The sequence below is a fragment of the Lissotriton helveticus genome, chromosome 9, assembly GCF_964261635.1.
Source record: "Lissotriton helveticus chromosome 9, aLisHel1.1, whole genome shotgun sequence".
NCBI classification, from domain to species: Eukaryota; Metazoa; Chordata; class Amphibia; order Caudata; family Salamandridae; genus Lissotriton; species Lissotriton helveticus.
Window position 1 is genome coordinate 587,151,787 of NC_136070.1, and position 144,179 is coordinate 587,295,965.

Here is a 144,179-nt window from a genome sequence, read left to right on the forward strand (position 1 = left end):
AACATGGAGGGAAAGTAAGCACCAAACTGCGTGACACGCCAGGTATGGGAACACACGGAAATATTGCCTTTCAGCGGGAAATGGTAGGACTGTACACTTTCTGAAGAGCCAGGTGAAGCTAAACCCTCCCAAGTTATGGTTGTAAGTGCAGCTTCGGGTTTGGAAGTTTTGTAAAACTCTTGTGCTGAACAATAACCATATCGCTAGATCATGCACAGCACACACAGATGTGTCACACATTCTGACCAATGTCTGTCACCTTGTACGCAGCCCGCACAACCTAGAGAATCTCACATCCTACTTCATTCTGGAGCAACTGATAATTTCTAGCACCTTTGCAAACCCTCTGTCCCTGACATTGATCAGCTAATTGTGCCCAGAAGCTGTGCAGGAGGTTTTCAGTCTACATTAAGATGCTAACCCAGCACATTGGTTGAGCATCACTAACAGTGACATCACTGAAGGTTCTCAGACATCAAACCTGTTATCCTGTGCTTAAAAATGGCTACCAAATGATCTTTGACAATCTTAACATACATCCATTTCACATATCAAAAACAAGTAAAACACCTCTCACTGATAAAAAAGCAATTTCACAAACCCGCCAACCTAAAACATTACCTTCATTCAGTAAAAGCAGATGATGCATGGTGAACATTTTTCAACGGGCCAGTCAGAAAATGACATGGGAGATAACAACCAAGGCACTTTAACCAACCAACTGTTTTTATCACAATGGAATAATCATATAAAACGAAATAATGTGAGTAGGTCTAATTAAAATATTTTTATTATAAAATATATAAACAAAGGGAAGTCAATCATACAGAATATATAATTCAAATCTTGAAATTTTGAGCAAAATATTTTTTAACAAGTTAATAGAAACATAAAAAACAATCAATACTATAAACTATATAAGCAAGGAAAATCAATCATACAAATTATATAATACAATTCATGAAGTTGAAAGCAAATTATTTATCAACAAGTTAATAAAAGGCATAAAAGACAATCAATACATAAAAAGGAAATATAATCACAATTTAAAAAGTGGCATAAAGGAATAATTCTCTACGCGCGTTTCGGCGACCAGCGCCTTCTTCTGGAGTAGCCACGTATGTCCTAAATGTTTAGAGAAAAAAAGAATACAAAAAACAAATCTAAACAAAGAAAGTATAACAGATTTTGAATTCATAATAATCAATATCGTTTCAATTAAAAAGAAAAAATTCAATGCCGTACATGACCTACAACATCAAGACTACTTCACATTTACAAGACAAATTTACAACTTTACATTTCAGAAATGTGCCCTAATGTAGGGCCTTCATTTCTCTGTGCATTTCAAAGGGACAGCAATTCAGCTTTCGAAAATGAAAATTAGATACCAGGGAATGGATGAGGAGAGGCCTAATTAATTTATATTTAGTGATAATGTACAGTTTCAATAGAACAGAAACAAAAGACACTGTTAGATTTAAACCGTGTCTAATCCAAGAAAGGTTTTAAAAAAGGAATGGAGTCATAATTTACCTTTGAAAGTTGAAAAAATATAACATTTAATTATTTGCCCTTTCATAATGACTATCTACGTCAGCATTGATTAAAAATATTCTATTTTCACATTCTAAGAGGGCATCTCATATTTAGGGTGATCAAAAAACCATTCACGACTTATTTTAATTTATATTATTTTCAAATATTATACTTACACTCTTTAAAAGAGCACATCGAATTGAGATAATTGCTAATTGATGATAGCAGGATAAGGAGCTGGAAAGAAGTGCCATAATATGATTAATGTGAGTTTGATGTTGTACATTATAGATCTTACCAACGATGAAATTCACATTGATGAAATTTACATTTATTTTAGTTTTCTATATTTGCTAATGGATCATGGATCATATATTCATATAGTTTTTAGTTGAATATTTGGGTTATATGCTTAAGGCATTTATTCTTTCCTGTATTCTACTGGTAGATACTCCCAATTTATAAACAAGAGAAATATGTTTTCAAACGATCTAAATACAATTCATAAGGGATGATGTATATGTTTTTTTTAGAATTACTGAATTGTCAAGATTCAATTTCAATGTAAGTTAGTTAATGCACATGTTAAAACGTTATAGTATCTGATATGATAAACAATTCTATAAAATAGGTCGAGGTAAACAACTAAACTGTTACCTGATTTATATTGTTCACCTTCGTGTCTCCGTTAGATATTGATGATTTATATATACTTTAAAAAAATAATCAATTTCCTAAAAAATAAAAATAAAATATACAGTGTGAGGATATATATTTGAGTCTAGTCACGTCGGAATGGTAGCCTACCGATCTGAAAATATTGAAAAAAACACACGTTTACCTGATGTAATCTTTTGTAATGAGGCACTCGCTCCCTAGACCCTATAAATCAATTAAAAGATCTACAAGAAATAAAATAGAAAAATCGAGGTCAAGGACGTGTGCCTTTGTTTTAGGAAAATAATATATGATACTACAGGGGCATGAAATGTACCTCGTGAGTTTTTAATACTTCACGGACGGATGAAGCATAGGAAGCCTTCCTGATGTGAAGATCTTCCTAATCTTGGTAAATGCTGCAACGGAAAATAAACCGGTAGTCAGCCATCTATCTTATAAACAGAAGGACTCTAAGCTTCAGATAAACTGGATGGAGCAGTATTGGTACTTACAAGTAGTGATCCTAATATCGGTCCGGCAGGTCTGGGAGCGAGGCACTGGGTTCTGAGCTTCGGAAAACGTGTGACTCGAGTGGCGGTTTCAGCTCGTTATTTATACTTTAGGGTCCGGAGCTCACTAGCCTGAAATAAGCTGAACAATTTCAGCTGGGTAAATAATTAAAGTCAGGTGTCGGTCTTACGGGGAGCAAAAGCGCCGAAGGACTACGGGTTTAGGCATTGTCTTGAAAAAATAGATGACAAAGAGCAAAAGCGCCGAAGGACTACAGGTTTAAACGTCCTTTTAAGAAAAAATAGATGACGGACTGGAGTTACTGTTCTAATGCTGTTTTTTACTAATACATTTATGGCGTGAACAGCCTATAGCAGGAACTAACTTCCGTGCTGCTTGTTAGAACAAAGGGAGGAAAAAATTGTTACTATAACGAATAGCGTAAACAATCTAAAGCAGGAACTAACTTCCATGCTGCTTGTTAGAACAAAGGGAGGAAAAATTATTATTATGACGAATAATAACATTAAATCATTGTGAGTTTTAACTTAACAAACTAGCAGAGGTGTCATTACTATAAATATTGAACATAGAAATCATAAAGTACTTATATAAATTAGGCACAGAAATGCGGTGTTTTATGCTGAAATGGATATAAAAGTGGAAGAGTTCAATCAATCAGTATCCAGTTGTAAGAGTCAATACTATCTAATCAATCCATTGCAATATTTACAGGGGAATCATGAACATTTTCTCCATCAAGTATGAATGAATATTAAACCTAGGGAAACTGATTATATAATCACAATTTTTTATATAGAAGGTAGTCATAAATGTCTGTGTTGACAGACTTTAATTAATATCGAACTCTGCGCTGAAATTATATAATCACAGATTTCAACTTTATCAAAGTGCTATTGGATAGCATTTTCCCACGGAATCTCACTGTTCAGACCGCGTCGGAAAGTGTCGAAAACAAAAATCCAATAGACCTCCCTTTTCTTTCTTATTGCCGCACCACCTTGGGAGTCTGGAGTTCGAATTTTCTCTAGTATGCGCCATTTTATTTCTTCAGGGCCATGGTTCATTTCAGTAAAGTGTTTCACCATTGGGGCAATCATTTTCTTCGTTCTGATAGCAGAACGGTGTTCGGTCAGGCGTGTTTGGACCATTCTGGCAGTTTCCCCTATATAATGACATCATCCACATCAAAAACACCTCAAAGATAAATTGCATCATAATCTCAAAATGCAAAAAAGTACCTACATTTACAACTAAATGCTGTTTCAACAACACAACTGAGCTCAGTTCACCGGGCCACGTCCACCCATTAGTGTCCACTGTTAATCTAAACATGCACATAGACCCAGGGTAAAACTAAGGGATCATTCCCACAAACAATTACATTTTGTACAAAAATCCTACAGACTTCTGCTTTTGGCACAAACTGCCAGGTTCAGACCCATACAAGCTCTTAGCAACTGGTTCCAGAGGCAGACCATGCACACAGTGTCCTCAACATTTTTATTGTAATTTTTGTAACATCCTTTTCCTTAAAATTGGTGCCCCACTTAACTTGGGGGTCTAGACGACAGTCTAGTTCGCCTAAATCAAAAGATCACACCTGCATATATAAGTCCTTGCAGCCTGTAGAAAAATCTGCATTGATAGTGTGAGGCTGGCATCAAAGACATTTGATACTTGTGTCTCCCACATCATTTGAATCTTAGAGCCAGATGCATCTTTTCCATACACAAAACCATGGATGTTCCATTTGCACACAGACTAGTTTGTGAATTGAAATTCAATTTGAGTTGTGATCTATGTACTGATAGGTCGCATCACACTTTTGCATTCCCAAACAGGCAACTTATTATTTTTTTAAGCAGCCAGATTTCCTTAAAGGAACAAATACTGCATTAAAAAATCGTGTTAGGGAAAATGTAGGAGAAGCAGTCAGTGGCTCCCTGTACCATTGCGTAGACTACCCTGCACCGTCAAGATTGTAGGCAAATTCACTAAAGGGCCACCCTGCTAAAACCTGAAGTGGCAGAAGGGCTACAGAGAATTGCTGTAAAGCATACTGAAAATAAGTATGTTATTTATTGCAAATGCCTCCATTGTTTGCAACAGTGAGTAAAAGAGCTTACATTGAAATTGAATTGTTAAAAGTAGCAATGAATACATCCGCCTCCCTTCATTGTCTGGGGTCTCCACCCTCCAGCTATAGAAATGTATGCAATACACTTCCACTATATGGAAAACCATTATCACCCCATCTTGTGCCGTACCACAAACAAGGGCACTCAAAATGGATCTCTATTTTACTTTCATAATAATAATAATAATGTAGTACTATCTCACATGCAAATAATGTTGTTTCTTTCTACAGTTTTACATCCTAAGCCTGCATGCATTCTCAAAAAGCCCCCTCTGTATTTCCATTAAAAAGTGACCTTGACTTAAAACTTCAAAGTGTTGCCGCTCCTTTTGTCTTTCAAAATGAAACTCCCCTTACTTTCCATCCTCTGCATGCCACCTCTCTCTCCAAGCACAGTCTAATCTAAATTACACACGTTTGCCTTAATCCCCATTATTGCATTTCTGCAAATTGGCCACGCCTCATCTCACAGCTAACAACGTCTCCTTTAAAGTCATTTACGTAGCAAAACTTTATCCCCTGTAGCTCAATTATTAACTCGCCTAACCACTTGCATGAAATCTCATACCTTTGCCCACTAAAGATCACACCTAACTCCTATTAATTTAATCTCCCACATAGAAACTGGGGAAAATGCATGGAATAGATTCCAGAACACAAGTTTAATCTCATTGAGCAAGAATAACCACTGAAAAAAACACTAACCTTGGGTTCTAGAGCAGCATGGGTAGTAAGCACTATATAAATGCAATTACCTTACAATATAATATATGACCCACACTTATACTAATAATGTAGTACACATTGGTCAGGCAGTTAATTGTAGTTCATGCTGACTGCATAATAATTTCCTTATGGCGCTTGACAGTCTCACATTGACATAAGACAAAACTACTACGTGTAGTAACTGAAGAGATCTGCATGTGCCAGTTGTCAAAGGAGGACTTTAATTTAGTTCACCACTGCAGGTCCCAATAAACTACATACCATGACCAATTCTTGATCTCTCACAATGACAATCAGATATGGGATGATATTACCAAAGCCAATACCAGTCTCTTCACTATGTCTTCCTCCAACTTCTGCCTGCTCAGGACCACAAACTTGGAACAAAACATCTCAGAATGGGCATTCCAGTGCAGTGAGCAGGTATGTTCAAAATAAATACCATTACGGGACCACACTGCCAGCTTACTGAAAACCATAAACTGCCCAACTCCCTCTCACACTTCTTCATCCATCACTCTACTGAGCACTGCATCCTACAACACGATAACCACACCTTGTGGTCAATCAATTAAGGTTTTGAAGAGCGCACTACTCACCCGTGAGGGTCTCAAGGAGCTAATCACTGGTCAACATGCTTGGCATGGAAACATTTCCGACATAGGATCCAAACAAAGATAACACACTTACAACCACATAACCTACATGGTATAGCATGCTACCTATGTTAAAAAATGCGGTACAAAAGGGGGTGGTGATGGACGGAGCATCTGAACCAATCAAACACTCACACCCAGTCAACAGATCTGGGCTTAATCCATCACCGTTCTTTAGCCCACTCTGCCACCCCAGTTAAGACATGGTCATATGCAAATCAGTCTGACCCTGTGCCTCATGGGCACAGTCCAGCCCGAACTGCCAAGCCATGCCTTCTCTGGACCGGAAATAAGCTTCCTAGGACCGGTTTCTGGCATTTCAGCCGTCTTCAGCCAGGCTTGCTTGAATCCAGTGGCAAAGTGAGCAAGGGACTCACGTCTGAGCATACCCTGCCAACTTATGGCGAACAAAGCGGTACAAAAGGGGGTGGTGATGGACGGAGCATCTGAACCAATCAAACACTCACACCCAGTCAACAGATCTGGGCTTAATCCATCACCGTTCTTTAGCCCACTCTGCCACCCCAGTTCAGACATGGCCCCCTTTTGCACCGCTATGTTAACAAATGCTTCAGTACCCCACATAGGGGTAGTAAGCTCTATATAAATATTGCAATATAATTGGACTCGACTACAGCAAAGCTATGAAAAACCGGTGGTTCAAATGCGAAACACACAAATATAAACATTTTAATAGTAAATAAATCAAAATGCAGAAAATACAAAATGTGAAACAGCAGACTCAGACAGGCTTGGCCCAAGGCGAGAATAAGTAAGGTCGGCACACAGGGTTGGACGGGGACAAAACATAGTCCCAGACACCAAAATGAAAGGGGTCTCCATTAACAAATCAGATATCTAAAAAAGTAGCCCACAATTGCAAAATGGGCAATTTTGAACACATGAAGACACACTGTATAGGTTTTTGCAAGGCTTTGGGGACTTCTTGTATTTTCACTTGTTGCAAGTGATATTTGTGGTAATATCAGGGAAAATCAACAGCAAACACCAGCCCATCAGACCATAAAACAGGTCACAAACAGCCAAAAACTAACCACCACACCGACTGTCAGACTAACCCTTTTGGCACTACCAGATTGCTCAAGAGGCCAGTTAGACCCGGTCGACACATACCTAGCTCCTCTTCTCTCTCCACTTGACATGCTATTTACATTTACATTTCTCTTCCTAGCCTGAAGAGGTATCATTCATGACAAAGCCCCTATAAGAACTTGCCACAGGAATGGTTAAGAGACCAGACGAGACCCATCTTTCTTCCTCTTAATAAACATTTTAATTGCATTTCATTGACCCACCCACAAGCTTCCTACCCCCAACCTCCGACATGCCAGTGGATTCTGTCCACAGTGTTTCTTTAACAATGTTCAGAGTGGGGGTTAGTAGCATTGTTATTTTCATGGAAACAGAAAGCAGTGTTAATCACTCACTGTTAGGCACCATGTCACCCTCTAGTTTCCACTCCCTGGGTTCTGCAATCATGCTTCCCCTTAAATGTCATGCAGTGTATTAGCATGTATATAGAGCTTCCGGCTCAACAATAGAGAGCTGAAGTGCATTGCTGAGTAGGGTACCGTGGTGGGTGAGTGTTGGCTGGCAGAGTGTTGGAACTGTGGTGAGCCCATGTGGGAGGTGTTTTGATGTCATGCTTGAGAGAACACAGAGGGGCTCTTATGAGTACTTGTGGTGCAGAGCATAGTGGTGTGATGGAGAGAGGGTATGTGAGAGAGAGAGACACACTCAAGCCATTTTTGAATGTAGCTGTCAGTTAAAGTGCTGGCTGCTAATGTATCCCCTTTCAAAACATCAGTCACACAGCCAAGATAAGATTGGCCTTTGAGAGAGAGGGGCGCAGCACATAAAACTGATCACTTAACTGTGTGAAAAAGGCTGCTTTATTGAATCGTGCGCATCACAAATTTTCCTGGCAACCCGCCTTATAAAACTAAAACCTCGCTATACATCAAATGAAATAACCATTGTCTCCAACCCCACCTCGACGGTCCCCCCCAACGTACCCACCCCTAAGCTAACTCATTTAAATTGGCATTTCAACAGTTCACAATTTCTATTACCCCTACATTCTATGAGTGCCTGTGTGAACCTGTAAGTAATAACTGTAGCTTGAACTACCTGCCTCCCCTCCCCATGCACATGGTTAACTGGCAACACCAACCAAACTTCTGCCAAACATTCTAGGCCACTGCTAGGCACCTGTTCCAAGCGACAACTTACACAAATATACCCCTGCGCACCTGTCTCAACAACAAGGCCCTAAATAAATAAGACCATCTAACAGACACCCCAGGAACCCTAAGCTAAGGGGGCGGTGGGTGGGGAAAAATGCCACAAATATCTCCCTGCCACCAGGTCACCTGAACCTTATATGGTGGCAGGGAGCCCAATGTAAACCACTATATAGATTTGGGCTATATGGGTTACACATGTAGCCCAATACAAAATGGCAGTTCTAGGACTGCACCACCCTCCCAATCTGCCCAGACACAGACCTCCCAGTGGTCAGCTGTCCCCCAAGCCAGCCTGATCACAGTTCGAGCAATGAATGATTAACCAAAAAAAAGAAGCATAATTTACTATTGGTCTCATGTTCCATTAGTTGTAACAGCAAGGCATAGTTTAATGGCAAGACGAACACAATGGAGGCCTTGTAAATCCGCCAGTCTTTATCATGAATGTGTGTCAGAAGTAAGGTGACGCCTGGTACAAATCTACATACCCGACCGTTTAAAGGCAATATGATTCATGTATCCCCTTAATTTTCAGAAAATATTTCGACAATTGGTATCGTGAGAAGTGCAAATAATGTCATGGATTTATTAAATCGTTCTAGCATACATGCAGACCTGGTGTTTTGTTTAAACACTACTGAAGTTTAGATGTAGCAGATTAGCTCAAAATCTGTAACAAAACACATCCATACAAGGTAAATAATAATGAATAGAAAGGACAAAAAAATTAAAACAAGTAAAACAATTCAATGAGCACCCTGCACAAAAATCATGCTTTGCTTTTTAATGTATAAGTTAAATGCTCCATTTACTGAGGCACTGTTTGCACCTCACTGTCCTTTGCAGTAGAGGCCCTTCTGCCACCTCAAAGAGATCCTGGGGACACCCAATAGAGTCCCCGCAGGCACGCAACTGAGCTCTCTCTAGCAACAAACTGATATACTGTGGTCACCAAGTCCAATGACTCCTGAAGACACTTGATTTCGTTACCAGCTGAGCAGCTGTCTGGAGGAACATCTCGCTATGAGGAAATTAACATTTAAATTTTTTTATTTTTTTTAATCACTGCTTCCAACGTATCCAGAACAAGGACATGCATGTACATTTTCAGCATCTATAGGGAATTAACTCTAAAGTGGGTGTTAAAGGTAATTAAAAATAGGACTTAGGTTACTGTGGAGGGGTGAGAGAGGGCTTGGGGACAGGGTCAGCTACTGTTGTTCTAGTTGGGGCCCTGAGGGACGATTCCCCGGAAGCAGAGGCAGAGAACTTAAATAAGCTTTTCAAAGAGGGCTTTATTTGCGTGTAAGTCTTTCTCTGTCTGCTGGTGATGCGCTCTCGGGCAAAAGCGGCCGGATCGTAGGACGCTGACCGGGGAGGATCCAGGATGTCTCGGTCTCGGGTCCGGTCTTCTCAGGAACCAGTGCGCCCCGTGTGGAAGAAGAGAAAGCAAGTATTAGGCTCATTCCGGCTCTATAGTTTTAGGGACCGGGAGTGAGGAAAACCAGTGCTCGAGTGTATTTACATAAGAGAGTGACTCGTGAGGGTTTGTGCACGTGATAGCGGGGATGCGGTGCAGCTGTACACGGGTCTGTATACTTAGTCTACGGGTGGCAGGCTTCTTTGTCCCATCCAACCCGCCATACGACCCCGTACCTGTTGGAGCCACACTCCTCCCGTGGGAGTGTGGCGGGGCGGCTCGTGTTTCCGATGGCCTCCTGGCTTCTCCGACTCCTCTCCGGGTCTCGCTAGGTTCTCCTCGGCTTCGGTGTCACGGCTCACTCGCTCCTCCGCTCCACTCCTCTCCAGGGAAACGCTGTCCGTCGCTTCCTGCTTCCGGGGCTCTTTTGACGCCTGCCCGTCCGTCGATAGGGGCGGGGCTGCTGGTGAGTGTTCCCATCCCTTAAAGGCGTAGTGCAGGTTTCCTTCCCTCGTCGGCCACCAGTACTCCGGGTCTCCGGTGGTCCAGTCCTCTCCCTCGGGCGGTCAGGGTGCTGCATAGAGGGAACGGAGGTACGTGAAACAGAGGAGGCTGACCACCAGTCCGTATTCTGAACCCCCTCGTCGGGAGCTTGCAACCCCACCCCGTCACAGTTACAAATAAATGTAAAATTATGAGGACCTCTAAAAGGATTGAAGGTAACATCCTTTGAGACCTTTTTCGAAACCCAAGTATAGAGACAGACAACACTTTTCATATGACCCCGATTACGAGATTGGAGGGATTTTGTAGGCACATTCCAGAAAACCAGACTCATCCAACAGAAGTCCTTCAAATATGAGTTTTACCCTTTGGAATGGAGACTATCTGAATAGATCAGGAATCATTGAGCAGATTTACCTATGGCATTCCTGATTTTGAGGGGAAATAGAAAAACAATAACAATGTCTACGACTCTACATGGTTCTTGGGACCTGTTGCACTCCTGATCAAGCAGAGCTGAAACAATCAATCATTACTATTAGGCACATTTTCTTTACTCCACTGTGGTCAGTACAGTAATGACGTGAAGCATTAATTTTACTGGAAACATCTTGCTGATTCCAGAGTTAATTCTTGAAAGCAAAGTATTATTATTTCTTATTGATTATTAGGACAAGATGGAAGGGGGATTTGGCTGAAACACTGATATGTCTAGATATATTGTATCGTGGTGAGGAAATAAGGAAATGAAAACAAAAAAAATAATTCAAGAATTGATAGAAGTTCTGCCCCCTCTCCTAGTTAGGTGTTATGTGCCATTTTGCCCAGATCAATAAACATGTACTGTAAGTTACCAGAAGTTAAAACTTTTTAACTGTGCCCAACATGGACCTGTCTTGATGCACAATTGGTCGTCACCTACCCAGTCGGTCTATAGACAGACTTCCTCTCGTCTCTACGGTTGTCTCTTCCCTTATCCTCACTTTCTCTCCTCCTCTACCCCCCACTACTTTCTCTCTCCTTTCTCTCCTCCCCTAACTGTACTGCTGATTGTTTGATATAATGTTTTACTTGTTGATCTTTTCTGGTATATTGTTTAACCACATTGTTACACTTCCTTTCGTCTCTCCTGTCGTGTCCTACCGCATCCTCCCTCTATTTATGTCTCTCCTTCCCTCCTCTCTCAATGTATTGAGACTGAACTAGTTTGTCGGACGCCCGATGGAGCTACTTGGTTTAGCTATAGGGGAGATGGGCCGTGGATTCCCTCCTTGGTCGTCACCTACCCAGTCGGTCTTTAGGCAGACTTCTTTTTGTCTCTCCTTATTGTCTCTTCCCTAGCTCCTATCCTCTCTCCCCTGAATCTCTCCCCTTGTCTACCCTGGGATCACAGCTTACTGGACTTTGGACGTTGCCTTGACTCGTCTACCGGTTTGTGTCCCCATCACCCTTCCCCTCCTCTTCCCATACTGTGTCTCTCACCCTCCCCTCCCCTTTCCCGTCCTCATTATCTGTCTACTTCCCGTGCTCCAACCCCCCCTCCCCTGAATCTCTCACCTTGCCTGCTTTTCACCTTTCGTATTTGTGCCTATTGTTTATCTTGACCTTACATGTAACTATGTTGCCATGCAGAACTGTGTAACCTTTGTAATGATGTAACCTGTAACTATGATCTGATTCTCATGTAAAGCGCTCTGATACCTCCGGGTCTAGCCAGCGCTATATAAAACTTTAAAAAAAAAAAAAAAAAATAGGTGAAAAGTCAAGGGTGTCTGTAGATCGCACAACCCGCCCAGATTCACAGGGGGCAAGAAGAACTAGGAAGAAGAATGTCTTCAGGCCCCCCAAGTGTCCTTTCTCGCCACCAGTAAAAGCAGGAGGAACAGACAAGCATAACTTCGCAAAATTCTGCCTCTATACAAACCGGCACTCTTTTGCTGCCATAGGAAACTGTATTACAGAGCAGCATGCTGCTCAGCGTAAATCGCTTCAATACCTTGTCAGGGATATTAGGCGCTATATAAATCAATTATAATTACAAATATTCGTGTGTGATTATGCTAGGATGGCTGTTTTAAACATTCTGCAACACGTTTCAGTTCTTCAGTCTTTTAGCACATTCGAAAGACGTCAAATTACTTTGGGACATATTTGTACTGCTCAATTCTGCCTCCTCTGAAAAACATGGGCCCTTAAAGGTATACGGATTTACCAACTATTTATCCAGTATTTTGCAAACTTCGCACCCTTACGCTTTGCTTCACTGTGGGTCATATGTATCAACACATTTACCCACAGCCACAGAATGGACAAAACCCTTTGATACAGCTGGCCCTTTGTGACTAGTCAAAAATGTTAAGGAGGAAAAATGAAAAAACACAATCTCATTTTACTATGTGACGTTGTGCGACTGTGAAGATTCTGGCCTGGATTTTGTTCTGGGTCAAAGCAGAGATTGGTGATCTTGTTTGCAACCAGAAAAAAACCTGACTGCAAATGGTAAGTAACTTAAATATTTTCAAAACGGTGTTTCATAACCACTGCACCCCAATAAAGAATATACCATGTTATCATACTTAAATGAGTGAAAATGAGCACACGTCCAGAAGTCAGATACTTAAAACTAGCTACCTTTCACACTCATACAGAACCCTGCTAAGAACAAGGAAGAGTGAAATACATCATCTCTTGCCAAGATTATTCAACTCCTGCCAACTTTTTTCTGTATTTTTTAATTGGTTTCCATAAATACAGGTCTACAGTGCTATTGCTATACATCTAAGTGATCCAAGTTCTGCCAACTTAAAGCTAGTTTTTAATCGGAACACTGAGGTCAAGTAAACTGCTTTTAAAGCAACTGGAAAGCTGCACTTAGCACTAAGCAAATACCACGAATAAATACAGAGTAATGAAACACAATGCAATGCACTCGAGTATTGATACGGCCAAATACCTGTGCTTTTGTACGGTGGAAATGTTTTTTTCCAAATTTCCCAGATTGTCAGAGAGTAAGGCTCTGACACAAGCAGAAGAAAACCAAGCTTTGCAAAAGCAGTAGTCCAAGACTCCATCAAACACGAAACATATACTGCATGGGCATCACAAGTACAAATTGCCCTCATAAACTGCAGAAGTAGTACACATGCAGGACAGCAGTGGAAGCATTCCTCACAAGAAGGTTAGGGAGAGTCCAACCAGGGACAGATCAAGATTCCATCTCAGAACAGGTACAGAGTAGGCAGTGACAGGTATACCCAGGCCCACTGGGATTATACGATTCTGCGGCTGCAGCAATTTCCGTATACTTATGTATCTTCCACATAATCATCACCTGCGGCATAATTTGAAGATTTTTTTTTAAAATATGTCTAGCTCAAAGGGATGAAAAGTTACTGAAAAAACAGAGACTAGTGTTGCCGCACAGTGGAAGGTCCTTCAAAGAAAGTCGACTAGTCACCTTTCAATTACCTATTGCTGTATATAAGTGTTAAAAGTTTCTAATGAGGTGTAACTTTTGCCCAGTGTCAACATTTAAAAAAGACAAAATAATGCAATAATATTGTCTCACAATGTGCTGCATTACACCACATAATTTGCCTTTTCTTGCCACATAAATCAGTTTGCGTAATTTGGTAATCTCCTGTCATATAATTCCAGTGGCCCTGAGTATACCTTAGCATACACACTGTAGGAGAGTAGGGTCTGCTTCCTATGGTTACCCCCACTTTTTGCTGTGATTCTCTGGTTTTTCGACTTTAGTCTGGCTGTGGCCCTGCTAACCAGGCCCACAGCCTAGCTGTTCTCTCTCTAAATTGATACCATGTGTTTTATGTACATACCAGATTGGTTACTGGGTCACCCTTGTGAGCCCCTGCATAGTGTACCCTAGGTACCCAGGGTATAGGTGCACCCTAGGCCTACCAGGGGCTGCAGCATGTTTTGTGCCAACCCTGGTTTGCCTTCCAAACTGACACCTCAGGTCTGTTCACACAGCCTGGGTAAGGTGGTGTAATCACCCCTTACTTAGATATAGTATACCTATATCTATATACCTATATAGACACATATACACCTATAAGTCACACCTATAGCAGACCTCGACAATCCTGGAGGTAGAGTGCTTGGTTTTATGTGAGAGGGTGCCCTAGCATGAGCTGAGCCCCTCTGCAGCTTTCGGAACCATCTCCTTATAGCTGTTCTATGAGATAGCCATACCATATACTCTTAAGTGCATTATAATCCTCGCGGTTAATGCTAACTTTGGTTTGGCTTTATCAAAACATGGCGTGTAAGGTGTCAAACACTTTGGAATACTACCCACGCCAGTCCTGGTGGCAGGAGTAGCATTCCACCCTTCTAGAGGGAGAAGACATGTAGTTACTGGTAAACCCGGTTAAAGTTAAACAGAGCCTCAGCACCACAAAATGGATGCTGCTGCCACAGACACGAGTCTGCCCTCCTGCTGCTGGACGAAACTCCATTTCGACTGGAAGACGGAAGACATCTCCCTTGTGGTCAAGGAGTGACCACCCTGTTGAAACAGGCACCAACAGCAACTTTGCCAGTCTGCATTTTCGAGGCTCCCGCCGGATCCCGAAGAATCTGCGACACAGGACATGGACTTCCAGACATCTCTGACCCCGACCTTTGCTCACAGCAAAGCTGAGACCCATGGCGGACACGCGAGATGTGGGACCGAAACTCCTGGACATCCTGCATTTTGCTAACTGCATCGAGTCCTGAAGTATCTTGCAGTTGTGCATTGGAGTACTTGAAGCCCCAGCCCCGATCACCATTTTCACCGAAGCTCAGGCCCCCACACTCCACGAGTGTCCCGTGGGCCCTGCTTTTGCATTTGAGCTCGACGCGTCTTCCCGGTTCCTAGTCTGTTGGCTAGTGAGCCCCCTGAAGACTTTCTTTTGAATTTCTTTTGCTTTCCTGGTTGCTCCAGGCTTGCTCCAGCTTCCCTACATAGGAGAAGCGCCCCAGACTTTGCTGGTATGCACCGAAGCCAATCTCGACATTTTGCGTGGATTGTGTTTGCCAAGGCTTGTTGGGGCCAATCCGGATACCGACACCGCAGTCAACTAGATCCTTTGTGGGACAGATCGAATCCAGCTCCTGGTTGTCGTCGATACCTCCTGGACCTCGTGGCTGAAGAGACAAGCTTCACCTTTTCACCTGAAATCACCCGACATTGGCTGGCAACTTTCCATCGCCATCCTGGTCACTGGCAAGTGACCCAGACTCTGTGCCTTCTGCTTTCAGGTTCTTCAGATCTTCGATCCAACCTTGGATCCACCCGGAAACTTTTCCTCTGGTCGCCTGCAGCACTTCTTTGCAGCTCTCCATTGAAATCGACGACGAAACCCGACATCAAAAGACACCTATGCACCCGGCTTCCGGAAGTGAGGTAACACGAGTACTCTGGTAGTCTCAAGGGTATTGGCCCTCCTAGTGTCTAGTCTAAAAGGGTTTCATCGTAGTCCATCCGGAAGTATCCTTAAACTGTAAAATTGTAACTTGTTTGTTTCCCATAGAAAGTCAATGGTAACCCGCGGCTGTGTTTAGACACTGCACGCGTCTCCTGTGGGCCTCCTGCTTCCTAACCTTTGGTTGTTTAGAGTAGCCCCAGCAAATCCACAGGCCCCAGGCCTGCTTTCTAATTCAGACGTGGTTCTTATACCACTATTTTAGTATATGGTTTGTGAGGCCCCTAGGGCAAAACGTATACTGTGCAACTTATCGTATGCTAATTAAGTAACTTGTATTGTACTTTTACCTCTGACCTCATAAAGAGTGCAGAGGGGTTGTGTTTAGAATAAAAGCATATATATTTGATATATACCTTGTGTGGTGTGTTTTCATTTGGTACTCAAGGGATTATAATTGGTAAAGCAACTTGCTTAACATCGCCTACTGAAGTCTTAGCCTGATGACTGCTGGTCCACGCTACCACTAGGATAGCTAAATATAAGGTTGACTTTAGAACCACCATCAATAAGAGTCGATTAGACTGGTGCAAGATGCCCACTAGAACTAGTGGACATCATATGCCAGGCTAACTTCTCACACACACCACCACCTCCGAGTCTGAGACTACTTATTTTGTACGCCAAAATTACTTTATTTTAGTCTCCTCTTGCTTAAAGTTTCTCCACTTCAATTCAAATAAATTGGGAAAACAAACCCCACAGATATTCTAAATCTCACAAAATTCCATGTTGGAATCTATGCTTATTCTAAAATGCCAAAGCTTGTTAAGAGCACCAACATACCATTATGGATAGGTGCAAAACATATTTTACATACATGACAAACCTCCCACTTCAGATGGGAAACTACAGATTTCAAGACTAGTCTCCCGCCTCCCGATTCCTACATGCAAAAATCTGATGCCTCTGGAGTTTCCGCTGACAGGGCCTGATATTGTGTAACAAGGCTTTGTGTGTTTTCACTGGTTCCAGTACCCGATGGGTCTGCACTTTGCCTATTCCTTACATTTGTATTTTTATTTTTATTGCCACAGTGGGAAAATGCATTTCTTGAAAAGGCATCTCGCGGGTAGGGATGCCACCATTCCAAGAAAAAACATACCAGCCATTTGAGCTGTCTAAAGAGGTCTGCAAAGGACTCGCCTTGACACTAAATAGTGATGTAAATAAGATGGCACGTATTCATTTGTAGCAAGACTTTTCTATCTTTGTTTCCTTTAATTATTAGTAATAGATTATTAATGCAGCCCAAGAACACAATAAAAGTGCTATTTATATTTGCTGTTTGAAGTATGCTCAAATAAGTGCTAAAAATACCGGATTTAGGTGATTTTGTATTTTTGTACTGGCTGGGACATCAAAATACTGGTATAAATGTGACCAGCTGGCAACCCTAATCAGTAGACTAAAAGTTTGTTGCAGGATCAGCACGTTATTTATTTCCGCCACCCTTCATCCCCGATTGATGCCATAATAGCAATAGTTTAATTTATATCTGAAACCCTACGACAACAATCAATACAATGCTGAGTTACTCCAGGTGTCTGGGAAGACATCCTGCATTCAAACAACTCCCTCCTCATTCTCACCGCTCACCCTTCACTTTCATGTTCATCCTGCACTCACAGCGATCACACTGCTCATCCTGCATTCACGCCATTCACCCTTCTCCTACCCTGCGCTCACACAAACAAACCGCTCACCCTGCACGCACATGACACTCCACTCATTTGTGCCTTTTACCTCTCACCCTACACTCACAGTGATCACACTGTACTCACGATGTTACCCTGGACTCACACTGTTCATCCTCCCCTTACACTGCGCTCACATGAGCACACCACTCATCCTGCACTCACAGCGCCCGCACTGCACTTATTCCCCTTGCCATGAACTCACACCGTTCTCCCTCCACTTTTCCTCCAGTCACATGAGCACACCGCTCACCCTGCACTAAGAGTGATCACACTACACTGACCATACACTCACGCGTTTCACCTTGCACTCACGTGACATCACTATCCTGTCACTCTCACTGCTCTCTCTGCAATCTCACTCAAACAAACACATAACTCACCATGCATTAATTCCTCCCACTTTGCACTTTCACCCGCACTCAAACTCATATTTCACATCACTCACCCTGCACTTCCTCCTCTTACCCTACACTCACAAGAACAAAGCTCTCAACCTGCATTCATACAGGCACTTTGTTCATCCTGTCTGCACAGAGTGACAATAGTCTGCCGGAACTCAACGGGACACACCACTCACTCTGCACTAACTCTGCTCACCAGTCACTCTCACAGATCACCCTTCAGTCTCGCTGATCACCCTGCACCACACACAGGCACACCGCTCACCCTTCATTTACACCGCTCATATCGATCGGCTCTCACTCTGCATGCACTCTTCTCACCTGACACATACATGGTCCTTCCTCTCATACTACATTCATGCAGCTCACCCTTTACTCACATCGACACATTGTTCACCCTACACTTGCACCTCTCATGCTGCACTCGCTCACACTATTCACCATCAACCAGCACTTACATGACCTCAATTCGTACTCTGCACATATAAAAATGACACAACTTTCATGAATATACACATATTTCTACAAAGCCACCCACAAAATATCTGCTCTTTCCGTAGTACTAGATGCCTACTTAATTCCATCTGCAACAAGCATTGGCATAGCCAATAGGTCTCGCTTTTGGGACCTTATAAGTATTTAGTTATGCAGCACAATATCCTTGGTGCAACAACATCAACTGTTGCATGGCTAAACACTTATAAGAACCCAAAGGCGAGACCTATTGGCTATGCCAATGCTTGTTCTTGCTTGCACTAGTGCCCATGAAACCATCACTATGCTGCAGTACCACTGTGGAAAGAGGTTCCCCACAGGGTAGGAAACATCAAATGCTCCATATTCTCATTAACGTATAGTCTCAAATTAACAAAACCACCAGTGTTGATTCAGTTACAATTCTGTTGCTATTAACCATGGGGAGCTGGAGAAAGTGGCAAAAGCATGAGGAGCAGCCCTGGGTTTTCAAAACTGGTCTTGTGTGCTCCAGGCGATCGGGGAAATGCACTGTGGAATAAAAGGCTTGTCCAGCACTGATTCAACACTACTTTGTGGCAGAGCTTAATTTGAGATGGTATTTTCTGGTGCTCAGCACCATCACTTAATCGTCAACACCGTCGCTTATAGCTTGAACTCGACCCAAAGGCATTGGAGCACTTTTCATGAGCACCAGTTAAGGACACATTCATTTTTTGTAGGCACAGGGAGATTAAGTGATTTGCCCAGAATCACAGGATGTTGAGCCTACGCTGAGACTCGAACCTGGTTCCCCAGCTCCAAAGTTGGTAGTTCTGGCTGTTAGGCCACATCTGCTCCCCACTTGTAGGGTTTCATGGTCAGTAGTTAGTTATGTTATAGGCGGTGCTAATAGAAGCAATGGAGCTGGTGCAAGCTGTCTCCTGAGGAGGGCCCGGCACTATTTGGGTCACAAATTAACCACTGCTTTGTGGACCATGAGTCTTGTGGCCATGGAATTGTCTTTTTAAGCAAACTTTCTCAGATTCCACCAGACTATGAAATAAAGTATTAAATCATTAAGTAGCTGATGAACACATCATGCAGTTAAAAGTGGGTCAGCTTTTTCAAGAGAGGGTTGAGGTCCATGGACTGAAAAAAGTACAAAAGCTAACAATTATTTGCCTGTGATGCCCCAAATCATTGAAAGACCTTGGGTTTTGATAGTGTCCTGATTTCAGCACTTAACACCTTGCATGCTCATGACGAGCTCGTCATGAGGCACAGTGGCGATGTGCTCATGACGAGCTTCCGCCGCGGCTTGCTGTGCTGAGCGTTCTAAAGAAACAGGCGTGGTCATGACGAGCTCAGCTCGTCATGAGCCCAGCGCCACCGTGCAGCACGACGAGCTGAGCTCGTCACGAGCACCGCAGCCCGCACGCGGCCCCCCTCCCCCTGCACCGCGGGGGAATTAGACCCGCAGCAAAGGGGTTAAATGTCTTCGGCTACTTTTTAGTATTCTGTAGATTTATAAAATAAGATACACGCAAGCTTATTAAAAATTAACTCAACCTCAGTACAAGTGGGACTTTTGGGATGAACCACCCATCCATGTACTTAAAGCAGTGTAAAAGCCTTCCGTCAGAATCCTGCCTTTTCTAAACTCTCACATTCCCCCCTGAGAGTTCTTTTTTCTAAGAAATATTCCTGTGTTCAAATTCTTTCCATGCTACGTGCACCAGAGAGGACGTTTTCTATATTCCTAAGAAGAATGTGCTTTGTTATTTACTCCTTGGTGACAAGGGACACTTTCAAATGTTAGCTGCTAACAAATAAGCAAAGGGACGTGCAGATGGGACCTCCGATTTAATTTTGATCACAATGGCTGGAAATGAGAAGGAACACACAAACTACAGCAACACGAGCACAAGTTTGCATGGAAATGTGTTGCTAGAGCAGCCAAAACAATACATCAGCTCGCTCCTTGTTTATAAACGTAGTGATCAAATGTGATCTCTAGGAAGAACATTTCTAAAACCAAACCCTTGCCTTCTTTGGCAGTACACATGCTCCGTGTCAGCTCATCTTAGGAAAAGGAGATCCAGCTGTCACATAGACAATGTGCATTAATGCCTACTCCTAGTAGTATAAGTTGTCCTACTCTCACACTACTATAATACTAAAGGTCCCACATGCAGTTGGCTTTTTAGGTCTCGCCTGTCGCTTTGGTGCTGGAAGGGAGACAAACCATGTGCGTGCACGTACAGACGATGTGCACGCGCATGGTGTCTCCTCTCTGCCTCACACACTCCCACCGCGCGCTCACACTACAAGTCAGACATGCGCTTGTTTTCCTGTGCTTGCGGAAGTGGTGTTGCTGAGGGTCCGATAGACTTGTGCCGTCAATTATAAGTATATACGTTTGTGAAACAATGAGCCAGCTTACTGGTCGAGAAAGAGTTCATTACGTTGCAGATTCAGCGATGCCTGGATATTAGTTGCATGTGTTCATATATTGGATAATAAAATGTACACCAATATATGGATTTTTAGAATAGTACGAGAGGGTGGTGCCCCATTATGCCAGTGAGTTTGCGATAAAACACATGGTTACCCGAGGGGGGGGTGCAGCCATGGCTACGAAGTGAGGAGGAGACACTTTGAGACCACTGGAGAGGCTCTGCAGGGGCTGACCAGGTTATCGGCAGCCCCCCGGGTAGCAGGGAGGCTTTGGGAGGTGAAAGGGGTTGAAAGGGGGCCCCAGAGTCAGCTTTTTGAAGATTTGCTAGAGCTAATAAATTCCTGGGGGGGGGGGAGGTTGGGTTGAATTTGGCACACCTGATCCACCTGGCGAGCTTTGGTGGGCGGTGGTCGACTGAGAGCATCATTTTGGGGGTACATGCGTAACATCGTGGGCTGCTTGCACTGTCACAACCGGAGGTGAGCAGAGGGGATCGTGCCTGGCGGGGAGTTGATCAGCAGCGGAGGAGCAGTTAAAAAGGCAATGCCCTGCGCAACAGTGGGTAGTGAGTGTGTGGCCCCGTGGCGGGCAAAGTCTTGGGACTTGTGCTTAATGTGCAGCTGAGTCTTAATGAAACTTGACAGAAACCCACATGACGGCTGTGCGCATGCACGCAAGCTTGAGGCCAAAGCTTGAGGTCAGGAAAAGCCTGTAGTAGCACTTTCAAAAGCCACTCGCTAAATTTCTCGCAGAGCAGCGCATGCGTTGGCTCAGCGAGCCCTAAAAAGGGGCTCGTGAAAGAGGGGAGAATGGACTGAAAATGTGGGATGGTGCGAGGAGGGAGACTAGGGCTAAGGCTTTGGGATATTGTGATGGATTGAGGAGCATGGGACACCTTCAGCCATTCCTGGCTTTCCATTCACCACAATGCTTCATTCCGGGAGTACTTCTTGGTTTTTTTTCACATTGTAAGTTTGGTCTCAAAAACCAAAAAATGCAAAGTGTTCATGGATAAAATCCATGGTTGCTGAAGAAGTCAAGCACTTCATAAGATCAGTTGGATGCTGTGACATTACTTGTTAGAACGTGGATTAGTTCATTTCCAATACTGTAACTTCTTGATCCACACATATAACCAAACATAAGCCCCACACAGCTATTTTAAGGAAGTGTACTTTTCATTTACATCATACTTGAAACAAACTTTGACAAGGCCAATATATTATTATTTTTGAATAGCGTATAGAGAATATGTTTTTATTAAGCTTCACTATAAGGCAAGGCAGGTATAGCAGAATAAACAGGGCAAGCTTTTCTAACACACTAAAAGCAGATTGACTGATGGAAGTGCGAGTGGCGGTGTGTTTGTACGTGAGTGTGACAAAATACAAATGTATAAAAGAGTGCAAGAGATATAGTGAGCTTGTGTGTGTGAGACAATGTGTTTCAGTGTATGTGTGCTATGCGTGCAAGTGTGCTGCTGGTCTGGCATACTGAAGGATATTCTTGCCTTATGGACAAGGGCACTAATACAATATGGATGGGAGATATTACCTATGGCAAACTTCAGGCCCTGACATGCTTCTATTAAGACACCATCATTGGCTGTAGGTAATCGAACTGTCTAACTGGAACAGTTGCAATCCCAGTCATACCCAGTGGCAGGGACACAGAATATGTGCCACCACACCTGGCTGAAGGCACTGACACAATGCATGTAATTCTTAGCACATTGGGTGGATCCATAGCAAAATGTTGGAATTGATATTTGAGATAACTCTTGTCATAAGATTTCCTGTAGTCATTTTATAGGGGGTGCAAATGTCAAAATTCTTACCCTTGTATACCAGAGGGAATTTTTTTAGAGGTACCCATGGCTGTGGCTGAAGTATTCGTGGTGTGGTAAATTTCAGGCATTGTCATACTGAATGTACTCCTTGGCATAGGAGGCTCAACCATGAAAAAATAATGACTGTGGTATAGCGGAAGTAATTTCTGACGTAACACATTTGAAAAAAATGAAATCTACTCCTTCTAGGAAAGGCCAGGCTTACCTGGTGCACCATGAAAGTACTGGAATATTTAATGAATGCCCATAAGGGTGTATGGCAGTGCTTTCCAAACTTTTCATGTTGGTGACACACTTTTAGACATGCATCATATTGCGACACAGTAATTCAGTTTTACTAGCAAACCGGAGGTTAAATTAACTGCATATAAGAGATAAGGACAAATACATTTATGTCATAGAAATTGTAAATAACGAAATGTATGGGGATCCACCATATCTCACTGATACTGATATTGATATTTAAAAAAATATATGAATTGTGAGATAACACACATACAATTACAAAACAAGTTGTCCTTTATGAGTAACAATTTTGTAAATATGTGCAAGGATTAAAAAAAAATGAATAAAACCAACAACACTTACTATTTTAATGAGATGTACGAGGTTCATAGGATGAACACAGCTGGTCAATATTTAGTGCAATATTAGATAAAGACACTCGCATTTCGTCATCAAGCATTTTCAAGCTTCCACTTTTCAATGTCTTTAAGTTTGTCATAGTTGAAAAGGATACTTTACAAATGTATGTAGTAGAAAACTGCAGGAGAACTTGTAACACTTTTTTTTAACCTATGTTTGGATGCGTTTTCGAAATATGAATCCAAAAGTTGTCTAAGTCACTCTCCTCATGCATCATTAACAGACTTTGATCATTTTTTACTTCAGCTAATTCTTCTTCAATAAGTGAAAAGTTCCCAGTTGCAGTTTTAAGAAATGGATTTCAGATCTTATCACTGTCTTGAATTTCAACATTTGGTAAGTAACGATGAACTTTCTCTCCGTGCAATGTTAAATGGTCAACAATCAGCGGGCTGATATCACATTTCAGCTCACACTCAGCAGTTTTGGAAAGCATTTCAAAATTGCCATTTTTGACTGTCCTTTTCCAAATTGTTATTTTGTCTCTCATAGCACACATTTTATCTACCACAGTTAAGATATTTTCTCTGTTTCCTCGCATACTGGTGTTAATTGTATTCAAATGTTCAAATATGTCAGCAAGATATGCTCATTTTGTGCACCAAAGTTTGTTTTGAATAAGATCGCAGATTTGGTGATGATGATTTTCCTCTAAGAGTTTAAGCATAATTTCCCGCAATTTGTATACACGACATAGGCACGCGACCTCTTGAGAGCCAACAAACGTCTGTGTGCAGTAGAAGCTTTTTAAACCTTGCCCCCAATTGTTCACAAATATGAGCAAATAATCTTGATTTAAGCGGTCTGCTTTTAATGTAATTGACCATACCACTTTGTCCATAACTTTTCTTAATTCCTTTCCAATGGATTGTGCAACTAGTGCTTCGAGATGTAAAAAGCAATGAGTAATTATAATATTTCCATTCTCTTTTTTCGCTAAAGACAAAAAACCTTTTGTTGAGCCAACCATTGAGGGTACGCCATCCATGCATATTCCAACACAATTTAACCATTGCAAATTATTTTCCTTCACGAAGCAATCTAAAGTTTTAAATATATCCTCACCTCTAGTTCTCATTGGAAGTTATAGACAATGCAGGAATTGCTCAATAATTCTGTCAGTATGAATGAAACGTATAAAAACCAATAATTGAGGTAACCCACTGACATCTGTTGATTCGTCTACTTGGAATGTAAAGATCATATTATCGTCTTGAAAAATATCCTTCATTTGCAGCTTAATGTTAGCAGACATATCTGAAATACGTCTTCCAATAGTGTTATCTGCCAGAGGGATTTTATTAACTTTAATCTCAAATTCTGGCCCAAATATTGTTCAAACAATAGCACAGCAAGATTCCTTCATGGGGGTTTTGGCAATAGTGTGTGGTTCCTTGTTTTTGGTAATTATTTGAGCAACCAAGTAACTTGCCTTTTGAGCTTTCTCTAATGTCTTCATTCTCTTTGTGAATGATGCAGACTGCTTCTTTATAGATTTTGAAAGCTCAATAAAGTATTCTACTGTTTTTATTTTTACAAATGTCTGTGTTTTGAAGTAATATTTACTTTTAATTTATTTGGTACCATACTTTCATTTGCAAGTATATCCCTACAAACTAAACACTGGGGACAAGGATTGTTTTCATTATCAGAAAATGTGAACCCCAGTTTCATATAAGCTTTATTATATAAACGAGGATTGGAGATTTTTCCTTTACACTTCTTACGTACTGAGACAGACCGTTCAGTTGATTCTTGCATACTTTCCTCAATAGCTGCTACATTTTATCGCAAACGTCCTCTTCACCAGCTTTTCGCTTATTAATTATAAACGTATCCATGTTGTGTTTTTGTTTGCCTTATCGTGCCCTTGCCTAGTAACAAGATCTCTGGAATGTCCCACAGCAAATCCTGAACTTCATTGTGTCACCTTTTTAAGGCTTTCACGAAATAGGTTGAACCAGTTCTGGGGTAAACTAGATTTTTATTATATTGTGCTATTGGTTAACCTTTTAATTCAAAGATTTCTAATGAGTTTCTTAAAGCTATGTTCGTGTGTATTGTAGACAAACTTATATTCATAATTATAACAGACAGTGGCTGCTGTCTCCAGAGCTGCTGTCTCTCGTGCCTCTGTGTGACATATGCCTGCTACCTCTGGTGTTATTGTCTCTGATGCATGTACCTGTAGTGTGGCTGTTTCTGTGGCTAGTGCTGCTGCATCCGCTTTGTGCTGCCTATGGTGCTGCTGTGTCCAACATGGCTGTTTCTGAGGCAGCTGTGTCTGGGACTGCTGGGTGCAGGAGCAGCCGGCTGGAGACTTTTAGTTTACTCACCGCCGCTTCACCGAGCCAGTGGGAGAACGTCAGCGCGATTCTTCGATAGGGCTCGCCGTCACAGGAGACTCTCCCTCTTCCGCCCAGGGCCTGCTTTAGCGCTGGTGGCACCCTGTGCGACAATGTTTGTTGGCGCCCCCCACGGGTGACCCCCACAGACTCCCTCACTACAACCCTTTAACAGTGCCCCCTCAAGTCTCCATAACCACTCTTTCTTTCATATGTATTTCAATATTTATATAGCGCCACCTATACCAGTGTAGGGTGTCAAAGCACTTTACATCACACACACATTACATAGAGACAATCAATCATATGTGTATAAATCAGTGTATAGAAAATGTTACATAAGCCAGAAGACTACAAAGTGAGTCGCATGTCATCCATACTGGTAGACATTATAGTTTAAGAGTGCTTTGTCTGGAGAAGTGTACACTCTTAAAATATAACCCCATGTTTGGGGGCTACATTTAATAAGGATTTTTTTTTACCAAAGTGATCACTTTTTGAAACATTAGAATAATGAAGGACGGAGGAAAACATCATAATGCTCTAATCTATACCTTGCAGTTTGCATGCAGCTCTTTGATGACAGTTATTAGCTCGCTGTTCCTTGTTAGGATTTTAACATCTACACTGCTAGTACCAAAAGGATCTCTCTGACAAAAACACTGACTATTTAAACTATATGCACTTTGTGATCTGCATGGTGCACATTTTTGCAGCAGGCACATTAACTCTCTGTGCTACCATAAAATAAGTTAAAACTTCCACTTGACAAAACTCCTGCTCTCTCCAGGAAGAACATTAATCACTGTGTTATCTTGACATTTGTATTTTTGTATGAAAATTGCAGAGGCCAGCAATGCAGCAGCAGGTGCTTTTAAAGCCATAAAATACTTCCAAACAAGCGCCCCAGGCACTGGTCGCACTGCCCTAGAGCCGGCCCTGCTTCCGCCTTCCGCAGAAAGCAGCAGCGAGGCCCGGATGTGACCCCCAAGCCAATTGGGGCTGCCGGCCTCCCTCTGCCGCTGCAGGTAGGCTGAACGGGACTGCAGAGCGGCCAGCTGGAGACACCGCAGTATATTACTCACCGCTGAGGCAACGGGCGCGCAGGAGAACACAGTAACAGAGTTTGGAAAGAACTGGTCAACGGCGTTTTAGCCAATTTTATCCCAGAAGTTTAAAAAAATTCTCAGGGAAAAATTCTACTCTCCCGTAATTCATCTGCAAGAAATCTGTTAACTTGTTTTGCTTGCTGGAAATTGGGAGAAATATCACACCACACAACTTACATAGATCTTTTTCCTCATATAATGGGTATGAGGTTAGCTCTCACCCCATTTCCGGAAATGCTTGTCGTGCCCCAATGCTGGGAGCAGAACTGGATTTATGGAGGGGCAACTGGTGCAGCCGCACCTGCCGTTGACTTTGGTGGGGGGGGGGGGTGTGTGTTTAAAAATTATTTTTAGTTTAAAAGCACATGAACTTTCTTGTGCATCATGTAGTTTTCAGGCAACAATAAAAATATCAAGATAACTCTGGTGATTAATGTTCCCACTAGTGAGAGGTGCGAATTGTGTACAGTTGCAGTTTTGGCTCATCATAAAGTAGCACAGAGGGTTAATATGCCTGCTGCAAGGAAGGTGTACCATGCATATCACAACTATGAGTAGATATTCGCGGATCCTGCAGGTAAGCACGGTGGAGCGGGGCAGATGTTGACAGATGACGGAATAAGAACATTTTTATAAATAAATAATGAATATTCTGTTGTGTGTCGCCATCCCCCCGCCCGCTTGCCTGCAAGAGCTGCGACTGTGATTAGACCCAGAAAAAAATGTAATGTACGTTAGAGAGAGGCTATCGAGAGATGAGGTGCTAGTGAGGGAATTCATGAAGGAGGAGGATAGAGGGGAGAATAGCACCAAAAAAGACTGTCGTAAGGGCCGCCACCAGTGCTCGAGCAGTTCCTGGTTGGGAGTCTTGGTCCCCCCTGTCCCCCACCCCACTTGAAGTTCTTGGTCTAGTTGCGCCCCTGATGGGAGGAATACATACTCCAGTTTTACTTTTTAGAAATCTCCAATTTTTCTATTCTAAAATGTTGGCATGTAGGATTTTACAACAAAGAAAATAGCATTCAAATTCAATCCTCTTAATTGACATACTCTTAAATGTCAATCCGTTTTTTAATTCGCTCAATATTGGGGAGTGGCGAGATTAATGCACTGTTGTTGTAATTACTTTATTCGGTTTCAATTTATAGAAAACCATAAAAGTACATACAAATATCTATCGTAACTGCTTAGGTTCCAGGTTAGATAGGGCTGAATCAGCATGGAAGTTTGAATCAATAAAGCGTGCTGAGCCGAGGATTTGCTGGCTTCGACAGGCAAACGAAGCTCCGCTAGGTGGGTTAGACATTGATTTTTCAACGCTTTCCTAGAGATCAGGTCCAAAGCTAGCGGGTTAAGATAGAATTTCTCCAGGCCCATATCATGGAGGAACCCTTTAACATATCGGAGCCAGCCAATCTTGTTGACATTTTCTAGCAGAAGACAATCCCTCACAATGCTTTGGGTGAAAACCAGCTTATCCGAGGTCCATAGATGGTGCCATAAGAGTATAGGTTCAACCTTTATAATGTCAGTAATATAGGGCAAGCACAGCTCTAGATGGCAACTAAATGTTGAAGTGCCCTGGGGAACCGCAAGCAGGAACCTCAGAAAGCTGTTTTCCACTTTTTGAAGGGATTCTGCCTGAACGTAGCCCCCCACACCAGCCTGTAGATAGCAGTACTGATACATTTGGCCTGGTAAATGCGGATCAGCTCCTCAGGGGCTCTTATTCCCAATCTCTGTGTAAATTTTACCAGGGCCATAGTTGATTTTAGGAACTGCAATTTTCTTGCCTCAATAGCTTTTTTCCAGGTGCCCTTTTCATCTTTAGGACTCCGAGGTATGGGTAGGTGGGGGTATACTCTATGCTAGAATTGTTATTATAAATTGCTCTCTCTTTTCTTCGTTTGTGGCCACAGTTCATAATAAAAGTTTTTTAATGTTTATTTTTAAATCTAGATTTGACATAAATTAATTATATCGGGACAGTGAACGCAGAAGTTCAACGGGGGTGCGGGTGATAATCACCGCGTCATCTGCGTAAAGGAGAGCGGGGATCGGACGATGTTGAATTAAGGGTAGGTCCTTGGCCCCCTCCAACATGGCTTCTTCTAAGCCATTTGTGTACAAAATGAAGAGGAAGGGGGCCAGACGCAGCACTGTCTGACTCCCCGCTCAACCCTAAATGGTGCTGTCAGCTCAACCCCCGTGCCAAATCTCACTCGGGCTGTGGCGTACGAATACATTTCTCGAAGAAATTTAACTAGCAGTTGGTCAACTCCCATTGCTGTTAAAGTAATCCATAACTTCGAATGACCCACGCAGTCGAACGCTGCGGTAGGATCTACGTAGGCCAGATGAAGACTCCCACCTTTTGCATCCACATATTTACCCTTGAGTAAGGACAGATTTAAAACCTGCTCGATGGTGCCCAAACCTTCCCTGAATCCGTACTGAATATCGGATATGATCTTGTTATCTTTGGACCGTGACTGAAGTCTTTCTAGGATGATGCGCCCCACAGTTTTTCCAAAGGAGTCCAGTAGGGAAATAGGACGGTAGCAAGTTGGATTGAGACGGTCGCCCTTTTTAGGTCGAGCTCAGCAATGCGAAGCATTGCGTCTAGCTCGACAACTTATGTTGCCCGTCTCCTGGGAATATGAGACAGGGGTCGGGTACGCGTGGCGATTGGTTTCTGTGGACGCGCACGTCCAGGCCGGCGCCGTGCGCATCCCCTGCCTCAGATTCCCTGTGCGCAAACACACACACACACACACGCACGCAACAGCCACACAGACACACACACACGCGCACACACACAGACACACATACACACGCGCGCACACATCCCCCCCTCACACCCCACTTTCCATGCCTAAGCGCACTAGCGGGCCCCACTCACCGGGCTTCTGTGCGATGCCGAAACACACCCCGCCTCTCCACTTCACCCGGGCCCCCTCCTGGGACCCGGGACTTCTCTGCATTTCCACCGGTACCGCAGGGCTCTCTCTTCCTCTTGGGAGCCCCACATCAACGCGCAACACTGGCTTCTTCCGGCCGCGTCACAGGCTCCGCCCATGTCACGGGCAAGGATGCCAGACTTCCTTGTTGAAACATGCCAAGAGAGGAAATTGCCTTTCCTCTATCGCCAGAGTGGTGTGCTTGTGCTAATATGATGTGAACTTGAAATGAGGACCATTTTGTTTTCTGCTGAAACCAGTTTAATGCAGAGTAGATTTTTTTGTAAGAAAAAAGCGTAATGTGAGCCTTGGTTCGCACCCTTCCTCACCGGCCGCCATCTTCCTTCGTTTGGCTTTGAAACCAAACGTCATAAGCGCTTTATAAAAAGCAGAGTTTCACTAATCCTTAATGCTTAGGATCATTATTTAATCCGTGATTCAGTGTTTGAAAACTTCATTTATTTTGCTTTAATGAAGGTTCTCATGTATAAAACAGCTTTTCTGTCACAAAGACTCGGATTATAGTGCGTCATCATAATCCATCACCTCATTGCGTGTCGGAAAAGTCTTTGCGATTCACGAAGTGACCTTCGTAGTTCGTAGTGCTTTGTGGCGTGTAGCGTCCGCCTCGACTTTAAGGCTCTTTCCGCAGTCTATCGTGCGTTCGTAGTACATTGATCAGGTACAGTTTGTGCATTTTCCTGAAGGGCAGCTTTTATTATTGAAACCATCTTTCGTTCCTATAAATCACAAGGGTAGCTTTTTGAAGAATTTTTTTCATTCAGGGAATGTGGGGATGAAGTCCTCCATCCCTGCGTTGCAGCCATTAGACGGGGATTGCAAAAGGGCTTGTTCCTCGTGCACATTAAGAAGGCGACAGTTATTGCACACTCTTCTGATTTAGCAGTTACGGATTAGTTCTTCAGTTGCAGAGCGAAATGTCGGTTTACAACTCAGTCAGCGTGCATTAAACGACGACTGGATTAGGATATGACATTGGTGTCTCAGCCCTAAAGTTTCTGCAGTTTAGAGCTGTGACTTTACTTCGTACACACTGGAGTTGCACGCGTGGAATACAGGACTGTGAACATGTCTTCTCAATAAAGTCCATGGGATTGAGAAGAGAGAATGTTTGATTTGTACATGTTACATTTGTAAGAAACATAAACAAATTACAGTCTGTCTGTTAATAAAGTGCTAAATGACGACTTAATTTAAAACAAGCATTTGCAATGCAATAGGTCTCACAATTGTGAGAGTTTGAGCTATTGGCATTGTAAATGGCAATGCCTTTTATTTACCTTTGAAAAACCAACACATAAATAAAAAGCAGTGCCATTTACAATGCCAATGGCTCAAACTCTAACAACTGCGAGACCTATTGCATTGCAAATGCTTGTTGAATACTGGAATCAAGATGGATTTTGACCATGAATCCAATAGTCCAATTTTGCAGGCTGCGTCTAATACCCTGAGTAGAATTGGGGCCCAAAGGTCTATGTTAAATTTATAGAGGTCAACCGGAACCCCATCGGGGCCCGGGCCTTTCACCCTTTACTAGCTCTTAATGCATTCTCGACTTCATTTAAAGTGAAATTCAGAACAAGCGGAAAGGAAGAGGGGCTAATTCTGTCGGAATTCGTCCCTGGGTGGCACTGTTCTGTAATCGAGTTAGCTGCATTCCCAAATATTTTGGAGAAATGGGCGATCCAAGATGGTTCATCTATTGTAATCTCTATTTTATTTGAATCGCTAGGACCTGAAAAGAATGGGGTGTTTATCACTTCCCAAAAAGTGGCACTGTCATTTAGTCTGCAACTTTTATGTAGTTCTGCCCAAAGTTCCTCTTTTAATTCTAATTTTCTTGATCGTATAACTTTATTATAGGTTTTCCTAAGTTGAGCAATCTCTTTCCTATCGAAAAGTGGTGCGTTAAGGGCTTTTTTCAGATTTGAATAGGCTTTGGTACAGGTAGGATTAAACCAGCCAACCTGGTTATTTTTTGCTCCTTTAGATTTAATGATTAGAGCTTTTTGTATGGAGTTGGTCACCATCATAAAGTTGTCAATAATCTCCTGTGGGGACGAAAGATCTGCCAAACAGGTGATTATTTCTATCATGGAGTTCTTAACAACTTTTTCTGTGATCTTTACCGGGTCGACCTTGGCCCACTTCAGGGCATAGCCATTCAACCTAGCCATAAGTAAGTTTTCCTCCCCGTAAAGATTTCTCTGTTTATTCCTTCCTCCTATTAACGGGAGGGAGAGAGTAACTGATATGGGGAATTGATCACTAAATACGCAATCATGGGTGTTAAAGTTTGAGATAAAGGAAGAGGCAGTACTTGTTAAAAGTATAAAGTCAATGCAACTGGAGGCGCCTTTACTGTTAAAAGTTGATGTCAGAGGAACTATGGGCGATACCAATTCTTTAGCCAAGATTAATTGGAGGCTCAAGATCGTCTCATTTAGACAGGCCCCACTTTGGGAATGAATAAAATGAGTGATGCTAATATCATTCTTGTCTAAGAGGCCACATATTATATTATCATTGTGTGGGCAAAATGTCAAATTAAAGTCGCCTCCCCAAATAATAATCTAAAAGAAAAATACGGATTTCCTTTAAAGTGACAATCAACTGAGGCTGAGCTAAGTTGTTATAAAAGTTAACTAACACAAGGAGGTCTAATTTGTTTATATCAATTAGGATTATCTGATAATTGGTCTCAATTTTTAAGGCAGTTATTTCCCGGACTTGAATTAAGTTGGTAATGTACACCGCTAGGCCTCCTTTTGCGCGTCCCGATGATGATGGTGTTGCGGGGGAGAAGTAGGTTTTATAGTCATTTAGGTGAATGGGTAAGACGGCCCATGTTTCTTGTAGGCATATAATGCCGTAGTCACAGGCAAAAATAAGCCACTCACCTAACTTTTCCTTTGAAAGAAGGCCGGCGATATTCCCAAAAATAATTTTAAGCGGGACCCCTCTTGTGACACGTGCATCTGATGAAGGGGCTACTAAGTAATCTCTGATTTCGTTTGCCGCGTTTACATCAGGATAGATGCCCGGGATAGAAATAGGGCTATCATTTAGAGATTGAACCTGAGAAGAAAATTCAGTAGGAAGTTTAACTGACGGGAAAATATGCTCCCGTTCTGATGGAAACGAAATAGGGTCAGGGAACATGGACGAATGATTCGCCACCCTGTCTGCTGCCAAGGGAGATTTAGAAGGGAGAATAGGGGGATAAACACCACTATTTACCTCATTCAGACCTAATATGGACCCCTGACCATGAGTTAGTTGTCAGTCTATTTCCTCAAGAGAGGATAGCTGCTCGAACCTATTCGAAGTAATAACTGAACCATTCCCTTCTCTCCTGGAACTTACTGTGGGTTTATAAAAGAAACACAAAGGAAGGGCCATTATACTTGGATAAAGAGAGGGGAGAAGCTCTTTATTATTTAGAAGAGAACGAACCATTCATGGGGACCTGAAGTTAACAACAATCACCCTGTATTGATTTAGGTGAGGAACCCAGCCAACCCACCCTGCGCACCATAAGTATTTCGTTTATATGGTCAGGGTTAAAGCGCTTATATTTAGTCAGCCAATTTACCACTTTATTTCGAAGAGATGGCCAGGATTCAATCTGTCCTTGTTTTAGGGCTGCATCCCCTGTAAGAATTAGAACGTTTGGACAGGAGGCTGGTGGTAGATCCAGATTTACTGGATTCTGTCGAATTATGGGGTTGGATTGATTTTCCCTGTTAAGTAGCCCTTGTCTATCGTTATAACTCCAGCCTAGAGGTGGTCGGTAACTTGGGGGGCACTGGATCGTGTCTAGTTGGAATTTCTAAATATGGTTCCCTTAATGGGCCTGGCATAATCTCCTGGAAACTCTGCCTGAGACCTTCTTTTTGTGTGATGGCACCATACCAGTCATACTGAATGGAATTTGGATTTTCTGGGGATGTTCTAAGTGGCTCTAGGTCTTCTTTTAATAAATCTAACTTCCGCTCTATGCTGCCAAATCTTTCATTAATAAAGGAGCTCACTAAAGTCATCATGGCCTTGGTGTGTGCTTCTAAGAGACCTCTGATGAGCTCTTCAATAGCTGTGTTAGGATCATTGGGAAGTTGTTGGGGACCTTTTATAAACGGGTGGATGCTTCTAGGTGAAGTACGTGGTAGCTATCAGTTACCTCTGGCATTCTACTGAGTGCATTCCTGTAGGGTTTGAGCCTTGAGGGTCCTTTTTTCTTCCATCCTTACCCCCCTTTGTTCCCGTTTGCTTTGAGCTTATTGTAGACCCTTTCTTGAATTTTGATTGATTCCGGGTTTGTGGGCCTGCCCCTACTGATGGAGTATGTTCAGACTCTCTGTGATGACTCGTGGGAGGATGAAGTTGAGGAGACGGGTTAGGAGTAGTGTTTTTTTGTTGGATAATAACCCTCGGGGTTAATGATCTAGTAGTTTCTTCCTCCCTAGATAACGGGAACATTGTGGGGTCAAGGGAGAGCCTTTGCTCCGTTAATTCGATCTCGTGAGTAAGGAGTGATTCAGCTCTAACCAGGAAAGCATCTAGGGTGCCCACTGTGCTCTTTCGTTTCTCCATCGTTCCTTTGAAGTAATGGCTGGAATCGCGCGATATGAACACTTGGCGTTACTCTGTACTGGAATTACCTTTACCTGGGTGGATCGTATAATACAGAGGAAGAGTTCAATGTTCCTGCCACGTAAATCACGACCAAGTCCTCCAAGAAAGATCTCAAAACCAAGGGGGGTGGCCCTGCCCTGTCCCTTTCTGGCCCTGACGGGCACAGATGGGCCCGGGCTTTGCCCGGGCGCGTCCCGCGAAGCGGGCCGTGAGCCGCTATCTAGCGCGGGGAGGCGGAGCAAAAGGAAGCACAGGTGAGGGTGATTCAGGGGCTCCTGGGCGTAGTAGCCCGTCACCCACCAGCAAGCAAACGGTCCACCAAGAGTCCGTGGCTTCGAGAGGCTCCCGCGAAGCGGGGGCCGCGAGCCGCTATCTAGCGTGGGGAGGAGGAGCAAAAGGAGGCATAGGTGAGGGTGATTCAGGGGCTCCTGGGCGTGGTAGTCCATCACCCACCAGCAAGCAAATGGTCCAGCAAGAGTCCGCGGCTTCGAGCGGCACTGGTAAAGTAACTTATTTTCATTTCTGACCCACCGCATCTGTGCAAGCCAAATTTGAGAACCCTTTCCTAACTAACGGTGAAGAAACTGGCAACCATTAACTCAGCTTCGTGCAGGAAAAACTCCCTTTCACCTTTCAGGGCGTCCCCTTCTGCATGAATTATTTTACATAGAGCAACTTCAAACGGAGATGGATATAGCGACTGAAATCCTCAAGTCTTCCAACGGACCGGTCCTGAAATGCTATTCATTCTGTCACTCTGCTTGCTTTAAAGACTGACCTAATTGTATTTTCTGGGAATATTGCACCCTTTCCGGAAAGTACTCAGCTAACAAAATTGCACGACCAAAGAAAAAGTGAAAGCTACACAGATCTCCCCTCCCATCTCCGGTCGGTCGCAGCAGACAACAAGCAGCATCCTTTAGCAAGCAGGCGCAGCGCTACAGGGGCGCGGGAATTCCGATCACGTGACTTCTTTGACCAGCCGCTTCGGTCTCTTCTCTGCAGTACCCTGATTTACAATAAATTGAAACTGGAAGCACGGTAGTGGGCGGGGTTGAGCCCCAACGAGGCCACGCCTAGGGGAGGAGTAGGGGGCGGCTGGCGTGATTAGGGTATCGCGCGCCACCATTCCAAGTTCGTTAAAACTAACGCCATCTTGTAAAGGCTACAAAACAGCAAAAGGTCTTAAGCATCAAAGAAACCAATGCTCTTAAGGACCAAACGTATAATTGAAGTACACTTTAGATGTATAGGTTATTTTATTATTCGTTTGCGCTTTTTTTAATTTAAAAAAAAGTAGCTTGATATTAGTTTTTTTTAGCAATTTTTTCTCGTCAGAATTATTTTCAAAATGCTCGGTATCTACACAGCAATATTACAATGTATTTTACTGTGTTCACTCCTCGCTTCAACTTTATTGTACGAGGAATGCTAATAAAGAAATGGCCGTCCACGGTCCGCCGGGAGCCTTTTCATGTCTCTGTGACGTAAGACGAGGGTTGGGCCGGAGGGGATTTAAACAGATAAGTGAGCGCTAGTCAACTTAAGCTTCGTGCAACTTGGTGCAAGCTTCTCTTGTAGATGGGTGTGTGACCGGTTTCTCTCCGACAATTTGTGCACTAATTTTTGTGAGGGCTGATGGAGCAGTTGGGTAGTAGCAGTGGCAGCAGCATCTCCGATGAGTCCCAGGATATCTACCAGGGCACGCAGGTGAGGAAGGAGCCAGGGATGTTCCATGTGCATCCTCTCGCAGGCATCAACGCGCTATTTTTGCACGGTGATTGAATGGAGAATTCGGTGGTGGCCATGCACTGAGTAGGGTGCACTGCTCAAGAGTAGCGCCATCGTTAGGCGAGTGTGCATGCACAGAAGATGTCACATTTAACGATCAGTGCATGCACAGGGGACGCAACTTTTATGGTTGCACTGTGCTAGGAAAGGGAACACTTGAGGTGCACAAGGCATGCGTGCGGAGGTCTTTGGATGCATCGTGCACCCTCAGGGGAGGCGACATACAGTGGTACAGTACGTGTGCTCAGGGTGGGAGACACGTAGGCGGGCAGCACATGCATGCACGAGAGGAGGCAGAAAATAGAAGTGGTGGGCAAGCCAACAAATTACTGGGTCTAGCCGAGCCAACGGTTCCGTTTGGCTCTAAAAGGACGTGTAGGAGCCCAGTCCGAAAATGTTTTCATGCAACGCACCACACGTAAAATGGAATAGTCTCTTTGAAATGTTAACAAATATATTTAACATTTGGACGCTGCGACAATGTTTTACTTTACATCACTGTACTGAGAGTTGCTTATTAAAACTTGTAGTTTATCAGACAGCGCAGTTGTCTAGTTTGTTAACGTCATATTGGGGACATATAGAAAGCTTCCCTGGGAATGCATTCCACCTGTTGCTTGCCATTGTTTTTGTTGGCGTGCAACTCACATTTTCTGTTTCCTGGCTTTTTTTGTTTTAGCTTGAGTTCGTCCCTTCCCTTGACCAAAACTTATTTACAGTATCCTTCTGAGTGCTCACTTTATTTAAACAGGATTTTAAATTTTGTTATTTTCTCACATTTGCTGTACGTTCAAAGACGGAAGTCAAATGTCAGCCCTTTTTCGTCCGAGGGAGCTTGGTGCCTACTTTTCTTTCTCTCACTTCAAAGTGAGCGAATTTGTGACAGTCATGCTCAGGCCCGGACTGGCCATAGCGGGCACCGGGCAATCCCCCGGTGCGCCGCAAGGGTGGGGGGCCGGTTTTGAGCCCCTGGGGACCGATTTTTACAGGGCCGTTTTTGCAGCATAGCTGCAAAATCGGCCCTGCAACTAAATCGGCCGAAAACCGGCCCTAGCAAAGCGCTCGGTGGCACCTCCAACCCCCCCAGTGGGGAGGGGGGGCCGGCCGAGCACTTTGCCAGGTTTTGGTTCCCAGTCCGGCCCTGGTCATGCTGGCTACTTCAGGTAATTCTGAAGTGTGGTGGAAAGAAATATTTTAATACTATCAAATATTGATTTTTGTGACATTTACACACATAGTTTGTTCGCTGTTCTTTTATTAGTAAATGTAATCATTTTAAATTGAGGGTGTGTTGATGGTAATGGCAGCTCGCTACCACACCATGCACACTCCACATTACCCCACTGCACTCTACACTGCACCATTTCACTCTGCGCCTCAGTCTATGCCTTTCTACAATGCATCACTCTGTCAATGCTCTCTACACCAATGCTCGCTACATTACACCACTACACTCTATACTACTCTGATCTGCACTCTACACCAATGCACTCTATGCTACACTATTTTACTGTGCACACTATGCCACTCCACTCTACTCTGCACCGCTCCACTCTACCGTGCACCATTCCAATCTACGCCACTTCACTCTACTCTGCGCCTCTCCACTCTATGCCACTAGAATCTACACTGCACAACTCTACTCTGCGCCCCTCTTATCTACTCTGTACCAATCTTCACCACTGCAGTCTACTCTAGACACTGCACTAAATGACAACACACTCTACACCACTATACTAAAAAATAATGCACTCTATGCCACTGCCCTCTGCATCCATCCACTGCAGGCTACGCCACTATACTCTTCTGTGCAATACTCTACGCCTCTACACTATTGTACTCTATGCTACTCTGTTCTACTCTGCACCATTGTACTCCATGCCACTGTAATCTGCACAATTCTACTCTCCTGCACTCACCATCAGTACATTCTCATAGATGCCAAGGTTTCAAATTGCGATGTGACATTTTCAGTGTAATTATGAGTGCCATTAGAATGACTGAGTGACACTTTCTCATGAGCAAAATCATGCAATGAATAAGGGGAAACCTAAATATAAGAAATTACACCCAACGTGAAATTGTAAGAAGATATTAGAATTGCTATAAAGCACCAGACATGTAAGAAAGACCAGATTCTGGGAAGGTGAGAACAGTTTTATAGGAATTATGAGAGTGCTGTCATCAGTCTGAGCTACCAGAGCCCCAAGCTCACTGCAGAACAGCCATGGCATGGACAAGAAAGTAAAGAGTGTGGGTGTGGTGGGGACGCTTGTATTCTTGTAAGTTACAAGTTATAATCCCTGATAGCACGGGGTGGGGATGGATGACAAACTACTGAGTTTTTGTGGCCGTTTCTAGTGAAAGGATAGATCTGTGTTAGATCTTTCACTATTCCATATTTTGCACTTTTTTGTTAAAAGGCCATTTTAGGTCACAATTTGCAAACAACTGATATTTCCATTTTTAAACGGTACATCCCGTTAGTAGAAATACAATGCAAAACATTATAGGTGGCTATGAGTGGGAGCCAGTTTACCTTGAGGTGAAAGGGCAGTGATACGCTCAGGGCGAATTCCTGATCATCCATGATGCAACTTAGAGGCTGCAGATGGCACATACCCAGCACTGAATTTGGCCAAGACAACCTGACAGACAGCTCGGGCACACATTTAAAGTCCTGGTCCGGCCGCCTGCCAACAGCCTCAGTGACCAGGGCAGAACTACACCGACTGGCAGCAGGCAGCTGATGATCTCGCGCTACGCGCTTAAGTTAAAAGCACATTTTTTGTAGATGAACATTTTAAAACTCTGGCACACACTGTTTAACTGACACTTCCTTGTGAGCCATGGCAATTTGGGTTTACAGGCCCGTCAGGCCAGCCGCCTTTATCCTTAAGGTCCCAGCCTGTCACTCCCTCGGCAAACACGCGTCGACCGCCCAAGCTCAGACTCACTCACAAAGGCTCAGCAGCAGGAAAAGCTGAGCTGCACAGTGTAGGCTCCAGCGGCTGCCGGGGCCCGTTGGGTTGAGCCCGGTGGTGGCAGCGGTCATTGATATTAATTTACAGCGCGCTGCCATGAATTTCCGCACTCTTAGCCAAGCAGGCTTCCCACAAGTGACGTCCTGCCGCACGTGCCTATTGGACACTGCCTCAGTGCCTCCTGACGTCAGAATGAATGCTGTGCGGTCGCAATCTTCTCCCTTTATTAATACAATGTGGCAGCCAGTGAATTAGCTGCAACTAGCCAGCCTCCACGCCTGTCTGAAGCAGTGCACTGCCACTCCTTTATTTTAGTCAGCATTACCAGCACTACTGCGACTTCAAAGCAAGTCAGGTGAGGGGCTGTGCCTGTTATGTATGACTTCGCATTTCAGTGCGGTAATGCGTCCACCGCACTGAAATGCGCTGTAATGCGTCCACCGCACTGAAATGCGCTTGTCTAACGCCTGATACTTGGCAGAGCTGTATTGTATGCCACTCTACTATATACAACTGCACTCTACAACAGTCTACTCTGCAACACTGCACTGTCTGCCACCAAAATCGATTCCACTACATTTTACGCCACTGCAGTCTACTCTGCACCACTCTTCTCTGTGCCAATGCACTCTACGCCACTCTCCTCTGCATCACTCCACTCTGCGGCACTGCACTCTACTCTTCGCCATTGCACTCTATGCCAACTCACTCTAATCTGCACTGCACTCTACTCTATGCCACTGCACTCTACACCACTGTATTCCACTCCGATCTATTCCTCTGTATGCCGCTGCTCTCTACACCACTCTTCTCTATGCCAATGCACTCTAATCCACTTTACTCGAAACCAGTACACGCTACGCCGCTGCACTTCTCTGCAACACTGTACTCCAGGCCTCTACACAGTATCCCACTGCACTGTAAGCCACTCTACACCACTGCAATGTACAACATGCTGCTCTGTACCACTGCACTCTTCGCCACTGCACTCCACTTCTGTCTAAGCCAATCCAGTACAATCTGACCCATTCCACTCTGTACCACTTCTCTATGCCACTCTACCATGCTCCATTCTGCCCAGAAGCTCTCCATTCCACTTCACTCTACTCCACGCCATCTTATGCCACTCCACTCTATTACAATCTACCTTCTTTTATTCCACTCACCACCCTCTACGCCACTCCACTGAACACCACTCCACTCTGCTCTACACCCCTCAACTCTGACACTGTACTCCACTCTGTGCCCTTCCATTCTACGACACTGCTCCCTCCATGACACTCCACAATACTATGCGACTCCACTCCATGTCACTCTACTCCACTCTACTCCTCCCTACTTTACTCCATAACTCACAACTCTGCTCCACAACCCTCTACTTTACGACACTCCACTCTCCTTTACGCTAATAACTTTTAGCCATGCCGAACAGCTGCCAAGCTGATGTACATCATGATTAAAACATATTGGCAATGCTAATGGCTCTTTCAAGGGCGAGACCTATTGGCTTTGCCAATGCTTGTTAACCATTAACTTAGAACAACTCCTGCCTTCGCCCTAGTTACAATGCTCTTAGTGAATTTAGAGGCAAGTCTGTTGTCGTGTGTCTAGATTCTCATAGACTGAGCAATAGTACAGTCTGTCAAATTAACCACAGTACATTTTTGAACAGCTTGTATTTGGCACTCCCAGATTTGAGGGCGTTTTTAATGCAGAAAGAGGAGGATCGGGGCAATAAAATATTTGCAGTAGATCACACAATTCCGTTAAGATGCAAGCCAGGATTAATCCGCTGGTTTCACTTTGCACAAATCAGCCGCTAAATTGGTATTTATTTGTCTCTTCTTTTTACCTCCATTGTTAATATTTTGCCTTAAACTCTTTGTGCATGAGGGTAGAACGACAGAGGAAGACAGAAGCAACATGATAGTTGGCTCGAGGGTCTTGAGCTGAGCCTGCCATCTGGCTCGAGCTTCCTATGGCTTACCCACCTCTCACAGAAAGGCACACTGTGCATGAATGGGGAGGCAGCACGCATTTGAGTTGTACTTGCACAAACCCATATACACACAATGTTTACATCTAGAGATCCAGTGTGCATGCAGGGGGACTACTCGGGGTGAAGGGCATACATTGTATTGAGAGAGAATGGTTAGGATTGTATTTTACCTAGCAAGGGGAGGGTGGATGTGTGGCTGAGGAGTGCATTCACAGGTGAGTGCACTCATAGAATCCATCAGCAAAGGAAGAGTAACTACTGATATATAATAAAAGTTAGGAGTCACCTGCAGGCAGTGTGGGCATAAAAAGAGGAGTGGGGCACCTAAGAATCCATTGAGACTAGCAGTGGATTGTGCAAGCACATGGGTTGCATCAGCTTGGTGTGGAAAGTGTGTGCTGGGGGGGGGGGGAGGAGGGGAGGAAACCTAGGAGTGCAGTGTGCAGGTCCGAGTGCATCTCGAGGTGTAGGGAGAGCTTCCAGCTGTAGAATGCACACACCCAGGTGGGCCTCATAGGTGTAGCTCATGCAGAGGAGAAGGTATATTATGGGATTTAGTATACTAGAAGCACTCAAGTGTGCTCTTTTGTATGTGAGTAAATGCCCTGTAGGTGAGCACGAGCAGCTGTCAGCAAGCATATAGGGTATATATCTTTAGGTCTCGCCTAGGCAGCGCTTGCGCTGTCTCTTCGAGACATTCTGTATTCAGGATAAGGGCATGCCGCTCCACCCACTTTCTGCCCACCTTTTTAATTGGCTCCTTCCTGTCCCTTGTAAATGGTGGCTTTTCATTGGTCAATAGGCTTAGTAGTCTGTCCTTAGTAATGCCTTTCCTCTTCTTGTAACCTCCAATGAGGACACCCCCTGTTACATGTGTTGTTACTTGGTAGTCTTTAATTACAGTCTCTGAGCCCTATTTTCTTAAATAGCTTTGTCTTGCCTGCTGTTGCAGACAGGACAGCTCTCCCTCAGAGCGTATTTTTTTTTACTTTCATTTATCTAGTGTGGCATGCTTCTTCATGTATAATGGCAGGGGCGCTTTTCTTTTATTTGTTGCCGAACACAGCCGCATTTCGTTATTTTTCTGTTTGTTTAAAAAAAAAAAAAAAAATATATATATATATATATATATATATATATATATATTCAGTGGTTCCACCCACGCACTTTAGCTTTAAACAACTTAAGCTAAAGTGTGGGTGCCGCAATTGATTAAAAAAATAAACAAAAGGTAAAAAAATAAACAAAAGGGGGAAAAAAGTTATCTTTTTGTTTACTTTTAAAGCTTTCGCAGCACCTGATTTTTATCTGCAGATGTTGAAAGCTAAAGGGCAGGTGCCACAAACCTCTTGCATTTGCAACAGTTTGAGCTGTTTTCATTGTAAATGACGGTGCCTTTTATTTGTGTTTATAAAACCTGCAATCTGTGTTTACGCACTACTTGCAGTTTTTGTATACACAGAAATAAAAGGCATTATCATTTACAATGCCAATAGCTCAATGCGAGACCTATTGCATTGCAAAATTTTCCAGGAAAAAGTTGTGAGTATGCAAATTCTCATTGGTAACGCCCATTGGTATATCCCAGGATTCCAAACAGGAGGTCAGACATGTTTGATAAGGCGGCATTATAGATACACTTCCATATGTTTGGCATGCTCACCGATGTCAGTCGCGTTCCCTTCTAATGCTTTGGGCATTTTGGTACAAGATTTCACACACGGCCGCCCTGCCGTGAGGAGGAGAACCATCGTTAGCTGGAAACAAGCAAATCCCAGTTGACAGAGGCTTATGGTAACGAACTTTTCGAGACCTGATTAGCACTGTGCTTTATATGCTAATTAAGGCTGCAGCGAGACTCTGACACCTACTATAGGTTTAAAAACAATGCTTTTAAAATTGGAAAACACATGCTGGGTGCACTCGCACTTAAGGACTCTAATACCCATCATGCATTAATGAACTGCTGATATGCACACGCCCTTTGGGGGCGAACATGAGAAAAAAACGGCGGAAATGGATTTGAGTGCGCAGCCCCAGCCTGTCTTCCCAAGCAGCCCATGAAGAAGAGGCTCAGTACCTTGAAACGCGTCGGCAACAGGAAACATACGGAGCCAAACTGCAGCCTGCATTTCTCACTGCCGGATGGCCAAAGCACAGTCGCGTTCCCTTCTAATGCTTTGGGCATTTTGGTACAAGATTTCACACACGGCCGCCCTGCCGTGAGGAGGAGAACCATCGTTAGCTGGAAACAAGCAAATCCCAGTTGACAGAGGCTTATGGTAACGAACTTTTCGAGACCTGATTAGCACTGTGCTTTATATGCTAATTAAGGCTGCAGCGAGACTCTGACACCTACTATAGGTTTAAAAACAATGCTTTTAAAATTGGAAAACACATGCTGGGTGCACTCGCACTTAAGGACTCTAATACCCATCATGCATTAATGAACTGCTGATATGCACACGCCCTTTGGGGGCGAACATGAGAAAAAAACGGCGGAAATGGATTTGAGTGCGCAGCCCCAGCCTGTCTTCCCAAGCAGCCCATGAAGAAGAGGCTCAGTACCTTGAAACGCGTCGGCAACAGGAAACATACGGAGCCAAACTGCAGCCTGCATTTCTCACTGCCGGATGGCCAAAGCACAGTCGCGTTCCCTTCTAATGCTTTGGGCATTTTGGTACAAGATTTCACACACGGCCGCCCTGCCGTGAGGAGGAGAACCATCGTTAGCTGGAAACAAGCAAATCCCAGTTGACAGAGGCTTATGGTAACGAACTTTTCGAGACCTGATTAGCACTGTGCTTTATATGCTAATTAAGGCTGCAGCGAGACTCTGACACCTACTATAGGTTTAAAAACAATGCTTTTAAAATTGGAAAACACATGCTGGGTGCACTCGCACTTAAGGACTCTAATACCCATCATGCATTAATGAACTGCTGATATGCACACGCCCTTTGGGGGCGAACATGAGAAAAAAACGGCGGAAATGGATTTGAGTGCGCAGCCCCAGCCTGTCTTCCCAAGCAGCCCATGAAGAAGAGGCTCAGTACCTTGAAACGCGTCGGCAACAGGAAACATACGGAGCCAAACTGCAGCCTGCATTTCTCACTGCCGGATGGCCAAAGCACAGTCGCGTTCCCTTCTAATGCTTTGGGCATTTTGGTACAAGATTTCACACACGGCCGCCCTGCCGTGAGGAGGAGAACCATCGTTAGCTGGAAACAAGCAAATCCCAGTTGACAGAGGCTTATGGTAACGAACTTTTCGAGACCTGATTAGCACTGTGCTTTATATGCTAATTAAGGCTGCAGCGAGACTCTGACACCTACTATAGGTTTAAAAACAATGCTTTTAAAATTGGAAAACACATGCTGGGTGCACTCGCACTTAAGGACTCTAATACCCATCATGCATTAATGAACTGCTGATATGCACACGCCCTTTGGGGGCGAACATGAGAAAAAAACGGCCGAAATGGATTTGAGTGCGCAGCCCCAGCCTGTCTTCCCAAGCAGCCCATGAAGAAGAGGCTCAGTACCTTGAAACGCGTCGGCAACAGGAAACATACGGAGCCAAACTGCAGCCTGCATTTCTCACTGCCGGATGGCCAAAGCACAGTCGCGTTCCCTTCTAATGCTTTGGGCATTTTGGTACAAGATTTCACACACGGCCGCCCTGCCGTGAGGAGGAGAACCATCGTTAGCTGGAAACAAGCAAATCCCAGTTGACAGAGGCTTATGGTAACGAACTTTTCGAGACCTGATTAGCACTGTGCTTTATATGCTAATTAAGGCTGCAGCGAGACTCTGACACCTACTATAGGTTTAAAAACAATGCTTTTAAAATTGGAAAACACATGCTGGGTGCACTCGCACTTAAGGACTCTAATACCCATCATGCATTAATGAACTGCTGATATGCACACGCCCTTTGGGGGCGAACATGAGAAAAAAACGGCCGAAATGGATTTGAGTGCGCAGCCCCAGCCTGTCTTCCCAAGCAGCCCATGAAGAAGAGGCTCAGTACCTTGAAACGCGTCGGCAACAGGAAACATACGGAGCCAAACTGCAGCCTGCATTTCTCACTGCCGGATGGCCAAAGCACAGTCGCGTTCCCTTCTAATGCTTTGGGCATTTTGGTACAAGATTTCACACACGGCCGCCCTGCCGTGAGGAGGAGAACCATCGTTAGCTGGAAACAAGCAAATCCCAGTTGACAGAGGCTTATGGTAACGAACTTTTCGAGACCTGATTAGCACTGTGCTTTATATGCTAATTAAGGCTGCAGCGAGACTCTGACACCTACTATAGGTTTAAAAACAATGCTTTTAAAATTGGAAAACACATGCTGGGTGCACTCGCACTTAAGGACTCTAATACCCATCATGCATTAATGAACTGCTGATATGCACACGCCCTTTGGGGGCGAACATGAGAAAAAAACGGCGGAAATGGATTTGAGTGCGCAGCCCCAGCCTGTCTTCCCAAGCAGCCCATGAAGAAGAGGCTCAGTACCTTGAAACGCGTCGGCAACAGGAAACATACGGCGCCAAACTGCAGCCTGCATTTCTCACTGCCGGATGGCCAAAGCACAGTCGCGTTCCCTTCTAATGCTTTGGGCATTTTGGTACAAGATTTCACACACGGCCGCCCTGCCGTGAGGAGGAGAACCATCGTTAGCTGGAAACAAGCAAATCCCAGTTGACAGAGGCTTATGGTAACGAACTTTTCGAGACCTGATTAGCACTGTGCTTTATATGCTAATTAAGGCTGCAGCGAGACTCTGACACCTACTATAGGTTTAAAAACAATGCTTTTAAAATTGGAAAACACATGCTGGGTGCACTCGCACTTAAGGACTCTAATACCCATCATGCATTAATGAACTGCTGATATGCACACGCCCTTTGGGGGCGAACATGAGAAAAAAACGGCGGAAATGGATTTGAGTGCGCAGCCCCAGCCTGTCTTCCCAAGCAGCCCATGAAGAAGAGGCTCAGTACCTTGAAACGCGTCGGCAACAGGAAACATACGGAGCCAAACTGCAGCCTGCATTTCTCACTGCCGGATGGCCAAAGCACAGTCGCGTTCCCTTCTAATGCTTTGGGCATTTTGGTACAAGATATATATATATATATATATATATATATATATATATATATATATATATATATATATATATATTCAGTGGTTCCACCCACGCACTTTAGCTTTAAACAACTTAAGCTAAAGTGTGGGTGCCGCAATTGATTAAAAAAATAAACAAAAAAGTTATCTTTTTGTTTACTTTTAAAGCTTTCGCAGCACCTGATTTTTATCTGCAGATGTTGAAAGCTAAAGGGCAGGTGCCACAAACCTCTTGCATTTGCAACAGTTTGAGCTGTTTTCATTGTAAATGACGGTGCCTTTTATTTGTGTTTATAAAACCTGCAATCTGTGTTTACGCACTACTTGCAGTTTTTGTATACACAGAAATAAAAGGCATTATCATTTACAATGCCAATAGCTCAATGCGAGACCTATTGCATTGCAAAATTTTCCAGGAAAAAGTTGTGAGTATGCAAATTCTCATTGGTAACGCCCATTGGTATATCCCAGGATTCCAAACAGGAGGTCAGACATGTTTGATAAGGCGGCATTATAGATACACTTCCATATGTTTGGCATGCTCACCGATGTCCATTCCCATAATGCACTGGGATGGGGAATCAAAAATGACCAGATCAAGGGGATGGACTAGAGAAGGCTAGGACAACATGCCCCTAGCCCCTCCTTCCCTTCACTTAACCAGAGTATTGGCTTCTGTTTAGACATGACCTGTAAAGATTTGTAACCCCCCACCGTGCACGCGCAAATAGCGTCCAACCAAGGCCCACCCTCCCCCATCCCCCACTACCTCTCCCCAGCCAGCGCAGTCTTGCTCTTAGCTGAGTTATTGAGTCCAGGGGAGATTAGAGTGTTTGCCCTGGGTCACACGTTGTGGCAAAGCTGGAAAACCGAGATTAGTAATGTTTTAACCAAAGATCAGTGATCTAATGCCTAGATCTCATCTCCTCCTCGTGTATCGGTGGCTCGTAGCTGAATAAAGCAACTAGCCTTTACTCAGTTGTTTTGTCATACATGTCAATCAAACCAACACATTATAATGAGTGCTGTGCAACCCCGTCAGGGCACTTAAACTCTGAATGAATGTTGTAATGTCATACACCTCGATATGCGCTGTACAAATATTTGTAAAGAGATCGCCCAGTCGTTCTATTTTATGGTGTCTTATCGAAAGATGCATAAACAGTAAATGTATATACTGTATACATTCCATATCATTGGCTTGCTTGCTTACAATATTTTTTGCAGGAGCTATGGGTCAAATTTGAGTATGTTATGTTGATAGCTCAGTGTGTTAATGCACATTTCGCAGAGCATAGCATATAAACTGGAGGACAAAGTATCACAAGCATTTGCAATGCAATAGGTCTAGCGTTTGTGAGAGTGAGCTCTTGGCATCGTAAATGACAATGCAAACACAAGGAGATTATGGACGTAGCACTGAAACTTTTCTGACACTTTCCCCCAGTCAGATGTGGGTTGAATCCATCATCGTTCTTTAGGTCACTTGGCCACCCCAGTTCACAAGTAGCTATATGTAAATCAGTCTTGACCCTGTGCCTCATGGGACCAGTCGAGCCTGGACTGGCAAGCCAGGTCGTCCCTGGACTGGAAACAAGCATCCAGGGACCGTTTTTCGGGATAACACCCTCTCATTCCTTGACATGCTCACAGAACTGAAGAACAGACACTGCATGTGTGTCTGACCCAAAGTCTACTGCCCTTCTAGAAAACCTTGGAAACTTCAGCGTCACCCAGCAAGTTACTGAAGATACCCACACCACCTAACACCTATTGGACCAGATTTTCTTCAGTTAGCAACATCGGCCAACTATGACCTGGACAGAGCAGACCCATATCCGATTCAGCATACCCATTCCGCACTACCACAGACCTACCACCACCAGACCAGCACGCTTCCGCTGCAAAAGCATCACAGAAGAGGAGTTGGGCTTCTGCTCTCTCTCTTCCTGGGCCCAAGAACACTGGCAACTTGCCGAAAGTCATCAAGAAACCTAAACCGCTGGATTACCACATGCACTGACACTGGCCCCTCAAGTTCAACCCAAATGCTGGAGTCTTATTAAAGGGCCAGCTTGGTACAGAGGAACACAGACTGACGAACTGCCACTATAAGGCACTGGGGCACAAATGGAGAAAAACTCGACACCACAGATAAAGACATCTTCAAATCCGTCCGAAGATGCTGCTGTCCACATATACGGAACACCAAGAGCAAATCTTTTTCAGATGGCATCAACGCCGGCAGCAAAGAAATCTTCACCAACTATTTCACTGCACCTCCCAATTCCCCCAGCAACATCACACCCGCAAGACCTTTACAACAAGCTCTCTGATTTTTAAATTTTTTTTGTAGCATAATCCTCTCCATATACGGCAACTTCAGCCCTCAGCAGACTATCACCATCGCAACTCCACTTCGCATCACGGCTGTCTTTCAGCGATCACCTTTCTGATCAGTGTAAATGTTCGTTAGAATCAGCCATGCCTCACACCCTTCCACCCTCAAGTGCTGACACGCCTCCGGTGCCAGGCGCACGGCCGTGGCACTTGTACCATGAAGCCCTGCAATAGCTTGCTGCTGCTCTTGGATACCAAGGCAGGGCACGCATCTGGCAGCTTGCAGGTTATGCCCTCCCTTGAGCCCTGCTTCCAGGTTTTTTACACATTAATCTTCAGAGCCTGGTTACTCCAGCTGCTTCCTGCTGTGCTTTGGGGCACGGAGGTCCCGAGAGGGAGAGACGGGCAGTCCTGGTGAACATACCAGGCACTCCACTTTAACTCAAAGATGGTTCTACATTAGCATGCGCTCCGTGACAGATGACGATTTCCACAGAGCTATTTAAAAAAAAAAAAAAAAAAAAAAAAAAAGTGTTTGTATTGGTACCCTTGGAGATTTTTGTGTTCTGACACGGTCAACAGCGGGAAGGAGGAGTAGGTGGGACCAGGCAATTACCAGCCACGAAACCTGATGTTATATTTTACCTCAAGCTTGCCACCAGTGACTACCCCTTCTCTGTAGCCTGTACGCATGCATTTAAAAGATTTAAATGCAGTTACATCATTAAATAATGCCAACATGATCAATCGCAGTAAACTCATGGGTGGTTCATCCTGTAATAAAACCTAACAACTCGTCACAAAACATATACTAAGCACAAAAAATATATATATGGTCAGTAATTTCATGATCCTACTTTTGTTGCATGCCCCACCCCCTTTAAAATGCACAATGCACTGTCAAAACGAAGAATTCCAACTACTATGGGTACACTGCACTGGCAATTTAACATTGAGTCATAAGTGTGAGTCTACAGCAGGAGCATGTAAACCATGCTTCAGAAATCTATTTAGCTGCACTGAGTTCTGCTGCTTGCGTACCACCACTTCCCCGATCTACAAATCTTAACCTGCTAACAGTTTGAGCCTGATAGCTGCGTAATCAGGACAAAACTAAAGTGTTGAGAGTATACGTATTCCTATAACCCGTTGTGTTCAGTATGTGCCCCTTTCTCTGCACACTGTACGCTCTCCTCCCAGTTGCCTTATTCTCTACATTCCATACACTCATTCTCATTGCACCATTTTCTACAGTCTGTCTGCGCTCTCAATCCCATTTCACCACTCTGTACAGTATGTAAACAACCATAGTAATTTTCCTAGTTTCTATGGATCTACTTTCAGTACCACAATCTTTATAGTCTGTACTCCCTCAATACCAAGGGTTGGGGCCTTGCTGCAGCTCCATTAATTTCAACAGCGCCATACTCTTCCGGTACAACAGGCAGCCGTCAAATTAAATCTCACCATTTCTTGAACCTACTTAAAGACTGCACTGCACCACCCAAAGCCATTCTTCACAACAGAAAGTTTGTTTCTTCAGCTGTAATAGTTGTGTCCAACGTTCACAAAATGCTATTTGACTGACACCTGTTTGTAAAACATGTAAATGATGCACTCCAGGCAATAAAGCACAGTGAAAAGACTGCAAAATTGTTGAGCACCCTTCAGCACTACCTGCACCAGGCCTGCGGCCAGAGAAGCGCTTACTGTTTGAAAAAGTTTCACACCAACAGTCCATTAGCATTTCCAGTGCAATATGTCTCGCATTTGCGAGAGTTTGAGCGACTGGCATTGTAAATCACAATGCCTTTTATTTATCTGTTTTGATAATTAACACATAAATAAAAGGCATTGTCATTATAATGCCAATAGCTCAAACTCTTGTAAATGCGAGCCCTATTTAATTGCAAAGAAGCGGTCGTTATTGTCCCGGGCTGCTTGGAAAATAAAAGCGTGCATGGTGTGCTGGATGGTACAAGATTATTTACAACAAGGGGTGGTGATGGACAGAGTCTCTGAATTAAGCAGAGTACTCTCACCCAGTCAAGAGATCAGGGCTAGATCCAACACTGTTTTTTAGCTCATTGCACCATCCCAGTTTCAGAACCCGGCTTTATGCAAATTAGTCTGTCCCTGGCCCAGTGCATCATGGGAACAGGGCAGACCAGACTACAAAAGCCAATTCTTACACTGGGAAGGAAACAAGCTTCCGGGGACCGGTTTCTGGCATTACAGCCGTCTTCGGCCCGGCTTGCTTGAATCCTGATGATGCAATGAGCAAGGGACTCACATCTGAGTATACCCTTCCACGCTTAGGGTGGACAAAATTATTTACAACAAGGGGTGGTGATGGACAGAGTCTCTGAATTAAGCAGAGTACTCTCACCCAGTCAAGAGATCAGGGCTAGATCCAACACCGTTTTTTAGCTCATTGCACCATCCCAGTTTCAGAACCCGGCTTTATGCAAATTAGTCTGTCCCTGGCCCAGTGCATCATGGGAACAGGGCAGACCAGACTACAAAAGCCAATTCTTACACTGGGAAGGAAACAAGCTTCCGGGGACCGGTTTCTGGCATCACCACCCCCTTTTCTGTATCGTTTTTGGCCACTATAGGTGTGGCAGGGTATACTCAGACATGAGTCCCTTTCTCACTGCTCCATCAGGATTCAAGCAAGCCGGGCCGAAGAGGCTGAAATGCCAGAAACCGGTCCCCGGTAGCTTGTCTCCTTTCTGGTGAAGAATTGGCTTGGTAGTTTGGTCTGCCCTGTTCCCATGATGCACTGGGCCAGGGACAGACTAATTTGCATATAGCCAGGTTCTGAGCTGGGATGGGGCAGTGAGATAAATAACGGTGATGGATCAAGCCCTGATCTTTGGACTGGGTAAGAGTGGTCTGCTTAATTCAGACACTCTGTTCATCACCACCCCCTTTTCTGTATCGGATGGTACAAGAAGCAGTACAAAAGGGGGTGGTGATGGACGGAGCATCTGAATCAATCAAACACTCACACCCAGTCAAAAGATCTGGGTTTAATCCATCACTGTTCTTTAGCCCACTCTGCCACCCCAGTTCAGACATGGCTATATGCAAATCAGTCTGACCCTGTGCCTCATGGGAACAGTCCAGCCCGAACTGCCAAGCCATGTCTTCCCTGGACCGGAAACAAGCTTCCGAGGACCGGTACAAGAAAGCATGTCGTGCCTGCATTAGGTGAAACTCATTAAAGAACATAGTGCTTACAGACTAAATAAGACATACCGTGTAACAACGGAAGTTAAACGGCCAGTCCTCATGGGAGGTTACAAATGAAGAAAAGGCAGTACTAAGGAGGGACTAATAAGCCTATTAACGAATCTGTAGCAAGCATTTACAAAGGACAATGACACAAGCCAATGGAAAAAATATGGGCGGAGTTTCACGTCCATGCAGGATACCTCGCAGCGCATGCGCTGCCCAGGTTCGACCTAAAGACTTACTCACAGGTGCAGTCTTCTTTTCAGTGTGGAAAGCAGCAACGGGCCACCAGCAAGGAACCGCGTAAAGGGAGAGGTGCCTCATTTAGTAGGACCAGTATCCCGCTAGGCACTCCTGACTTCTCCGGGTATCTACCCCCAAGCATCCCATAGGAGGTAGGATATGGGCTGTTGGCCCAAACTGCCATGATATCAACCCATATCAATGGGTGCTGAATATAATCTGGTGTGGAAATGCAATGGAAATTTGTCTCCAAACCACTGCTCACGTCCTTCAAAAGGAGTAATATCTTCGTTGACAGGCTAAAACATGCTATAGAATCCGGGGAAAGTTGCTGAGACACCCTGGCTTTTTATTTGGGTTCTTTGCAAAAAATCTCAGGAATGGCGCCCCATCCGAACTTTAGGCTCTCCAATATGTACCTCAAACAGGACAGGAAAACTTTAGGGTAGTACACCTTCTCAACATCGTTTGGCCCTTCAACGGTGGGGAGTTCTTGGCTTCTATGAACATGAAGGATGCATATTTTTACATCTGCACCATCGAAGCACCTCTATTTCACTCTTTATGGCCATCCCTACCAGTTCTGTATGCTAACCTTGGGCCTCCTTCATCAGCATTGACCACATGCCTAGCCGGGTGGCAGCCCCCTTCGACATAGAGGTGTATGCGTGTTCCTTTACGTGGATGAATGGCTTTTGAAAGCAAAAGGCATCTTGGGTGGTCACCACCATGTCTGCTACACATACTGGTCCTCTCACTCAGTGAAATAAAATCCACTCTCACTTCCAGTTGACAAGCATGGTTCTCAAGAGCTCGATTGTGCATGGACCTTCTGAAAGCACCTCTTAAGAGCAAGAAGAAGGGCTCATAGCTCTGTCAAGATTCACTCTGCAGAAAATCGCAATCCAAAAAATACAAGGTTCTGCTAATCATGGTGGTATCCTGCATTCCTCAATCCCACAATTTCATCTTGAGATTTAGACTTCCAAAAAACTGTTGGCTTTCATTGGCCACAGTCAACGAGGCCAGTACAACAAATGTGTTTGGGTCACACAGAATAACAAGCAACCCGTGACCTGGTGTAAGGACATCATTCCCATTTTCACAGGCAGGATATGTACGCAAAGATCTTCCAGATCCTTATCTAAAGGAGAGGGTTGCTCACCTGCAAGAACTGTCAAAAACTGTCCTCCTGACTCCCTAAGAGGTGGTCTGTCATTTTGGAACTCCAGATTTGCTGTGAAAGCTTTGTCTCCTCATCGCGTGGTGTTCAGCTCAGACAGTAGGACCACTCTCCTATACACCTGAAAACAAGATTCTCAAAGTGTCCATTGCTTCTCAAGGAAGCATAACCTCTATGGCATGTTGTCCGAAACATTTTATTACTCCGACATGGGGCATATAGCATATTTCTAACTACTGTTTGCTTATATTTGGTGCAACAAGGGGTGCCTGTGTTTTCAAGCAAATTGGCAGCTCTGCATTTTGATAAATGTTTTGATGTTTAGTGCGACCCACAAGACCCAACACAATTCAACACCACCCAGCATAATTGCACTCCACATAATGCCACTCTATGCAATAGGATTCAACTCCACAAAATTACACTCTACTCAACACCACATAAATACACCCCACATAAAACCACTCTGTCACATAGCAGAAATCCACATAAATATACTCCACACCATGCCATATAATTCCAATCTGCATAATTCAACTCAACGCCACAGTTTTATGCCACACAATGCAACTCCACACATTTCCATTCCACATCGCATAATTCTACACAAAAGCACATATTTCAACTCGACAACAGAATTCGCATAATTCTACACAAAAGCACATATTTCAACTCGACAACAGAATTCCACAACACACCACACCACATATTTCCAATCCACACTACCGAATTTCACATCATGCCACAAACTTCAATAGCCCACCACATAAACTCCATTACATACCACTCCACAACACAAAATACCATTCAACATAATTGCACTCCATGACACCCAATCCCACTCCACATAATTTCAGTACACTCAATACCACATAATTACTATACACCATTCCAATGCACACCATGCCATGTAATTACAGTACACAAATCCACTCCACACCACACAATTCAATTTCACACAGTTTTGCAACAAACCATTCCAATCCAACCCACATAATTACACTCCACATCACATACATCCACTACAATCCATAACACATAAGTAAGACATTGTCATTTAACGCGTCACTAACTCTAACTCTTGCAAAACCGAGGCCTGTTGGCTTTGCCAATACTTGTTTATTTCTGTAGTGGGGAGAAAATATTAATTTCAGAGTTAAAATCAGAAACTCGTACATTTTTACTCCGCCCTGTCCACCTCAGTACTTGAGCATTGAGATTAGTCTGTATGGCTGGGATGACTAAAGCCCATCTTTGATTTTACTGTGGAGAACACCACACTTCAGTAGCTGCATTATCTTGACACAGTTCTAATAAACATGCGTTGGCAAACCCAATAGATTTGGTGTTGGTAATTTGGCTTTCCAAAAGAAGGGACAGTTTGGAAGACAAACTAATGAAGTTGAATTTGATGCTTTTCTCTGGGAATGTTCTCCTTCTAGAATTGTCCCATTGGTTCCTTTTTGTGTGCCATGATAAATATTTTATTTACATTTTTTTTTTTTAAACTGTTTTCATTAAAACAATAAGAAAGTGGCATTACATATCGTGGCATAAATCAGGCAATATCTCCGCACAGATAATTCACATAATACATTCACAGCAGTTTACGATACTCGTGTATAGACCTTATCACCCCCCCATTCTACCATGCTAAATATTTTATATCATTTGCAGCATTAGAAAGACCATAAGTAATCCTATTTTACAGGTTTACTCTGCTCATTACAGAATAAGTAGTCCAAACCAGTGTTTCCCAGTATGTCAGATCAGAGGAATAAAGTCCAGCTCAAAATGTTGTCTGTTTTCTATTTCGAAGTGACCAACTTGGTGCAAGTCTGCGACAGACATTTTTTTTAGGGAGGAAAAAATTACAGAAATAAAAAAAAATAGACTGTTACCGAGTCACATAAATTGCATTCATTTTTATGTTGTCAGTTATGAATTGTATCACATATTCTTCATTTTTACACGTGTAATTTGTGAACATTCACTTCTACTGTGTCTGGTATATCCTCATGCCTAATGTTTGTTGTCCAGCAGTTCCTCCAGGTCAGTAATGCACCACTAAAACATTTGGTGTATTTAAAGGTACAGTGAAATGTATATATGCTGCTCTGCAGATATTAGATAGTTGACTTATAGTACATATTTGCAGCTTTTCCAGTGCATGACATTTTCACAGTCTGATGTGTAGACAATGTGTTAAAAACTACAGAGCGGCTTGTGGCTCTGTCTCCCACGTTCCCACCCCTAACCAGCTAACCACACACTTCCTCTCCACAGACGGGAAAGTGTCTACTGACAGTCACACAGGCTGCTTCTCATCTAAGAGGTTTCTCATAAACTATATCCATTTCCTTACATGCCCAAGAGTGGAGGCTCTGTTGGCTTCTGCTCATACTCTCTCCTCCACCCCTTGCCCTATCTGGTTCTGTTTCGCTGGCTGTCTCTCCCTATTGCTAATTACTTGCAGCGCTCATAAACGTGAATATATATCAATAATAGTTACTAATAGTTTGAGATTTTGATTACGTTTTCACCAAAATTGCATGAATAGAAATGCAGTGTCTCTAGTAATCCCCGGTAATCCTGTTGACCTACCTTAGGAGAACGCAAAGTACTTTTTTCGTTAACCCGCAAGCAGAAGGGACAGAGGGCAACCTCGTTGAGCCCCAAGCCAGGAGAATACTTGAGTACTTGCACATACCTTTTTTTTTTTTTTAATTCAAATCTTTTTTTTATTGAAGAACAAAGATGAAAATAGAAACAATACAAGTAATCTTCCAAGGTACACATGAATAAAGTATTGGCGGAGTGATACTAACAATAATCAAATCAAGTCAAAGAAGAAAGAGAAGAAAAGGGGGAGAAAGAGAGAGAGGAAAAACGAGAGAAAAGAGTAGAGAAGAGAGAGGACAGGTGTATCCGTAGAACAATAGCAATCGGTTTACCCAGACCTGGTCCGCTGCGCGCGTAACAGGAAATATACAGTAAGCATACACATTCAATCCCACCAAAGTCTATAATGATCCTATTTAGCCAAGTTGACCGTTGAGCTGTACTTCATGGAGGCTCAAAGTGGGAGGATGAAGCATCCAGGGACGACCAGAGTTTGTTGTTCGAAGGTTTCCAAGTGGCTGACTGTAGTGCAGGATTGTCCGCCCCTCTTAGAAAGGAAAGCCATTCCAGCCACATTTTAAAGTTGACTTCAGCAAAATTTTTCCATTTGTAAAAGTATGACCTTGCACGCCAATGTCAACATGATATCAAGCAATTGTCTGTCATGAATGTCCGGCAATTGTGTTTCTAAAGGGCCCAGAATGACATATATAAATTCCTGGATAGGGGTGATTCCAAATACTTGCTGAATATATGTAAATATTTTACTCCAAAACGATCGCAATAAGGAACAATTAAAAAGCATGTGGGCCAAGTCACCTGGTGCTTCCTGGCAGTTCCAACAGGTAGGCGTGTCCCTCAGTTTACATTTAAACAGTTTCTGGGGGGTCAAACACTCTGTTCAACAACATATACTTCGTTTGGCATAGGATCGGGGAGACCTTGTTTGTTAGTGCGGTGTTGTGTATCACTTCCCAGTCTATCGCTAGGCCTGTGGAGTTAGGCTCCGCCTCCCACTTACATTCTGTCGACCTATGTGGTTTCTTGGGCAGGGGGAGTAGCAGTTTATATACTCTGGAAACAAAATGATCAGCATGGTACAATATTCGGAGACGGGTCACTAGCCTAGGCAAGTCTGTAGTGAGGGGACATTTGGAGATAGCGGCTTTCAGTTTTAGGAATTGGTAAAATTCTATGGGTGGCAAATTAAATTTCTCTTGCAACGACGAGAAGGGTAGGGGCCTGCCATTCTCATAGAGGTCACTCACCATATGTATACCTTTCGCAGCCCACAGTTCCCAATAAAGGGTCTGACCCTCCATCCGGAGCATAGGGTTACGCCATAATGAGATCAAAGTAGATCTCTTAATCACCGAAGCAGTTTTATGAGACTGATCAAGTCGAAGGAGTGCTCTTCTGGTATTTAATAGAATGTATTTGGAGTGAGGTACATGGGCCAAGTCCATGGTGAGGATAGCCGAGAGGGGTGCATGTGCCATTAAGGAACGTTCAATAGTTAGCCACACAGGAGTGTAGGATGTAGCATCAACCAGCCAAAGTGCCCCTTGCTTACAGAGGAGGCTGTTTGGTAGTTCCTGAACGAGGGGAGGCCCAGGGCGCCCTTTTCCTTTGCTAATTGCAGCTTTTTTAGTGATATCCTGGCTTTCTTCCCTCGCCACAGGAACTCTCCGAACAACCTATCTACCTTCTTAATGAATTCGTCTGAAAAAAGTCATGGGTAGCATAGAGGCTAAGTAGTTAACTAGAGGCGTGCACATCATTTTAAGGGTCTCAGCCCTACCCCACCAGGATAAAAAATTTGGTGACCAGCTGTCCAGCAGCTTAGATATCTTTTTTAATGTCAAATCTTCATTTAATTTCAGAGTCGTAACCAAGTCCTTCTCAAAATCTAAGCCCAAATACTTAAAAGCTTTCGGTTGCCAGGTGAGGCCAGATGAACCCAGAATTTCTTTACCCCCAATATTGTTCAGTAACTTAACTTCTGTTTTGTCTTTATTCAGTTTATACCCTGAAACTCTAGAGAACCCCTCAATTGTGTCCATCAGTGCCGGGATAGCCTCGTCGGCTTTTTCTGTCAGGATCAGCACATCGTCGGCGTATGCAGTCAATTTTACAGTGCAGTCATCGAAAGGAACACCAGCAATGGCTTCATTATGTCTAATATGCCACAAAAAGGGTTCTATTGCCAGTAAGAACAGAGATGGAGATAGTGGGCAACCTTGTCTCGTCCCCTGTTTCAAACAAAAGGAAGAAGAGAAGGAGCCACCCGCTCTTACCTTGGCAGTAGGGCCGGCATATAAAGCCATTACGAGTTTAGTAAACGTCTCTCCTAGGTTAAAGTTGTGTAGAACCGCCTCTAGGAAGGACCAATCTACCTTGTCGAAGGCTTTTTCCGCGTCTAGTGTGACAGCTACCGTGGGAGTTTTCAGAAGTTTTGCTTTTTCTAGGGCATGGGCTAGCACTCTGGTGTTATCACTAGACAATCTATGCTTCAGGAAACCCGCTTGGGATGGGTGTACAAGGGTAGGAAGGACTTTTTGTAAACGGGCTGACAGAATCATGGCCAGTAGTTTGCAATCTAAATTGATCAGCGAAATCGGCCTATAATTTTTTGGTAGTGACGGGTCTTTGCCGTCTTTTGGCAGAAGTGCAATAGTAGCTTCTGCTAATGTGCCCCTTACCTCCCCTGATTCTGTGAATTCGTGAAAGAGGTTTAGAAGAGGTTTAATCAAATCCGCTTTAAAGCTTTTATAAAATTTGGCCGTGAAGCCATCTGGGCCCGGTGCCTTCCCGCATTTCAATCCCCTGATCGCTTTTTCCACCTCAGTGGCCGAGATCGGCTCATTAAGACTGAGTTGTTCTTCAGGTTTTAATTTTGGTAGAACACATTCCTGTAGATACTCCTGAATCTTGTCTACATCCACCAACTCGTTTTTAGCGTATAAGTCTTCGTAAAAGTCTTTAAAGACTTCAGTTATTTTTTGGGGGTCTGAGTGAGTAATTCCTGCAGAGTCCCTAATAACATTAATAGCATTCTTTTGGACCTTGAATTTTAGGTATGCCGCTAGGCTCTTGCCGGCCTTATTAGATTCACATAGCTTAAACCTTCGCTTCCTGTCTAGCCACACCCCCGCCCTTTCGCTCACTAGCTTGTTATATTCATATTTTCTGTTGGTCATAATATTGAACGTCTCCCTGTCCCTTGTCATTTGGTGTTTGTTCTCTAGGATAGCTATTTCAGCCTCTAACCCTTCCAGCTTTGCATTACAATCTCTGTTCATTGCTGAACGAATTTTGATGCACACCCCCCCTTATTGTACTCTTCAAAGCCTCCCATCGTACTAGATCTGAAGTGTCCCCTTTCACATTATTCTCCAAATAAGACCTAATGGCTGTTAGAATTTCAGTTCTATTTTGTTCTTTGCTTAAGATTTCTTCATTGAGTCTCCAAGACGTTTGTTTAGGGGTCGGTTTAATGTTACAAATGGATAGAGAAATGCATGAGTGATCTGACAGTACCCTAGGTTCAATTGATGTATCCTCTATCCTTGCTACGCCATTTTGTGTAATGAAAATGTAGTCAATGCGGGAGAACGAGTCGTGAGGGGAGGAGTAAAAAGTGTAATCCCTATCAGTAGGGTTTTGTATTCTCCATGTATCAATTAAGTGAAATTGTTGACATAGTTTGATAAAGGCATTGTGTGATTTGTTCGGTTTGAATACACATTTTGAATCCCTATCTAAGGCCGGGTCAAAAGGGAGATTGAAATCACCCCCAAATATATGTACCGCCGTATCAGGTATCGTTGCAATCTGCCTGACTAAGTCCTGCCAAAAGTCCAAGTCACTAGCGTTAGGTGCGTAAACATTAGTGACAAAGAATTCTGTGTTGTCCTTAGAAAGTTTCACTGTGACCCAGCGTCCCTTTTCATCTGATGAGGAAGACAGTAATTCTACTTTGGACTTCTTTGACAGTAATACCAGAACTCCATTCTTTTTACCAAGTGCACTAGATCCTACAACCTCCGTATAAAACTTGTTGCGCAGAGTGTAAAATTGTTTAGCATCTAGTTTGGTTTCTTGTAGCAATACAATGTCTCCCTTCTGCCTGCGTACATAGTCTAATATCTTTTGTTTTTTAACGGGTTGATTTAAACCTTTAACATTCATAGACAGAATCTTCAACCGGTCAAGTGAGCTTGCCCCAAATGGAGTGGAGATCGGTGTATGTGACATTTAAATTAGTATATGTATCATGAATGGACCATGAGCGCCAAGACGAAACATGTTACACGGCGCATTATGCACAGAACACATTGGATTGTTCCCTATGACGTAAAACGGGAAGAGACCATGCGCAGACATCTGGGCGCCCTGGGATAGAACATGACTGGTCTGAGTACGGGCAGACAAATACAACATATGCATGATACAACTTGTCCAATCAAGAGCAAAGAGACAGACCGGGAGAGAAAGAAATAGCAAGGAAAAGAGAAGAGGAAGAGGAAGAGAAAAAGGAGGAAGAAGAAAAAGAAAAAGAAAAAATGCAAACCAAAGAACACTACACCCATCCCCCCCAATCCCCCATATCCCCCACCCCACCCTCCCCAACTGTAGTACAGAAGCATGGCGACGTGAGGAAAACCGCAGCAACCCTCCCGTCTACACTAGTCATGTATAAACATTGGAACAGTTACGCACAACGCAAAATGCATATAATCACTACGTAAGCAGTGGGTCGTTCGAACATTAGAACATTGGAATGGTGTGGCAGAACCAACATATAATCATTATGAATCGACTAGCACGCCCCCACTATATAATCTTGATAGATCAGAAACAATCCTATGTACCCATTCGATTATAGCTATCGAGCAGAAAGTTGAGAAAACAACGACCTGAACTATTGTAAAGTATTATAGCTTCATACCCTACAGCAAAGGTCTGTAATGGTTAGTAGTCATTAGGCCCATGCATCAGTGGTGGGTAACCTAAACAAAATCAGTAACTTGGCAGTAACCATTTTCTTAAAGAGTCTCAGCGTGGTCGATCTGAAATCCAATCTACCCCGAATTATCCTGCCAATGTTCCGGGGATTTGCTCCCTTCAAAAGGTGTAGACCAATAACAACAGGTCTGTGTCAAATACAACTGCACATACCTTTTTGCTCATTCGGGGGGAAACTAGGCAATTAACTTTTTATCCGTTTCTCGCCTAGTCCAAACGCCTCCAAGGGCAACACATCGACCCAGATAAGCAGGGCCACTGCAATTATGGGATTCTGCGTCCGCTGAGTTTTCTGCATAATTATAGATTTACCACGTGACCCATCATCTCCAGCATAATCTACAAATTAAAAAAATTAAAAAAAGTTTCTAGCTCAAACGGATAAAGTTACTGAAATCGTGGCCACGTGTTGCCGCGCAGTGGCACGCTCTATGCAAAGGATGACCGGACCACCTTTCAGTTGCTTATTTCTGTATTTGGATGTTAAACTGGTACTAATGAAGTGAACCCTTTGCCCAGACACTTAGCACGTGCAAAAATGACAATTATGAAGTAGTACTATCCTAAGTGATTGCCGCTTTAACTTGCATAATTTGCCTCATCTTGCAGCAAGATGTGTCATCACCTGCTGCATAACACCAGTGGCTCGGCATGTAAGCCAATGAAAAGATTTCAACCTGATAAGATCCCTTTCCGCCAACTTGTTCATGGTGGGCTGACCGCCACAAACAGGCGGGCAATAGAATATCATAACTGTAATGTTGGGGTCACAGGGTCTTGTGTTTTAACCAGTGTGTTATTTAATGTATGAGCGTTTTTACTAAAAATACTGTATTGGCTTTTTAATAAATTGTCTGTTTAACCTGATGTGTGTCCTTTGATAAATCAGTTAAAGGATTTTTATCTTTAATATGGATGCAAGCATATTCTTGTCATTTTTATAAATAAACATATGTTGGCACTACTTTCCAGCTTAGATTTACTTTTATGCCACAGTATATGGAGTCACTAAATGGTTAACAAGTAAGGTTTGGATGAGGTAACTGTCTACCGAGTGCGTGACAAAGGTTTTTGAGTACATGTGAGCTTACGTCCAGGGTTTATTCTTTCTGCCTTCAGCTTCTGCCATTTTAATCAGGCCCATAGCTACTTGTGTTCAGTCCACTCCACTAAGGTCCCCATTGCAAGCTGCCAATAGGAGGATATTGCTGTTCAGCTATGTGTGCTGCAGTGTTTCTAAATCCGAAACTACTAGGTCCAAAAACTCCAGACCAGGGTCTGAAACCAGAAAAAACTGTGGTTGGAGAGGGGCCCGGACTGCAGACAGAGGCCAACCCCGCTAACCCCTTCAGCACCACAGCGGGAGCAAATATTACTTCTGCCTGAGGGGCCACATTCTCCCCAACTCCACCTTACACCACATACGAGCCGCCACAGAAATGTACCACCTGCCAAGAGCAGATGGTAAATATCCGTGTTAATCTACCAAAATTTGGTGAAAACCTGAGTGCTGGGACTGGGTAATACTGGGTCTGACGGGTCATTCCTCATTCTGGCCAGTTTGCCCTGTGATCCCCCAGTAACTCACGAGGAGAAACCAGCCTGAATTGTTCATTCCAGGCCTGGTATCTTCCCACAGAGTTACGGTGGCGCTCATGTCCTAAGTTGAGAATTTCTGACCTTACTCCAACGTATGCCTTAATGTCTGGTTGCGGGAGTACATTGTGTTCTGATCTGTGTGTTTGTGTTGCCACAAAGTTCTACGCTCATGAGATTTTTAATATACTTTTTATAGTGCTATTTGAATTTTCAAAACCCCGAAGAGGTGGTGGGAAGAAAGTGGAAAAAAAGAGAGAAGAACCGAGCTGCTGCCCAGAAAAGCCGCCAGAAACAGACCCAGAAGGCAGATTTGCTTCACCAGGTAGGTAAAGGCATGTCAAGATAGCCATTTACTGAGGTACCCATTGTGAGTGCCCTGACTTTTTAGGGGGTTGTTCTGTAACCTTGGAGTCTTATCGAGGTTCCTGGTAACTTCTGATGTGCAGAAATAATAGGGATTGGAGCTGGAACCCTGAGGTTCTTTGAGGAATTACTGTAGAAATCTGTAATTCGGAGTCAAATTCCAATGAGTATTTCTTATTCTTCCCTGCAGCTTTCGGCAGCTCCCATGAAGTGTAGTCCCCGGGTGAACTACAAGGGCTCTGCACCTTTGCATGGACATCGTAATTCTGATGGGGCTGGTAACTCCAGTTGCCATCTCAATCCAAATTACAGCGGAGCCTATATCTGTCACCTAAATGCTATAGAGCTTGGCTTCCTTCGAAGGCTTGCAGTAAGAGCCCTACTACCAGGTGGCACGCCATGTTTTAAGTGTTTGCACGTCTTTTTCTAGCAACACGCCACATATATCACAGCAGAGCCCAATCATTTCTACCAACACCCTGTACATAAATTGTCCTTTTCCTCTAACCAGATGGCAAGGAGGGGAGGTCAAGATAGAAGTAATTTCTGGTCTTTTGCATCTTTGGCGAAGTAGATCCTTTTTTTTAAATTTTTTTTTTTTTAGGATTCTGATTTAAGGTAGTTGCTGTAGTGTGGCTAAAATTGGTCGGGGAATCTGACCGCTTCAGATTGATTGTCTGAATAGTCGACACCTGCCCTCTTCAAATGCTAACATTGTAGTATTGGAAGGTAACAGATGGGCAGCAGGGACTTGGGATTTGATAGCATGAAGAGGAGGACTGTGACCATAACTAGACCATTTCAGTACTTCTTTTTGGTTTCTGTCCCAACCAAAACATCCCTTAACATGGGTGTTTTTCAAGGAATATGTAGGTACCGTTAGGCCTCAAATGGCAGCCTGTAACTTCTGGTTGCACTGTCCAATTCGGAGTTGTTTAGAGCATTGTGTGTAATGATGAGGGGCAACAATCAGGAAAAGAGGGTTGGAGGTGGAAAGAACAGGATGAGAGAAGAAGGGATAGAGGAAGAAGTAAAGTGCAAAAGATAGGGAGATGGAGAAGATTAAAGGCATTTTTGTCTGGTGTCAAGGGAAAGAATCCTGAGGGTGTTCCAGGGATTTCAGGGGCTGGGAGGGAGGGTGTGATCTTGAAATGCTCCTCACAGGACACTGGGAGGAAACACTTCTGTTTTAATTTCCCAACACATTTTTTTTTAGAAGGCATTTCTTGGGCTCAAGAGGTGACTGAAGTAAATTTATTTGCAAAAAAAGCGGGCACCGCGCACCCCTTTTTAAGAATGCCTTTATTTTCATGATCAGCAAAATGTTTGGAAACATCTGCTGGTTTATAATGGATTCATGTTGCACATAACACTGCATCACAGGTCCATGCCGTCTGTTTCCTCTGTAAACTCTGTTGCACATTGGTAACGTCAGTGAGATTTTACAATAATGCATGAAGCGAGTAACTCACCCTGATGGAAATGGAAGACCAAGCTTCGTCAGTCAATCATTCAGTTTATTGGCACCATTGTCCATTAAACCATTACAAAACATGATCAATTAAAGAAAATCCCCATTGCAAACTAAAATTTTCTTAATCCTCCCATTATCATCAATAATTCATCCATGAACAACTTGCAGATAAAATATAAAAAATCTACCACTGTACAAATCTGCAATGGTAAACGAATGGTTACGTCCATTCTTGATCTGCTCTCGTTCCCAACTATCTTTTTATCCTGTGAGATGAGCGGTCACCCTGACTACCGCAACAGCCAAAAATGATTCCACGTCACTGGAATAGAAATTTTCTTTTAATGTGTCAAGACATCAGGTTTGGACTTTTAAGCCGGCAATAAGGTGGTTCGGCTTGACTCTTTTTTTTGGGCACAATATTCTGAATCTCGTTGGGGGGGGGGGGGGGGAAGGACTCGAATATATGGCTAATAGTTGAAAATGTACAGATTGCAGTACTTGAACATGTCCAAATAATTTATTGTAAAAATTAAGATTTGAATGTCTCCTTGTAGCACCATTATAATATTTATATTCTCTTAAGCAAATTACCTTTCGCAATTAAACATACCCCTAAAAGCCTTATTTGGGGATAGTGTGCGACTTGCTACCGGAATACCATACCCAGTAAATATAACACACAAGGCATGGTATTTAATGGGTGCTGCATTTCCACCCCATTATTTGAGTAATGTAGGTTGGAATGGGGAACAACTCAACAATTCCTCATGTTAGTCCTGTTCTGAGGTGCAACACTTAAACTTAGTGTTTGGCTGCGCATATTTTGCTAAGTATTACGAAGACAAATGAGTGGGGAAAATAACAAGTATCTTGTAATCCTCATTCAGGCTCCAAGTACCATCATTAATACGTCAGTCAGACCTAAGACAGTAAATGACTTCTACCATTTTCTCCATTTCTGTTGAGTTGTCAGGATAGCAATAGAGACTTTACTCATTATAAATTGTCAATAATTTGTTTACTGTAGGAGAGTAGGGTCTGCTTTCCTATGGTCACCCCAATTTTTGCTTTTTGCTTCACTGGTTTTCGACTTAATGTGGCTGTGGGCCTGCTAATCAGACCCACAGCCTGCTGTTCTCTCTCTAAATTCAACACCATGTACTTTAGGTACATCACCAATTGGGTATTGAGTCACCTTATGAGCCCCTGTACAGTGTACTATAGGTACCCAGGGCATAGGTGCATCCAAGGCCTACCAGGGGCTGCAGCATATCTTTTGCCACCCCTGGCTGGCCATCCAAACGGACACAACTGGCTGATCCCTCAGCTGGGGCAAGGTCGTGTAATCACCCCTTGCTTAGATATAGTATACCTATGTCTAATCCTATATCTGGACACATATGCACCTATAAGTCACTCCTATGGCAGGCCTTAACAATCCTGGAGGCAGAGTGCTTGGTTTTATGTGAGATGGTGCTCTAGCATGAGCTGACCCTGTCTGCAGCTTTCGGAACCATGTCCTTATAGCTGTTCTGGGCTATTGCCATACCATATACTCCCAAGTGCATTATAATCCTCGCGGTTATTGCCAACTTTGGTTTGGCTTTATCAAAACATGTCCTGTAAGGTGTCATACGCTATGGAATACTACCCCCTCGCCAGTTCTGGCAACGGGGGTAGCATTCCACCCTTCTAGAGGGGTAAGACATGTGGGTAACCGTAAACGCGGTTAAAACTAACCAGAGCCTCAGCGTCACAAAATGGATGCTGCTGCCACAGACACTGGTCTGGCCTCCTGCTGCTGACCGAAACTCCGGCAGGGGAGGCTTGGACAAATGGTATCCTGTTGCAGGGAGGTGTTTCACCACCCCAGACAGGAGATAGTGGATTGAGGCAGGCAGGGCGAGTGAAACTAGACACTGCCTGGGGCGCACAAGGCTCCCCATGCATAGCCCAGTTCAAACCGGTCCTGGGGCACTCCAGCCCCAGCTCTGGCGCGAAACTGGACAAAGGGAAAGTGGTGTAACCACCCCCTTCCTGGGTCCCACCCATAGGAGGGACCTAGCAGGTAATCCAGCCCCTTGATTTGGAATAAAGGTAGGAGCTGTGTCCATAGACTTTAGATAATCCTGACTGAAACTTTGATACATAACTCTGGACCCTTCGACATCCTACTCGACGTAGAAGACTGAAGAATCTCCCTTGTGGTCAAGGAGTGACCACCCTGTGCAAACAGGCACCATCAAGCGGCCAACGGTTTGCTTTGTTGCAGCTCCCGCCGGAGCTCGAGCGACAGAGATCGACAAGAACCGGATTCCCAGACATCCAACAGCCCAATCCACAGCCACAGCCAAGCTGAGACCCGTGGAGGCGACGTGAGACGTGGCACCGGCCATCTTGAAAAGACTGCGAAGTGCTTCCCGTGCAGCTCCCGAGGCACCCTCGAAGCTGTGCATTGGGGACTGAGAAGCCCCAGCCCCGAGCAGCTTGTGCACCGAAGTTTACCCCTCCACACTCACCGAGTGCTGCTTAGGGCCCTTTTGAATTTTCCTGCTCGACGAGTCTGTCCGGTCACTTGCCCGTTGGCTAGTGGCCTCTACGACGACGAAACTTTGAATTTACTCTGCTCGTCTGGTTGCTCCAGACTGGCCCTCGCTCCCCTGAAAAGGAGCAGCATCTCTGACCTTGCTGGTCCGAGTAAGAAGCGATCTTCAAATCCTGCGTGGGTTGCATTTGCCAAGGCCTGTTGACTCCGATCCGGAAGCAGACACCGCAGACAGCAAGAGCCTTCGTGGGACAGCTCGTGTTCCACTCCTGGTCATCGTCGATGCCCCCGAGTCCACGTGGCAGCGGAGACAAGCTTCCCGACAACCACCTGATTGCGCCCAACATCGCCTGGTTCCTTCTTGGTTCCATCCTGGTCACTGGCTAGTGACCCAGACTCTGTCCCCTCTGCTTTCAGGTACTCTACATCTTCGATCCACCCTTGGATCCAACCAACCGGACTCTTCTCTCCTGGCCACCTGCAGCATCTTCATCTCCAGGCTCCATAGAACTCCACGATGAAACCCGACACACTTTGGCACCTATGCACCCGCTTCCTGTGGGTGAGGTAACGATCAAACACCGGTGCTCCTGTAGTGGTTTACACCTCTAGTGTCCTAGTTTAAAGTGGCTAATTCTAGTCCAGTCGGAAGACTTCCTAAACCGTAACATTTACGCACCATTGACGCACGCGTGCACTTTAGACACTGCACCCGTATCCTGTGGGCCGCCCCAGTCCCAACTACTGTTAGTCCAGTGTAGTCCCAGCGATTCTCAAGGCCCTAGGCCTTACCATTGTTCGTGACGTGGTTCTTGTACCACTTATTTAGTATATGGTTTAAGGGGCCACCGGGCCTATCCATAATTGTGCAACTTTTGTATCTTTAACTGTGCTTTTGTTTAAACGCTTGTGCCTCTGTCCACATAAAGAGTACAGAGGATTATTCTAGTAATAAATACATATATTTTTATAATATATAACTTTTGTGGTGTCCTTTCATTTGGTATTAAAAGGATTGCATATGGTAAAACAGCTGGCTTCACATGCCATCTTGAGTTAAGCCTAAGACTGCTTAGTCCATGCTACCCCCTAGGATAGCTTGTCTACAAGGTTGACTTACAACCACCCACCATAAGGGTTGTTTGGACTGATACAAGGTGATCACTAGAATAGTGAACATCATACATCAGGCCAACTTCTCACATTTATGAATTAATCCTTTAAAACATTTTTTTTTAATAATAAAATGCTAACTCAACGATGACACTTACTAAATTTTTCTTTGTTTGTCCTCTGTGAGGTTCAAAAAGTGTTTTAGTGCCTGAACCTGGAACTCCCCGTGTTGGAATACATTCATCCATGTGTCTCGTGGTTGCACATGGCTACATGACACCATAGACATGTCTTTCTGACCAGCTTTGCTCTCCCGGTGAGACATTTGAGATGTTTTCGTAGCCTGGCTGTTCATGTTTTTTCTTTCTCCTTTTTCAATCAATGCAGGAAGGCTAAAAGAAAATCTTCTCTGTACGTTTAGGAAGGGTGTGTAAAAAGCTGAGGTTTGTGCGTGGTTGCTGCCCTTGTGACTTAACCAACCTCATGAGGTGGCACATTTATTCTGGTCTTTGTGTTAAAACAATGCCCTCATGTTTGACTACCATTAACTATACTCAGTTAACACCCAAGTCCTATTCCAACAAAATCCCATCAACGACCGAAACCAGCTATTTCAAAATGGCCAGTTCGTGGCAGCCTAGACCTCACAGGCACAGCAAGCAACCACCCGCTGGACAAAACCAGACTATTCATTCCATTTCGTGCCATCTCTCCAATCAAAGCCACACCACAATAGCCTGGTCCTAGGTATAGTGTGCTCCCCATCCATCCGCTTATGCATCATTATCAAAACAAGACTTGTCAGTCATCTTGTAGTGTATGCTTGAGAGCCAGGACACATGCTCGCCAAGTACCTAAAATTCTACTCCTCTCAACATCCACCACAAACCAATTTCTGGAGGCCAATGCTCCACACTACTGGCAACCTCTGCCACACATTTCAGAACCATCTCCATGTGCACAACTTCATTCTGTTTAGTAAGGCCTCCTCCACTGCAACAAGACATTTTCGCCACCTCTCATTGTCCAGAGTCGGAACATAATTCGGTAGACGTCTTCTCACCACTTCCAGACCCAACCCCAAATACAAAAGAGAACATTTTAGAGCCACTGTCCACCCAACTGTCTTTACACACATAGAGTATGCTGACTTATATCTTTATTAAACCCAAAGGTTCCAACTGGTCCCTGGTGAAGAGTATTGTAATAACCGAACTTGACAATAGTGTAAACCCAAAGCAAATGAAGGCCATTCCCAGACCATTTCTCCAAGTTTAAGATGACACATTGGAAGATTGTTAAACGTGTATCATTTGAGTGTATTTGGGAATTTGTGTCCTAATTGAATTTGGTATCACGATACACAATTTTGCACGCTGCAGACGTTTTTCATGTTAAAACCTCCTGTGGGGATTTGGGAAGACGTGTGGATTCTGTCAAAGTTCGGTTTATTTATTATTACATGCTTCGTGTTCCCTTGTGGGAGATTGTGGGTCTCTGATAGTGTTGGAATCCGGAGGGGGTAGAGCTGTGAGAAGTGTTTTCCTGCAGAGAACGGAAGACGTGGTTAATCCGGGTTGAAACCACTAAGGGAGCAAAAGTTCAAAGACAGAAACAGGAACAGCCAGGAGAATAGGGCGCCGTGGGACCATAGTTGTGCTGTAAACAGGTGCTGAATGCTGGAGCAGTGCCTGAATTTACCTTAGTAGGGTAGGCGTATGCTGGACTAAAGTCTCCTCTAAAAGACCCAGAGGGCTGAAAATGAGCCACGCACACAACACTGTCCAGCAAAGTCTCTTTAAAAAATACAAATGTGATTTTTTTTTTTAAACCTTTTGTATTTGCGCTATACCACAGCCTCTGATCTGATGGCCCAATTGCAAGTACCCCGGAGAGGGTGCAATATTTATCTCCAGTCTTAAATTTCCCCCCCCCCCCCCCCTCCCCACACACCCTCCCACCCACCAATTAAATACAAAAATGCACAGATTTTGTCAGGCCCGATAAATGGCACGTATTATGGAGTTTGCCAAAAATTGTGTGGGCGGGGAGAGAGGGGTGGAGAGGGGGGGAGAGGGGAGGAGGTGCTAGAATGTTCAAAATTAAAAGGGAAGAAACAGAAAGGCAAACATTAGTATGTTGAACCGGTATACAACGGTTAGCACACAGTTTTTACTACGCGGTGCTGTTACCACGCTACTTTTACCACGCAAGTCGTTACAACGACTTGCGCTGGGGGGCGCTCCAGGATAGTAAATAGTTTAATTTACTATCCAACTCCTTCCCTAGAGTCCACGGGACTGGAGTTGGAATAGTAAATTAAAAAATTTACTATCCAGCGCCCCTCCACGCAAGTCGTAACGACTTGCATGGTAAAAGGTAAAAGTAGCGTTGTAACGGTACGCGTTGTAAAAGTACGCGTGGTACCGTCATACATCCGTTGAACCTCCGGCTTCTAACAGCCATTATAAGCCCAGAGCTACTCCATTGAATTCAATGGAGCTCTGAACATTCTAATATTCTAATGACCATTACAGACCAACTAGAAGCTGCAACAGACTACCTTTGTCCAGGACAGATGACACTGTCAGTTGGTGTTGACGCACTACTCCATGATTTAGTAGTCGACCCAGACTTCTTTTACAGCCTGCGACATTTTAAACATTGCTTCTAAAACCTAAATCAGCAATTTCCAGTCTGGCAGACTAACGATTTCAAAGTCCATTGTTAAATTACTACCTTGCGAATGATTAACACTCTAGAGTCCTATTTGTTTATTTTTACTTGAGCATAGACTGTTATTTATTTCAGGTGGCTCCCTCATGGGGATAAAGCGGTTTTGCCTGGTACTGTCCTTTGTCACCTGCTGGATGCTTTTTATCCTACCATGCTATAGCCCGTGTTTTGAAATTGGCATGCTCTGATGGGTTTTGGGTTTAATATTTTTCTGCTTATGGGCTGTTCATTGTACTTTTTTATTATAACTGTATTTATGCAGCACTTACTACTCCTGGTGAGGTGTTGAATTGCTTTTCGGCTAGTAGCACATACTCCCGAACTTGTAGGATTAGTGGTGGATTAGTGTAGGGAAATATAAGTTGTTAATTTGAGCAATGGAAATGTGATTCGGTTTGTTTGATTGCATAGGATAAATGAGGGAAGGAAAGATAGTTTTATATGGCAGTTTGTATTCGTTATGAGGTTTGGGATGAGTCAAAGGAGGGATAGAGGAGGAAAGAGTCTTAAAATGGTTTTTAGGGAGATCATAGTAAAATGAGATTGGTGTGAGTCAGAAGAGGGAAGAGTCGAGCAGGGAATTTAGGGATATCCTGAACAAGGCTTGGGATTAGTCAGAGTGAAGGTAGAGGATATATTGAAAGAGTATTAGCAAAATATAGAGGGTAGTAGTGGTTTGATTTTCACAGCTCGTAAGGAACAAGATGTATAGTGTTCAATATCAATAGTAATATCATGGAGAAAGCTCCACTTTTACAGATTCTTGCTTCAAAAAGCTGAGTGCCTCACAACCTTGTATGGAAATGTTGTCCGCTTTGGTGTGATTTATTGTTTCCTTGAATAGAACAGCTGGTCAAGCTCTTTTGTCTGTGATTTTGTGTGACCGTTTGAGAGCCTGGAGGTACATGCAACACTGGAGCCACGCCATCTCCCAACCGTGATTCACTTATGAAGAGTAAGTCTGGTTGTGCACCAGTGAGTAGGTCGTATACGTGGTGCTTGTTTTTTTTTGGGATACATTTTATTGATTTTTACAATGAAAAACCAGCCATTCATCAAGGTTCCAGGACAGCAAAGGAATGTGTAGTAAATGAATCCAGGTGGCAAGAGTAGGAGAATCTCAATAATACTTTATTTGAGATACAGAGTAAGATAAGAGCGGCCACTTCGATGCAGCAGTAACCAGTCAACTGCCACTTGTAGAATACAGAACATAAGTCACACATAGAGAACACAGAATGCACCAGAGCAAGTTTCTATAAAGACTAGAAAGATAACTAACAGCTTACAATGTACTACAGAATGCATACAATGATCTGGACAATCCAAGGGACAAGTGCATACAACTCAAATGGACCGCATTTGGAAAATCCCCTACTAAAGTAAACAACCCCCCCCCTCCCCCCCCTCAACACTTCCCCCAAGCCCTATGATACTACTTGGGGCAACCACGTGCTGCGTACACTTCTCTTGTGCGGCACACCAGTCGACCCCGCCCGCCACTTCCCTGCAGTGGGAGGGTCAGGACTCTTCCAAACCGAGGCAATATCACTCTTCGCCACTGCCATCGCCGTCGTGTAAAACAACTTTTCATTTCTGGGCCCGTCCAACCCATCTGTGATGCCCAGGATCGCGTGCTTCGGGTCCTGAGGAGTCTCCCACCCCAGCACCTCAGTGAGCTTCTCCTCTGTCTCCCCAGAAGATCACCAAGCGCGGACATGACCACACCACATGGAAAAAGCATGGTGCTTGTTTTTAAAGAGTGATCAAGCATTTATAAGTAGGTAATCTAGAGATTGTGTTTTGTTGGTGGTGTGACTTTGTTTGCTAGAGGAGTGAATGGTACTCTGTGAACTTATAGCAGTTGTATTATTAGTGTTGGTGTTAATTGTAGGAAGCGTGCCATAATGTATGTCTATATCGTTATCTTTGTCCATCAGGTTTAAAAGGTATTTGCTTGGGTCTGTCTGTGTGTGTAGGTGGTGGAGATGGTGGTTGAGTGACTTGGTGATATGTGTTGTGTAATAGACATGGAGATGTAAAGTTGTGAAGAGTGACTTGTTTATTTTGTTTGTGTCTGTTTAGGGTGGAAGGTTTATGGGTTAGGGGTAAGTAATGGTGGAACATGTGGGTCATTTTTAAGGCTCTAAATTGTGCAATGGATGAGAGGCGGGTGAATGATTGTTGTTGGGGTGTTTGTGGTGGGTGTTCTTGAAGATGGAAGATTCACGAGTAAAGATGGGTTATGAGTTTAAGATGAAACACTACGTTTGTTATGGGGTTAATTATACAGACTTCAAGTACACAGTGAACACGTTGTGCACACTTGCATATTAATCTGAGGTTTCCACGGGGACAAATTTGAAATAAATAATGGAGGAAACAGAGGGCACATTGCTACCAATTAGCCTGGGTCAGACACCTCAACGTTTTGCAGATGTCAAAACATGATGCATGATCCTCTAATGATTTCAAATGGTACCAAGATTGTGCAGCCACTGATTCGTGATGTCTCTTGTTTGGGTTTGTTCTTTCCTACTCGAGATCCCTGCCTTTTGTGTACAGTGATGCTCTCCCATCAGGTAGTACTGGGGCAGGGTCTAAGCAAGGTTACCCACAATATGGGCACAATGAATTGTGAGGTCTGTGCACCTGGCTGCCATTTTCTATTTTTTACTTATTTTGCGGCAGCAATTACGGACTGACAAAGGGGAGGCCTGGCATAGAAACTTGCTCACCTTGAGCAATAGAAACTACAGTCCAACCCTTCAGTCTTCATAGAAAGGTTCTTGGAATTGCTAGAAGTAGCCCGGTCTACAACCTCCTCCCTTTAATATCTGGGTCTCCACCCACTCAGCCCAGGAATGCTGGCAATACACTTCTACTGTCTGGGAAGGAATCATCTACCTATTTTGTGATGTGCCACTACCTGGGCAACCTGGATCACCCTTCACTTTTGTGTATTGTGACCCAAACTTTAAGGGTGAATATCAGAAGACATCCACTCCAGCATTGACAGAATCTCCTTTTGGCGTTCACATTATTTAACCTGTGTACTCCTCCATGTTGATATGAAATTGAGGTTACTGCTACCGTTGAGAGCCGCCTAAATCTCTTTATTTCCTTGTATATGTGTCCAGGCATTACTTAAGGGTTCTAGCCCTTGGCCTGATTAGTTGTTAAGGCAGCCATTCAAACGATAGACTATTTGCCTGGTTCCAATGCTCATCAAAAGTGTTTGCGTGTGATCTGAGGATGAAACTGTAAAAAGAAAACGCAATCTCATAAAAGAGGCCTCTGTATTCAACATTAAATTTGACCTCCGCTTAAAATTTCGATGGCTGCTTCTTTTTTTTCTTTAAAATGAGCTTCCCCTGCTCCTCCAAAAATTTTAAACTGATTTTGCTTGGTTGAATAACCTCAAACTTACTGTTTGGGAGGAGCAATGTTATTAAAATGCTTTTTTTGCCAAAAATGTTATACTTTGTCAGGGCCATTCCTCTGACCATAGGCAGTTACTGGTTTAAGTCATTGAACCAGATGGTATCTAGATTCCTGTGGGCTAACTGCCGCCCTCAAAGAGCGCTAACATTTTTAACGTTCCCAAGAGATAAAGATGGGTGGGCTGTCCCTAATTTCCAGCTATGTCATTGGTCTTCTGTATTATCTTAAATGGGTATCCTACTCAATAAGGAAAAGGATGGGGTACAGGGGGCAGTCTCCACCTCAATATATGAACCATTACTAGGAAGGGAGGTAAGCAGGTGTCTCTTGTGGCATACTGAATTTAACTATTACAAAAGGGTTACGTTTAAGACCCTGATTTGTGCGTTTAAAGTCTGGACTTCGGTTCGGAAAAGACTTGGTTTGGGACTTATTAACACCTATACCCCAATGTACAATAATGAGTCGCTTCCTGGTATCTTTAATGACGTTCATATGAAATGTTGGTATAATAAAGGAGTGAGGATGATTGGTGATGTTATGGACGATACAGGGGTTATACCTTTTGATCTGATTAAGGATAGATATGGGGTGGAGAATAGACCATTCTTCAAGTATCTTCAAATAAGATTTCTTAGCAAGAAAGGCAGGGTTTCGCTGCGGCTTTTCCAGGGTGACACTGGTGGAGATGCTGCTTAAAGGGCCAACCATACTTGGCAGGATGTATAAGATACTGAATGAGATGATGACGGATGATTTAACCAAGCATTCTGATCGTTGGCAGGAACTTCTACAGGTGGGATCGGGAGAAGTCGAAGACTTGCTACACTTGGCCCAAACATCATTTATTGAGGCTAACCTCCAACTGCAGTGTTTTAAAACCTGGTTTAACCTATATATCACTCCGGCTAAGATTGCAAATTGGGGTAGATTGGCTGGGTCATCCTGCCCGCGTTGCGGCTATTATGCAGCTGATAGTGTGCATATGTTCGCATCCTGCCCCAGCTTGAATACTGTTAAAAGATGTCTGTGCCAATCTGGAATCTCAATTGGGACACGAAATAGATAGGTCTTCACAGCTGATTGTACTAGAGGTGGGTGATACTTTACTATCGGGGCAGGTGCAGGTATTCGTATACATTGCTATGACGCTATTTAGACTCTGCTTAGCCACCCACTGGCTGGATCCAGTTCCACCTACCAGCCAACAGTGGCTGGGCAGGTTCTTGGCGGTATTTTGGCTGGAAACAGCAGTTTATGCTAGGAGGGGGCGCAGGGCACAGAAAAGTGGGCTGGATATCTGGGCGCCTTTGAGAAGATGGTACCGCGAAGGGGAGGTGCTGGGAACTAATGAAGCAAATGGTGTATAGGATGTGGTGGCAACCTTTATGGCAATGATCAAAGGGAGGATCTCCTGGAGAATAGAAGGGGTTTCTATTGAAGGCATGTAACAATTTTAATAGCATTAATTTGCCTGATATGTAGTAGGTTATGCAATGAAGATCTATGTAGTAGGTTATGCAATGAAGATCTAATTGTATGTAATGAAATAATGATATCCTGGTTAATGCCGTCCTCTTATCAATGGAAGAACTGGTTATTTTTGTTGGGACTTCTGAATGGGGGGGGAGGGGTTGATCACTCTTCCGTTTCCTTTTTTAGGTCTCGGCTAGCGTGGCTGCGCACATGCTCAGCTCGCTCGGCGAGATGCAATGTTTTGGAGGAGTTTCAGTAAAGGGCTTTAAGCCCCGCCCCTCCTTTCCATTGGCTGGCGTCATCGTTTATGCTAAACGGTGGCCAGCCATTGGAAAATAACTTTTTGTGTCATGTACTTTTGGCTTTTTTAGACTGGCCACTTGGATGGGCTTGTCTGCTTTCCGTGCGTTGCCAAAGGTTTCTTATCTTTATGGGGCCATTTGTTTGAAACACATGGCCCCATAAAGACAAGAAATAGCTTACGACAGAAAGAAAGTAGGCCGTGTGTTTATTTTTGCGTCGCGCTTGTGTTTATTTTTGCATTGCGCTACGTTACAAAAATGCTCAGCCCATTAACTCCATTCAAGCAATTTCTTCAAAAGAGCAGCGTTTCCGCTGGGGAAGAGGGTTCCCGGCAATCCAGGTGCCCGAGCAGCATATTACATAATATGCCGCTGCCGGGGGTGCAAAGTGCTGCGCTGCGGGATATCACCGCCCACCCATCATCTCTTTATCCTCTCACAATGTTCCAACAAACTTTGCTTAAGAGTGCGTACATGTAAATGCAGCTGTAGATGGCCTCTCTGGCATGCCACGGTGGGGAGTGTCAATAGTGTAGGAAGCACTTGTGACAAGGCGTCGGAGTTTTAAGATTCTAAACTCACGACCAGGCAGAGCACTGAAGTGGATTAGGATACCCGTATGATGAATCTGAGAGTCCCATGTCCCGCGATGCCCAAGCTCACCCTTTCACCCAGGGAAGAGGCCTAGGGGTGCCTCTGAGTCCAGGATTCTGCAGAAACGGCGACAACCCCCCCCCCCCCCCCCCCCCACATTTGGCAGGTCCTTGCAACTCTTTAAACATAGTATAAATCACATGCATACAACAAAAAGACCCAGACATGCAGAGGAATACCCAGAGCGAAATCCAACACGCTAAAGTACAGATGTAGATGGTGCTTCTAAGCGCTGCTCACCTACTGGATTTAAGGTGACCATGCAGCTCACTGGTCCCTGGTGTTCTATTCCTGTCACTCCAGGGTTCTCCACACATGATGATCCCAAGAAGTCTTCTTCAGGCTCCACTCCAGCCTCCACTCCCTGCTGAGTCACTGACACCCTGCACAGTGCTCCCCTCCTCCACGCAGCTCCAAGACCACGATACTGCACCTGCGCAAGTCTATCTGCGCAGCTCGCCTCTCAGCGCTATCTGCGCAGCTCGCCTCTCAGCGCTATCTGCGCAGCTCGCCTCTCAGCGCTATCTGCGCAGCTCGCCTCTTAGCGCAATGTGCGCAGCACCCCCTCAGTCCCCTGCTGCCTGTCCTCAGTGCCTTGCTGTCAGCGGCGACCCCTGGTCGCTGCTCCCCTGTCCCAGCAGAAAAACCCGGCTCCCTGCACGAGCTGCACAGAGTACTGAGATTCACCCAGTACGCGGTAGATGATGGAGCAAGAGGCAGTGCAAATAGCAAGGACAATTTAACTACGCCCATTGTCACTGGATCAGTAGTCAAAACTAGTCATAAAAATATCCAAGAGCATTTTTTGGGAAGGTCCACAAACTCAGACAGAAAACAAAGCCCCTTTAACCCACCTCCTATTTTACGCATCAAAAAGATGGTAAATACCTAAACGATTTCAGAATTAAAGCATCAAAAGTACTTTAGAGTAAACTGGTGCCGCAGCCTCTCCTTTAACCATATAAATCTTAATTTCTTCTACATTATAACAGCTACTATGAAACAAAACTCCTGTTTTAGCAGTGCTGGCAGCTCAGGTCGGGGCATTGATTCGCATGCGGGCTACTGAGTGGAGAATGGGCAGTGCACCTTCTTGGCCGCGAGCCACCATGTCCATTATTATATTCCGACACCACAGAACCTGCTGAGCTCAAACTGTCACCACGGGCACAGCGTGATCCCGTTGGAGGAGCGTTACACATTTACAGAGCAGCACGTGCGGGACGGACGGAGAGGCACAAGCGAGGAGGGACTTGCGACAGACCGTATCCGTTTCCAAGCAGTTCATTCTTTGGGATGATGTTTCGCCCTGAGGTAAAAGACGTCAGTCCTATTGTACTGGACTGTTTGTTTAAGATATTTCATGGCGACGCTGCAGAGTAATCATTACAGCAGTGCATATTCAAGTTTGAAATATGTTCTTAAGACTTTCGAGCACCTGGAAGAATGGGCAGACCTTTCTTTGCTTTTTAAGCATACTTAAAAAATTGATGAACGCAGCAGTGAATACAATAAAACGAGGATTGTCAAAGTAAATAGTTTTCGCTTTTGTGTAGTAACCTATTTTTACCATGCTCCACTAATACACACACAATTACAGCATGCACAGCTGCAGTCCTTTCATTACACAGATAACCACGTAGAGTACGGACATCAGCAGTCTACATGTTCCCAAACACAGAACACATGTAGCAGCACATGTTTCACATACAGCAGTGATGTGTAGCAGCAGTAAACATTCTGCTAAAAAAATAAATAATTTTTTTTCTTTTCTCTTTCTTTCTGTCTCTCTTCTCCTGTAACACATTATTGATAAGTTCTCATCTGAAATAATATGTCCTCTTTTGAGGCACTCATCTGGAATGTTGCCCCCTGTTCTCAATGCCTCACCTAGGACATTGTTGCTACTCCTATAGAAACCAGCATTAAAAATGCAATAGGTCTCGCCTTTCATTAAGTTAAAGCCATTTGCTTTGCTATGCAATGCCATTAGCGAAGCACATGGCTTTAACTTAATCAAAGGCGAGACCCATTGCATTTTCAATGCTTGTTGGTATATACCTTCAAGTTTTGTATATATTCTGAAAACCACAAAGAATGTATTAAAAAAAAAAAAAAGTAATAATAATGATGAGCTTCTCCTATCTTTCAGTCTTCGGCATGTCTCCTCTCTGAGCATAGCCTATTCTGAATCGCATATTAATCCATATTAAAGTATTTCTGCAAGCCTCTCCTTTAAAGTTATACCCCTGCAATATAATATCTAATCTCCAGTGGCTCATCTATTAATATTGTCTATGTACATGAATTCGCATACACCCCCTTCCCTTAATGAGCACACCTAACTCCTGTTAATTTAATCAACCACATAGGAGTTTGGGTAAATGCATAGAATGGTTTCCTCAAGAGCACAAGACTAACCCAAACTCCACTGGGAAAAAAGACGAACTTTGCGTTCTGGAGCAGCGTGATACGGGCGTAAAGCACTTCATCTCCTTCTGCGGACTTATAAGCACTATATATACACAATTACAATACTCATGTGAGCTTTGTGGATGCCCCTCAGACGCATGTATCTGCTTTCCCATTTCCCAGAAATACATGCGACTTACCTAATTGAAGAGGTATTTCACTTTTTATGATCTGGCGCCATCTGGTGTTTATTATTTGTTTAAACACTAGTTGTTCCAAGTATTATTTAGAATGCAAGTTACATTGCCCTTCCTTCAGCACGGGTACTTTTAATGAAACGAGTTGGTTCCCGCCCCAACCAATACCACCAAATAACCTTAAGTTTTCTACTATGCTTTTTTTCTCTTTTTTTTTTTAACCCGAAAAAGCTTTATGGAATAGTCCCAAGTAACGGTTCTAATAGCTATGTCATCCTACCTCATCACAACAGTGGTGCATCCGTATTTCATGGATTGTGGACCTATAATTGTAACACAACCACATTCTCGTTCTTCAGATAGGTTTCACCCACAATGTTTCATGGAGCAGTTCTTTCCTCAGTCAAGACACGTGTCCAAATCTGCTTCTAGTGCCACTGCCATCGGCTCGACACAGAGTGGGTGTCCCACCAGCTTCAGCTTGCCGCCCACACATCACACTGAACGCACACAACCACAGTAGGCAATGCTGGCTGTAAAAAAACAAAATCCAAATAAATGATCAAATGTACACTACAATTAAAATACATTTTAAAAAATCACTGGATTCATTATCTGTGTGTCTAGCAAGCTCAAACAAAATGGACTCCTACTCATTATTTAAATGTTTTTTTTTTTTTTAACAAACTCCTGGCTGGAGCTCTCTGTTCTTCAGGGAGGTGGAGCTTCTCACTGCCAGGTGAGGAGCTGACAGCCGGGAGCTCCTCCGAAAGGGAACGGACTCTGGCACTTGCCCCGGGTCTCCCTCCCCCTTCTGCCTCCTAACCAACGGTGGATCTTGTGCCTGCACTCCGGTGCCGTCCTTTCCTCATGGACCTATATGTGTAGCCTGCAACACACCTGCAGAGTTTCTCGAGGGAGCGCCCACAGAGGCTCTACCATCCTGGCCACTGGCTCGGTGGAGATGCCTCACTGCTGTAAAGTTTGAGCTGGCAGCTCTCTCCATTCGACCGCCAACCTACTCAAGGATTTCGCCCATTTATCCATGTATTCCGGACCTCAGGAACGAGCTGGATGGCCTGCTTGCACCCTCCGAGTTTTTGGAGGTCGCGCCCACGGAGCCTTTACCAACATGGCCGCTGGTTCGGCAGAGATGCCTCGCTGCTGTTGAGTCTGAGCTGGCGGCTCTCCCCCCCCCCCCCCCCCCCCCCCCCTCCGACCAGGAGGAGTGGTGATTGCGACGAGTAGCCTGCGAGGAACCGCTCCAGTGTAATCCATGGCTGGAAACCGGAGCCTGTGGAAACCGGAGCCTGCAGTCAGTGATGGCGGTCCTGCGATTTAACCCTGGACATGCCTACCCTCCAGTCCCGACCTATATTGCTCGGCACACTGCAGCCCCTTCCGGAACATACCCACCCCAGGCCCCCAGAGAACACTCTTCATCAGAGTGGGCTGTCCCGCCACGGACTCTCGTGGACTTCTTCACTTTTTCTTTTGTCCTGGCTGCCATTTTGCTTATGTTGGCCGCTTTTCTTTGGAGCCCGACCCGCCATCTTGTGCATTCCCTCGTCCTTTACCCTTTTTCCTTTGTTTCCACCCTGACGGTCCTCAAATGTTTCTTCCCTTTTCTGATTTGCCTTTTCTCCATACGCTTGTATCCCTCCCACCCACCCTTTATGCTGTGACTACATCCCCCCTCCGACCCACTTAATGGAACTCTGCTCTCCTGGTTTTGTTTTTTTAGTCTTCACCTGAGAAAATCTACTATGTATGTATGTAGAGAACTCTAATCACTAGTATATGCAGTAGACCTTTTGTACGCTCTACCATTCCTATGTAACTCTTAGAGTATATTAGAGTATATCCATTTGTATCTTTTCCTTGAGTGACTTTACTATTTGTACATTTGCAATTTCTCTTTCTGTTTTGTATCTCCTCCTTGTGTGACTTTACATCTTGTACATTTGCAATTTTTTCTGTTTGTATCTTTTCTGTAACACATGTAATCTTAAGTCCTTATGTTTTGCAACTTGTTCATATGTAAAGCGCTCTGACACCTTCGGGTAAAGTTTGCGCTATATAAAATTGCATTAAATAAATAAAATAAAAATAAGGAAATGCCCAATCAGCTACTCCTGTTTGGACCTTAGGGTCTCCCAGAGTTGCACACCCTGCAGTTGCCCATGTCCTCCGATCACTCGTCTGGTCTGTGATTATGAGGTCACATACAGACTTCCAGGTTATGGCAGTCTTGCGCTTTTCTCATAAAATAGGCGAAATCAGTGAACACACATTTTTTAGTAAAGTTGTTTTGTTTTAAAAAAACAAACAAACCAGAGACAACCATAAAACTGTTACTTTAAAGTCTTGACTACACTCCTAAACATAAGTAGACTAATGCATTCAAACGCTGCAACAAATTCTGAATTTAAGGGATCTCTGTTGGTATTTCCAAAATTAACGTTCTAAAATATTCAACATTTGTGACTGCAGTATTGTGCTCGTCACTATTTATTTTACGTTATACACTTGTTTTAGTGGTTACAACTGAACGGCTTATGTGTCCCCCTGCGCTTCTTCTCTTGGAATGTCTTGCATACTCGAGGTGTTTCTAGAAAATGGGGATCGATTGATGATCAATAGTGGATGGTATTATTATTATTTTGGGGGTGGGATATCTGCATCGGTGTAGTACCTTGCTCTTATAAAATCAATTTGGCGTATTTATTTTTTGTTTCTTTTTAATGGTATCATCAAAAGCTGATATTTTATTGCCTTCATCAAACATGCAGACTTTAGTTACCCCAAAAATATTAAAAAAGGATCATAAGCAGAGCACAAGTCATAAAAAAAGAAATCGGGGGGGATAACCTAGTTAGGCAGTGTTCAAGTGACATCACACATGGCATCCCAGGAAGTGACATCTTAACAGTTATATCAGATATCAAGATCTCACAAATGCTTATTAATAAGTTTGTTGTGAGTACGTTTAAGCGCATTAAAAGATTTAGCAAGTGAGATTTTGCGCTGCGTTGTAAAAATAAAAATGTGGTGCAGCCCTGATGCAAAATCTAGGCCTCAACTAATTCTCTCCTCCCTTTTTTTTTTTTTAAACTCTGCCACAAAGAATTTGGCAACGAGGAGAAACATGGCATCAAATCTGTTCTGCTTAATTGGTTGCAAAGTCTGCATTTTAAAACATCTTCTTGGGTTAAGACACCTTCTGCACAGATATTTATGTGCCCAGTAAATCTCAGGGAGTAATAACGCTAAGCTAACTCTGGAGTTAACACTTTTGCTGGAGAGATCTGTGTTTGGTCTAGTCCCAGGCTTGAATCCAAGTAGTTTAGAAAGTTAATGTCTCCTGCAAAGCACAACCTGCAGATGCATGATTTTTATTTATGTAGATGGGTAAGTGGTTTATGGCTTAACACAGAGATCCTTTTGTTAGTTGCATTTCATAAATTGTGATACTTCTAATATAGCACAGTGAGCTATGAAGCACATGGGACTCCTACACCTGTAACACTCACTTGAATACATCCTGTACGGTTATTTCCACAGGCATGATTTCTAGTCAATGAGTATTGTGTATGTTACTTAAGGCGCTCTGACACCCTGCATTGGGATAAGCCGTGCTATTAAAAATAAAATGGAGTACAGGCATAGCTCTTATACACAGGGACTGAACAAAGTCAAAAGCTGCCTCTTTTAGGTGCTTGTGAATTGATAATAAGCTGACTGCCTTTGTTTCTCCTCCGTTGCATTTTCATCTAAGTGTGAGCCTCCAGACCGTGCCCAGCCAGGATCATATTGGAACCAAAGGTGGCCGTAATGGCCCCTTAACTTTAGCCTTTATCTCAAGCCCAGCTACAGGTGGAACTAAAAGTCCTCTCTTTCTCCCTCCCTGCATGTTGCTGCTGGGAAGGAAAGAAGACCACGTGCAGGTGCTCCTTAACATTTCTGGTGTCTGGAAATGACACCGGGACAAATTCAGAATATTTCGGAGATGGCCAACTTCTTAGCAAGGCGGATGGTGATTGCGTCTGCACATTATTTTCACAGGGTAGTCTACTTGCATTTATCCCCGATTTGTGCCCTGATCACAAGTGTATTTTGACTTTTTAGAAATGTAATGTTTTCTTGCGATTTAGGACCCTAATTACAAAAAATTCTCTTGGCTTAAAGAGATTTTATACGTTGAAAAAGCATAATGCCTCTTTGCTCAAGTTATCCTGTTTATAAATGTATAATAATATATGTAACTCGGAGGAATACACGAGCATCGGTTCCTCAAGTTTGCATATCCGTACCTTTCCTGCTTGGGCTTAATTCTTCTGGCTGGTCCCAGTGACGTGTTGAGATTTGGACATTGGAATCTGCACTTTTGGTGAACACCCCTCAGCAATACCTTACCGGGGATTCATACACATTTGTAAATGTATTTTCCGCATGTTTTAGCACTCCCAAGTTATACTTCAAAGGTCCAGCTGCTTTAAATGCTGCAGCAAGCAAGGGGGAGACCATAAACTACTGCCATATTCGCAAAGGGATTCGAAAATATGGTAGGTGATGAATTCCTGAACATAAAAAGAAAGCACGTCAAATTTACTATGCTGCCTAACGTGATACTATGAATTTAGACTGTCGATTGCCTTTTCATAAATACCACACACTCAAGCCTATTCTTTTTCACACCTACATGCCACACACTCAAGCCTATTCTTTTTCACACCTACATGCTATGTAGGGTAGGAGAGTTCAGTAAAGGCCTCAGACAGGTGTTTTTGATATCTGTTTTAAAGTACGACTGCTGTAAGTTAGGATTGTCTTCGTCAGTCAGGTTCTAGTGTTAGCACATGCCTGCATTCATGGTGGAAGGAAATGGAATAACTTGAATTCCTAGACTTCTAAGATCCATACCACAAACTTATGTGATGACAAATTCATATTCCAAAACAATAGAGGAAGTGAAGAGGTATTGACAGAATCACCCTCCAATCTGATATACGTAAACAAAAAGATTCTATCAATGTGTAGTGGTTTAATTTTTATTTTATTTGTTTTTATAGGTGGTGACAATCTAATAAATAAACTCTCTCTTTGGGTGATAAAGATGAGAGCACAATGTGCTTTTTAAAATACCCCTCACACACTAAAAAAATCCAGTAGTGTCATGCTTCATCATTGGGGGTCTTCCCGTCCCTCTACGGGGCGGGGCATGCTACGACCTGACCGACTACGTGGGAGCACTAGTATGGTGACAGGACTATGTGACAGTGCAAGGTGGGTGATGTCAGTGAAGTGTAGGGACCTAACGATGTGTGGGAATAAAAAAATTAAAAATCCTCTGGCTAGTAGAAAAAAACAATGTATTCACTTCCCTAGCTGGGGATGTTAAGAAGGTGGTTTTGAGGTGGAGCAATTCGCTACAACCTGGTCTACATGTTTCGTAGGCAGTCCCCTACTGCCTACTCATCAGGACCTTCTAATGGTCCCTACTAAAACAAAGCTCAGTTGCTAAGTGTAGTAGGCCTGTCGTCCTAAAAACCAGCAGTAAAAATCCACTGTTGGTTTTAGCTTCAGGGCATGAGCTGGCCCCTTGTGAAGCAAAAATATCAAAAATGATGACCTGATTGTGGTCTCTGTAAAGCAAATGGGAAAAAAGGGAGAGAAAAGCACAGAATTTTACACTTGTAACTGTGGTTAGGTCCCTACACTTCACTGACATCACCCACCTTGCACTGTCACATAGTCCTGTCACCATACTAGTGCTCCCGTGTAGTCGGTCAGGTCGTAGCACGCCCCGCCCCGTAGAGGGACGGGAAGACCCCAATGATGAAGCATGACACTACTGGATTTTTTTAGTGTGTGAGGGGTATTTTAAAAAGCACATTGTGCTCTCATCTTTATCACCCAAAGAGAGAGTTTATTTATTAGATTGTCACCACCTATAAAAATAAATAAAATAAAAATTAAACCACTACACATTGATAGAATCTTTTTGTTTACGTATATCAGATTGGAGGGTGATTCTGTCAATACCTCTTCACTTCCTCTATTGTTTTGGAATCACTGGCAGCGTGCAGCTGCGGAAGTCAACAAAAGGATTCATCTCTCCACACCACTTTGTGATTCTGCACTCGACGGCATCGAAGCAGGGAGGATAGAGGTTCCCCCTTTTTTCTGGCATAAAAATGGCCGATCTGGGCCTTGCATTTACTGAGGACGAGATCTCTAATCTAATGGCCTCTCTAGGGACCTTTGAAGGATTGAACTCTGGGTGCCCATCCATAAAAAATAGTGACTGGGATGAGCTAGAGGAACTAAGGAGAACCCAAATCAAAACAGCCATCCACGGGCTACTGATGTCCGAATATTTGAAGGTTAATACAGCTCCTGCGGGTCTTGTAGTTCGGAATGAACCGTTTATATTTCTTGAGGACAAAACCTTTAAAATTGATTGGTCCCAAATCTCATGGAGATGTACACGAGATTGGATCGTCTTGATCATCAAGACAGCAAGCAGACTAGCGAGCGATTTAAAGGTGGAGATACAAGCAGTCGAGATACGTCTCAAAAGCTATGAATCTCCAGCAAATCTAAAGAAGTATCTTGACGAACTAAATAAAACATTGAATGACTTTGAAATAACTCTCAAAGATAGTAAATATGAAAAACTCCAAAAAGATACGAGTAGGTGGAGCAAAGAAAAGATCTACCCCTACATAAAAGAGCACTATAAACCATCAAGTGACAATGTTTCTAATGACGGTTCATCGGACGCTGGTTCCAACAGCTCCAACTCTAGTGGCAACAAAAGTCCCAGATACCAGGGCACACGAAGGAATTTCCGACGACCCAATAATCGTGGCATGCGGGGATGGAACCGCTACCCCCAGCCAATGATGTACCCCCCACAACAGTTTGGCCCACCGCCCTTCCAACATCCGAATGCCCCTTTCCCGCCATGGGGATTCCAACAAGACTATGGATATTTTGACAATTCGGGTCCTTTTTTAGGGGCGCGCCGAGGACAGACCAAGGGAAGGAATCGGAGGGGCAACTCGGTACACTGGAGCAACGAAGAAGAAGGAACTCCGAGAGTAGCAACCAGGAGCATGACAGGGGCATCGAAGAACCAAAAATGAGCCTGATTGTAAATCTAACGGGCAATGAACTATCTGAGCCACAGAAAAGAGTACTGGAGAAAGGCTTAGGATATGTCCCCACTGCCAACATGGACAAATTCCATCTCTGCAAAGAAATCCAGGAATTTATAAGGAGACTAAAGTTGCAGGTCTTCTTCAAAGACAAGAAGGACACCCAAGAAAAAGGAGACACAGGACTCAAGCCACGGTCCACCTTCACTCCGTTGAACAACACTCTCCCTATTGAACTACTGACCTTCGAAAAGGCGGTCATGAGAGATCTCGAAGCCCTTGATCCAATGCAGAAACGAGTCTTCCAAAATGTTTCTAATGAAGAACGACAAGCGCTTCGCGAATTAAGTAACAACAAACAAGTGGTTATAAAACCAGCGGACAAGGGGGGTGCAACTGTGCTAATGAATAGAGAACAATATGATAAGGAGTGCACCAGGCTGTTACAAGACAAAAGGAACTATGAAATTCTATTGACTAATCCAACTGAGAAAATAACAATCAAAATCAAGACAATGGTAGAGGAGGCACTGTCGCATAATTGGATTACCAACAAAGAGGGGGAGTTTCTGTGTCAGAAGAATCCTAGAACCCCATACCTATACATCCTACCCAAGATCCATAAGGACCTCGAGAACCCACCGGGTAGACCCATCGTATCGGGGATTGGGTCAGTCCTCGAACCAGTCTCTAGGTTTGCATTCTTAAGACCCATGGTACAAAGGACATCAACCTACCTTAGAGACACAAAGGATGTGTTAAATCTACTCGAGGAGGTGTCATTTGATCCGAACACACAGTTGTTAATCAGCTGCGATGTGGAAAGTCTGTATACGAGCTTGCCCCACAACGAAACCCTGGCAATAATTGAAGACGTCCTATTCGCAGACGACTGGGAGTACCAAACCCCACGAAACGTGGTGATGGAGTGCTGCTCCTTGGCACTTAAGGAGAACTTTTTTGAGCACGATGGCACCCTGTACCTTCAGAAACATGGGACCAGCATGGGAAGCACATTTGCTCCAAGCATAGCTGGTCTCTATGTTTATCATCTTGAAGAAACAGATACTGAGTGCCATCAACCCATTCCGGCAAAAGATCTTGACCTGGAAGAGGTACATTGATGATATCCTTATCATCTGAAATGGAGATGATAAGACCGCCCAGCAGTTCCTAACGTGGCTTAATTACCAAGATGAGTTCCTCAAGTTCACCAGTGTCACTACAAAAACGAATCTGGTATTTCTGGATCTGAACATCTTTCCCAAAAATGGCAGACTGATGACAACAACACATTTTAAGAGCACCTCAAAGAACTGTCTCTTGATGTACCAAAGCTTCCATCCGAGACACCTGAGGGATAATTTACCCTACGGCCAGTTCCTGCGACTCCGTAGGAACTGCACGGAAGTTGCCAATTTCAAATTACAGTCAGATGATCTACGGAAGAAGTTACAAATGAGGAATTACCCTCTAAAAATCATCGACCAAGCCTACAAAAGAGCAAGGAACAATTGCAGAGAGAGCCTCCTGGAAGAAAAAGTGAGAAAAGTGGAAGTGCAGAGACCAATATGTGTCACCACATATAACACCAACTCGGATCAAGTAAGCAAAATCATTAATAAGAACTGGAAGATTCTTAATAGCGGGGGTCTCGAAATTCCGAAACCTATGTTTTCACACAAAAGAGCCCAGAGTGTCAGAGATATACTGGTACACACCAGACCCAAGGACAACAAGGTCCGCACCCGAGGCAATCCCAACTTTGTACAAGGACACCATCCGTGCGGCGGATGCAAGGTATGCTGTCTCACCAAAAAAAGCAAGAAATTAACCTTCAACAACGGGATCACATGGGAACAGAGAGCCTTCAGTAACTGTAACAGTTCCAATGTCGTCTATCTCATCACTTGTCCCTGCAATCTCGAATATATTGGCATGACGAGCAGGGCGGTAAAGTTGAGAATAGGCGAGCACAAAAGTACGATCAAATGTAAGAAGTCGAGTACTAAACTAACAAACCACTTCCTAGAAAGTGGGCATAAACCTGAAGACATAACTTGGACAGTAATTGAACAGATCGACAACGAGAAACATCTCCTGGAAAAGGAACAAAGATGGGTTTTTCGTGTCCAGTCCAACAAATATGGATTAAACGATGAAATTCCGTGGGGTCAGCTATAGATTGCTTACACCCCCTCCCCACTGAGAGGCACCCCTTTGCCCGTGGCCAATTGACACAAACTCTGCTCCCTATCATGAGCCTAGAAAAATCTGCCAGCTGACCGCACCCCCTTCAACACACAGTGGAATGATCATTGTGTACTTTCACACCACAACAGCCAAGCCTTCCAACCTAATAAGCATATCTTTGATAAGCCTAAGTAATTACCTAGCCCCTGGCGTTCACCCATATAGGGAAGCCCTTATCCCCTTCTTTCATATACTGGTCAATTCCCAATCGCGAAACTTTAACAGTGTCGTTTCCCTATATTGGTATATTCTATCTGCGAGCCTGCCACCCAGCTTGGCCTGTTTTTGCTTTTTAAGGGGTTCCAGTATGACTATCAAGAATCAAATCCACAAAAAATGTCCGTTTTAAATAGAATCATCACTGATATATTATAAGCTGATTTACAGGGATCACATCTCCAATAATTAAGTTTTTCCAAAATATTAATGGGTTGGCAACTTCTGGTAAATCAACAGGCACAAAAGAAAGACTTCCGCAAATAGTACACCTCAGTTCCATCTGAGGCGGCCATTTTGGGTTAGCGCGCTAGTCTTGCAAGTAGATCTGCAACGCGACCCGGGCGCCCAGTCCAGCTCATATGAGCACCGCGCCCCAGACGCGATCACTCTTCAGAGCGGCAACACGGGTAGAAGTAAGGCTTAAGATTATGCGGACAATGTGAGTTAAAGACCTTGCCAAAGGTCTAAAAAAACTTGGCTTTTGAGACCGCGCCTGCTATATTTGCTGGGTGTGTTTGTTCGCGACGCTAAGGGCGTGGTTTCTCTCTTTCAGAGCGCCGCGGTGATTACCTACCGATTGCCAGCTCATGGGGCATATCACATGCGCCACATCAGTATGTATCGCTAACTATTCAACAATTGGGGTGTGCCCCGCTTTGGGGATTTTAATGATTGATCCTAAGACCCTTACTGACATTATAAAAAGTCGGGTTCCTCGTTTTTAACCCTGTGAGGTGCCGCTGTATGCATTGAGTTATGAGAGTGTGTGTGTGTTGAGATGAAAACAGCCCTAATCACAAGGGGCATCACAATGTTCGGGCATATAACGAACATCCAGGGGATGGCAGATTGAACCATCACTCTGTCCATAAAGTCTTAAGTGTATTCTTTGTGTAATGGGCAATTGATAATGATTAATGGAACTTGTGGCGCTAATACTAATGAGTGCCTTAAGACAAACCACAGTTACAAGTGTAAAATTCTGTGCTTTTCTCTCCCTTTTTTCCCATTTGCTTTACAGAGACCACAATCAGGTCATCATTTTTGATATTTTTGCTTCACAAGGGGCCAGCTCATGCCCTGAAGCTAAAACCAACAGTGGATTTTTACTGCTGGTTTTTAGGACGACAGGCCTACTACACTTAGCAACTGAGCTTTGTTTTAGTAGGGACCATTAGAAGGTCCTGATGAGTAGGCAGTAGGGGACTGCCTACGAAACATGTAGACCAGGTTGTAGCGAATTGCTCCACCTCAAAACCCCCTTCTTAACATCCCCAGCTAGGGAAGTGAATACATTGTTTTTTTCTACTAGCCAGAGGATTTTAAATTTTTTTTTTTTTAATTCCCACACATCGTTAGGTCCCTACACTTCACTGACATCACCCACCTTGCACTGTCACATAGTCCTGTCACCATACTAGTGCTCCCGCGTAGTCGGTCAGGTCGTAGCACGCCCCGCCCCGCCCCGTAGAGGGACGGGAAGACCCCAATGATGAAGCATGACACTACTGGATTTTTTTAGTGTGTGAGGGGTATTTTAAAAAGCACATTGTGCTCTCATCTTTATCACCCAAAGAGAGAGTTTATTTATTAGATTGTCACCACCTATAAAAACAAATAAATAAAATAAAAATTAAACCACTACACATTGATAGAATCTTTTTGTTTACGTATGACAAATTCATATACATTGGCCTTTGATGCACATAGTCCCAATAATTTGAAAACCATGATGAAAAATGCTACGTCTAAAGTTGCAGTCTGAGACCAAAGTAATGCATTTCCCTACATATGCGGAACAACCTCCAGTTGGAATTGATATTTTTGCTGGTCGATATTTTCACCTCCATATTCTGACATCAAAATCGTCACTCTTGCCGCAGTAGTAAAGGTCATGGGTTCTGAAACGGCTATCCTCTATCAAGGTACAGTGCACCAATCCTGACCTTGTGTGTTCTACCGGTTTGAGATTATGAGGAGCAGTGGTAAAGGAAAACTGAACTCTTGCAATCTTGTGAAAGGCCAGAATTCTGTGACCACTGTGCAGCAAGATACATTAGCACTCAGAGTACAAGGCGGGGAGTTGACTTTGACCTATTTCAGCAAATTTCCCACAACTCATTTACAAGATCACAATCACTCCTCCTTCTGCTGAAAGTCCTACCTATGCAACCCAACAATACCTAATCTCCACTAACTCCTGTATTAATCGCACAAACCATGTGCTTCAGCTCCCCTTCCCTTACTAATGATTGCAACCAACCACTAATACATTGGTCCACCATAAGAAACTGAAATGACTGCATGAAATGGTTTAATTTGAGCGCACAAGATTAATCTCAATAACAAACAGTAACAAATAACCCTGAACTAACCATTAACCTTGGGTTCTGGAGCAGCTTGCTGCCTGGCTTAAAGCACTAAGATGCCTCATCAAGGGTAGTAAGCGCTATATGAATTCAATTACAATACAAAAGCTCCTCTTGCGAGCTACACCCACCCGCTTGGGCATTATTCCATTGCTGCAAGTTTCCTGCTTCTCCAGGGTGTGTTGTGCCAGTGGGCCACTAGTGGCCTACTTCTGATTGCAGCAGCTCTGTCCTCAGAAGCCACCCCTTGCTTCCTTTCTTTGCCAGCCCCCTCCCTTCCTTGTCAAATCGGAAATGGAAGGCTGAAGAACTTCAGAAGAGTAAATGCATATTTCCTAGTATTCTATAGCTTTTTTGGGCTTGCATGTCCACTTTGAGAGGAAAGAGGAGGGGCCAGCACTGAGTGGACGTGAGAGCAGCTTCTGACCAGAGCTACTGCAGTGTTCAAAGGATGCCAGACTTTGGACTGAGGTGAGATTAATTTATTGCTCAGGAGTTTGGAGGGGGGTGTTTATACCCTTAGTGCTTTCACCTGCAGGGCAATAACGACAAATTATTATCCTCCTGTAATTTAGGGTCAAAGCCGCTGAAGAAGTCCCATAAATGAAGGAGGGTGCTTAACAGCGTTATGACAGTCAACTGTAGGCAATACAGTTAAAGAAGTTCTGTGCATATCGCGTGGAGTCACTTGGAGTTCGAAACAAATTCAACAAAGTAGGCAGCCCAGGGATGCTCGGATCATCTTAAATCCACTATAGAATAAACATTAACGCAATGACACACCCAGATCTTGCATGAAGTCCATTCGCATAATGTCAAATGTAGGGTTTGGTCTTGTGGGAGATATTCGTTGCTGAGCTCTAGGTTTCAATTTTCTCTGCAGCGGAGGAAGTTCTTGCGGTCGCATCTCAATCCGTGAGTGAAAGTAGGAATGCTGTTGGCCTCGTAGGCATGAGCTTAAGTATACACCGCCAAACTTCCGACTAAAGATGGCTAAGGTACTGCTAAGTACCTTTGGGGGGCTGGGGGGGGGGAACCTCTGGAAGCCCTTCATCAAGCTACCTATCCTAGTGCAGCCCGGGTGTGTATGGTGAACATGTTCTACTTTCCAAAGGAAGTCCCACTTGTTAGCTGGGCCTGTAGCTGGTGAAAGAAAAATGGGGCTAGAGATGGACCTATGAAACTCTTTGCATCTTGCGTAGGATGCTTCATGCAAAGATGGCGAAAAATCACATATTTGGGGTATCTGCTATTACATTATGTGAAGTAGTTCAGTTCCTCCATCTTACAGTAAGGATTATGGTGATCGAGCAAAGGTAATATGTCTAGTTTAAATGATTGCTCATAGCTTGTGAACCAAAGAAAACACTTCATTTTGACAAGAGATGTTCCCTTCCAGGATGGAAGTACAAATGTAAATTATTTTCCACGTGTGGCTCTTTCTACTTGTTCCCCAAAGAAAATGAGAGCACACAAAGCTCTATATAGCAGCTTGGATCTAGCATTACTAGAATGGACTAACCTACAATAAAGTGAAGCTTGCACCACGACATGCTAAGGGTGAAATAGAAAATCTGTTGCTTTAGAAAGGCTAAAAGAACTGCCAATTGTGATTAACCGGTCAAAAGGAGAGACCTGTGTATCATAGGTGGAGCTCCAAGTTCAAACTTCACTGTAGGACCAGAGGCTTCCCAGAGGTGGATAGATGTGGAGACCTTGAAACATTTCTCCCTGGGTGCAGCAATCTGATTATTGTAGGTCCGCATAAAACAAAGTTGAGTTTGCATAGGTTTGTAGCGTCTGTGTGATGTACTTAAACAGGGTCAATATTTGTGGTTCTTAAATGTTTTGGTACAGGGGCCCAAAATGTTTCTTGGGGATTTGTCAGCAGCCCTGCAAAACATCATTGTGGTCCAATATCAAGCCTGCCTACTCTGTATTTCACTTCCTACTTCTTTCTTCCACCAACCCACACTTCCTGTCTCTATCTTACTCTTGCAAGTTCTTCTCATCCTTGTATACTCTGTCACTGGTTTCCTATCTTCTTCCTCCCTTTATTTTCTTTGTTTTGCTTTCTCTGTGTCAACATCTGACGATGAAAAATAAATCCTTACCCCCATAATGAGTGCTGGTGCCTTCTACCCTGGATCACCATGAAAAAATTAAGCCCTATACAGCTAAAGAGTTTACGCAATACAATTGTTTTCTTGCTCATGAATGCAGTAAGCTGAGTCCCCTGTCCTTCAGCCACTGTAATTCACAATTAAGTCTGTCCTGTGCAATTAAAAGATTTGACAAAAAAAATGATGCAGTTCATTATAACTAACTTCTAGACTTCCTTGTTTTCTTCTGGCAGGAACATGAAAGGCTGGAAAAAGATAACACTGCCCTGAGGAAAGAGATTGCCCAGCTGACGAAAGAGATGAGGTTCTTGAGTAAGGCGATGCAGGAGCATGAACCGAGCTGCATCATGTGCTGTCCTGACATGTACCAGGGACTGCTGCACAACACCCTCCCCCTGTGGACAGACGAGGGGCTGAAAGTAGCTGCCAACTGAAAGCCAGCCCTCTCAGTGGGAGGACAAGAATGTACAGCCTTGACCTTTGTGTAGGTTAGGCCTACTTCCGGTTTGCCTTACAAGATCAGCCCAGGCTTTATGACGAGTTGTTCAAATGGTGCTCAGTGCATTATGATGTCATACCATATCAGGGCCACGAGAAGGGAACTGGGGGAGCGACTGCTCTGAGGTTTATGGAGGTTGGAGAAGATTCAAGACTATGAAATGTTGGTGACCTTCAGCGCAACCTTTGGGCCCCTTGACGGGAGAGGACAATATGGTGGATCCACCATCTCATTGGTGCCTGGGGTTGTACCATCTCCATTGAGTCACTGTGTGCAATGCACAAGCTAGTCAATTGCACTGTTAGTATAGCAGTCAAACTGTACTCACTGTTCCAACCTTTGCATTCACCCTAAGTCACTTAATTCTGTGCGGATTTAGGGCCTGATGTTTAGGTTGATGGTAATAAAAATCCTTTGTTTCGGGTGACGATACTAAATGCCTCTGGTGGAGGTATTTCTGCTGGACTATTCTCTTCCAGCAGACAATCGTCCTGTTGAGGATTTTTCACAATCATCACAAATCATAAGATTTTATGTTACCACCCAGCTGTAAGTCCACCCCTTCATATGTACTTTGTATGGGAGTTTCATGACTTATTAGTGGTTCGCATTGTGCAGCTGGGTGTAGTTGGGGGATGGTCGACCTGTTAGAGGAAAGGTTGAAGTGCGAGAACTCTTCTTGTGCTGGCGGTAGGGAAGAGAATGCTTGACTGCTGTAAAGAAAGTTTGATGCATAGGCCCAAAAACGCAAGAAAGCATTTCAACTCTGGGGCAGAACGGTGGCATGAAATTGTTTTAAATCACAATACAGATATTTTAGAAAAAAAGTATGGAAACATAATATAAGTACTTGAAGGCCAACGCTGCTCTTCAATTTCGCTGCAGCCTGGTGTATGGAAATGGTTTATTAATACCAAGCTTATGGCTGGTTACTCTATATGTTTATGTCCCCCCCCTTTAAACTAGAAAGCTTTTGCATGGTGGGATTGAGGGTTCACCATGCAACTTTACTACTACTACACACATCTGTCACTCTAGAGGCTTTAAAGTAGACATGCAGAGACCCAACAATATCTGCTTATGTTGCCATGAACTTCCATCGTGAACTAGAATCGCTATTTGCATTCTGTATGTTTGACGAGGGAGGGCCCAGTCTTTCCCCTCACCCTTTATACCCAGGAATTGATGCTGTATCCCTTTCTCACAAATATTGAACAAGCAGTATTTCTAAAATATATCAGCAAGTGGGGACCCATAAATGAGTAGTTTGGTGAATGACTATGAGGGAGTAAAACATTTCTAAACAGAATGATATCTGTACTACCTGTTCATCTTGCAAACTCCTGCCTCTTCCTCTAAAGGAAAGGGTCTAAAGGTAATGGGCATTTTGACGGCAAGAGCGGGCCCATGTTTCGGTTGGCTCTCAGGGGAGAAGCGGGATACTATGCTGTGGACTTCTTCAGGCTTCTCTGGGACCATTTAAAACCCCCAAGTACAGAAGTAGAGGGCCATGATGAGGTTATTGAACAACTGGTGAAAACCCAAATATTGCCTTGTGTAATTATGATGCCAAAGCCATGTCTTATAAATCTACCATTCCTGCAGTACGGCTCTGGTAGGAATTTATTCTATACTGTTCCAGTCCATGTCCACAAGTTAAGACCATTGACATGGACCCCAAAAAGGATTCTAATATTGAGAAAAAGGACAAACAAAGAGTGTCCCAAAATGAGTGAGTGCCAGGTAAAGTGTACCACAAAGTGAGAGTGCTAGTGTATATATCCTACTAGTCTGCTCCTGGTGATGCTCATTCTTCAGTGATACTCTGCATCTGGGTTAGGGTTCTACTCCGTCAACATGTGGGATTGTGGTTCAAAAAGAACAATGATCCCCCTGGTTTTACCAGCTGCGTTTACACAACTGGTAAAATCATGCTGAGTAGTGTTTCCTGTGGTAATACGGGTTTGCCCGATTCTTTATGGATTTGTTTTTACCCCCCCCCCCCCCCCCCAACTTGGTTTATTGCAGGGAGGAAATAATCAAGATAAATTACGTCAGATTTATATTTTGCCCCCTGTATTTTATACTCCGGGATAGACATGCAGTTGAAGGGGACAGGTGAGAAATCATACAATATAAATTCTACCTCACTCTTTATAATGTAATGGATGTATATGTACTACCTTTGTATAACTGTGATACTTCAGCTGTGTGTATAGTTACATCAAATGTTTTATTAAAAGTTATATTTATAATTGTCGTTCTTGTCATTTAACAGTTATCAATCGACTGTTTAGCTTATTTCTTTGTAATTGTAATTAATGAGAGAGCCCTCCAGCACCGACAGATGTGATAGTACAGTGGTTCTTAACCGCATCAATGCGGTGGCTTTTCCCGCTGTACGCGGCAATTTTGAAATTACTGCGTTACTTGACGAGCTCAGCTCGTCATGAGCGCACGGCAGGTTACGCTCATGACGAGCTCGTCATCAGCCCCGAAGGGGTTAACCTGTGTTCCGGGGGCCCCTGGCAGTCTGCAAAGCCTACTCCGGGGATCTCTGACTACTAAGAAAATTAAATCATATTAACAGATTAGTAAACTGCGTGCAAATCAAGAAGCATACTGTAGTGTTCTATAAAAGTAAAGGAATTTGAAATTGGATTCTGAAAATTAAGTTGGTGTCCTCAGATTGATTTGTGGGAGTAGTTCAAGCGCATCAAACAGAATGTAGTATGGATGAGGAGTGGACTTAATTGAAGTTGGAAAAGCATCAATCTTGCCAAAATTAATATTTAGATTTTTTTAAATATTTGTTTGTGGATTTAAAAGAAATAATTTGTGTATTTGTTTGCTGAATGCTTGTTTTTGCAATTTGTGTTTTGCAGTTCAAATAATCGAACATGCTTAGGCCTGGTTCCATGGCTTTCAGTAACGACTAAGTGGGGGGGTCCACAGAAGTCAAAAGGTTAAGAACCACTGTGTTAGTGCATGAAACATTTACTTTTGTCTGTCGAGGTTGCTTTGCTTACGTATTTGCCACTGCCTTCAATGGTTACACTGTAGCTGATTGGGAACAAATGTAGGAGAGCAGCGAGTATTCGGCATTCTTGCCTTTTTAACCAGGGGTGGGGGGAAGGGGGAGAGTGTGCGTGTGTACTTAGTGTGTGTACATATGTATGTACACACATTGTACAAAATCAACTTTTTTTTGTTTTTTTAAATTCTTCGTAAGGATGAATTGCAGTACGTTTTTCGCAGCAATTTTCTTGGTAAGTGTTTGTAACTGAGAGAGTATGTCATCAATTTTTATTTTTTCGGAAAATGCGGACTACCTTGCACAACACTTTTGCAGAATCGCTCCACAGATTGACCAAAAAGAATAAAGTGAATTGTAACCTGGATGATAAATAGTTTAAAAAGCTTGATTGCATCTGTTTCAGATGCACAAATAATGCCAATCAAGAGAAGGCTTATAACTTGTGAAAGAACTTCTTTATGTTTTAAAACTATTCTTGGGCATTCCAAGCTGCCTATTGGACATGCATCTGGAAGATGCAATATTTCATCACTGAACAGTTGCAACCCTGACCTGGAATGCCTGCTGTGTGGCAACACTAGTTGTGAGAGTAACCGAGAAATCTATACTCTCTGGGTTGCCTGTAGCTGTTGATTTCTTTACACTCTTGTGACATTTATCACCCTCTGTTCTGCCGTAAAGTCTTCATGCTTAGAGGAATTTGACTTGGATGTTCTAGGGGTCTCTTCATTGATGCCACCTTTGAAATTCTTGACAGAACTAGTATACATCTACATTATTGTGGTGCACAATGCACCAGCGTGTCCTACTGTCTGGGATCCGATCTGAAAGATCTTAATTTATTCTGATTTAAATATTTATGTATGGCTGTCATGGAGATACTCTATTGTTTATTTCAGTTTCTGAATCTCATAACCCACTGCTATGACATAGCAACAGTTGGTAACAAAACTGGTTTCCTACTGTTGTGATGTCATAATGGCGTTCCAGGCCAGCCTGACAGACCTCCATGAGAACCTGTCAGCGCAGCTCTACTTGGCTACTTTGACTGATCGCAGAAAGCATAGATGCAGTAGAGGGAAGGAAGGCAGGGAAGGTGGTGGTGAAAATCTAGACTTACCTGCCTATTTATTTTTTGATACCTGTTGTCATAATTATTTCCCATTGATATTCTGGGATCGATATTTAGGGTGCATGCCTTTGTTGTGCACTCTGTTAATTTCTGGATTGGTTGCAGTGTCTATATGCTAACTATACTACATGTCCACATCCTGACCACACTGTCTGCTAATGCATTCATCGTAAAAAATGTATTTCTACATCTGACGTTCTTCACTGTACCTGGTTAGTTGCTCTTATGAGAGCCATCCAGGGTAGAAAAAAGAAGCATTTCTTTTCCCCAGTCCTGCTTATCTAACAATCACAAAAAGCATCTAGAATCTTTCTTTGATCTCAGCCTGGGTTATGTGTTGTACTGTGATATCATTCACTGGATGACCCTTTAAATTGGAATGCCCGGCATTATCGTTTTCCGTTTTTTTAAAAACCGCTATGGATGGACTTGCTGTCTATACAGAGTGGCAATGTGCTTTCTTCGTCCCCAAAGTGGCCTCCCTGGTTCCTTTGGGGTCCAGGGAAGAGCAGCACGTTGATTGTATGGCCATGGCTCATTTGGGGTCCAAGGAAGAGCAGCACATTGGTTGGATGACTATGGTTCCTTTGGGGTCCAGGGAGGGCAGCACATTTGTTGGATGACCATGGTTTCTTTGGGGTTCAGAGAAGAGCAGCACGTTGATTGTATGACCCAGGCTCCTTTGGGGGTCCAGGGATGAACAACATATGTAAATGTACCGGTATTTATAGAGCGCACAGCTACTTCCCTGAGGTAGTGTCCCGGCGCTGTCCGTATACCGCTTAGGAACCCTTCCTGGTTTTCCCTGTGATATTCCATATTGATTGGATGACCATGGTTCCTTTGGGGTCCAGGGAGGGCAGCACATTGGCTGAGTGACCATGATAAATGTTAAGATAAACAACAGGTTAGGGGATGCTTAAAAATACTGTATGTTGAAGCAAGTATAGCAGTGGAAGGTGCAGGTTCTTTTTCCATTATCAATACAAAAGAACCAATGGATGTGGCCACTTTGAGGTTTCTGGCAGCACTGTGCGAGTGTGAGAATGTTTTCGTTTTGCTCATTAGATACCAGGTTATTGTTCATTGTCTCTGTTGTATGTGAAGGCTGACTATGGCACATGCAGTGTGCCCACTCAAAAGGGCAGCCACCTTAGTGCCACATTAGGCAAATTGACACGTCTAGTTGTGGGTACCCCTGAAGAGTCCCCAAAGCCCGCGCCAATTCCGCGTCCCTTCCGGTGCATCATATGGTTGGGGCGAGGAACTTATACCCACTCATCTGTTCATCCTTTTGGTTCCTCCTGGTCACCTGTCTCCCTCCCTACCGCATACCCTGCGTGTTGGCTGGAGGGCGCAACCAGGTAAGGAACATGTTAAATTATTAATTTGTGTTGCAGGTGGAGTTCCAGTGCGATCCGGAGGCTGAATGGTACATAGGGGTACCCTCTTCAGGAGCTCAATAGGGGTGCATATGCCAAACAAACCCCTGGAGTCTTTACTGCGGGACCCTGTTGGAAAGCGATGGTGCCCTGCTAGTCCTTCGGGTGGTTGTAAGCCTAAGCAACCGGGGGCTTGCCTTGACATGCTCCGCCCCTAAAAAGGCATGAGCAAAGGGATGTATTGGTGGTCCACGGTATCCAAGGGGGATAATCCCCACAAAATGGTAGCACTGATTGAGTTGGCCACAGTACAGCTGGCTCATCAGGTGGGCAGGGCATCGTAGATTAGTCACCGCTGCCTGCCCTTGGATCGCCCGTAAATTAACCCACCATGGCATATGGTGTGAGAACCTGTCCTCGTTTTTCACAAATAAAATATTTGAGATTCAGGCTAGCCTTCGCTCCACTTGTTGTGGGCGGAGCATCCAGGGTATGGCCCACCCTCAATTTCCTCCCTCTCCCAGTTTTTCAAAGATTTCTCCACCCCAATTGAGGCAGACACCCTAGCTGTTCAGAAATCCATGAAGTCTGGGTCACCCGCTGACCCCTGTCCTGCCCGTGTTCTTGGTGGGGTGGCTGAGGTGGTTTGTGCCGAGGTTTCGGAGATTATCAGTCTCTCCTTTCAGACGGCTACAGTTCCTGATTGTTGGAAGCAGGCTAAACTCCTGCCTCTCCTTAAAAAATCAGGTTTGGATTCTGCAGTCCCAGCCAATTATCGGGCCATCTCCCTGTTGCCAGTGCTAGCTAAAGTATGTGAGAAGATTGCATTTTGTCAGCTTGACGCCTTTGTTGAAGCGTCCCATGTTCTACATCCCGCTCAATCTGGGTTTTGAGCTGCGTACAGCACTGAGTCAGCCCTGGTTGAAATATCTGAGGCCATCAGGGAATGTCTGGACGCTGGCGGCAGAGCGGCTCTGATAATGTTAGACCTCTCTGCCGCTTTTGATACGGTACCCCATCAGCTTCTTCTCACTCGGCTGGCAGCCATTGGCATCACTGGTTCTGCTTTAAAATGGCTGACTTCGTTTTCGAATAACCGGACGCAGCAGGTGTGGCTACCCCCCTATTCTTCCTCGGCTCCACTTCTTTCGACCGGGGTGCCGCAGGGTTCTACTCTGAGCCCTCTGCTATTTAATATATACCTGACCCCCTTGATCTTTCTGGCTGAGGGACTGGGCGCTAAAATAATAGCCTATGCTGATGACACGCAGATGCTATTCACTTGGCCTGGCACGGATCTGGACACCTCACTGGTCCAGGCCTGTCTTTCCTCAGTCTTCAACTGGCTTGCCCTTGCCCAACTAAAATACAATGAAGACAAATCAGAAATCTTACTCTATGGTCAGTCCCCCCCCCCCCCCCCACCCCACCTCCCTAACTTCAGAGAATCCCTGTGGCCATCTGACATACCTCCCCCTAATTCCGATGGCAAACCTGCTAAGAATCTAGGGGTTTGGTTCGGGGAAAACCTAAAATTCGATGAGCACATTAAAAAACGTACTTGCGGCTGCTTCGGCACTCTCAAAGCTCTCCGTAGATTTTTTCCTTTACTTCCAAGGACGGCCAAAGAAACAGTGGCAAGGGCACTCATTCTTTCCCGACTCGATTACGCGAATGCCCTGTTCATTGGTATTCCGGCCTACCTAACCAATCGCCTTCAGATCATACAGAACGCAGCAGCCATACGTCTGTTTAACATCTCACGGAAGTCCAGTGTCCGACAACATCTGCCCGACCTGCATTGGCTCCCTGTTGCTCAACGGGTTCTATTTAAATCCCTTACTTTCGTCCATAGAGCTATCAACGATCAGGGACCTTTGTATCTGAGGAAACGTTTCTACCGGTACTCACCTAACCGTCCTCTAAGGTCAGCTTCCCAACATCTGTTGGTGGTCCCCCGCTTCAAACGCACACGCCTTGGTGGACACTCCCATTGCTGTAAAGGCGGCTGCTGCCTGGAATTTCCTCCCTCTGGTGCTGCGCGCCACTCAGAACTTCAACCTTTTTAAGAAAGCACTCAAAACCCACCGCTTCAAAATGACGGTCTAGCTTCTCTTACTCTTCTGATGCCTTTCTGCCTTTTACGCGCCAGAATACTCCAGAGTAATAGAGCGCGCTACAAAACCACCAATAACATAACATATATTTCTTGTATGAAATATACCTGCTGCAAAATGTTTTCCAACAAACATCTTGTGCGTATTATTGTACTGCTGTGTATGCTTTTATTCATTCAGGGGGAGGTTGCTTGCCTATATCGGCACTACTGTGCAAGGGTCTGTTTTCTGGAGGCTACCAGACGAAGGCAATCCATATCCATGCCACAGCCACACAGTGTTGACCGCTCCAAGAATGAAGGAGGCAGATGACCAGAAGATGGTGCCGGTATAAGGATTTAAACCTACTGGAACAGGATCCACACTGCAGTAGAATAGGAGCTGCAATGCAGGAGATTAACCCAAGCGTCAGATGCACGCGAGACTGGGTTCAGAATCCGTGCCAAAGGTGTAGGAAACAGAAGCCTGATATGAGCCAGCTGACTCGAAGAGCAAACCCATACACTGCGAAGAAATCTTCTTATGCCTTTTTAAGACTGGCTAGAGCCAGCTAGCTTCAGCGACTTTGCAGGGCTTACACCAACCAAACATAGTGAATGTCAACCGGGAAGCCTTTAGTTGAATATGATTTTGTGAGTGTTCACTGCCATTTCATTAGTACGGCCGTTGTACGAGCCTCAATGGAGAGGGCACACTGTTCTTTCCATGGAAAGTATCTATCGTTATACTGGAATGCCATCTCAGCTAATAGTTCAATAGCAGGTATCTTCCAGGAGGGGGCAGCAAAGTCCACCTTGTAACGTCTGGGAAAGGGAGCCACGGCCAAACACGCACTTTTGTCTGTGGTGCTGAAAATCTTTAACGCCGTTCCGTGGGGAAGCTGGGCACTGTCTGTGCATCGAACACACCAGGAACCGCCATTTATTCTGCTGAGTTACCCACTGTGCGACGTGGCATTTGCACGGCAAGCAGAAACTCTGTTATAGTATATCGCTCAGTAGTTCCATGTCATGGGCGACCCCGTTATCTGAAACTAGGGTTGTGGTCAGAGGGCTTTACATTTTTGGATTTCCAAACCTAAACAATTCAATTCAAACAATCTTTATTCGGATACATGATATCCATAAAAGCACAGGTGAATACAATGTAATGTAGGTACACTTATATAGCGCACTATCACCCAAAGGGTATCCTGCAAACCATCAGCATATAATAGTTACATTAAAATGTTTCAGTAAAAAAACAGAAAATAGTAACAAATAACAAGAACTTGTAGTTAGGCAAAATCAGTGATATTATTAATCATATTATAAACAAGCATTTACAATGCAATGGTTTCGCCTTTGGAAAAGTTAGAGACAACATTTTTATTTATGTGTTGGTTTTGAAAACAGATAAATGGCATTGTCATTTACATTGCCAATAGCCTCTGCAGTCACTAACAATGCAGCAGGCACACCTGACACGGACAGGCAAGCAATGGAAGAATCAATGGTACACAGCGTGCTCTCGCAAAAACTTCCATTCCGTATGACGCATGACACCTTTTCCATGTCCCAAAGGATTTTGCTCGGATACCATTAGCACCACATTGGGAGGCATGCTCAGCCACGTTCGAACGATGTCCGAAACAAATAAGAGGGTGAGACTAGAAATGGACTGCCTGTGGAGGAACGGAGATAATGCTTGACAGGTAGCTGGCTCTAACGTTGGTGTGTGCAGAGGACGTAGTTGCATATCAGGCCTTCCTGACATAGGAGTGGATCTTCAACAGCCTCACCAGCCAGCTAAGCAGATACTGTGATTGGTGTCAGGGATGTCTCAGTGTTACATAAACAGCTCCTCTCTGCCATCTCTTCAGACTGGGCCCGCCTCCCTCTAATGATGAAACCCCCCTCCCTCATCCCCCTTTCGAATGAGCCACAGTGAGTCTGCAAGCCTGCCAACCCCACCCCCCGACCCCCCTGCAGTGTACCGGTCTCCTGCCGCAGGGAGGGGCAACGCCACAACCCCTCACACACGAGCGCCCTGATATTATCACAGCAGCCTGTAATTTGTCACAGAGAACAGAGCTCCATGCCGGCGCCGCTCAGATAACAATCACCAGTGACAGCACTAAAAGCATTGTGTGTGTTTGTGCTGGGAGGGGGCGGGCTGGAGACTGGAGGGGCGATGCCGCAAATTGTTTCACGACTCCGATGTGTTGGTTAAATAACAGCATGTCAGAGAGTGGGGAATCAAAGTTAATTCAACTGTATACAGATCTCCTGTTGGGTAACAAGAAACAGAAGGAGTGAAATGAGAGATGAGATACATATCACTTCAGAGTTATGCTATCGATGCCTAAGGAAGTAAGTGTGCAAACATGGCTTTATGATTGACTATCCAACACTGAAGGAAACTTAGAAAGATGAGAATAGAAAAGTTAGAAAGATGAGAATAGAAAAGAAGGAGAGCGTGTGGGAGTCACAGCTGAGAAAACTGGGCAGGCGTGAGGGAGCATTTGTAAAAAGCTGAGTTGACAAAAGCCAAATAGCACTGGGTTGATCAGTTTAAAGGCATACACATAGCCCGTTAAGTTATTAAACGGAGGTTGCCTCATGATTCTGTAGAAAAAGGGGTTCAGATACGCAATACTATTTGAACAAAAAGAACGCAACTGGGTATCGTTTCTTAAGCAGGTATAAAATAACAGCAATTTTGAAACATTACAGGCAGGCTCCAGATATTGCCTCAAGCGAAGCAGGACGACAGTATGGGTTGTTAGATTGAAGTGCAACATGCTTCATAGGCAACTAATGACAAAACAATTAAGCTCAGCAGAATGTAGTGCCTGGAAATAGGACAACAAGAGGGGTAGTGAAGGGACGATCTGATATTTCAAATGGCAAAGATCACTGAAGAAACATAAGATTTGGAATTCACTGGCAGTGAGCCTAGACAAAGTGCAGGGTAGCTGACATGCTTGAGGTTGGAAGGAAGAGCGGAAACGGATGTAACATGATTTGGCTGGATCAAGTGCCAGAGTTTGGCCTCAAGGGCAGCAAGCGCTCAGAGAGCGGGATTCCATCCATCTTCAGGGGTGGGCATACATCTTTGACAGCATCACGGACAGCGGGAGGGGGTGGGGCGGGAAAGGAACGGACAGCGGGAGGGGGGTCGGGAAAGGAACGGACAGCGGGCCGGGGGGGGGTAAAGGAACGGACAGCGGGAGGGGGGGGGGGGTAAAGGAACGGACAGCGGGAGGGGGGGCGGGAAAGGAACGGACAGCGGGAGGGGGGAGGGAACGGCAAGAGCGGCAAGAAAGGCACTCACCTGGACTTCCTCCGGCAGCGGTCGGACGGGGAATGACCGAATGAAACCTCAACGAGCAAAAAAAATAAACCCCGCCCACCGCCGCACTGACGCACGAAAATGGGCGGATGAGTAAAAATCGTGGGAACGCCCACGAATCTGCTCGGGGAATGAGTGACGCATCTCTGTTCCAACGGCTAGCCTCCATTTATGGAGCTAGCCAATGGGACAGAGAGGCGGAACGAAGCCCCTTACTTGTTAACAAAAGTTTTTCGCCTGCGCGATACTGCTTGCGCAGTAAACGCCAGGCGAAACCTAAAAAGGAGTCGGGTATATAGAACGACCGCTCCCTTAGATGACAGTTATCTATGGTATTAGCAACATGGGAAACCCAAACAAATATTACGAGAAAAATATACTGCAAGTTCCAGAATGCAAAGTGGTGGTCATTAAAGCCAATGACTGGCCGAAGGAGTCGCATGGCGCCACTCCCTGAGTACTCGCGTAGAAAGGCTCCATTGAGTAAACTGGCTCCAAGAATGTATTTGCCTGGCTAAACTACATTTCGTACATCAACTAAGGACGTGGTCGGATAAACAGCTGATTATCTCAAGTGGGTCCTGGCGACACATTTCTAGGAGACTCCACGCATCTGTCCGAAGCAGTCACGCACATGCTCTTTGGGCAATTCTACTTTGGATTTCGGCTGCAAAGCACCAGTGGTGAACACTTTCAATCGTGCATGAGGCAGGGGCCAACACCTCTCAGGGGAAAGGATGTGGCCTAACGGCTAGAGCGGTCGACCTCGAAACTGGGGAACTCTGCTCGAGTCTCTGCATGGACGCTCAACATCCTGTGATTCTGGGCAAATCACTTAATCTCCCCGTGTCTACCAAAAATGAATGTGTCCGTCTGTAACCTAACCAGTGCTCATGTAAAGTGCTCTGATACCTTTGGTCGAGTTCGCGCTATATTAAACTCTAGGTGGGGTGGCATTACCAATATTTAACAGGACCCCACCACTGTTCAGCTAATCACTCCAACAGGTTGGACTGTGCTACAGGGCAAGCGGGCTGTTCTGACAGATGTGTCTGTGGACTGTTTTTAGTTGTGTATGGGCCTGTTTTTTGGTCTGGCTGTCCGGTTTTTACTCCGGTTCTCTGCTAGTACCACATGCATTGTTTGCAGCAACAACCAAAATTGCCACTCCGTCTCCCAACACCTATACAGCGTGTCTTTAGAAGTTTAAACATGCCTTGATTTGCAAACGTAGGCCACTTTTTAGCTCTCTGATTCGCTAATGGGGGACACTTTTGGGGGCATATTATCAAGCACGGCATTAACATTATCGCCGCTTTAGCGGCAGAAAACTGCTGCTAAAGCGGCGATAATGGGCTTGATAATACGCCGTAGAGAATTCCCATAGAAGCCCATGTTCACACCAGAACATGGGCTTCTATGGGAATTCACAAGAGTGTATTATCAAGCACATTATCACCACTTTAGTGGCAGTTTTCTTCCGCTAAAGTGGCGATAATGTTAACACTGTTTCTTGATAATATGCCCCTTAGTTTGGTTCCCGTGGCCTATTTTCGGTCAAACACTCATTCACCACATACTCACTCTTTCGTTCATATATAAATTATTAATGTAGTTAATCATCACCACCTCCTCATCAATCCCCCCTTCTAGCCAGTGGCTCGTTTCTGCAAGCGCCCATTGACACAACCACACATGTACACTCGACAACCAATGAAGAGGAAGTGGCAGCAAAATCCCACCTGACCAGAAAGAAATGTATCCGAGTAGTTATCAAAATGGATAGGGCAGTGGTGAGTGTATGAAGGCCAGCCTGGCATGGGTTGCTGAAAATCCCAGATGTCTATTCCTGATGTGAACCAGACCCTCCTGATGCCGAGTTTGTGTTGTGGCACCTCATTCCCAATGAGGCCAAAAACATCACCCCGATCCATAGTGCCGAGGTAAAGATGTTGATATCATTTACTGCACCTCTGTCCCCCCCCCTAATCCCACTTCCCATACCTTAACAAAAGTCGGTGGTCCATTCCTCGCCTGAGCTTTTCTGGATTTCCCTACATGAGGGTGACTGCTCGGCATTCCCTTCCTCACCTAGCTACCATCTAGAGTCCCCTTGTAACTCCACAGCCCACCAAGCGGTAAACCAAATGCCCCTTTAAAACCTAAACATGGCAGGCAAAGCAAAATCTCTGTTAAATGCTCAAGGTATTCTACCGTTTTTGGCAAGGTAACTTTGTAGGATGGTGCGATTTGTACAACAAAAAATGATTCCAAATTAATGGGGGACCCAGTAGTAAGGGCAATCCGAAGTGTGCTTTCCCTGCAACGTGTACCAATCATAGAAACACTTCGGACATTAAGAGCCTTATTGTATATTTGCTTAAAGGATGCAAACCGTCACCCACCTTGGTGCCATGCTTCATCATCTGGTTGCTCCTCCTCCTCCGGGGCGGTGTTACAGGAAGTGCCCCGGGGGCGCAATGGGCATTTGTGCCTGCATTGCGCACCTCGGGGCACTTTGGTATTACAGAAGGGGGCGCAGACACTTGTGTGGCCCCTTCTTAATACAGATAGTGCTGGCGCACATGTAGCACTAGTGCTGTAGAGTGAGAGCCTTCCCTCACTTGCATGGGGGCTTGGCCTCTGCGCTCAGGCTGTATTACCAATGTTGGTGCAAAGGCAAACATGCCCTTAGGAGGCGCACTGAAAGTGTGCCTACAAAAAGTTGGCCCTCTGGAGTGGAAAAAGGAGGTCCCACAGACTCCACCAGACATCCCCTTGCAGGAGGGTGCAGTCACTCACTGTACCCGCCTGCAAGGGACTGCCTAATCTCTTTGGTTGCTGCTGCCTGCACAGAGAAACACGGTGCAGGCCCTGCACACATGTTTAAAACAGCTGCTCTGTATTTCTCTTGAATGTGCTGCCCTGGCTCACTTTCCCTGTTTGCCACCGGCGCATCTGCCTAAAGTTGTGGTGTGGCGCAAACAGGGAAAGTGTGCCTTTTCAGTAATAAGGGCCCTGGACTCCATGAACCGGTAACTGACCTTTGATAGTGCTCTCTCTGGCGGATTCCCCATTTACCAGCTGATTTAGAATTCTAAGGCTCCACACTTGATCTGTACGTTTTCATGGCAGTGCTCCTGTGTGCCACCAGGTGGCACTGTGTGTCTTCTTGTTGCCAACCCATGTATAAGATACCTGCACTTTCACCCTTCACCTTTTCTATATCATTTGGGTAAGGGTAGCATAGAAAATACTAAGGGCCTCATTTGTAGTCTAAACATCCTCCAGTTTGTGGAGAGAAATCTAAATGCGGAGTAGAATCTACCAGCTGGATACCCTCTGCCATTAGATTATGTTTTTTTTTTAATTCAGCAAGTAGGTTTTACTCTGTATTTACATTTTCTTCACCAAACTGGAGCATTCACAGGACCCTCCAAAAGCTAAATGAGGCTTTCAGTCTCGTCCACTTTGTCATGAGTTGGTGTTGGGTCTATCCAGTCGTGGGGCTCGGAGGAGAGTGTGTGCATGTCTGTCTTCCTGCAGTGTTGCTGCTATGCCTTGTGATGTGTACTGTTTGTTCAGTGTTGAAATTTCAAGATGAACTATTATTCTGTTCAGTATATATGTTTGTGCCTTCAATCACTTGTAAAGTGCTCCGATATCCACGAGGATCACGTTCAAGCTATATAAAACCTTTCAGATAAATAAATAAACAGGGGTCCAGGTCCAGAAGAAAGCAATAGACCTCATTTGGGGCTTTATATTGATCGCTAAAACATTTCACAAAGAGAGCAGCGGAACATTGATTTTCCTTCACATATCTCTAATTTCAGCTTTTTTTTATTTTACTCTACTCAACCAGAATAGTTTGTAAAATTGACTTGTAGGTAATTTTACTATTCTCTTTGTTAATCCCATTGTCTAGGGAGGCATTAAACACATAAGATTTTTACCAACGAGCTTCAAACAATAAGGCACATCCATACTACCAACAATGGAATCCAGATGAAAAGCAACCTGATAATGAAGCATGACACTTAGGTGAGTGAGGATTTGGGACATTCAAAAAGATAAACTCAGGCAAGTATGTACTTGTTCATTAATGCTGACCAAGCTTTCTTGACTCAACTGGAGTATATTCATCATTTCTTTTCTTTTAAAAGGCTTTTTCAACTATGCCATACACTAAATTCTCCTTAAAACATTGATCTGCACTGTATAAAGAGTGTAGAAATTGTGGCAGAACAGCACACTTCTCAAGTTGTTGCTATGCTTCTATGCATTTTATTATTAGCTATTAAAAACCATAAGCATACACAGTACAGTAATCTGCCTTCTATTTTCAACTTAATCACAAAGCTAAAACAGACACAACGCAAATAGTTCTACACATAATAAAGCAACTGCAGTTACTTAAAATGGTTCAGAGGTTAAGTTTTCCAAATCCGAAAGCTTTGGTGTAAAACAGGAAAACATACCCCAAAAGAGATAGCTTAGATCTTAGCCTTAAAATGGGCAAAAAAATAAATTTAAAATCTGGGGATGCAAATCTCATCAACTCTTGCAGACCTCCATCAAGCAAATCCTGTATTAGAAGACGGTAGTTTGAAGGCAGATTTGGCACAATGCACACAACATGCCACACTCACGTGCCATGCTCCCCACCACCTGTTTGCTCACCAAACTCGCTACGAAGATATGGAACCTACTGCATAGCCACACTCTGAACATGGCTAAACCCAACTCTTGCACCGGATAGCTCTACAGCTATCTCCAACTAATATTACATCTCCAGGTAAGACCATTGGCACTTACCTGGAGGCGAAGCCATTATCATGTTCAAAGATACAATCAGCTGCACCACCTACACAGACACCTACTTACACCCGCAACACCAATCCAAACTCTACAGCCCCCCTAGAAAACCTGGGAATATTGGCCTCGCCCAGTATGTTAACGGACCTACTAACACAGGTAGACACCTATTGGACCAAATTTACTCCTTAATCAGCAACATCACATTCAACATGCCAGTAACTATGACTTGGACAGACCACACGCTTGTCAGTTTCAGTATACACATTCTAAGGCACCACAGACCTCCCACCACTGGACATGCCCGTCATAGCTGGAAAAGCATCACAGAAGAGGACCGGGCTTCCGCCCTCTCTGCACACCAGCAATTAACTGAACACTATCAGAAACCTCAACTGATAGGTTACTGCATGCACCGAGGTTACTGCATGCACCGACACCCTGGCTCCTCTTGAGTGCAACCCAACAAACAGCCTGACCACAGGCCAGCTAGTACACGGAGGAACCCAGACTGATGAAACGCCACTGCAAGCAATTGGAGTGCAAATGGGGAGCAAGTCAAGACACCAAAGATAGAGGCATCTTCACATCTACCCTGAGACGCTACCTGCAACAGTTACAGAACACTGAGCGTACAGCCCTTGCAAACCACATTGATGGCGGCACAAACAACAACAACAAGTAAAAGTTTGCCATCATCAAAGATATTACTGAGCCTTTTGTCACTTCCAGCAACATCATCCCCTCACAAGAACTTTGCACCAGCCTCTTGGACTTCTTTTGTAACAAAATTACCTCCATATATGGCATCTTCAATACTTAACCATCACCTCAACTCAACTTCCCATCGTGGCCAACAAACCCTTACCTCATGGCCTGCCAACACCACATTCGAAATCGCACTACCATGAAGACCATACTCTTGGGGAAGGGCTCATCTGCCCCCACCACGCATTCAACAAAGGAATCCCACCAATCAGCAAAGCACTAGTACCCCATCTTCAACATCTCCATTGACTCAGAAACACGCCCAGTCACACCCCTGCTCAAGAAACCATCTGTTGACCCACCCAAAGTCTCCAACTCCAGACCCATCTCCCTCCTACCATTCCTAGCCAAAGTCTTGGAGAAACTAATCAATTAATCAACTAATCATCGGGAGAAGATGTAGCCTTAGGGCTAGAGCGGTTGACCTCGGAGCTGGGGAACTGGGTTCGAGTCTCGGCAATGACACTCAACATCCTGTGATTCTGGGCAAATCACCTAATCTCTCTATGCCTAACAAAAACGAATGTGTCCTTCTGTAATGAAACTGGTGCTATGTAAAGCGCTCTGATACCAGATGTCTCGGGTCTAGTTTGCGTTATAAAATACTCTTAAAATAAATCAACAAATACTTCACTAACCACCTTAGCAACCACCTGGTCCTTTATTGCAAACCAGTCCGGATTCAGGCCCAACCACAGTACAGTAATCGCACTCATCGCCATCATAACATTCAAATATTCCTTGACTGAGGAGACACAGCAGCCCTCATTCTCCTGGACCTCTCTCCAGCATTTGTGATGGTCTCACACCCCTTCCTCATAAGACTGCTGCAGGAGCTTGGCGTCCAAGGAACCACTCTCTGCTGAATCTGCTCTTTCTTAACGGATGGAGCACAAGCTGCCTGCCTGGCACCTTACTGCTCAGAAGCCTACAAACTCATCTGCAGAGAGACTCAAGGTTCATCGCTCAGCCCCACTCTCTTCAAAACATACATGATACTTCTGGTCAATGCTATCCGCGCATATGACATCAACATCCTCTCCTACACCGATGACACGCAACTCATACTTCCTCTCAGACAAGATCCCCAAAGAAAGAAACCAATTCACGGCCTGCATGATTAAAGCCAACTGTCTCAAGCTCAACACCAACAAGACAGAAGTAGTGATCTTTGGCAAGAAAACCTCATCATGGGACTCCAACTGATGGTCACCTGAACTCGGACCCACAACAAGGAACCTCAAAATTATCAACAACAAACTGGACATAATTCTATCCTATGCACACGCTCTATATACAAGTGAAAGTCCACACATCAGTAAGTGCAACAAAAAAAGAGTATAGTTTTGTTGTCAAAATCAAACTGTGTCCCATTATTCCCCCCAAAATAGTTAAGTCCAGCCTTCCGGTTCAGATGCGAACTCTGCATCAGGTTTCGTTTCTCAGCATACTCGCTCAAGGGATCGACCACATAATGGTTGTATAGAAACTGGTGCATCCGGACAAGCCACCTCACTCTGGACATTTCACCGGTCCTAACTACAAGGTTGGACTTAACTATTTTTGGCAGAATTATGGGACTCAGTTTGATTTTGATAGATTGACCAGCCGGGTCGAAAGTATACCCAGCGGAGAGGACGTAGAATTTAGGACCTAAAGAGCCATACAGCCCTGAAGATGTTGACGGGTATCCCCCTATCGACGAAACACGCGTTGGCTGGGCGTTGTTGGATTAAAAGAAAAATAAAAAACAACAGAACTATACTCCTCTTTTTTGCTGCACTTACTGATCTGTGGACTTTCACTTGTATATAGAGCGTGTGCATAGGATAAGAATTGTGAGAAGACTGGCCTCAGGGTCCAACGAGTTGAGGGTCTAGGGTGTTTTCCATCACCTGTTGCACAAAGAAAATAAACAAGAGTTAACACTGAGGCTAACTTGACAGGCGCCAATTCTCCTAGTTAATGACACCCCTCTAACGCAAGCAAACTGGACATGACTGCACAAGTCAATGTCTTCACTGTATCCTTCATCCACAACCTACATATGCTGAGGAATATCTTTAAGTGGCTCCCAAAAAACACCACGAAAACAGTCACTCATGACCTAGTCACCAGTAAGTTTAACTATGGGAACACTCGCTATACCGGGTTCAAAAAGCAACTCACTGTAAGACTACAAAGCATTCAAAAATCAGCAGCCAGACTTATCCGCAACCGCCCACACAGAACTCACATCACACCACACCTAAGGGAGCTGCACTGGCTCCTGATACACAAACATGCTCATTACAAACATGCTTCTCTCTCTCTCTCTGCCTGCCTGCCTGCCTGCCTGCCTGCCTGTCTGTCTGTCTGTCTGTCTGTCTGTCTGTCTGTCTGTCTGTCTGTCTGTCTGTCTGCCTGTCTGCCTGCCTGCCTGCCTGCCTGCCTGCCTGCCTGCCTGTCTGTCTGTCTGTCTGTCTGTCTGTCTGCCTGCCTGCCTGCCTGCCTGCCTGCCTGCCTGTCTGTCTGTCTGTCTGTCTGTCTGTCTGTCTGTCTGTCTGTCTGTCTGTCTGTCTGCCTGCCTGCCTGCCTGTCTGTCTGTCTGTCTGTCTGTCTGTCTGTCTGTCTGTCTGCCTGCCTGCCTGCCTGCCTGCCTGTCTGCCTGCCTGCCTGTCTGTCTGTCTGTCTGTGTCTCTCTCTCTCTCTCTCTCGAGCTACGGCGCTCCAGTGCTCATGATGAGCTGAGCTCGTCACAGGTGCATTGGCTCCCGTGGAACGCTCAGCACAGCGGGGGAATTCTCCCCGCACCTGAGCGTTCCACGGCTCATGAAGAGCTGAGTTCGTCATGAGCACCGGAGTGCCGTGGCTCATGACAAGCTCAGCTCGTCATGAGCACCAAAGGTGTTAAGCCCCACGTATTTGAACAGATGCATCTCTTTCTGCAAACCACTCAGACACCTTCACTCCACAGGACTACTACTCGCACACATCCTACGCACATGAAGAACCGGTACAGGAGGATGGGTGCTCTCTTAAATCCCTCCTAAAATATGGACTTACCTCCCATTACACATCATAGCCTCCTCCTCTCTTCTTGAATTCTGCAATAAGCTGAATACCCGGATTTTCGAATACCCAACCTACTGTATGCAGGGCTAGGCACACACAAGGATACCCTTGGGGCGAAAGGTCGCCTCATCTTACCCTATTGTCACACAAGGATACCCTCACATGTGATAACATGCTTTAAAAATACACATAAATTAACACTGTTTATATCACGGATAGGAAGAACGGCCAACTTGAAAATTAATATTTGCCCCCGATTGCTTTACTTTTTTCAGGCCTTACCTATATCTATCCCAGCCCAATACACGGCCCAATTTCAATTGACATGTAATACATTTATTTGGCAAAATAGTAAACCCAGCATAAATAGAAATGTTTTGCATAGTATTAGGGGTTTGGGATGGTTGGGTGTCCCAGATTTGAGGACCTACTTTGCGGCAGTACAACTACCCATTGCTTTTAAATGGTGACTACTTTGGGATCTTTTATGGCTCCCTAAGCATGCTCAACCTAAGGGGACTTATGTGTCTGTTATATCACAACCTCTCTTGGACATTTGGGACTTTCTTTCGAGATCTACACAAATACCTTCTTTCCTGTTGTTCTTCACCGTGATACTGAACAACTCAAACCAGTTATACCTACTTTAGACACCAATAATTTTGCAGCATGGAAGGCAGGAGACTGCACAATGTTGAGAGACGAATAGAAATTAAGTCTATCACACAGTGTTATACAGATTGCAAACTTACTATAACTAATAGGCATATCAAACTTCCAGCATAGACAATGGAAGATGAATTTCATGAACAAAGAAGCTGCAACAACCGCGTAGAACAGTGGCAGCCTCCAAGACTGTCAGTAGGTCCGTGTGAAGGGGGCGTCCAAAGAGAGAGTTGGAGACCCGCGTTGCATGTGGAACGGACCCAGAGCTGAGCTGTGACGTTGGCTGGGTCCGCTGAGTCTGGAACAGGTGCGGGGAAGCCCCGAGAGGAAACTTGGGCTGGAGCCAGAAAGCCCCGCGGATGGGACACAAAGAGTAAAGGGGATGGTGCGCACACCCTAGCTGACCCTAATGGAAGAAGAGTCTACCTGACCTCTGGGGCTGGAATTCAAGCGCTAAGCCATACATAGCGCTTGGGAGGTGCATGATAGGAGAAGACCGTCGGGCCTGCGCACCTCTACAAGGGAGAGAACTCGGTTCCCCAGGCTTGATGCTGCTGAGAGTGAGAGCTACAGAGTAGGATGCTGCAACAGCAAACTGAAGGGGGTCGAAACACCGAGGCAGACTGAGGCCCCGAAAACTAAGCATTGGAAGCTTGGGGAAGCGCGGACCAGACCCTCTGACGGAATCCATCCCCTCCTTGCGATGGGAAAGCCTAGAGGGAAGCAACCGGGGCCCACCCTGGAACACGAGGAAACCGCTCAAGAGCAGGCGAAGAAAGAGTCGGGGTGCGAGCCCCCAGTAAACCCTGTCCGACAGCATCTGTCTAAAATACTGGGAGCTATTGCCGATACTAAGGCAACGCTGCCCCAGGACATAAGCATGGTGGCAGTGGGTCTAGGCATGCTGAGAGCAGAGCATGCCAAACTGGCTGATAGGGTGAAGTGGACCGAATCCTCCCTGGTGATCATTGCATCGGTGCAACAGGCATTGACACTCCAGATGGGGCACCTCTCTAGCAGGGTCCGCACTTTGGAACGGAGGGCTGAGGACGCAAAGGGGTGAAATAGAAGGAATAACGTGAGGGGCCTGGGACTTCCTGAGGGAGTGGAGGGAGACAATATGAACAAGTATCCGGAGGGCGGACTGGCTCTGAGAGGCGGTTGTGCCGGAGGGTCTGTTACCATTCTACACATTGGAGAGAGCGCACCGCGTTCCTGCTAGGCCACCAGCCCCGGGGAGGCTCCCCGCCCAGTGGTGGCCAGACTCCTCTATTTCAAAGACAGAGACACCCTATTGCAAAAGGCATGCACTGAGGGGCCCTATGTGGTCAAAAATAGTAAAGTTTCACTCTTCCCAAACTACACCTTGGAGGTCCAGAGGCATCATACTTCCTTTCTTGAAGTTAAGAAAGCTCTGCGGGAGGAGATGAGCCAGTATTCACTGATGTTTCCGCATACTTAAAAAAGAGAGACGTTCACGTGGGTCCTCTTGCAGGAGACCAATTTGATTGGCAGTGAAGTGGAAAAGCTACATAGGAGGTGGAGGGGTTGGATATACGCCACTACCTTCTCTGCGTATGCCAGTGGGGTATTGATACGGGTGAGACCTGGGGTCCCCTTCGACCTCATCAGTACTAAGATTGATAGTGAGGGCAGGTACGTCCCGGTGGCCGGGAGATTGGCGGGGAGGGAGGTGATGCTGGGTAGTGTGTATGCACCTAACACAGATCAGGTGACGTTTCTTAATGCCCTTTCAGCCTAGATGGCAGCTGTCTACTTAGGGGAGGTACTCTGTGATAGGGGTGACTTTAAATGTGTTGCAGACACCACAGCGGACCGCTCACACCCACCTCTCCTGGAGCGCAGGCCCACTGCGTGACAGCAGGGTTCCGGGGCTTGGTAAATCATTGGGGCTTAGATGATATCTGGAGGGTGCAACATGGAACCGACAGAGAATACTCATACTTCTCCCTGATGCACCAGGTACACACTAGGTTAGACGCCTTTCTGTGCACGCCGGACTTTAGCGCTTTCGTTACACACACAGAGTACTGGGTAGGACCTTTTCGAAACACAGTCCACTACTAATGACACACCAACCACAGGGAGACACGCCCCGATTCCACTGTAGAGACTGAACCCCTTGACATTGGAGAATGCGTGCTTCCAAGATTCCTTGGGTACCCTTATAGAGGTGTTTTAAATGCCAATTCTGTGTCCTCAATGTTAGTGGAGTGGGAGGCCTTTAAGGTGGTGGTGAGGGGACACTGCCTGGGCCAGTCAATTGGCACACTGCTGAAAATAAGGCAAGCCCTCTTGAACTTGGAACCAAGATTCGACAACTGGATAACATCCAGGGGCAAAACTCTACCTCCGCAGCATGACTGCAGAAGACCCATGCGAGCTATAATGATACACTGGAAAGGCTGAGGTGCCACAGCTATATAGGGAATCCCTAGACAGGGTGCAGAGGGAGGAAGGGAAGGCTGGTCACCTGCTGGCGAGGGTGATTAAACCTGAGAGTAGAGGGTCACCGACCACGCAAGCCCAGATGGACAAAGGTGAACTGGTTTAAGACCCTAACGCCATCAACAATCTGTTTTGCGCATATTACAAAAAGTTGTACACCGCCCCTGAGTCGTCCTCTCGCTCCAGTATAAGGGACTTTCTAGACACGTTGCTGCTCCGGATGCTAGATGAGCAAGTGCAAGAAAACATGGAGGGCCCAGTGACCCTGCAAGAAGTTCAAATGGCAATTGCAGACATGACGACCGGGAAAACGATGGGGCCGGGTGGACTCCCGGCAGAATTTTACGCAATATATGTGGACCAACTGGTGCCACATCTAGTGACCCTGTACACGGAATCCCTGCACCTCGGGGGTCTCCCTGAATCCACTTGTAGAGCATTGGTGATCTCCCTTCCCAAGACTAAGGAGACCAGCGCCCCAGTTACAGAGTACAGACCGCTTTCTATGGTCAACTTAGACTTCAAGATTCTCAGCAAAATACTGGTGCTCAGATTGCTCCCGCACATACACACCATCATACACTCAGACCAAATTGGTTTCATCCCGTCCCATAACACATCATATAACCAACGCAGGCTGTACTGTTTCCTTTTCCATGACGGACGAAATCTATGCCTTCGGCAACTGTACTTTTGGTCGATTTAGAGAAGGCCTTCGACACGTTCAGCAGGGACTACCTTTTTGAGGCAACGATACGGCTGGGCCTTGGGGAGAGTTGGGTGAAATGAGTATGACTTCTTTATTCATCCCTAACTAAAGTTGCACCAACACGGATGTATTGGTGTCTCCTTGGGCACAGGTGTGGGCGCTGTCAACTACAGCTGAATTTGAAATGAAACAATCAATATACTTTTTTCTTTCTTTTAACAACCGTAAGTGATTTTATTCATCATTTACTGCATCCAGGTAGGTAAACCAATATATGTTTTTATCACTCCTGGGTATCCATGCAACATGTAGTCTTTTCATTCCCAATGCATTTCGGCGGCTGCCTTCATCTGGGGAATATCTGGTAAGAAACATATAGTCTACATCACTATAAATGAATATATCACTGAACATTATCTCGCACCTACTGTGCGTTCTCAGGTAAGTGAAATGTACAGGTAAAGAGGTATTGATGTGCTGATAAAAAATTAAAAGTGTACATCAATTACGAATAGAGATAAGTGATGGCTAAGCATAATGTGAAGAAAGAACATGGCGTGAAATATCGAAGCGTATAATTACAAGGGTGAAAACAGTGCTCTTTAGGACAATTTTGCGGTGAAAAGATTGTTAGCGCATACGATAAATACGTGCCAAGAAGTGAGACTAGATTAGGAAACGTAGGGATGGGGAGTCAAAGCAACAAGGTTCAACGTGATGGTTTACTAATAAAAGGACGAGTCAACCAAAAGAATTCTCCTCCACCTTAAAGCCGAAGATAGACGAATTCTGCGCGGTGATAAAACAACGTGGTATGCGCTTACCGATTACAAAGATTGCCGAGCTTCAATGCAGTGACAACTCAAACGCCGTACTTTCGTGTGGCGTCCCTTGACCAAACCGGGATTAGGGCGCGTGATATGTGACGTAAGGGGGAGTGGTTAGGTAAGTGAGTGTAGCTGACGGAAGATTAAAGGTATACTAGGTGTAGGGAGTGTATGCGAAACAGAACCATTAAAGTTTCTGCGACCAGAGATAGATAGAGAACATATAAAGTGCAGGCCTGAACCAGGTGATGTGTATACAATTGGAAAGAATGGTAACATACAGGAAATAGATAAACAAATTAAGAGGAAAAAGGTGTGCAGAAAAAGGTATAAGGTAAAACCAGCATCTCTCATGTACGAAAATATGAATACAGATGTATAGAATTATGAACAAACTTATAAATAGCATGAAAATTCAACCCTTTCATTCATGCCATTAGGTTTCGAAGTTTGGAGAAAGTAAATCCAATAGTTCTCGCGTTTCAGAAGGGATTTCTTGTTGTCTTTCTCCTCTGACCTTTCGATCATTTCCAAAATACATGCTTTCATCTGGCTCACTTGGTGATTAGCTTCAATAAAATGATCCGCAACAACTGATTTTGCGGATTTAGTCCTGATGTTGCTTTTGTGTTCATTGAGTCTTATTTTGAGTTTCCGCTCTGTTTGACCAATATATCCCATTCCGCAAGGACATTTCAACATGTAGACAATGTTACTGGTATCACAGGTAGCGTTCACATGTAGAGGTCTTTTATGCCCTTTCATGGGATGTGTAATGCTGTTGCCCTGCAGTATATTGTTGCAGTTGTTGCAGTTCCAGCACGGAACTGTCCCTCTATATTTTTTAGCTATAGCCTTAGGTGTGGGTTGTTTGATCATTTCACCGATGTTTTTAGCTCTTCTAAAGGCAAACAATGGAAAATCTTTAAAGATGTTATGAAAATCAGGTTCAGTTTGTAGTAGCGGCCAATGTTTCTTGATAATTTTCTTAAACTGAAGGCTGGCCGTGGAAAATTTACTGACGCATGTAATTCTGGATTTCTTCTGAGTATTTTTGTCGGTTAAAAGTGACATTCGATCTTTGGTGTTAGCACGTTCAACTGCTTTGTTTAACACAACTTCTGGATAACCTCTTTCTCGAAAACGTTGTATGATTTTCTTAGATTGGTTTATATACTCCTCGGGGTTTGAGACAATTCTTTTAACTCGTAAGAGTTGTGAATACGGTAGATGGTGTTTCAGAGCCTGGGGGTGGAAACATTGATAGGCCAACATGTTATTGCGATCTGTTTTTTTGGTAAACACAATGGTGGTGAATCCTGTGGTTGATTTTAAAATGGTTACGTCTAGAAAATTAATGGAATTCTGCTGAATTTCAAAAGTGAATTGAATACGTTCATCAACATCATTGAACTCAAGAATATTTTCCTTCAACTGTTCTTCTGTGCCTCTCCACTAGATAAAAATGTCGCCTATGTATCGAAGATACAAACATAGATCGTGCTTCCATTTCGGGGACTGTAAAATATGTTGGCTTTCATACTCATGCATAAAGATATTGGCATAGCAAGGAGCAGCACAATTGCCCATAGAAGTTCCACTCTTTTGGAGATACCATTGTTCATTGTGTTTGAAATAGCTATTCATTAATGTAAAATTCAAAAGCTCCAATAAGAAGATTTTCATAGGTTCATCATAATCCATATGGAGTAAAGCCTTTTCAACCGCCTCTATACCCAGTTGGTGCGGTATGGATGTATACAACGATTGAACATCAATGCTGCACATCAACAAATTCTCTTCTCCTTCTGCATATACCTTGACCGAGTTTATTCAAAAAGTCAGTTGTATCTTTAATAAATGAGCCCATATTTTGTACAAATGTTTGGAGGTATTTGTCTAACAGTTTTCCAACTGGCTCATGGAGTCTTCCACAAGTAGATACAATAGGACGACATGGTGGTCTGATGGGATCTTTGTGGATTTTAGGAGTCATGTAGAATCTAGGAGCTTTAGGGCTGTTGGTGGTAAGATAGTTTTTAAATTTTTCATCGATAGTCCCATTCTCTATCGCTTTTTGTAGAATCTTGTCAAGTGTGTCTTAAATTTCAGCCGTAGGATTAAGGTCTAATAACATGTATGTGTTTTCATCCCGCAGGTGGGAAAAAATTTGCTCGCCACGGTGAGAGTTAGGACGGGGAAGACTGTGTCTTCCCAGTACTCTATATGGCGGGGAACTCGGCAAGGGTGCCCCCTCGCCTTTATTGTTCGCCCTGGGGATTGAACCCCTAGCAGAGATGATTCGGAAGGTTGGGGAGGGGATGGGCCTCAGACTGGATGGGCGGATACACACTATCTCCCTATATGCTGATGACTTACTGGTTTATTTGGGGACAGATGTAACAGGCACTACAACTGCCTTATACTCTTGGAGCAGTTTGAGGTCCTATCGGGCCTGCCGGTCAATAAGAAGAAGACATACCTCTTCCCGCTGGCGGGACCGATGCCCAGGCCGGCAATGGTACCGGCTGACGTAAACTGGGCTTCACACTCATTTAAATACAGAGGCATACATTTCTTTCATACCACAGAAGATCTGAAGGAAGGGAATTTGGATAAGGCGCTGTGGTCCCTCCGAACATGTGTTCTTTTCTGGCGCACATTGCAACAGCCCATTATGGCGCAGATCGCTTTGATTAAAATGGTCATGCTGCTGCGGTTATTATACTTTTTTGTTAACTTACTGACCTTGATGCCCGAGGATGGTTCAGACCATTGGACTCCCTAGTGCGAGACCTGATATGGGGAGAAGGCCGACGAAGGGTATCCCTGAGGACGTTACAGCGTACCATAACAGAAGGCGGCTTGGGAGTGTCAGATTTCGAGCTGTATATGCTGACTGCCTGGCTGCAAAGGCTAGCACAGTGGGTGGCGGGCATGTACACGGATGGAACATGGCGGATGGAACCCAGAGACAGCCCAGAAGTATTGTTAGCTAAGTCACGGAGACCGACAGTTGTCACCTCATGTCGGTCGACGTTACAACTCACAGACTTGCAAACTTGGAAACACTGCATATGCAGATTGGGAGGGTCCCAGTGGTATACCCCAACACTGTGCCTAGTTGGGCTCCCCCATGGGGATCCTGTGATGATGTTCATAACCGAGCAATGGACACCAAGAGCGGAGGTAGGTCTGGGCACCATGGGCGACTGTTACCAGGATGGCTCCCTAGTCCCATTTGCTGACCTGATGGACAGCTGTGGGCTTCCCCCAGGCCAGGTCCTACAGTATGAGGCCCTGGTCCGCACTTTTAGGCAGTTGTGGGACATGGGTAGGGAAGAGCAGGCGACCCACCCGGTGCTACACACACTGATCACCCTGGGTACCACGAGGCACAAAGTGAAGTGGCAGCACAAAGCCTTGGTCACTGGGTCTATTGCCCAATGGGGGAACCCTGAGGGAAGTGGGAGAGGGCAGTGGATAGAGAGCTTACTGATGCAGAATGGAGTATGGTTCTTCGGTCCCTGAAGAAGATATCACATAACATATAGACTCAAATATACACGTGGTCAACATGACACCCCACTGCCTCAATGTTATGTATGGGGGGGGAAGTGAGAAGCTGCCCGAGGTGTACCCATGTAGACGCTGGCTTTATACACATGACTTGGAGCTGTGGCGTCGCCCACACATACTGGGAGGGGATCCTAGCCAATATCAAAGATGCACTGGGGAGGGAACTAGCTCCCACTATAGAGACCTGCTTACTAGGACTTTCCCCACAACCATATAAACTGAAGGTGGGGAACAGATTAATTGGTCTGGCATTGGGACTGGCCAAGAGAAGGCTAGCACTAGAGTGGAAGTCCTCTGCTGGGCCAAAGGTAACTATCTGGAACCGAGACGTCATTAGCCGGGCTGGAGCGGAGGGTAGAGCCTTGAGCTGGGAGGAATCGAGGGGCATAAGGAGGCGGCCTATAGCAGACCTTTGGAAGGAAGCCCTGGTGGCCTGGTAAAATCCAGAGCTAGAGCAGGATGCGGGAGAGGGATAGTGAGTAACCCACACTTTGCTGCACCAGATGGCCAAATTTTGGCTGGGAATGGCGTGGGCAGACAAACACCAGGAGAAACGTACATACCCTTAGTTGAGGAGCAGATATGCGCTTAGATAGGGATCAGACCGAGGAGGAGCCCCCCCCCCCCCCCAAGGAGACACACACTGTATTGCATATAATGCTTAGTAGCTAAGAGCAACTAGCGCATCCCCAGAGTCGTAAGCTCCACTGCCCCCTCTGGACGAAGGTTTGTTAGTTGTTTAAGTTCCATAAAATGAAGATGTAATTGATGAGGACATTACCGGACCCTGGTCTGAGGCTTAAGGCCACTCACCGAAATGGGACCGCGAAGTAGTGATAGGCATTTTCAGGGAAAATGTAGATAAAGTGAACCACTGACTGGTAGACATAATCCAGGAAGGGTGCATGTAAGCCCGGTAAAGTGATGGACAGTACTAAGATGTGTTACCAGACTAGAATATATGTGGAACTGCCTAAGTGATGACTAAGAAATGTAAAGTGAATAGCTGAGTTATGTACGTGTACAAATGTTTTAAAATGCAAATGTCAATAAAAATACAAAACAAAGAAGCGGCAACGAGAGAACCGCCATCATTTGAAAAACGAATTCCTACCTATGAAGCAACTAAAGGCCTCATATCAGGGACTTATAGGATACTCAAGACCCTACCGGGCATGCACAAGTGGTCCTATATGCAAAAATGGGAGGGCATACTGGGAAATGGATAACAGGGGCAGAATGTTCCAGGTTGTGGAGAGACCTCCCAAGGGTGGTTTGCAGTATCCATGGTAGATAGACAAATCATATATTGATGCATGATTGGTATTTGAACCCTGAGAAGCTAAAACGTCTCTATTCTCATACTGATGCGAAATGTTGGAGAGGGTATCCCGTAAAGGGAACAACTTTGCATGTTGGTGATCCTGCCTGGTAGCTACCTGTGTTTTAAAAAGAAGTTCTCAGTCACATTAAAAAAGAGGTGGGGCTCCCTTTTCCGTCGGACCCAGCAGTCACCATTTTGGGCTGAGACAAAAAAACTGCAAATGATTTTTGGAGGCCCAGTGAACAATTGTGACACAAATACTACTAGCAAAGAAACAAGAAATTGCTGCACATTGGAAGGGCCCATGACTTTCGGAGAAGGCGTCTGGGCTCACCAACAGTGGACTTTGATGGCAATGGAAATGCTGACATGATATCTGTGATGAATGGACACAAGTGGAGCCCTTTGGCAACCCTTAATGGAGCACCTATAAGGGGAAACACCTTACGTGAGATGTTCTAAAACATTTGAGGGCTCTAAAGCTAAATGTAACCCAAGGCAAGGTGCTTCAGGAGGAGCCTCAGCTCTTCCAAAAGACATGACTACCTATCATGGACTCTAGAATGTATATTTTTGTTGTGGACTCAGCATGAAACCAAGTAAAGTTAGATGCACGTAAGTGGGGAGGGGATATTTGTCTTCATCATTTTTGATAATGTCTACTTAACGGCTTATAAGTAGAATAAAATTAAAAACTATCAATAAAAACGATTCAGAGGTGTAGATTTACCAAGACAATTTTTATGACAAGTCATTCTATTAAATAATTGGAAATTGCAGAAATATCTCATGTCCAATTGTCTCAGTTCACCATTAAAAAGCTCTTGCAGGGATCCTTTATAAAAACGAAAAAAAACGAGGTGACCCCATCATGCCAAAATAAAACAGTAGATTTGGCTAATTTTGTATGGTTACTTTAGTGGTCAAATCAGCGCTGACTTTAGGGCAGTGCGGCCAGGGGCGACTCCTCAGCTAATGTGAAGGAGCGTTGCCCCATTGCTCTGCGAAGTGAAATGAAGGTAAAATACAATGATAATAACTCAAGGTTATTATCATTTTACTCTGTCCTGCTGCGGCAGCTTTGCAGGGCGTTGTGGGCTGCTCTAACGACAGGAGTAGGGGGGAGTAGTGAGCGCACTTTGTAAGTGCCATGAATGTTTGGCCAGCCGTCTAGGGCTGACCAAACATTCATGCACACTTTGCATGTTCTCCACCCAGGCTGCATAACAGCCTGGGTGGAGAAAATGCCCAGGCTCCCATTACCTGGCTGAGTGCCGGACCACGGTGCTCAGACCAATCACAATGCTGCATTGCAGCGTTGTGATTGGCTTAGGGGAGCCTGGATGTGCTTCCTGTGCCTGCTGTGAATGTAACTTGCGTGGTAAAGACGATTGTGGAAGGCATACGCGTGGAAAAGACGTTTGCGTGGTAAATGCCCCGTAGTAAACGTTACGCGTAGTAATGCCTTCGTTGTAAATGATGTTTCCCGCTGTGCAGAGGGACGAGAAGGAGAGACGGAGGCGAGACACAGCAGTAAGGCAAGTTTTTTTTCTTATTCATTTTATCCTCGAAACCCCCACCATCCCCACCTTGCCCTGCCACCCCTGATTCATGCTGGCCGCCACAGAGTGTGACCTCTGGTACTGTAGCAGGTGCCAAGCTAGCTCATGGGGCACAATTTGCTCGACACATAAGACAAGAGAAGCCTGCAGAGGTCTCAGTGTGTATAGCATTTTCAGGCGCTAATAACAATGACAAGATAACTCTGGTGGTAAATACAATGATGGGAAGATCTGTGATTAGTCTAGTCCCAGTTTTGACTCATCATAAAGTAGCTAGAAGGTTAATGGGTCTGCTGCAAGTGTAACATGCAGATTACAATTTTGTATTTTATGTAGATAACTCACTGGGTTACCACTTTTGTCACTGAGATTCTTTTGTTTCTTGCAGTTCCTAAGTTACAATCATTCTAAGATAGCACGGGGAGCTGTGAACCGGCATCTAAGAGCTGCACTGAATACAAACTGCAAGGTTTAGAACCGTATAGATATTGTTTTTTCCCCCAAGCGTTCCAAATTCTAAGGTAGCTAGAAAGGGTTCCTATAGGTAGTAATACATTCTTATTAGTATAGACAATCCCAACAACTGTGTTAAATTTTAAAACCTGTATTTGTGGGGCAGATTTCCTAACACTTTTCTCCGGGTTTGCATCACAAAGAGACAGAAGCCTGGTGCAAAGTGTTGATTTAGGATTTACTTTCTAGAGCAAGTCCTGTTTTGCTTTGGAAAGTAGCGCTAAAGTAGCACAAATTGATGCTATGTGCTACTTTGCATCAAGGGGGCATTCCATGAGCAGTACATAGGTGTTCCCATGAACCTATTCATAGATTTTGATGGTAATCGACATACAGGCAGCTACAACACATCATTTCAGGACAAATGTTGACATGCTGCATCTCCATTGTATTACAAGTAACAACCATGATATGACTACAATATCAGTAGGAGCTCCTGGTTCAGCCTGTTAAACTGGCATGATACCAAAAGAAAAACTCATTCAACCCAAAAAAAACATGCAGTGGCATCTCCTCAGTCGGTATTATCTAACTGTAGCATTAGTATACTGCAACCTTTCCAGTGCATATCAAAGGAAGCCTCTAAGGAGTACGATAAGAAAAGCTAGGCAACTAAGCAAGACTTGCTAAGGCAACATAGCGCCTGCAGAGCAATTACTTGGCTTCGTAACATAGGCCCAAAAAACATTACCACAGAACAGCCGATATGGAGGTGCAGTACCTGAAGCAGGTGTGAGTGTTAGGATGAGGTCCCAAATGTCTCAAGTGTTCCAGAAACACTACACAGTGGGTGAAACAATAGTGACACTAGTCAGCTATACCCTCGTTAAATGTATGTAAATCCATCAGTAGTGTTTCTCAGTTTACTGCAATAGGATATTTACGCAGCCCATGAGCCTCTTCTTGCCTGACTCCCATTTGAGCATCGCCCTGCACCAGTGTAGTAGTCCTGGCAGTGTCTGTGCTTTCCAGTGCATGGTAATAAGCTGATGAGTGATCAGTAGTGCCAGATCAATGAATATGGCAGTTACCTTTGTACCCTTAGGGCATTTAAATAGATCCAGCAGAGCACCCTCCAGTAAGCACATATCCAAATGACCAGTCACATCCGCTACTGCTCCAGACACCCATCCCCATAGTGTCACCGCCTCGGGGCAGTTCCAGAACATGTGCAGCTTATCCGCGCTCACCTGTGGATATCTGGCGCACTTAGAAGTGGATCCAAATATGTGGTGCTTGCCAGCCGGAGTAAGATAGGCCCTATGGAGTATATTATGCTGAGTATATTGCAACTTTGTGCTCCGCAATACTTTCCTAGGGTAGTGTAACACTTTCTCCTACTCCTTTTGTGTTTAACTCTCTCCTCACGTCTGCATCCCAGCAACTTCAAGTGGCAGCTAGGGGATCCTGTGTGGTGAATGCGAGTCCTCGGACCAGAATGTAATACGTTTCTGACCACTACTTATTACGTATAATGTATATATCAGAGGGTATTGGGCATGTTCAGTGTCCATGATGCCCTAGTATCTCTCCAGTAATGGCAGCAATCTACCATAAGCTGGGAAATGCCCCACCGGCAGATCATACTCCACACGCAACTGCTCATAGGGCGCTATCTTAGAACAGTGCCCCTAGGGTGCTTGCTATGGTTGCCTCGCCGGCCTCCACTTGTGCACTACCCAGCATGTTCCCAAAGGGCTCAAGTGAACTGAATAGAATCTCTGGGGAGTAACACAGTATACGCGGCATCAGTCGCAAACTGCAGCGTAGATTGGTATATGCAATCCGAAACAAACTGTTCACATTTGACAGGAGTTTGGCATTAGGTGGTAAGGTGTGATGGACTATTTGCTTAGCCTGGGTAATGTCAGGGAGGCCCACTCTGCAAGGCAACAAGCCAGCCAGCACGTAGGCTACTGCAACTGCGCTGCCAGATAGTATTCAAAGTTAGGGGCACCCAACCTCCCACCCCGCTCCACAGGCAACTGCAATTTGCAGAGTGCAACGAGCCGTCACCCTTTCTTCCAGATAAAGCTGCTTAAGGCTGAGTGTAGAGTGCAAAAGGTGGATTTAAGGATGTGAACCAGGAGTTTATGAAAAAAGTACAGCAGCTTTGGCAGCATCACCATCTTTGTCAAGGAGACTCTGCCCTGCACCGGGAGTGGTAGCGTCCTCCAGTACGTCATCTGAGGCCGTAGTGAGGCTAAAACTCTAGTAAGGTTGCCATCGATCATGTCAAGGGTTTCATGGTATATGTTAATCTTGAGGTAGCGGAATGTGAGGGGTTCCCAATGCACTGGATTAGAGTCAACCCCATAATACTGTCAGGGGCAGTCCGGGTGTAAGGGGAACAAATACAACTTTGCTCAATTCACAGCTAGTCCTCAAGAAACTTGAAATTCCCACAGTACAGTCTGTACTCCTTCTATGCCTTGTTCGTTGGGCTCTGGGAGGCCGTATCGTAGCTTTCAGGCTTTTTATTTATCGGCTATATGAAACCCACAGCAAATTGATCAGTCTGTGAACTTTATACTGGCAATAGAAATTACAAATAAATATACCTCTAATCACCGCTCATCAATTGGCGTGAATGTGGTTCTGGTTTATATCATATTTTAAGATTTTTTGTTAGCAATAAATGAACAATAAAATAATGGTGTCACGCACAAACATAACCAAAATCCTTTGGTTTCTGACCTAAGATTTTTAATAGGTGGGCTATCTTCAAGATCCCCCAATTTTATATACATTGCTGTTTTATCAGATGGTTAGTGGAACCTAACCCCAGCGCCTTACGAAAATTTTAGAAAACTGTCCTGAAGAAGGTGAACAATTGTCTACTCACCGAAACGCAGCTTCGACTTTTCTGTTTTCTAGTAAAATCTTGAATTGTTTTTAACATGAAATGTTTTTAATTTTGATTGTATAAAGTATTTGGAATGCATTTTATATGTATGATTTTGTTTGTGATGTGTTCTCTGTCTTGTACTGACGTACTTTAAATTGCATAAACATTGATTCTGTTTGGTAGTTTATAGTTAACTTCAAGCACCTACATTGTGAAATGAACATAGTTCTGAAATAGTTTCGCTACTGATTAGGGACTTATTTGTTTTTTTGCTAGTGATCACCCAGGCCCTATTCTTAATAAGGGCCTCCCCCTTTTTTCTTTATATTAAAGGTGTACATGTAAGTGAAAGCTTATATGTCCTTACAGTGGCCTTTAACATTAAAGGACACTATACGTGGTAGACGGTCCATAGGATAACATGGGCTGACACCCGGGAAAACCTGAGGTTGGCAGCTCCATTATGGTATTGCCTAAATATGTCCTGTTTGGAATCAAACAACATGCTTCATCACCCCCGACACAAATTTTGTGTCAAGGACAATGTGGCATGCACCCAGGCTGCTACCTTAGAGGTAGCTCACAATGTTGCCCCAGCCTTTCTTGTGCTCTGACTGACAGCCTGCGCTTGTTGCCATCAAGAAAGGATTCTGACCTCTTGCCAGACAGTGTGAACACTCTTAGGGGTCTGGAATAAAGGCCTGAATTTGAAGGACGTCACACCTCCCCCTCTCAGGATGGCCAGTGAAGTGGCACATTAAGGTAGTGAGCTTCGAAGGAAACGGCCATCCCCTGCCCCAGGCTCATTTGCTCCCAGACAGGCAGGAAATTATGTATGCAGGAGGTGTCACCCCAAGAAGGCTAGCCACACCTCTAGGGTGAACTGCCTGGTCTGTACAGCTAAGGAAGACTTCTGCCATTTTTCAAAGTGGTAGAAATAGTACGTTCTGGGTAGAAAAGGTGACCTACACCCCCAGATGTGGTCACCCTAGAGGCAGACTAGCCATTGGGGCAAGTAGCTCATTGGTTATTTGCACCCACACCCCTAATGCCCCTAAATGTAGGATTTGAGGGCTACTCCTGACAACAGAAGCTCAGTTTTGACTCAACTAGAATTGAAGAGGCCAAAGAAGAGACCCATGTCTGCGACAACAGGACTTGCCCAAACTAAAAGAGGGATACTCAGCACCTATGACAATGCTCCTGGAATTGCCTGATCGAGATCATCCTTGGCTAAATCTCAGTTCCCCCACAAAGACAGACCCCTGTGAGAGACGACTGAAGCACCCTCAGGCACCCCTGGACTGGTGGCATCAATCCCCTTCAAACTGCAGGTAAAACAACGCTCTGGATTTGCCCTACCGCTGCCCATCTGGCCCTCCGAGGGATCGCCCATATCCAAATGGTTTAGTGCATTGTGGGAACTGTAGTCCTGCTTTCCACAAAGTTTCAGGCAGCTACCATGTTCCCTGGGACCACCAGACGTGGAAATACCCATCTGCCGTGCTTACCGCTGCCATGGTCTGTTGGTCGCCAGTCTGGCAACTGACTCCTGCACTCGACGCTGCACCTAGAGGGAACTCTATCTGACATCAGCAGCGGTCCCATTGTTGTGTTTTTGCATGTTGTTCCCTGCTTCACCATGTAAGCGGTAAAAACAGCTCTCAGGCAGTTTCCGTTCAGCACCAGAGACAGCCAGGGCAACTCTGAAACTGGGCTCTACGGGCCAGGTAAAGCTGAACTGACTGTTGTGGCCTGGTCCAGCGACCCCACATTACCTTTATCCTCCTTGGGCTCCACGCAACTCGACCTGCAAGTGACCGATTGTCACTACCACTTTTTCCCTTTGACCGCAATGTAAATGTTCTGCAGTATTGAATTGGTGTGATTTATGTTTTCTTCTTATATCCATAACCCGGTTACATGTATCTGATAACGTTCATTTTGGGGTCTAAATTAAGATAAAAATACACTTTATTTTTATAACTTGGTATTAAATATCTATCGAATCTTGTAAAGTACTTATCGTTTATGTTGGTACTCTGAAATACTTAACACATGTTCCTCTAGTAAAGCCTGACTGCTCTTTCCCACACTAGCAAGACTGAACTAAGGATTTATTACTGTGAATCCAAGGACCATCTTTGGGGTCTGTGAAAATATTGCATAGTGAAGCCTAACCAGTGGAGAAGCGTGGCTCAGTGGTTAGAGGCGGCAGACCCGGGAAGCTGAGATCGACCGTGGACCAGGGTTCGATTCCCTGCCTCGGCGGGTCTCGGGCTCAAAAATTCCATGGACTCGACAATTCTCGCTCTGGTGCCTACTCAACTCACGGGGTCCCACTCTGCGACTCTGGGCAATAGCTTGCTTAATCTCCACTACGGCCCCTCGCGGCGGGATGCCTGGCTTTCACCTTGTGGACACCCTGCCGGGGTTTCTCACAGGGGAATACCAGGACGGGTTCCCTAAGCAAGCGCCGGGACGCTCACGGGCAGCTGTGCACTTTACAAATCCAACACATTTACATTTACACACATTTACATTTAACCAGCATCACCACATAATACTCCACCTTCTTACACTGGTACTTTGAGGTGTTCAGTCCCTCAGCGATCTTCGTTGGATTTGATCCTGATTAATAATTACACAAATAGGGGTATATTTACAAGGGGATATCCCCACCAGAACGTCACTTTTAGCGACATTCTGGTGGCGATATCTTCTAATTTACAAAACAGGGTTAAACCACTTAGGGTGGCTTAAGGCCACCTAGTAAATAAGGCCCCTTTTAATGCTTCACTTAGCGTGAAAGGGGCATACAATGGGTGTTGTAGTGGGCGTTCCACCGCAACACCCATTGCTTTTTGATTCTGCCCCATGATTACAAGGCTGTGGTAGTGAAAAAAACTAAGACCAGGGAATACCTGGTCTTAGACAGGCGATATGAGGAGAAATTATGAACTTCTCCTCGTTTTTTGTTCTTTCCATGCATAGAAAGAGCAAATCGCCTTCCAAGATTGTTTATGTACAGAAAGGTGACCCTTCCTGCACATAAACAATCGTCCCTGCAACGCAGACACCCTTGTAAAATGACACAAGGGTATCTGTGCCGGCGCTAGGCAGCTTTATTATCACCAGCATTAGGGGAAACACACGTGTGCCCTATTTTTGTAAATACGGCGCATCCCTGTGTTTTAAAAATGTCAGAGCATGGTGTTACCAATTTTGGCGTAACACCACGCTCTGATATTTTGTTGTAAATATCCCACATCATCTGATCAACATCATCGACGCCCCGTCAGGGGTAGTAAGCGCTATATAAATGCATTTACAATACAATACAATACAATCAGATTGTTGCCGCATATTCCGCTATCACATGCATGCATGAACTGATGAGGTTATGGATGATGCTAATTAAATTTACCCCAGCCATAACTTCTCAATTCCTAAAGATTACATAACTCAGAGCGACAAAAAAAAAGTTGCATATACAGTTTTAGTGTGCGGTCAGTGATGTCATCATCGATAGACTCATTCATTCCACAACAGCAGCTTTTTCTGTAAACTTAAATAAAGGGATTGTTTTTCTTTCAAAGCCCCGAAGGAGTGGAAACTTCAATAGCCCTTTCTGTGTGGCTCATCTTTGAGTCTCGGTACCCTTTGTTACCTGTGGACCATCCCTTCGCCTCAGATCTGTCGAGGCACGTTCGTTTATGACATACCACGGCCCCGCCTCCTCTGAATTCCCGTCCATCTGGCTACGGGTCACGTGGAGGGACCTGTCATGGAAAACCGCGTGGGAGTCGCCCAGGAGTCATACAGATGGCCTCCTCGGCTGCGCGCGCTACGTGCGTACGTGCGTAAGCGATGGTGCGTCCCACAGGACTGCCACATCTTCGCAGGGAGTGTTGCCTTTTCTCCTCCTTTCTTTGTTTTAATCTCCGGCAGGAATGACAAGCAGACGCTATTGCGCTTCAGTTGTTCGCAGTCCTTTGGAATTAAGCTCTTCCAGATCCCCAATAAGGCGGAGGGGTTTTTGTCTCCTAATCAGCACTAATTCCGCTCGTCTTTCCATCGCCTCACAGAACTGGAATATGTAACGTAAGGGGCTGTCACTGGAAGCGTTGACATCACCCCCTGTGATCAAAGCCAGTTCTAAATGTAAGGCGCACCTGCCCTGATGCCTATTGAAATAGGTAATCATAGATTTCCTTCATGAGTGTCGAGGTGGCAGGAAATTCTGTGCACTCGTTCTTACTTCTTCTTTCTTTTGGGATAGGTATTATAACACTTTTACCACTGGAGTGTCACAGATTAGGAAGGGATACATGTGGACGCCCACAGCTTGATACAAAAAATACTGCACAAACCGAGCTAGGATGGGGAACAAGGTTGTTTCCTGTTAATAAAAAAAATGTTAGCCAATTTTTTGTTTTGCTTCTTTGGGTCCTTGATATTTTGTGAAGTAGCTATTTTATATGCGATTTAACTAGAGGCAAGCATGTTATGAAATGGGAAATTTTATCAAAAGGCTTAAGGCCCTCCTCATATACAAGAGGCCTGTACGCCAAAGCGTCACTTTTTATAACGATCCGTTGACTGAGGCATCAATCATATCTATGAGGCAACGCAAAGCTGCAGTGCGTGGCTTTCAATGGCGTCATAGTTATGGGTGCTTATTTACAAGCCCATTGCCCCGCCGGCAGCTCAATGGACTTCGCCATATTTTGGCCATTTAAAGTCAAAAATGCGTAATCTTTCATGCCTTATAAATGTTTCCCTTTCATGCATAACTCTGTGAGAAAGGTTCGTTCCATGGGTGTTGCTGTGGGTGTTCAACACTCATGGAACTTGATGCGTTCCCACATTTACCTTTTGTAATCCTGGGAATGCGACAGAATCTTACACCTCAGGAGAGGAGTACAAGGTGTAACGAGGAGAAATAATTTAATATCTCGTCTTTTTTCCTCGTTCTATGGCAAAACGCATAGAAAGAGGAAAACGCCTTTAGTGATTGTTTTTGTGCAGGGCGGTTGTCCTTTCTGCTCAAAAACAATCATCCCCTCAGTGCAGGCACCCTTGCAAAATTACGCAAGGGTGTCTGCACTGGTGCATGGCTGCTGTTTGTGCACCAGTGCAGGGGAGAAGGACAGGAATGCACTGAATCTTGTAGATTCTGCGCATTCCCGCCCTTTTATTTTGATGCACGTAGCACAGCAGGAAAGATTGCTGTGTTGCTGGGCATCAAAATATTGCAAATGAGGCCCACCGAGTAAGGCGAGGCATCGCTTTTTTCGCTTCCTTGCCTTACTCTATTTCAAGAAGTTGTTCCATGGGCACTGCTGTGGGTGTTACCACTCAATAACCATGGCTTTTGACACTGCCCCAGATTTATAATAGCTCATGAACCTGTGGCAGTGCCACAAAATGTACGCCTCCCCAAAGCAGGCATAACAAAGAGACATGTTTACATTGCTCCTTTTTGTTCCTCTTTCCATGTGTGCTACATTACGCAGTACACAGAATACAAAGACAACACCTCTTGTGATTGTTTTTGTGCAGGAAGGTGGCCCTATTAGGTCTTGCTTACCTCCACTCGAGTTCTCTCTGATATGGAGAAGCAGCTGTTCAAATGTCCTCCCCAGTGATTCTGATAAGAAATTGCTACAGCAGCATCTATTGGGTCAAGTGACTACGTGGTATCCATGAATTCTGCCATGTGTGACTGTGAACTGGGAACCGGTATCCATCACACCTTCTGCCTTGCACGGTCAGCTTGTTGGTACAGGCAGTGGACTTCATAAGACGTTTTGAGGTTCCTACACCTTTTACCATGTGTGATTTTAGCAAGTTAAGGTTACCAGGATTCTAGCATTGCATGTTGGGGCTTTGGCTCCCCATCCTAACACCGCACCTTTAGTTTTTATTCACTCTATGATACACTGAATAGATATTTATGGTCTACCGTGTTGCTTTTTACTCCAGAAGTTTGGTTCATAAAACCTTCACCCTATCTGAGAAATATTTCCAAATATCCCTGATCCCAAAACCTTTCAGTGACCTCTGGCGAGGAGTTTGCCAAGATGGCAGTGTGCTCCAAACTGGATTATTGTAATACACTAACTTGGACATACCTTTGTATTTTCTTGTTAAACGTCAGCTTATTCAAAATTTAGCACGAAGATTTAGATTTATTTGAGATCTTCATCAGCGTTCTTGCATTTTCAACCACATGTTCAGCCTTCACTGACTCCTTATTGCTAAGACTGCAGTCTTCAAGAAGATATGTACAGCTCATAGGGCAATTAAAGACTGCATTCCCATCCTTCTGCACCTGTCTTTGCACGTGCAGACCAACCACTAACTTCATTCATTGTCAGTTTATCTGTGTACTGCCCTGTGAATAAGCCCCACTAGGTAAGACTGACTTTTTTTGGGGGTGAAATTCAACACTAAGGGCTTTAAACTTTGGCGGAAGGGCTTTTACTCCATCAGTTCAATCGAGTAAATTACTCCTTGGCCGTAACAGAGTCCCCACCTGCCAAATTTTGGGATGTCCACCTACTCAGTGTACATCTCTAGCATTGGCAGGAACCGCCCTTACGGCGATTCCTGTCAATGTATTCTAAGTTTGACAGACAGCTCTGTTGACAAGATGGAGCTGCTCGGAAAACGTAGATTATTTTTTTAATTTTCCAAGACAAATAGCCAAAGTGGGATTTTGTTTTGGAAAATAAAAAGAGCAATGCCCCCCTCACCATGAGATTTTCGCCCATGATGAGGGAGGCATTTTGCAGTTTTCACTGGCCATGTGTCAGCTCAATCTGAATCACATGGCCATACCTCCGACAGCCCATTGGGGGATAATGTCGGTGGCGGAGATGGAGTAGCCTCCACCATCAACATAATGACGGTCTGCCCAACTCCAAATGAGGCGGGCAGACCTTCAGTTTGGCGGAGAAGGTACTCTGTTACTATTGCGATGGAGTACCCTCTCTGACAAGTTCTAAATCGGACCCCACAATTTGAAATTCACTTCCTGCTACTTCTAGAGAACAAGACAATGGTTCCCCTTTCTGAAAACTTTGATTTTTTTTTCATAAATATGGGTTTATATAACTTTTGCAGCAGTTTTATTGGTATCTAGTGCCAGAATACTCTTTAGGGTCACATATATTTCAAAAAGTAGATCAGTGTAAGTGTACCCATTTCAAGTTTATTCAAATAATAATAATTAAGTTGATCTGTTTCAGTAAATTAGTGCTTTTTTTGCTATGTAACAATGGAGACTTCTGTTGTTTCCAATCACCAGTGCTTCATTAGTGTTCCAAGTTCAGTATTGTTCTTGACTGTCACCCTGCGATGAATAGCATCTAAATTCTCCTACAATGTGCTAATCTTGAGACCATCTTTATCAAGAGCAGCAGGCATTCTGAAGTCCTTGTTAGGATGAGCCTGCCAGACATCGTAAGGTCTCTGATTCAGAAATACATATTTTGGGCGTATCAAGAACATACAGGGGCTTGCACCCTGCCCATTGTTTACCACTTGTTGGCTATACTGTCATTCTTATTGCTTGCTCTCTGTTGGGTGGCTTTCCGTGTTTCAGCCTGTCCATCTTGTGTTTGATCCTCCCATGGAGCATAGCCTCGTTACCATCTCTTTTATTGGTTGGCTTCTATGCTTCCTCTTTTCGCTTTTAGAGAACTAGCTTTTTTTTGTTTAAGCACTCCATGAGAGTGTATTTTTTTTCCAGCTCTCTTTCTCGTATGCTTTTCTCCTCCATCCACAGTGCTCTTTCATCCATGTGCTTTCCTCCACCTGCACTGCTGTTGCTTTATCTCGCCCATGTACTTCTCCCCTGCACTCCACATTGCTATTCCTTCTGAGTTCTCTTACTCAATTTGTCTCTCCCCTGCATGCCCTGTTGGTTCCACCCTTCCCACTGTATTGTTAAAACCCCCACCCGTCTGTTGCTTCACCCTCCACTGCCTCATGCACATCCCATTATTCTTTTTCTATTTACTCATCCTTCTCGGATTGGTAAATAAAAAAAACCCTGTATACTTCTGTATGTGCTTGCACGATTGTTGAACGCACCAAATGACGTGGCGCCTGCATCATTGTGTCTTTTTTTTTGCCATGCAGCACAACTTTAATGCTATACAGCATGGCTAAAAACATTGGCAAAGCAAATGGGCTTTATTGGTGAGACGTATTGGCTTTGCCATTGCTTGTTCTAACTGTAGATATACTCATCAAGAACATCTTTTTTTCTAACTTAGCACACTAATGTCGGAAACTGCTGTAGAAGACTGCTTTCCAAAGTAAGTCAGGGCCACATTTACGAAAAGTGTTGCGTCACTACGATAAAACAGAGATGCAACACTTTTCACTGTTCCCTTGCGACACCATGGATGTGCCGTAATTACTGTAAGGCGCCTTATGTCACAAGGATTGACAGATGTGTCAGGAATCCTGATGTATCTATTGGCGCAAAACTCACACATTTCTGGAGCTTTGTCGTAAGCATGATGCAATTCCAGCAATGCATGGGGGAAGCCTATACCTATTGCACTGCGTCACCCTTACGCCTGCTATGAGACAGGCGAAAGGTTTTGACACAGTGGCATCCTATAAGTGGCGCAGTGAAATCTGATAGATTTCACTGGGCCACCTCTACTAGGCTTTCTTGCGGTGGAACGCCCACCCTGCATACATTATACCTGATGCAGGTATAATGTGGTGCAGGGGATTACAACGTAGTTTAACAGAACAAGGGAACCCTATAAATAGTCAAGGACCAGGGTAGCAGTTTTATCAAGTAACAAAGGTCCTTGATTAAGCACAATAAATACAAGTTAAGGATAAATTATAGACAAGAATCTGTACTATAATAAAGGAGGTGTCCCGCCGGACACTAATTTAATTGATTGAAGGAATAACACATTTTTAAGACACAAATTATAAAGTGGGATACAGTCCTGTATCCTGTACATACAACAGTTAAGAAAAAGGACACATTTCAAACCATAAAGACAGAGAATCAACAGGCAAGTATGTATAGAGCTGCTAGTTAAAAGATAACAATTGGTCTAGCTAACCACTTTATAATTTGTGTCTTAAAAATGTGTTATTCCTTCAATCAATTAAATTAGTGTCCGGCTGGACATCTCCTTTATTATAGTACAGATTCTTGTCTATAATTTATCCTTAACTTGTATTTATTGTGCTTAATCAGGGGATTACAAAGTGACGCATCTGCCTAGATGAGTCACTTTGTAAATATGGCGCAACATGTCGCATTGTTTACGCCGCTGCTGCATCATGAAAACTGACGCAGTGGTGGTGAAAAAGTGTTGCAAGGGGCTCATAAATAAGCTCCTCAATGTTTTGATGTGCTTTTAACTTTGCCATAACGTAACACCTCCCTTACAAAGTTAGCATGCACAATTGTGTGGTTCTGAGTTATTGCGAATAATTACTGGTGTGCGTTAATTCCTTCTTCTTTGCAATCCAATTTCAAAGCTTTATTCGACATTTAGTCATAAAAGCAGCCTCCTAAACATCATACAATAAATACTAGTATAAAAGTAATGCACTAAAAAACATATTAAACAGCAAAAAAGTCGAATAGCTAATAATACTAAAAAAATGTTTATACATACAATTTTTTAAAATTCCATATAAAATGTTAAAAAGGGACAAGCAAACTTGTACTGGCAGTTAATAAAACATATTATTCCATAGGCTTTAGAGCACGAGATCTTATAACCCACGCCCATGCAAGGAATTTTGCTACGCCTATTACCAATGGTATTGAGGTATCAGATATTAGGATTCTTAGGGCCTGAGAGCAACAGCGGGTACCCATGTTCCTGCAAATAGGTTTTAGCCACATTCGACGTGGATTCGCATATAGGGGGCAGGAAAAAAGCAGGTGTGCAATGTCCTCTATGTGGTTTTTACAATGGTCGCAATAAGCGACCTTTGATGGGGACCATTTTTGTGTGAAAGCGTTCACTGGTAGAGTTCCCACACGGAATTGGAAGTATAGTTTCCTATCCAGTGGACGTTCAACTACATCCCAGTATTTTTCGTATAATGGGATTTGTTTTAAATCCAAAAAGCGTGAAGTCAGGGAAGATTGCAAGCCTTTGCGATACGATGTTACATATACTGACTCCCAGTAGATATCCTTAAGTTGTTTTTTGGAAGGAAATAGGGCAACATCCTTTTTACCCCACAAATGGTCCAGACCCAATTTCACCAATATGCCCCGCAGTTCCTTTAGCCATGCGATACAGTGGAAGCGATCAGAATTCACAACATCAAAAAAAGCAGATGCATAATGACTTAACTCTGGGGTTACCATTAACCGCCTCCAATACAACAAAGGACGAAGACCGGCAATGTCTTCAATATTTTTCCTACCTAGGTCCAACTTGAGTGGGATTATAGGTGTACTTTGCGGGGCCCTAACAAGCCCTCGTAGGAATCTATTTTCCGCCCGCCCTAAGTTACCTAGGTCTGAAAAACCCCAGAGCTCGGACCCATACAAGCATGCACTTACTACTTTCATACTGTAAACTTCAAGTGCACAATTTATAGGTCTAGTCAAAGAAGTATTATGTTTAATAGTGGCTGCACCTGCTAACTGGCTAAATTTTAAAGATGCCATGTTGATGTGTGATTTCCATTTCATGTCATTTTGAAGGGTGATTCCTAGATAAGCAAAGGCGTCCACTTTTTCCAGTGGTTCACCCTTGTATTTTATCACCCCCTTAAACCCTGTTTGGGAGCTCAGGCACATAAATTTAGTTTTACTGGTATTTAATTCCAGGCCTCGGCTGTCGCAAAAAGCCCCAAAGACATCCAACGCTTTCTGCAATCCACTGGGCGTACGTGATAGTAAAAGCGTATCGTCCGCGAACATTAGTACGGGGACGTGTACACCTGCCATGGTTGGGGCATCATTTGGGGATTTATTTAAATGCTCTACAATTCCATTTATATAGATCGAAAAAAGCGTTGGGGCCAAGACGCACCCTTGCCTCACCCCTCGTTCTACTGGGAAGGGGGTCGTCACTTCCCCCTGTTTACCCCACCTTATTTTTGCAAAATTATTTTCGTGTAGTCGCACCAGCAAAGTGAGGAGCTCATGACTTATTCCCGCCTCCGCCAGGGTTTCCCACAGTTTCTCTCTTGGCACCAGGTCAAACGCAGCTTTTAGATCCACAAAAACTGCATACAATGTGCCATTTCGCAGCGTGACGTTTCTCCAATAAATGGCTAAAAAATAAAAGACTTGGTCAACACTACTAGTCAAGGGGCGAAAACCCGCTTGATAAGGTGACAATATATTTTGGTCTTCTATCCATTGTTGCAGTTTGTTCTGGACTAAACGGCCCATTATCTTCTGCGCTGTGTCAATCAGACTGATGGGTCTATAGTTTTTTGCCTGGGTTTTGTCCCCCTTTTTATATATGGGGATGATTTCTGCCCCTTTCCATGAGGCTGGGACTTCTCCACCCATAGCGATTGCATTTGACAGCATTGTGAAATATGTGCACCAAGAGGTACGGTCTGATAAAAAAACGTCTGCTGGGATACCATCCATGCCTGGTGCTTTTCCACCCGAGACGCAATCCAGTGCCAAGTTAACATCCTTTTCAGTGAATATCTGATCACTGAAAAATATAGCTTGGGGGGGAGATATGGATGCATATGTCGAGCATCTGGCATACTGAGGTTTGAAATAATCATTCCAGCCGTCTATTGGGACATGATTTTGTGGTTGGACAGCTGTCTCACCCCTATTCCATTTAACTAAGGCCCAAAACCGCTTGGAGTCTTTATTGGTACACGCCTGCTTCAATTCACTCCAGCCCTCTTCATCCCAGCACCTCTTTGCTTGTTTCTGTGTCTGCCTATAAAAATCCCTTGCCCTTCTAACAGCTGTTGGGTTTCCTATTTTTAATTCTTGACTTAGGTTTTGCCTTGCCAATCTGCAGCTTTTATCATACCAATTTTTAGCAGCTATGGGTTTTTTAGCTGGAGTTTGGACTGCTGTTTTAATAAAATAACTTTGTAATTTAGAAAAAAGTTTTTTATGAGCCTCCATCATGTAGACCTGGAAATTACAATTCCCAGAATGCGCTTTGATATTGTTCACTTCCTCTCTTACCTGCTCTTTCATGTTTTCTAGGTTTTTTTCATCTCTTAACAACGTTCCCCATTTCAGGTGTCTTTGATTATTTGAGCAGACGACATCTCGTGTTACCATCAACTTTTTGTTAATGCATACTCTAGACTCTTGATAGGAATGGAATGTCATGTACAGAGGATGGTGATCACTCTCTAGTCGTGAGACAACTTCCATGTCTAATAGCTTGGGCCATGCTCTTACATCAATTAAGAGATAATCAATCCTGCTTGTAGCACGACCATTATCAAAGGTGGAGTTCCCTTTTAGGTCGGATTGTGTTCTCCCATTCGCAGCTCTCAGGCCTATAGCGAGGCAAAGGCTCTTTATTCTAATGGCCGTAGCACTCCATCTCTTTATTGGGGGAATCTCCAATTGTGGTATTCCCCATCTACTATCCTCCTCTTCCGTTAGACTCCTATCCTCTTCTCCTAAGGGCTCAAAAGTTGAGTTAAAATCACCACCCACTATAATGTGGGGATAAGGACAAAGAGTTTCAACGTCTTGTTCTAAGATAGAAAAGACTACAGAAGGAGTACCTGCACCAGCCCCCCTGGCATAGATATTATACAAAGCTGTTTCTTGGCCATCAGACCATCTGATATTTAATGCTAGAATATCATTTGAGGTTATTTGTCTTTGTGATATGGAGCAGGACAATGCTTGACGAACCCATATCAACAATCCTCCCGAGGGACGTCCTTTTCCACCTTTAAATGCAGGTTTGAAAAAATTTAGATAGCCCAATAGAAAAACTGGGTTGACTGACCAGGTTTCTTGCAACATGACTATATCATGCTTGTCAATATAATCAAGCCATTCTGGGTTATCTATCTTACTAGCTATACCTGCTATGTTCCAGGATATAAAAGTTAGTGTACATGCCACCTCCAAGTTTCTACTAACAACCACTTTTGACTGGCCCCCCTGCTCAGGTCTTAGGTTATCCTCCGCCGTTGTTCTAGTGTTCGTGGAATCCTCTGACCCTAATATAAGTATATTACTATTTGGGCTGTATGGGACTCTATGGCCGGGATGCCTATTTTTTTTGTTACGATCCATAAATTTATCTAGTGGGCCCGTGGAATGTCTTGACTCATTTTTCACTGATGATCCTTTGTCTATTGCAAGTCAATCACACTCATTTAGATTGGACAGTGCTGTGTATCTATTATCTAAATTTAACCCCCAAACATTAGGTGGGCCCTCCTTTGCACATCTACTGGTCACTGTTGTCCATTTAGTTCTCAGGATGCTTGGGTTTGGTACTAAACCTTTCCTCTTATAAAAAAAGTCCAAGGTTAGTGGGATTAACTCCGCTGTTCTGCGTTGGGGTGGAAAAAGGTTATTCAAAATTTCAGGTAAAACTTCGGGGCCTTTTAGACTCAAGACCACGCAGTCCCCTGAAAATTTCTTATTGCTACTCCCTATCCACTTTACCCGTCTTGCGGTTAAGAAATCTTCTGCCAATTTGTGTTTACCCCCGGGACACATATGCATATTATTATTCAACCATTGGAGTGCCTTATTTAATAGGGATTCTGGATGTTCTTTCTGGCCTATATTTAGCGGGGGAACATTGGCTAGCACCAGGATGAGGGGTGAAGCTTCGACAATTAGCTCCATAGGGTTGTTTTCTATGCTGGAGCCCTGTAATAAACAATTGCCTTCTGGCTCATTAGATTGGGTGGGAGCAAGATTAGCTTGTTTTAGGCCAAGTTCAGATCGAACCTGTTCGTTCCGAGGTAACTCTCTTGCACCTTGAGGCGGGCCTGCTAGTCGAGTTTTTTCAGCCAGCTTTTCTACCAGCATAGTCGGCAATTCCCCCATTTTATTGTTGGTCGCTGTTATATAGTCCTCCATTTTATTTATTTTAGCAGTAAGATGATCGATTTTTGACAATATGGGTTTTACTAGCTGGTTTAGCTTGATATCCAGCATGCCCATGAGTTTTTTTAGTATACCCTCTTCATCCCAACCTTGGTTCACATCTCCTCTGCTCACATTCCCATCTGTATTTATCCTGTTTGGTGGAGTTGCTGGCCTTTTCCTGCTAGACCTTAACCCTTCCCTTTTTGTCAAGATCTTAGCAGTCGCTTTAGTCACTCTTGGAGCGGCAACAGGAGCAGCGGGTAGGGGGGGGGAGGAATGTACTAACTCCAACTCTAGATCTGGATCATGCAAAGAGAGTTCTAAGGCTAGGTCTAAATCTCCGGTTGGCACTTGCGTTTTGGTGGCTGAGTGTACTATGGCTGACACATTTTGTGGCGACCCCATGTCCAGCCCATGAGGGTCTGGAGATGAAATATTCGAGGTGTCCAAAACAATTAGATCCGTATTTAGGATCTCGTTTTGGGACGAAGAAGGTGGGGTGCTAAGGCCCAATGATGACCTCCTTGCATGATTAATATTCTCCACAACTTGTACCAGATAATTATCCATGGTGTTGCCCGGAGCAATAGATTTTTTTCCCTTCGACATTTAGATGCTAGTAATAGTTACTATCAGTCTATAGCCCTCTAATGTCAATATAGTCAATATGGACAGTCAGAGCCACCTTAAAGTCTAGTTACCTTCCTGCTTGACTTCCCAACAGCCCTGGTTCAAATCAAACAGCGACGAAGGCAGTAGGCAAACGTGGAAGCTGATGACAATAATTGTTGAAAATCTTTAGAATGCGACACGGAAGAGGGGTGGCCCGTCACGTCACCTTAGGTCCCCTGAGGGCCACAGAGGGCCCGCCCTTTGCCCGGGCTTCGCTCCGGGCGTCCCGCGAGACGGATATGTCGTTGTATTTATGCGCCTCCTGGTGCTTCGTTTGCACGCAGACCCCAGCAGGGACTCTGGTTGTTGTAGTCCCCTCGCCGGTCTCCGCTCGGCGGCTCCCGCTGTAGATGATGAAAAAGCGGTGGAGCGGCGGGAGACTGGCGGGCGGGTCCGCGGAGGGCTGGACGAGGCAACAGCAAGCACTTCTACCTGGCAGGAACACAGCAAGGCTTCAACGCTGAGTGGCAGAAAAGGAAACCCACAGCCAGTGGCGATGTCGCTGTATTTATGCGCCTCCTGGCGCTTCGTTTGCACGCAGACCCCAGCAGGGACTCTGGTTGTTGTAGTCCCCTCGCCGGTCTCCGCTCGGCGGCTCCCGCTGTAGATGATGAAAAAGCGGTGGAGCGGCGGGAGACTGGTGGGCGGGTCCGCGGAGGGCTGGACGAGGCAACAGCAAGCACTTTTACCTGGCAGGAACACAGCAAGGCTTCAACGCTGAGTGGCAGAAAAGGAAACCCACAGCCAGTGGCGATGTCGCTGTATTTATGCGCCTCCTGGCGCTTCGTTTGCACGCAGACCCCAGCAGGGACTCTGGTTGTTGTAGTCCCCTCGCCGGTCTCCGCTCGGCGGCTCCCGCTGTAGATGATGAAAAAGCGGTGGAGCGGCGGGAGACTGGCGGGCGGGTCCGCGGAGGGCTGGACGAGGCAACAGCAAGCACTTCTACCTGGCAGGAACACAGCAAGGCTTCAACGCTGAGTGGCAGAAAAGGAAACCCACAGCCAGTGGCGATGTCGCTGTATTTATGCGCCTCCTGGCGCTTCGTTTGCACGCAGACCCCAGCAGGGACTCTGGTTGTTGTAGTCCCCTCGCCGGTCTCCGCTCGGCGGCTCCCGCTGTAGATGATGAAAAAGCGGTGGAGCGGCGGGAGACTGGCGGGCGGGTCCGCGGAGGGCTGGACGAGGCAACAGCAAGCACTTCTACCTGGCAGGAACACAGCAAGGCTTCAACGCTGAGTGGCAGAAAAGGAAACCTTCTTTGCATACT

The 144,179-nt window shown here is 44.5% G+C and overlaps 1 protein-coding gene across 1 annotated transcript; it reads left to right on the forward strand.

The window, feature by feature from the left end:
* The first annotated feature begins 36,034 nt into the window (after positions 1 to 36,034).
* On the forward strand, positions 36,035 to 96,278 carry BATF2 (basic leucine zipper ATF-like transcription factor 2). Its single transcript, XM_078660566.1, has 3 exons — positions 36,035 to 36,227; positions 62,875 to 63,000; positions 93,758 to 96,278. Exons 1-3 carry the CDS (start codon positions 36,156 to 36,158, stop codon positions 93,956 to 93,958), a joined length of 399 nt encoding a protein of 132 aa, XP_078516692.1. The 5' UTR covers positions 36,035 to 36,155; the 3' UTR covers positions 93,959 to 96,278.
* The last annotated feature ends 47,901 nt before the right edge of the window (positions 96,279 to 144,179 follow it).

Bases quoted from the DNA above. Each gene is read 5' to 3' on its own strand.
- BATF2 (XM_078660566.1), top strand. From the start codon at position 36,156: ATGGAGCAGTTGGGTAGTAGCAGTGGCAGCAGCATCTCCGATGAGTCC. The intron at 36,228-62,874 runs GTGAGGAAGGAG...TACTTTTTATAG, and splicing joins ATATCTACCAGGGCACGCAG to TGCTATTTGAATTTTCAAAA. The intron at 63,001-93,757 runs GTAGGTAAAGGC...TTCTTCTGGCAG, and splicing joins AGGCAGATTTGCTTCACCAG to GAACATGAAAGGCTGGAAAA.